We start from the raw sequence: 144,179 nt of genomic DNA, 5'->3' as shown, positions 1-144,179 counted from the left end.
GTTCAAGTAGCTCTCCTGGTTGAGATAAACCCTTGTTCAGCACCTTGTTTTCGATTTGTAAAAACAAGCTAGATAAGCCTCTCTTGCAGAGGTTATCTCAGCTTCTTCAGAGGATTCAGACTAATTGTGCACCAATGCACAGTCTGCAGCCGAGTCTTATTTAATAATTTTCTGCTTTGCAAATGATGCACGAAAATTTAGGCAAATATGTCTTGAAAGCTCCAGATTAAAATAGGAAAAGATAACAGAACTAGTTTGTTGAATTAGATAAGACATGAGAATGAAGCCTCAAGGGATCATGTTTCAGAAGATTGATGAAGAAGGTTCTCATGGGTAATGAGCCAAAAATTCAAGAACTTGTTTGATAGATACAGGAAGATTTTGTTTTGTTGCTTCCTTAAACAGGTAGTTTTGCCTAGACTTGAGAAGTATTACACCTTTGGAATAATCCTAGCATAAAAATGGTAGTGGATCTTATACTCTTACACATTGCGCCTTCTTGCTTCCTGGAACGCTTATCTGTACACCCACTTGGGCATTTGATTACACGTTCTGGTGACTTATTCCCACATTTCCTATTATTCTAAAGACAGTGAACATTTATGGAACAACTCTTTTATGGTGAACTTTGTTCTCATTGTTCTTGCATCCTTTATCTCACTCAGTACTAACAACAAATTAGTGAAAAATGTTTTATTATCTCAGTTTTTTAAGACTTGGAAAGAAAACAGAAAATTAAGTCATTAAGGTGGAGAAGTCTGAACATGAAGCCCCAATTATCTGACTCCAAGGTCTTTCTCCCACACTCTGCTTTCTTAATGACATTGTTAAATTATTTGGAAGCACAGAGGGATCCCAACTGAATTGAATTTATTATTCTTGGAAAGATATTTCACTAAATCAACTCCTTCTGGGCCAAACAGGTAGAGCAAATGAGTAGGTCACCAATATTTATAATACATTATTTGTATACATTATCTCATTTGATTTTCAAAATAATCCTATGAGAGAGGGCTATTATTACTTGGATTTAGAGATGAAAATATGGAAGCTTAGTGAAATTAAGATTAACCAAGTCCACTTGACAAATGAGGCCAAATTAAAATTCAAACTCATGTCTATCTGATACAAATTTTTAAAGTTTTATCCACTTTATTTATATGACTATTAGTGAATTAGTGAATTTGTGAACCATCAATCAAATGGCCCCCTTGACAATATAGACTTTGCATAAAACCCTTCTTTCTCACATTCCCTGATGTTCTATGATCATGGTTATCCTGATACGTCACTCACCATTCTGTAAATTTTTCTCATCATAACATATACTGCATATCAAAAAGCCTAGGCAATATAAACATTCATAGTAAAGGCAACATTTTGATTTTCTATTTACTTTGCATTTTTAAAAATCAAATATTACAAATATGATTTAAAACTCTCTTTCCTATTCTCTCCTGTTTCATTCCCCTCCCTTATATAAGGCAATAGTTATCTTGAAGTTGTTGTTTCAACAGTAGTCTCTTGGTATCCGTAGGGGATTGGTTCCAGGACCCTCAGAGTATACGAAAATCTAGGGATGCTCAAGTCCCTGACGTAAAATTGTGTATTTGCATATAACCTATGCACATTGCCCCACATACTTTCAATCATCTCTAGATTCCCCATAATACCTAATACAATGTAAGTGTTATGTAAATGGTTGTTATAGTGTATTGTTTATGGAATAATGAAAAGAAAAAAAGTCTATACATGTTTAGTATGGACACAGCTATTCTTTTTTTTCCCCAAATATTTTCAATACCTAATTGGCTGAATTCACAGATGCAGATCCCATGGATATAGAAGGCCAAGTATACCTTTACTTACTGGTGTTACTCACTCGCCTTTACTTACTGGTGTTACATAGCTATTAACAAATGATATCTACTATTAATTTATTTGCTGGAAAACTTTAATAAATATATTATTCTGAATACTTTATTATAAAACTTTTTAAATTATATTTTTGTGATTTATTCATGTTGATACATATAGCAGCATTTCGTTGTTTAAACTACTGAATTTTATTCCCTTATATAATACTACAATTTTTCTGTACTTTTGTAAATAGTATTTTTTTCAGATTTTTATACAATTTTATAATTATTATTATTATTGCTGAGTAGAAATGCTATTGATTTTTAGAAGTTTTAGTTTTAAAACGTGTTTGCTAAATATTCTAAAATTTTCTATGTGTATAATTATATTGTCTACACATAATATGAGTCTTTGTATTTTCTTTTCTGATTATTTTTCTTCCTGCTTTTCCTTGCCTTCCTCTTTAGCTAGAACCTTCAGCACAGTGTTACAAACTGGTGGCAATAGGCTCACCTTTAATATGCTTTTATTTTAAAGGGCATACTTTTAAAGTTTCATCATTAGATAAAATATTTGCTGTAAGTTTTTGATAGAATATTTAAACAGGTTAGAGGAATTTCCCTTTCATTTTTTGCTTACTAGTTTTTTTGTTTTATTTCATAATTGAGTGTTGAGTTTCATCTGAAGCATTCTCAGTATCTTTTGAACTTTGACTATGTATTAGTCCATTCTCACAGTGCTATAAAGAATTGCCTAAGACTGGGTAATTTATAAAGGAAAGAAGTCTAATTGACTCACAGTCACATGGTGTGACTCCTCCATGTGGCGGGGGAGGCCTCAGGAAATTTACAGTCATGGCAGAAGGGGGAGTAGACACGTCGTACATGGTGGCAGGTGAGAGAGAGTGTGAAGGAGGTACTGTCAAACACTTATAAAACCATCAGATCTTGTGAGAACTCACTCACTATCATGAGAACAGCATGGGGGAACTGCCCCCATGATCTAATCACCTCCCACCAGGTCCTTCCTTCAACACGTGGGGATTATGGGGATTACAATTCGAGATGAGAATTGGGTGGCGACACAGCCAAACCAGATTAGACTACTACTCTTCAATCTCTGTTATCAGTTCCTTTTGGAGTCCTGAAAACGTAAGTGACCCAAAGATCCTTGGTATAGCCTTCATCTCCATCTATATTAGTGATTTGCAATCCACACTCTGTGTGCATCAGTGGAGGAGTTTAGAAAACACAGATGCCTGGATCTAATCCCAAGGGACTGAATCAATTATTCTAGGTGGAGTTTAGGCTTTGCTTTTTAAAAAAACCTCTTTAACTGTTTTTCTCCAGAGTTGAGAAATTATAAACTTACTTTAAAAATTATTGTAGTGGGAGAGAGATAGAGAGATCAAGGGAGAAGGGTGTTTTCCTGTAAGTAGATATATTTGTTTCTTCAAAACAATATATTATATACTCTCATAAGATTTTTCTCTCTCCAGTGACTTCTTTTCTGAACTATGTCTTATAGAATATAGGATAGAACCTCAAAATTAACAAACTATGGCTGAGAAGGGACTTTTAGATTGCTTTAACATGGAAAATTGACTTTTTAAATTTTTTTCTGAGCATTCATTACAGATAAATATTTGCTCTTATCTTTTGAGAGAGTTTGAATATTACTCCCTTCCTTCCCTCAGACAAGTGAAAATAACTTTTATAGAGCTGGACTCCAAGACTAAAGCATCATTAGGGTCTACTTAGATGAAATATGCAAAGAGGGTTGGAGTAGGGGTATGTAGGTATAAGCTAAAAAAAAAAAATTGCTAAACTTGTAACTACCTCTATGGACCACAGTAATGGGGAGTAAAAAGGATCTCCCTTTCCCCAGTAAGTTTAAAGGATACTTTGTTACTGTAAATATGGTTCATACCAGCGCCGGCAGAATGGCCTGGAGCTTGTTTAAGATGCAGAATTTCAGACCCTTAATTCAGACCTACTGGATTAGCATTTGCAGTTTAAAAAGATTCCTGGTGATTCACGTGCACACTAAAGTTTGAGAAACATGAGTCAAATGAAGCAGCAGTTCTCTACCTTGGATGCACAACATAACCTGAGGGGATTTTAAAAATGAAATGCTTGGCCGGGCATGGTGGCTCATGCCTGTAATCCCAGCACTTTGGGAGGCCAAGGCGGGTGGATCATGAGGTCAGGAATTCGAAACCAGCCTGGCCAACGTGGTGAAACCCATCTCTGCTGAAAATACAAAAATTAGCCAGGCGTGGTCGTGTGTGCCTGTAGTCCCAGCTACTTGGGAGGCTGAGGCAGGAGAATCGCTTGAACCTGGGAGGTGGAGGTTGCAGTGAGCCGAAATCACGCCACAGCACCCCAGCCTGAGTGACAGAGCGAGACTCTGTCTCAAAAAAAAAAAAAAAAAAAAAAAAAAAAAGCGCGGGCCTTCTCCAAAGACTCCAGAAAGATTCAATTGGCCTGGGGTGGGATATACTCGAATCATCTGGGAAAGAATTAGCTCCCATTGATGGATCGGAGGGTGGGAGTTAGTGCATCTCTTGTAACTATAGGTGGAGAAGTGCTATCCAAGAAGTTAGTGAAGAAGTTGAAGGAAACTCCAGGGATTTTTAAAGAGTGGCAGAAAACTATGATTGCTAGTAATCTTTCTTGCTGCTTCATCCTTGGCATTCCTGCACAAAAGGTACTTCTTGTTGCACAAAAGATACACATTTAGAATAAATGAAAGGAAGTAGTAACTTAAACAGGAAACTTTTGTGTAGATGACTGATAATGTAACACAATAGTAAGAGAAAATATAAAGAAATTCATGGACAACTGATAGTGTCACTGGTATGCTTAATATTTGCAGTTAAATAAAACCTGAATCTGTATCCTTTTCTGTTTCCATGCACTGTGCACTTATTGAGCACTAACTGAATGCTAGTCACTCTTTTATCTACTGAATTGCTAACAACAACAACAACAACAACAACAACAAAAATCTTGTCCTCTTAGAGTTTCTATTTTAACAAGAAGCTTGCATTGCTAAGGTTCTTACTCTTCATGGTTGAATAATAACAACACACTAGGGTAGGAAATTTTAACGGGGGCTAATAGATACTTGTTCCAGATCATCAAACTTAAGCCACAGTTCTAGCCACGAGGAATGTATCAGATGTTCCTTATCTCTTATGTGACTATAACTCCACATTGTTCTCTGTTCTATATAAGCTGTCTCAAGAATAGTGTCTTGAATACATTTAATTATTGCATCATTTTTTTTGCTATAAATGATTCTAGAATGTTGAAAATAGTGTTCTCAGGAAGTTAAATGATTCTAGAAAGTTGAAAATAGTGTTCTCAGAAAGTTACCCTTTGTGCCAAGTCTAAGGTTTAGCACAATAAAACTACATTTCCATGTCTTTGATTTAGAGTTTTGCCCATTGTACTTTGTTTAATTCATGCCATTTCAGTAGCTATTTAGTTAAGAATTTCAAGTTCATAAGTATTTTAAAACAAATTAATCAATTATATGTGAACAATGGCAATATCTATGCCTCTGAAAGAAAGAAATATCTAGACTTGCAATTCTAAATAGGTGTTAAATATTTTCAGATATATTATGTAGGGTTTTCATTATATTTGCACCCAATTCTTATATAATTATATATTTTTTTCAAATTAAGTCACTGGAGACACACACACACGCACCCGGGTGCATATATATATATGTATGTATATAAAATCCTCTGGCTCATTCACTTTTCAGTCATATGTTTCATAGTGAGAAAATTGAATTTATTTAGCTACCAGCTCATTTGGTCACTTAAATGCACATCTTTGCTACTATTGTCACTTTTATATTGTATTTTCGATACCCAACATGCATTTAAAATGTTTTTGTAAAAAATTATTAAACCATTTTGGACTTTCATAGGTTTCTTTCCAGATTACCAAATAGAATTATCTTTTGTTCAATAGAATATCATGATATAATCTTACTTGGGTGTCAGTGCAAGAGGAATAATCTTTCTCACTCATTTTTTGGATTATTTTGTCACTGTCTTCATAATAAAATATGAGTATGCAATTATACTCTCTGCAGACTTAAATCCTCTCATTTTTCTGTTGTACCCCATTTCAAATACCACTTCTGCCAGCTATCAGAATTTTTGTTTGTTTCTTTCTTATACAGTTCATGATAATGCTATGCTTCCTTTTTTTGCAGGGATTCTTTCCATTTAGAATGACATTTTTAGCCTCTGATCCTACTTCATAATCATCTTGAACATTTAATAGTTATTTTATATCATTACTGAACTTGTTCTTCCTTCATCTTCCCTCATGGTCTTTTCTAACAAATTCCATCTACTTCTAGAACCATATTCCCCATTCATCCCTGACTTACCGTATTCCCATTATGGCACTAAAGAGATAGAGCTAATTCATTGATTCATGTGATTTTGCTTCTGTTATTTACTGTCTGTATAGATAAATTCACATTATCCCCTTTTATAAAATTTCTTGCTCTCTGGGGCTAGGCACTCTGACTCATGTTTTACCTATGCTTCAATTTTGAGTGATGGTTTCTTTCAACAATGATAGACTAAAATAAAATTAAAAGAAAAATATGCATTTTATTATATTTAACAATTGAACAAACCTTTACATTTTGAGTATAAAGTGATTTTGGAGAGCTCAGCTATACATTTTGACACTTTTACAAGTAGCTCTAGATTGTATATGTTGGGGCTCAGAAAACAATACCCCAAAATGAAAGCAGCAGCCTCAGAAGCAAAAGTTATTCTCTGACCTTCTGCCCTCCATCTCTCAGGCCCATTTTCCCCTGAGGCTAGCCATAGTGTAATGGTTAATATTGAGCGTCAACTTGATTGGACTGAAGGATGCAAAATATTGTTCCTGGGTGTGTCTGTGAGGGTGTTGCCAAAGGAGATTAACATTTGAGTCAGTAGAGTGGGAGAGGTAGACCCACTGTCAATCTGGGTGGGCACCATTTAACCAGCTGCCAGTGTGGCTAGGATAAAAGCAGGGAGAAGAATGTGGAAGGACTAGACTGGTTATGTCTTCTGGCCTCCAACTTTCTCCTGTGCTGGATGCTTCCTGCCCTCGAACATGAGGCTCTGAGTTCTTCAGCTTTTAGACTCTTAGACTAATGCCAGTGGTTTGCCAGGCCTCTTGGGCCTTCGATTACAGACTGAAGGCTGCACTATCAGCCTGCCCGCTTTTAAGGTTTTGGAACTGTGACTGGCTTCCTTGCTTCTCAGCTTGCAGACGGCCTATTGTGGGACTTCATCTTGTGAAGATGTGAGTGGAGAGTCAGTTCTCCTAATAAACTCCCCTTCATATATTCAGCTATCCCTATTAGTTCTGTCCCTTTAGAGAACCTGACTAATGCAGATTCTGAGTAATACATATAGAAACTAGAATCTCTCTTTCCTGAGGCGGGCCATACAAACTAGAACCTCTTTTCCAAAAGCCAGCCATGAATCCTAAAAATCGTACTCTAACTTTCCCTCTTCCCTATCTGTGTAAAAATGGGCCATAAAGACATTATCTGGCCTACCTTGTTTGACTATAGGTCATAAGACCCCCATCCCAGAGAGGATCCTGCCCCACACCCAGAAGAAATAAATGCTGCGCAGAGAGAACAGAAGGAATCTTGACAGACATGCCTTGCTGGCTTTCCCCACTCAGTTTATTAACGTTAGGCTATACCCTTTTTGTCCAATCATATTTCCTCACAGCTGTCCATACTTTGTTAAACCTAAGCATTAAAATAGGACAATTTCCTCTGTATCTTTTGGCCTCCATTCTGAAGGCTCCCATCTATACACATCAAATAAATTTGTATGCCTATTAATCTGCCTCATGTCAGTGATTTTTCAGTGAACCTTTAGGGTTCCAAGAGCCTTGGCCCCCACATATATACACCTGTAACAGTATGGACTTCCCTGTAAATAGTATTGAAAATTCCTAATATGCTTGTCATGAGTATTTTTCCTAGTTAGGCAGCCGCAGATATAAACATCACTGATAAAACTTCCCTATGGCTTTCTTGCTCCTGTTTGCAAGGGAAGGCTGCTATTTTATGACTACATGTTTCTATTCACTAGAGATACAAAGCTGACATAAGTCTACAAACTTAATATCCAGATATTTAGATAGGGTGTCTCACAGCCCACTCCTACCCTGGAATTACATGATTTTTAAGAAGTTATTTTCAGAATTCCTAAAAATCCATGTGTCAGAGGGTGCGTTGGGTGAGGAGAATGGACAGAGAGGCAGTGAAGGAAAGTGAAGGGGTGGAAGGAATAGCATCATAATCAAGTTACCAACCAATCATATTTCTCCTGTTCTTTTTCTTCCTGCTGTATAGATCCTTTAGCTCTGTATTTCCCTGAAAGAGTTCTAAGTATCCTAATGGAGTGTGCCATGTGCTTAGCGATGAGTCATTTTGGATGGCTTCTAGCTTTGCCATGTTCTTCCCAGTTCCAGATGGTTATACTGATGACTGTTGATATTGACAATGTCTGGAGCTGACTCTTGTATCACTGAATGTACCACCCCTGCTTCTGGGACTCCACAAAGGCAACACCTGTTCATTTGGGACTTGCCAGATGCCACTAGTGAAGTGGGTTCTCTCTGCATCTGGGCTGAGGAGCTAGGGCTCATCTCCTCAGAGAAGCATTCCTGATCTCCCGATCACTTTATAACAGAACGGCTGTTCCTTTATTTCCTGCATCACAATGATTGTTGTACAATGCCAGACATGGTGTAATATTTGAAATAAATGAATGAATGAAGATCACCTAGGCATTTTATTAAGTATGTCTATTATTAGCCTTGGTCCACAGAGATTATGAATCATTATCTGGAGTTGATTCTAGGAGGCTGGTTGTTAAAACGCACTCTCGTATGATTCTGCAGGTGATCTATCTAGGGACCTTGGTTTAACAAACACTGCTTTAGGAGCAATAAATATAGGACTTAGCCAAATTCTACACGTGAATTGGGTTCTTCCTTTGGGAAAGAAAAATTTATAATTCAAAGGAACTCCAGAAGGTAAATGACACATGGATTTACTTACCAGTTTACTTACATGTATCTGTAGCTAATTATATTATTTATTATGCAGATGCCAATTTTTAATTAAATAACTACTTTCATAAGGAATTAACAACCCAGTAATCAGAGGTAAAGTTCTGGTCCTGGATCTCTTTTTCAAAAATTCAGTTGTGATATCTGAGTTGCTTTTCTTCTCAGTAGTAATGCTTTCTAGTGCAGTTTTGTGGCTACAGTGGCTGGTCATGCGTTCTCTTACAATCATTTCGCTCAAGTTAATGCTGCCTTTGTGACTATACTTTGCTATTTATCTCATTGCACATCAATCTCTCATATTTTGCATTTAAACCTCCTTTATTAAATTGTACTTTAGTGCTGAATGTCATGGAACTCTGTCTAGTTAGGAAGATATTTCTATACTATATTTAGCAGATGTTACATTAGTTTTTCCTGAGCTGGGTTTTCCTGTGGGTTACACAAACCTGAGCTTTCCGCTTGTGATACTCTTTGCATGTTTCTGGAGGGGACACGTGTTTTAAAGCATTCCTGCCTTTGTAATCCTCTATGGCAGTGTTTCTCAAACTATAATATGCCCTATTCAGAAGGTATGGGGTGGGGCCTGAAATTCAGCATTTATAACAAATTCCCAGATGCTGCTAGTCCACATATTACTCTTGGAGTAGCTAGGCTCCAAGGAACCCGAGATGGTTTTATGGCCACAAAGTCATTGAAAGTCATTGACTCTACAGTTCATAACACCCTTGAAGAAAACCTTCTCCTTGGATTCATAAAAGCCTCAGCCTTCTCTCTCTGTCCAAAAAAAAAAAAAAAAAAAAGCTTTTGAATTTCTTACCACCTTGACTACATCACAAAACTCAGTAACATGTAATCACAATGACAAATTTTGCTTATGAACTATATGCTCTTTTCAGTTGAACTGTGTTATATCTCAAGGTTTTACCCAGATTTTAGCCGCTTCTCAATTCCTTCCACTCTTAGGTTTAGATTTTCATTGTTTCTCAGTTTATTGCAAAATGCCCTATACGCTTTTCTTTCTCCATTTTTTTCTTCTTTGTAATTCTTTTTTCCATTGCCTTCCTCTTGCCTCCTCTTTCTGGTTTCTCCTCCCTTCTGTATGAAACAGTTTCTCGTGTGCTTTGTACAAGCACAGAGGGACCCCCTAAGCCAGGAAGAAGCAGGCATGTGAGCGTGAGCCTCCATTCCACTTCCCAGCACCTCGTCCTTCGGTGGGCTAGGGTTGACTGCTACAATCACCTCTCTGATTAAGTGCAAAGCAAAAGCCAGGCACACTTTACCCCTCACCTTTTGGATTCATAATTGCCTGTGTAATTAACTCTGCATAAAGCCAGTGAGAGAAGGCACATCCCTGTGGACTAAGAGGAATCAAGATCACATATGCTCAGAATGATTTGGCAACTCCAACAAAAAAAAAGGTGTATCCTATTCTCATTAGCATCATAGACTACGCTTGACTTAAACAATAGAGGTGTGTGTGTGTGTGTGTGCGTGTGTGTGTGTATGTGTGTAGTCTGTTTTGTGATTTGAAGCCTTCAGGACTGTATGTGAGTTTCCACCACACTGGCAGGAAGACAGAGATAACCAGATATGCTAGGTAGTCATCATGAAAGCATCCCAAGGAATTTCTAGCAATATCTGAGAGAATCTTCTAGAAAACAAGTGGACTTCTGCAAATCAAGCTGGTGGGTCCAAAAATGTTTAGATTTATAAGATATGTAATAAATATGACCCAATTTTGTAGATAAAAACTGATGGAGTCTGGGCTCTACCAGCTATATATTTCCAGGATTTGTCCATGCCAAGTGGGTCAAAGATGCTATTAAATATTTCTTGAATCAATTCAAATAGTTAAATCAACTTTTCTATATATTGTATTCCACAACTTTCCCAGGTCAGCTATATACCAGGTTGGTTGACAATTAGGAATGGTGTCTTTTCTTAAAAATTATGGTGAATATTATCTAGCTTTGATTTCATTTATGTGAAAATACTTACTAATCTTCATTCTAAACTTCCAAAAATTTTGTTGAAAGCTTCATATAAGTAGTTAATATGTATTCCTTTTTAAATTGTGTTCTATGAAGCCCTAGAACTCAGCAAAAATGTTGGCGCCACTATGGGGACATGAGACCCAAGGAAGGTAAGCAGAGCTCTACCCTCCCCAGCCCATTTCATTCAGCTTAGAACTATTTCCAGTTTGATATACTGGATTTCCAAATAGAACTTTATCTGAAAAGTGGGAACTGCTCCTAAATCAAGCTAACAAATAAATAAATAATATTCAAAGTTGAAATTCTACCATTGACAGGATTCTGGAGTCCATGTGGGATGTATTAGCTTTCCTGGGGATGTTCTACAAAGTATGGTCCTCACTTTTGTTTACTACCAGCATGACATTACAGAATCTTCCACTGGTAACTCCCCTGTGTTGACAGAACTCCAGCAGCTTTCCCAGGGAGCCGGGGCTCTGTAAAGTGTGTATGTGAGGAAGTTGTGTGTTCTCAGATCTCAGTGCAGCCACTGAATTAATTTGGTTACTTCTGAAGAGCAGTGACTCCATGAAATATTAACCAGACCTTAGCTTCAGGGACAGAGGTTTCATTCCTGCTGTGTCATCAGCACTTTTGAGCACAAAACTTTTCAAGTGCTGGAAAGATTCTTTCTTTACTTCATCTGTGTTAGTGTCAGTATTATCCTCCCTGGCTTTTTCTTTAGCTTGTCTAAGTGACCTTGCTATAAAACTTGCTGAACTACACAGAGGTCAAGTTCATCAGGGAGCATTTTTATTTTTAAGAGAGCACATTATCCACTATGATGTTAACTTCAAATAATTTTTAAACATGTGATTTTTATTAATTTCATCTGAGGTTATTATCTGATAATTTATTGAAATGCTTCTTGGACTTATGTATATTTTTCACCTCAGTTACATTTTCCAATAACCACTTCCTGAAGGTAATTCAACCATTTATATAGGTTGCTGTTTTCTTTGTTTTAATTTTATTGTTTCCATATTTTAGGGATGTCTTCTCTTTATTGAGTTTCAAAATGTTAGCAGTAAACCTATATTTATCTGATTAATTCTTATCACAATTTTTAATCCTTTTATTCTTTTTTTATTATTATGGTAAAAACTATATAACATGAGATCTACCCTCTTAGCAAAATTGTAAATTAATAGAAAATTGAAAAACAAAACAGCACTTTTTCTACTCTCACATAACCACTGAACACAGCACTTCTGACACCAGATTCTCCAGTGGACTCCAGCTGTGTGTCCTATCATTCAATTCTTATACTATCTACCTGAGACAGCACCAACTCCCTCAGGTTAAGGGCTCAGTCCCACAAAACTTCCCCCCACCCCTGCCCTATTTCACCACTTCAGATACCAGTCTCAAGGCCCAGGTTGTGACCTGTACCTCTAACTGGCTATCAATTGGGGTTCCCATGTCCCCTTCCTTGAGTAAGTTTAATTTGCTAGAGTGGCTCACAGAACTCAGGGAAACACTTTACTTATGTTAACCAATTTATTATAACAGATATTACACAGGGTATAAATGAAGAACCAGAAGGAAGAGATGCATAGGGCGAGATTTGGAAGATGGGACGAGAAGCTTCCATGCCTCCTCTGGGCAGACAACCTTTGAGGTTGTTTAGATGCCTGGAAACTCTTGAACCCTGTCCTTCTGAATTTCTGTGGCGACTTCATTACATAGGCATCACTGATTAAATAATTGGCCATAGTGATCAACTCAACCCTCAGCTCCTCAACCTTCCTAGGTAGTCAAGGGGTGAGGCTGAAAATTCCAAACCTCTAATCATGGTTGATTCCCCTGCCAAAAAGTCCTCCCATCCTGAAGCTATCTTGCAGTCCCCAGCCATCAGTTATACCTTAGCGTCCAAAAATACACTTATTATTTGAGAGATTTCAAAGATTTTAGGAGCTGTGTATAAGAAACCAGGGACAAAGACCAAAGATATATTTCTTATCGTATCACAATATCCCAAGATATATACTATGTTATTAACTGCAGGTACAATGTTGTACAAGAGATCTCTAGAACTACTTTATCTTACATGTCTTAAACTTTATACCCATTGAACAGCAAATTCCCATATCTCCCTCCTCCCAGTCCCTGACAATCATCAATCTACTTTGTGCTTCTATGACTTTGGCTACTTTAGATACCACATATAAGAAGTGGAATCATGAAATATTTGTCTTTCTGTGCCTATTTCACTTAGCATAATGTCCTCAAGGTTTAGCCATGTTGTAGCCTATGATGGGATTTACTTCTTTTTTATGGCTGAATAATATTCCATTGCATGTATATATCACATTTTCTTTATTCATTCATCCATCAATGGACATATAGGTTGTTTTCAGCTCTTGGCTATCATTAATAATGCTGCAATGAGCATGGGCATGCAAACATCTCTTCGAGATCCTGATTTTAACATTTTTGGATAAATATACAGTATTAGAATTGCTGGACCATATAGTAATTCTCTTTTTGATTTCTAAAGAAATTCCATATTGTTTTTGGTAACATCTTTTCCATTTTGCATTCCACCAATAGTGCACAAGAATTCCAAGTTTTCTAATCCTCACAGTTTTCGATTTTTTTGTCTGTAACAACTATCCTAAAAGACGTAAGGTGATGTCTTATTGTGGTTTCTATTTGCATTGCTCTGATAATTAGTGATGTTGAACATCTCTTCATATACTTGTTGACCATTTGTATGTCTTTTTGGAGAAATGTCAATTCAAGTCCTTTGCCCATTTTTCAACTGGATTTTTTGCTGTTGAGTTGTGGAAGTTCCTTTTATATTTTTGATATTAGCTACTTATCAGATATATGACTTTGCAAATATTTTTTCCATTCTGGAATTTGTCTTTTCACTCTGCTGATTGTTTCTTTTGCTATGCAAACTTTTTTTAGTTAGATGTAGTCCCACTTGCCTATCTTTGCTTTAGTTGCCTGTGATTTTGGTATCATATCTAAGAATCCATTGCCAAGACCAATTTCATGAGGTTTTCCCCATGTTTTCTTCCAGGAATTTTATAGTTCTGTGTTTTACATTTAAGTGTCTGATCAATTTTGTGTTGATTTTTGTCTGTGGTGTGATATAATAGTCAAATTCATTTTTTCTGCAGGTAGATATTCAGTTTTTCAATGCAACTTTTTGAATAGATTTTCATTTTTACATGGGGTATTCTTGTACATTTATTTCTGGGCTCTGTATTCTGTTAGTCTATATGTCTGTCCATATGATGGTACTTGATGTGGTTTGGCTGTGTTGCCTCCCAAATCTGATCTTGATTTGTAGTTCCCATAATCTCCATGGGTCATGAGAGGGACCTGGTGAGAGGTAATTGAATTATGGGGGTGGTTACCCCCATTCTGTTCTCATGATAGTGAGTGAGTTCTCACGAGATCTGATAAGGGGCTTTCCCCTCTTTGCTCGGCATTTCTCCTTCCTGCTGCCATGTGAAGAAGGTGCCTTTCTTTCCCTTTGCCTTCCACCATGATTGTTAAGTTTCCTGAGGCCTTCCCAGCCATGTGGAACTATCAGTCAATTAAACTTCTTTTCTTTTAAAATTACCCAGTCTTGGGTGTCTCTTCATAGAAGAATGAGAACAGACCAATACAGTACTATATGGTTTTTATTACAGTAGTTTTATAATGTTTTGCAATAAGAAAGTGTAAGGCCTCCAGCTCTGTTCTTCTTTATCAAGAATGTTTTGACTGTTTGGGATTCGTTGTGATTTTATATGAATTTTAGAATTCTTTTTTGTTTATGTAAAAATAGTCTTTGGGATTTTGATAGGAATTGCACTGAGTCTATAGTTTGCTTTAGGTAACATGGACATTTTAACAATATTAAGTTTTCCAATTCAGGAACATGGGATGTCTTGACATATACGTGTCATCTTGATTTATTTCAGCAATGTTGTATAATTTTTAGTGTACAAGTGTTTCATCTCCTTGGTTAAGTTTATTCATAAGTATTTTTATGCTATTTTAAATGAGATTGTTTTATAAATTTCATCTTTGGATTGTTAGTGTTTGGTGGAAAAACACTGATTTGTATATGTTTATTTTGTATACTGCAACCTTATTGAATTTTTAAATTAGTCCTTTTTTTTGTAGAAACTGTAGGGTTTTCTACATATAAGGTAATGTCATCTGTGAATCGAGGTAGCTTTACTTCTTCCTTTCTGATATGGATGCTTTTTTATTTCTTTTATTTGCCCAGTTACTCTAGCTAGGACTTCCAATTTTATGTTGAATAGAAATGGCAAGAGTGGTCACCCTTCTCTTGCATTTGATCTCAGCAGAAAGCCATTTAAATTTTCACCATTGAGTATGTTGTTCCCTGTAAGCTTTCATATGTGGCCTTTATTATGTTGATGTAATTTCTTTCTATTCCCAGTTGGTTGGATATTTTTATCATAAAAGGTGTTGAATTTGTCAAATTCACTTCCTGAACCTATTGAAGTAATTGTGTGCTTTTTATCTTTTGTTTGGATAATGTGGTATATCACATGGATTGATCTTCATATGTTGAAACCACCTTGCAGCAAGAATAAATCCCAGTTGGACATGGTGTATGGTCCTTTTAACGCGACATTAAATTCAGTTTGCTAGTATCTGGTTGAGGATTTTTGCATCTATGTTCATCTGTTACATTGATCTGTAGTTTTCTTTTCTTGTGGTGTCCTTATCTAGCTTTGGTATAAGGGTAATATTGACCTCATAATAAATTTGGAAGTGTTCCTTACTGATATGGTTTGGATTTGTGTCCCTGCCCAAATCTTATGTTGAATTGTAATCCTCAGTGTTGGAGGAGAGGCCTGGTGGGAGGTGATTGGATCATGGAGGTGGACTTTCCACTTGCTGTTCTCGTGAGAGGGAGTGAGTTCTCATGAGATCTGGTTGTTTAAGTGTGTAGCACTTCTCCCTTGGCTCTGTCTCTCCTACTTCCCCATGAGAAGATGTGCCTGCTTCACCTTTGCCTTCCTCCATGATTGTAAGTTTACTGAAGCCTCCCTAGCCATGCCTCTTGTACATCTGGTGGAACTAACTGTTAGTTAATTAAACCTCTCTCCTGCATAAATTACACAGTCTCAAGTAGTTCCTTTTAGCAATGGGGAAACAGAATAATACACTTCCCTTTAATTTTGAAAATTATTTGAGACGGATTAGTATAAATTCTCCTTTAAATGTTTGATAGAACTCATCAGTGAAGACATCTAGTCCTGGGGTGTTCTATATTGAGAGGTTTTTGATTAATGATTTAATCACCTTACTAGTTATGTGTCTGTTAAGATTTTCTGTTTTCTTATTCTTCAGTTTTGGTAGGTTGTATGTTTTCATTGTTGGCATATACTTGTTAATAGAGTTTCTTTCAATCCTTTTGATTTTTGTGGGAGCAGTTGTAATGTCTTCTCTTTCCTTTTTAATTATTTGAGTCATCTCATGTTTTTATCTATTTAAAGGTTAGTCAATTTTGTTAATCTTTTCAAAAAGCCAACTCAATTTCATTGACTTTACATTTTTTTCTATTCTCCAATTTATTTATTTATGCTCTAATCTTTATTTCCTTCTGCCAATTTAGAGCTTAATTTTTTCTTCTTTTTTGGGTCCCTGAGATGTAAATTTAGGTTGCTTATTTGAGATTGTTATTCATTTTAAATTAGGTGTTTGTTCCTCTAAACTTCACTCTGATTACTGCTTTGGACATATCTCACAAGTTTTGGAATTTATGTTTTCATTTTATTAATGTCAAGTTATTTTTGAATTTCCCTCTTGATTTTTTCTTTGACTCGTTGGTTGTTCAAGAGTGTTAAATTTCATGTAACATAAAATTTTCAGTTTTTCTTCTGCTTCTTGTTTCATTCAAGAAATCAAAAGATACCTGGTATGATTTCAATCTTCTTAAATTTGTTAGACTTGTTTTAAAACCGATCCTGAGATCTATCATGGAGAATGTTCTATGTGCAATTGAGAAGACTGTGTATTCTCCTGCTATTGGGTGGAATGTTCCGTATATGTTGGCTAGGCCCATTTGGTCTACAGTGTTTTTCAAGTCCTCTGTTTCCTTATCAGTCTTCTATCCGGATGTTCTATCTATGGGGAATATCCGATGGGGGATATCCAGTATCCAATGGAGTACTGAAATCTCTTTCTATTATTGTGTTGCTGTTTAATTCCTCCTTCTGTTTTGCCAGTGTTTGCTTCATTTCTTTAGCTGCTTGATGTTGGATTTGTAACTGTTATATCTGCTTGGTGGATTGACTCTTTTATCATTATGTAATGTCCTTTGTTACTTAGGACAGGTTTTTACTTAAAGTCTATTTTGTGTGATGTAAGTATGGCCACCCCTGTTCTCTTTTGAATACCATTTGCTTGGAGTATCTTTTTTGTACGCTTATACTTTCAGCCTATGTGTATTCTTAAATCCAAAATGAGTCTTGACCATTGTAGACAGCATATAGTTAGAGTTTCTTTTTTTAAAAAAAATTATTCAGCCATTCTATATTTTGTAGTTAGAGAGTTTAATCCATACATTTAAAGTAATTTTTAATAAGAAAGGACTTACAATTGCCACTTAAAATTGTTTTCTGTTCGTCTTGTACCTTATTTGTTTTTCTCTCTTATTGTCTTTCTTTGTGTTTCATTAATTTTTAAAATAGTGACATGCTTGATTTCTTTTTCAGTTTATTTTATTTTCTATAGACATTTTCTTTGTGAGTATCATGGGGCATACATACCTCATACACTTATAACAATCTACTTTGATAGCAACTCAACTTCAATAATTTACAAAAACTCTACATGTTTATCCTCTCCCACACTTTATGTTATTGATGTCCCAAAGTACATCTTTTTATATTGTGTAGCCATTAACATATTTTATAATTATAGCTATGTTTTATACTTTTGTCTTTTAACTTCTGTGCTAGAAATAAAAATAATTTATACATCACTATAATGGTTTTAAAAGATTATGTATTTATATATTTACCTCTCACAGTGAGCTTTATACTTTCATATGCTTTCTTTTTGCTGGTAGCATCTTTCATTTCCTCTTGAGAGGCTCTCTTTTGTATTTATTGCAAGGCAAGTCTAGTGGTGATGAGGTCCCTCAACTTTTGGTTTTCTGGGAAAGTTTTTATCTCTGATTCACTTTGAAAGACAATTTTGCTGGATAAGTATTCTTGGTTGCCAGTTTTTATTTTTTCAGAACTTTGAATATATCATTTAACTTCCTGTTGTGCAAGTTTTCTGCTGAGAAACTAATAGTCTTACAGAGTTTCTCCTGTACACGAAAAGTCACTTTCTCATGTTGCTTTGAAAATTATATCCTTGCATTTGACAATTTGATTACAATGTGATTCAGTGTTGACTTCTTTGGATTCATCCTAGTTAAGACCGTTGGGCTTTTTTAATCTGGATGTCCATTTTCTTCTCCAGATCTGGAAAATTTTCAGACATTATATCTTTAAATATTCTTTCTTTCTTTCTCTTTCTTTCTTTCTTCTTTCCTTTCTTTCCCTTCTTTCTTTTCTTTCTTCTTTATTTCTTTCCTCACTCTGTCACTGAGACTGGAGTGCAGTGGTGCAATCTTGGCTATTGCAATCTCTGCCTCCTGAGTAGCTAGAACTACAGGAGCCCACCACCACACCTGGCTAGTTTTTGTATTTTTAGTAGAGACAGGGTTTTACCAGGTTGGCCAGGCTGGTTTCAGACTCCTGATCTCAGATGATCTACCCACTTTGGCCTCCCAAAGTGCTGTGATTACAGGCATGAGCCACCATTCTCGGCCTAAATAAGCTTTCTTTCTTTTTTCCCATTCTTCTTTTTGTGAGACTCTCATAATGTGTATATTGTTTTGCTTTATGGTATGTGATAGGTTTCTAGGCTTTCTTTACTCTTTTAATTTTTTATTCTTTTATTTTTCCTCTGACTGGATAATCTTCAAAGACCTGTCATTGAGGTCACTAACATTTCTGTTTGCTTTTTGAAAAAATATTTTCTATCTCTTTATTGAAATTCTTATTTTGTTTGTCAACAATTATTTCCTGGGCTTATTACACATATTTATGGCAGTTAGTTTGAATTCATTTTTTTGTTTTTTCTTTTTTTTAGGTCTCACTAAAAAAAACAAGGTCTCACTGTCACCTAAGCTCGAGTGCAGTGGTGTGATCATAGCTTACTGTAGCCTAAATTTCCTAAGCTCAAATGATCCTCCCATATAAGCTTCCAAAAATGCTGGGATTACAGGCATGAACCACCATGCCCAGACTTATTCTTCTTATATGAATATTTGAATTCACGTATTTCTATTTCCTCAGGGTTGTTTCTGGAGATTTATTTTGATTCTTTGATTGGGCTATCTCACCCTGTTTACCCTGTTTCTTTATGCTCTGTTTAACTTTGTATTAGCATCCATTCATTTTATAAATACATCCTTCCTCTTGGTTTTTACAGACTAGCTTCATACAAGAAAAAATTCTTCCTCAATCAGCCCTGCTAGAAATTCTTGCTTCTCTGAAATCTGTCAGTAGATGTGTCTTCTCTGAACTTGGGCATTTAAATTCCTAATTAGAAGGATTCACCAGTTTGCTTTTTTTCGTGGTTGAGCTCATAACCTCTTGCTCTTTGATGTCTATCCACTGTACCATGAGTCCTCTGAAGAAGCAGCATATTACTTGCTCTTTTTAGTTTTCAGTGGCTCCCAGGCATCTAGAGTATGTGAGGTGCTGCCCACAGTCTGAGACGGGTGAAAACGAATCTAGTCCCTTGGGCAAACTCCCCCTTCGCCCGAATAAAACCTGGAACATTAGACACATGCTCCTCTCTTCACTTTCCTTCTTGATGGAGAGGTTGGCAAGCTGTATTTGCCTCTGTTTGCTGTACCACCAGTCCTCTGGAGAGACAGCATGCCACCCAGATTTTCTGTTTGTTTGATTTTATGGCTCCCAGGATCTAAGTATGCTAGGTCCCATTAGCACTCCAAGATAGGTGAGACAGAAACCAATCCCAGGCAGCCCACCCTAAGATTCAAAATGTAGGATGGATCATCAGTCTTGTCTTTCCTTGCTCAGGAAGAAGCTGGGAGCTGAGAATTTCTTCTTGATCATGTGGATCTGTGCTAAGAGACAGGCTATGGTGACAGGGTGCCACAAATTTTCCTTCTGGCTTTGACACAGCTAGCTGATTTAGTACTTACTTGGGGTGTGGGAGCCTCTTAACTGGTCTCTAAATTTTTTACAGAGGGATTTGGTCTCTGTATTATTGTTAAATTAGTGTCACCGTTGGAGAAAGGAGTATCTGGTGCTTCCTATTTTGCTGTCTTGCTGATGTCACTCTTTAATAATTATAATTTGCATCTTCATAATCTGTATGCTTTTCAAATTACTCAACATTGTTTGAGCACCAATTAATGGGGAGGTGCTATGACTCAGCTACAATGATCTGTGCGTTATGTTGTTCCTTCTTGAGAACTTACCAATTACCTTCAGAGACTAATCACAGATATTAAAAATATAATAATAAAGTAGGAATTAAATAACAAGAGAAAGAAAAATAAGAAGTAACTGTTGGCAATGCTGCTTTTACTGTGTTTAGAGCCTTCTGTCCTCTGCAGGCTCAGGTCCACCTATTTCTTGTGGTCATTCTAAAGGAGGCAGGTGATCTTCATGTAATCAGTGGATATGATTACAGTGTCATTAATATAGGTCTGTTGCCAGTCCTCCCATTATGACAAAGTAATCCCCTTCTATTAATCAAACCATAATTGTTCAGTCAATGTAGCTCCTCTTAGTAGAATAGATTGGAACATCTTGCTACTTTACTTTCTGCAATACAGAAGACTTCATTATTAGCGTTAGCCCAAATGAAGCCAGATTTTGGCATATAATGCTATCCTTTTGTGAGCAAAGCCATTTTGGGTTGTTAAATACTTTCCTAATTCTGGCTATTTATTCTTTTCCATCAGGCATGGCACAGAGGTTCCACCCTGATGTGCAGTGGGCCCCCTGTGTCATGACAATTTCAAAGCCAAAGTTAATTGACTGGATGAATTATAGTCAGCAGTTAATAATGAATTTCAAAAGACTTGAAGATTTTAGTTCAGAAAAGACTGACCATAATTCATGATTTAAAAAATCTGTCTTCAAATAGAATTGTCTAGTTTTATCCAGATCTCATGAAGATTAAAAAATAAATAAATAAAAATAAAAATAAACTTTTCTTACTAACTCTGTCTTTTAATCATGCAGTTCTCCTTTAGGCCCAAAAGTGATAGGCCTGCCAGTGTCATTTCCTGTTTTTCTCTTATCTTTTTTTTTGCATTTTTTGGTTCTGCTTTTATCTTCACTATTTCAATCTAATGAATCACTACCAGAACCTATCCAGGGTCAAATCGCTTTGCATGTACTTCAAGACTTCTTGGACACTTTGGACAAATGATATAATTTCTCTACTTTAAATCTAGGATTAGGTTTGCAAGGTGCTGTCTATATTAATTAATTTACAAATGTGGAAGTTTTGTTCAGAAGCTAAGTTAGCCTTCTAGCTGACAATATTTCTCTCAAGAAACCCCTTCCTCTGCCACCATCCACACTACCAATTTCCTGAAGTTGCTGGGTTATTTTCTTCATTAAACCATACGTTTGCCCCAGTTTTCTTTTTTCTTTGAAATGCCTTTCCTTCTCTTGACTTGCTGGCAAAATGTTTCTTATCCTTCGTGCATTAGTTTCCCTGAAAATCTATCTCTAAATCTCTTTGTACTCTTTCTCCTGTGCTCCAAATGGGTGTTCTTGACAAGATGACAAGATGACATGGTCAGAACTAATAAATCACCACCACTGCTGCTCTCTGAGGATATTATTCAATCATTGTTGTCTTTGACATTGCCTTGAAGTTTTATCCTGATTTATTTCCTTGGTATAGGTTACAGTACAAATAATTTCTCCATTCCTTGGATCTTGATTTTACATAGATAGCTTTTGAATTTCCCCCCATTGCTTTCTTACAGTTTTATTTAATTGCCTTGCTGACATCCGTGCTCACCTCAAGGTGGAGACTGCAGATTGTCCTGGTTAAAAGCCTTAGTTTTACAGGCTTCCACTGTCAGTTCAGGAACTGGCTTCTTTATTTATTAACTCTGTAACTTGAGGCAATTTATTTAAAATGTCTGAGCCTTAGTGTCCTCACCTGTCTATGTATCCTTTTATTAGATTAATATAAAAATATTTGAAAACTGCTTAGGATAATTCCAGGCATTTAATAAGTACAGATGTTAACTTACACTTTTATTATTAATTCAAGGTGACATAGTAAAGTCAAATTTATGCTTTTCTCTGCCTATTTTAATATGAACTTATTCCCCACTAGTTTATACATAAAAGCTTAGTTCTTTATTACCTCATTTATATTTTTTGGTGTGTCCATGTACAAGCAACGTGTCTTTTTTTCTGAACGAGGAGAGCTCTTTAAAAGCCAATTCTGCTGACAAGCAACTGGTAGAAAGAAGAGTTTAACTTCTCAAACTTATCTCAAACTACTTGTAGAGATTCTCCACATGTATCTTTATATATAAAGTATATATATACAAGCATCTTTATATATAAAACAATCTTTCTACTGTTTTATAGCTTATAATCTTGATAGTAAAGCAACTCAAGGAAAAGCTCATTTTGTAAACATTTTAACAGAAGGTCACACGATAAAGACTTTTGTTTCAAGTTTCTCATTTTCAATGGTCAACATTAATATTGCTTTAATTTTATATGTTCAAATTATTGCATTTTCTCATGATGTATAATTTCAAGGATTAGATAATCCAGGTTTATTGGAGTATATTCATATTACTTGTTTGGGGAAATTTGACCTTGTCCATGAATACTCCCTTGGCTCAGATCTGGGAAAAAATGGGTGTTCTTTTATTTACACACTGAATCTTTTAAAAGTTCCTCAACTTTCACAAGAGGAGAACAAAACTACTTGTGCTTGACTAATCGGTGCAGGATGTTCTTACCTCCTAGGTCCCTGTCAGGAAGTACTATATTCTCAAACTCACAGCCAGCCAATATTTTCTAATTTTTTTTACAATAAATTGTAATCCTAATATGTTGTGTTTTATTTTTCTAGAACTCTAAATTAGTCTTTGAATTAAGCAAGATCATGAGAGAAGTATGTACCTAGCATATGTTTTACTGGCCTCATGTAAAATTATTTTTACTTAGGCTATTGGTCTATGTTGAAAGACTTGATAAAAAAGGTATAATAACTTCTAATGTATTCACTGTAGATACAATTTTGAAGATGTTTACTGCATCGAAATGCTGTTGGGTCCATAGGCAAAATTTTTGTTTACAGCAAAATCTGGGCAGCTGTGCTGTTCTTGAGTCAGTTCATTCACTTATCATTCAATTTAGCAAATACTCATTCATTGCTTAATATAGACCAGGTACCATAATGAATATGAGATAACGCAACTAACAAACAATTTTCCTGTCCTCTTGAAATTTATATTTGAATTTTGAGGAGATAGAAAACTGACAAATAAAAACCTTATAATGTGTCAAATTCTGATAAGTTCAATTGACTGAAATAAAGAAGGGTAAGTAGGACGAGGAACGCCTAAAGTAAAATTTGCTCTTTTAGGTCAGGTGGTTAGGGATCTCCTCTGTTATTTGAGCCAGCAGAGACATAAGAGAGAGAGAGTGAGTGAGTAGTGCAAATCTCTGGGAGAAGAGCCTTATGAGCGGAGGTAACAGCAAGTGCCAAAGCTCTGAGGTGGGAGTATGTTTGGTACATTCAAAAGTCACATATGTCACGAGGAGGAGACATTAATTATATTGGTGTTGTAGGATACTCTAGAATTTCCAGTTTTATTCCTAGTGAAAGGAAAATCATTCAAAAGGTTTTGGAGTGGAAGTATTATGTATGATTTAATTTGTCAAAGATTATCTCTGGTTGCTCAGTGCAAGAAAAAATGTGGGGTAGCAAAGGAGGTTGCATAGAACACCATTTAGGAGGCTATAATCCAATTTTGAATATATTTTGGATTTTGCACTAACAGAATTTACAGATAGCTTGGAGGTAGAGTGAGAGAGAATGATAATACTTAATAAATATTCCTAACATTTTCACCTAAGAATGGGATAAATGTAATTTATTTACTTTTGTGAAAAATAATCCACGTAGAATGGAATTTTTTAGGGATTATGGGAAAAATTTATTCTATGTATTGAGTTTGAGGTGTCAAATAAACAAGTAAACATGTTGAACAAATCAATGATAATTTAAGTAAAGAATTACGGATATATGTCAAGCCTGGAGATACAGATTTGGGAGTAACCAGCATGTAAAAAGTATATAAAATATTGACACTAGATGAAATCCCACATGGGGAGTGATTATAGATAGAGAAGAGGTCCACAGACAGTTTCTTGGGGAACTTGCTGTTTAGAAATTGGCAATGAAAACTGTGGTGTGGGAGAATAGAATAAATGCAAACCAGTAATAAAGTCTGAGGTGATAGAAGAAGAACCAGGACAATATGAAGTCCCCCAAAACACGTGATGATGAGTTTTCAAGAAGGGGAGGGTGTAAATACTGCCAACGGGTCAAATGAGACACACATTGAGAATTCATGGCTGGATTTAGCATAGTGTAGGTTGGTGACATTGAGATGGTGAACTTACAGTGTTGGAAATCTGATTGAAGTCAGTTGAAGAGAAAATAGGAAGCTAAATTGGAGATGGGGATTATGAGGCCACTCTTTTGAGGAGTTTGGCAATATAGGAGAGCAAAGACATGGGGCAGTAACAGAGCTGCAGAGAAATGTGTGCCTAAGGGAGAGTTATTTTGTAAGAGGGGGCACGTCACAGCCTGCTTGTAGGCTGATGCAATTACCCAATAGAGAGGAACAAGGTAATGGGAGAAGAGAGCCTGAAAATATTGCTAAAATTGTATTATTCAGTAGAGGGAGTTAACGGGTTCTGGTGCCCAAGTGGAGTGATGGGCCTTAAGTAGTGCACCAATATTTTATTTATTCTAGATGGAGGAAAAAACAAATATGTGAGTTCAGATGTAGGCAGATTAGTAAACCAGCAAATAAAGCTTATTTTCTGATTGCTTTTGTTTTCTCATCAGAGATTAATAAGAGGGGAGGATGTGTTGAAGATTTGAGGAAACAGGACAAAGCATGAAATAGTCATCTAGGAAAGTAAGAGATTGAATGGATTAGGGAAAAATAAATAAATTTCCGTATAGCCTTAAGGACCCACTTGAGCTTAATGCATGTGTGCATTTTACCTCACCACATTGAGCTACTCAGTCATAGCATAGAATATATAAGTAATTGTATTTAATACTGCTATCCCACTATTTTTTGAAATAAAGGTAATACATTTTCTCTTGTTTACAAAAAATAACTGCACACATACACACACAAAAAAATTTATTTCTATAGGACTTTGGATCATGCAAGGCCAGTGAGAAGGTAGGAGAGAAAGACTAAGGAATTTAGAGCATATACCAAGAGGTAGTTATGATGATGTGTAATACAGTCTAAGCTGGGAAAACAGAAAAGTGGGGAGGTGGAATAAGGAGCATGAAATATTGGTAGGATCAACGGAGAGTCCTGGTGCTGGTAAAAGATTTTTAGAATTGGTGTACCAGAGAGTGTGAATGAAGAATAAAAGAGATGATTGGAAAGTGGAATTTTGAAATTCAGATGAAGGATATGCTGTTTCTGGTAATGCAAGGTTGATATGTGCCGAATAAAATAATTAAAGAAGAAAAATTTAACACTAGGATGTTGGGAAGATCTTGTAGGTGAACTTTGAAATCACCAAAATATAAGAAAGAAGCTGTGTCAAACATTAAAACCAATGAGAAATAAAGGGAAAGACTTAGGAGTTAGTTGATAGAAAGAATGAGGAGTGGTAAAAGATACAATGACAAGACAGGACTGTCATCATGGTACAATCAATGGTTGATACTGGAGAGAAAATGAGTGAAAAAAATGGTTTGGGAGCAACAGTGAGGAGAAAATAACACTTATGTTATACAATACCTTCAGTTCTCAGCTTTATTTGGAGGGAAGAGAAAAGTTGACTTGGTTGCTAATTTTATGTACATGAAAATGTAGGTAAGTGAGCATATTTGCCTCTGCTTTGACTCATCAGAGGAGAGCTGATAACCTAGAGCAGTAATACTAGAAATGAAGAAGAGGGTGTATTTTCGCAGAAATATTAAGGAAGTCAATCGGTAAGTCTTGAAATATTAGGTATATGACGCCAGGGAGAAGACCGTAATAGGGAGTCAAAGAAGTCAAGAGTGGATTTTAGATTTCAGCTTGGGTAAGATAGTGAGGTCACCCAAGATAGAAAATACTGAAACATAACTAATTTAAGGGGAATGATAAATGTACATTTTTACCTGTTAAATGTAAAATGCCATTAGACATTTAGGTAGATGGGTTGAGGAGACAATCTGAATTTCTTAGGAGAGGAATGTGGATTGAAGACTAGAGTTAGGAATCATCTATACATCTATAGTTGTTGAATACATGATGGTAAATGAGATTACCACGGAAAGGTTTTTTTTTTTCTTGACCAGACTAATAGGTTAAAGTAGGTTGTTTATTTCATTTTTGTTCTTCCAAAGCAGCTCTGCATTCATCTTCATTGATGCTATTTTACTAATGTAATATTTCTATTTATCCCTATATTTAAACTAAAGGAATATCACAGCCACAGCTTTTTATTGGAACAAGGAATAAAACCCCACTCAGAGTCGCTCAGGTTAAAAGAGTTATTGTAAAGTGGAGGAACAGTTACTGAGGTACTGTCAAATTTCATGTGAAATAAAACCAAAATTAGTAAAGTCAAGAGCTAAGACTCATGTCTTAGAGTCTCAAGGACTCTCCTGCCTCTCCTTTTCTGAATGAGCCTGCTGTGTTGTTGTTTCCCATTATCAGTTTGCTTTCTCTCTTTCTCATGAGTCTGCATACGCCCTAGCATGATAATCACACAAACTAGTGTGCATGATCCTTTGTTTAATGAACTAGTATTGTGAAACAAGAATGGACTGGCCAAATTGATCTTTTCTAACCACATTATAGGTGTCAGGCCAGCAATAAATGGGACCCATTGGAAAACATCTGATCTAAATACCTGTGGGTCAACTGTGTAATCAAACATGTGGGCCTCGTGTGGACACGGTGATTCTCCTACAGAAACTCTGGGCAGACAAGCTTAGTCATTCAAATGTAAGCAAAATACCACCTAAATATGCTGGTACTAAATGTTCAATGTTTTTAATGATACTAAATAAAATTGAACTTATATTTTTGAATTTCTTATTGAAAATACAAATAGCTATTTGTTATAGCTATGAAGCTTGATTATAATAGCTTAATCTGGAGAAGACTGATTCTGACACTGTAGTGTCAATGTGGGCCTAACTAAAATATTTATAGTCCATTATGCTGGTGTGTTCATGATTTGACCCACAAAATGATTTTATCTGTGCTAATTTACTTTATTTGAACTATATTAGATATAATTCCTTACCGAAGCCTGCTGTTACTTGTTTTGCTCTGTTCCTTAACCACATTTATTGATTGGGCCCTTACTGTATGCAGAACATATTTCTGGTCACTCTGAGAACAACTGAAAAGCAAGACCTATCATCCTTTTATCAAGAATCATTTGGTCTGTTGAGAGAGGATTAAAAACATGTTTGAAAAATTAATTGAAAAATGTTCTTAGATTATATGAGATCCATATTGATTAAACAATACATTTAACTGCTGAGGGAATATAGGATTAACGCAGTCGTATAGCAGTAGCCGTCTTTCCTCAAGCTTCAAAAAGAGATTAAAATGTGAAAAATTGGCAGTGTTCATAGCTTTCGGAGAAGTAGAAACGAAATCCTATTATTCTCACTGACTAATAGAGCAAAACTGGTGTATTATATGCCTTTTTGAGACATTAGAATTAGGAAGAATTTTATTAACTAAAGACTTTGGCAAAATTTTGGAGAGTAAACAAATATTAAATGTACTTTGATAATTTGTCTTCTGTTCTTTGAGATCCCATTGTAATAAATAGAAAGAATCATCTGTCTTAAGCTTATTCATCAGTTTTCCTTCTCAACTTTTTAGGGACATCACAATGTTAAATGTCAGAGGAGGGTATTTATTTTTATGATTATTTTAATTTGGTATGTCCAGTGTTTTAACATTTATATTCAAATTATGTGTTTGAGTAGCAATTATGGAGCAAAATGTATTAATTATATATTGCTTAGTAACAAATTACCCCAAAACTTAGCAGATAAAAGCAGTAAACTTATATTAGTTTAGAGTTTCTGTGGGTCAGTAATTCAGGAGGAGTTAAGCCAGATGGGCTGGCTCAGTGTCTTTCTTAAAGCTGTAGTCAAGCTGCTGGCCCGGTCCACAGTCATCAGAAGACCTGACGGAGGCTGGTGGATTTGCTTCCAAGATGCCTCACTCACAGAGCTGTTGGGAGGAGGTGTCAGTTGCTGACTTGCCGTGGCTGGGAGGTCTCAGTTCCTTGCTGGATGTTCCAGGAAGTCTTAGTTCCTCACACCAGGGCTACTGGAGCATATTTGCATGGCAACTAGCTTTCCCAGAGAAAATGATCCAAGAGAGCAAAATGGAAATCACTATGTCTTTTATTACCCTTTGGAAGTTGTGCACTATGATTTATTCAATACAGTATGGGTTGCACAGGTCAGCCGTTTTCTATGTAGAAGGGAGACTACACAAACTCATGAGTCTTAGGAGGTGGGGTCATTTTGGAGACTGTCATAAAAGTCCTTGCAGAAATACAGACAGAAAACTCCTCACTCAAGCATAAAATACTCTCTCTTATGAGAAGCCCCTTATAGAAGCGTGCCTTGTTTTATGAGCAGTCCACTAGAAACAAGCTTCCTTCTTTGTGGAAGGCTAGTGGGGGTGGGGCAGGGAGAGTTTTTGCTCATTTTCCCAAGCGTATTTTTAACAAAGCTGTATTAGTTACCAGTAGAGATGAACACTCTCACACCTTAATTTGTGCCTCTATAGTAAAAATGTAAAAGTATATATTTCTCATAAATGTATACTTATTTATATATTACATACTTGTGCCAATGTCAATCCACATAGTAAATATTAAAAGACTTTTTTTTTTTTAGTTTTTAGACAAAGATCAATATAAATAGAAGTTTTACTATTTTCTCCTCATTCCCAAATGAGTGATTTTGTACCACACACCCCAATGTGTAGAGTGCTGGTCTACATGATGAAAATATGAAGATTATTATTTCACATGAAGAGAAGACGAAGAAGAGGCAGTAGGTGTTAGAGAACCCAAGCAATCATGGTCAAAATGCTAGTCCCATAGAAAAAGCTATGCAAGATGTGACTTATTTCAATGGATTTTTCCCTCCTACCTGCTAATGGCAACTCTCTCCTACACCCACCTCAAGTTGCATTCCATAATTTTAGAACCTGGCTAGAACAATTGATAGCCCAGTGTTATGTCTAGCAAATATACTGACAATATTAACTCTTTGGTTATTATTTTCCTTGTACTAAAGCAGAAATCATGTGTAAATTGAGTGAGGTCCTAAACATATTCAAGATTGTTGGCCAATAATTGTAAAGGCTGTAGAGTCATTAGGTTTCAATAGTTACTTGGAGTAATTGCAACATCCCACTGTGTATTTATTTTATGTTCCATGGACATCAAAGGAAGAAGACAAAAATAAAAACAATTTTTTTTTAGCAATTCTGCCTCTGGTTAGCCTAAGATAAAGGACAGAAAAGGATGTAAAATATGATTCCTTGACTCTGGTCTTTGTTTTTTACAAAATTTGCTCTTCCTATGAATAAATCAGAGGAGTTCAAAAATTACTAAATAACCCCAAAGTAATTTTTTCATTCTTTTTATTTAGGTGTGATTTTTGTAGACATAGCCCCTTATGGTGAAATCGATTGTGCATTTTAGAAATGAGACAACATTAGCCTTTATCTGGATGTGATCATATTCCCATATGTGACAAACAGAAATGCCATTTCTTCACTGAACAAATATAGTCACAGTTAATATACTTCAGATATTTGTAGGTGTTTATAAAAATCTCTGAATAGATGGACCCACATTCAACCACAATTACTTGGTATGCAATTTTACTTAAAATACACCAGAATTATGACATGTAATTTAACCAAGATGGCAAAATTTCTTGGCAGAGTAAAACATCAAGGAGAGTGAAAAGTCAAGGGGAGCTTATCGACTTCATTTTATTTATTTTATTTTATTTTATTTTAATGCAGCAATCCCGAAAAAAATACTACCTTGTTTCTTTGCTCAGCTTAAGGCTTCTTTCTCTCCTACTAACTGTCTAAAGAGGGTTATTGATTTTAATGTGTAGCTTTCTTATTGTACTTTTTTTAAGTAGAAAAATACATTCCCTTGGAAATGGTGGCATCTGTAAGGGAAACTGTCTTCCTTTACATTTTAAAATGCTACAAAGATTAAGAAAAATCAATGCATTCTATTGGGGAGAGTAGGTGAATATAGATGGTAGGTTTAATTTTGAATGAATAAATACTATTTTTCTGGTGTTTACGTGAAAAAAATCACTGGTATTTAAAATATTTTAGAAACAAAAAAATAGGCTGAAACATTCACAATGAATCTTCCTAAAAACGGTTTACGATGGATGTGTGTTACTATGATTTCTTAATTTTTTATAATTATCTATTGTTAATTTTATAATCAGAAAAAAATGTAGAACAAACTTAGGAGTGAGATAGTACATGATGTTTCCTATAATTTATAAAAGCATCTCATATTTAAAATTAAGATAACTGAGGAACTATACGGTTTTGGAAGCCTTTAATGAAAGCCCTAACACAGAATTTGGAAACCAAATAGGAAAAGTATTAGTTTGGGCTTCAGGAGTGAATACTTTTGGTCTATCATAATTGTAAGCAAATTTCAAGATAGATGTTCATGTAGAGCCAGACTATAAATGGATTGTAGTCACTCCCCTGAGTGGTTTCATTTTCAGATAAATTTAGAAAAATCCTGAATCTCTTCCTGAGTGAACATCAGTAAAGCTGGGACTCTTTCCAAGAAAGCACAGAGGGATTTGTCCAGAGTCTGAATTTCTGTTGCACTAGGAATGTCAGATAAGTACTTGGACTAAGAACATCACTATCAGTCGGTTTGCTGGGCTCTGTAGTAAATTCTACATTTATAGGCTATATGTGAAAATTTTATGACCTCAGGTCAGAGAACAGGGCTGGAATCAGCTCCTGCATGTAACAAATGACATTAAAATGAAAGGCTTTGCTAATCCTTCAACATTTGAGAGGCCCAAAATGTTATAGTCTTCATAGACAAACAAGAAAGAGAAAATAACTGATCAACAAAATAAGTCTAATTACATTTGAATGGCCAAAAACACAAAAGAAACAGGAGGGGTATGGCTTATGTTTTCTACATAGTAAGGAATAGACATTAAATAGGAGGAATGGAAGGAAGAACATAAAGAAGAAAAGCAGGGAGGAAAGAAGTAAAACCGTAAAAATCAACACTGAAGCTTAAAGCTTATAATTTGATTAAAAAACACATGCATATGTTTATATAGTATTATTCCTTTTTAATAAAACTTATGTTCACACCCTAAGACTACATTTACTTTAATCTAAAAGAATTATTACTATACAAGAGTCTGGCAATGCTAGTAAAGCTTAATTCTAGACGTTGTAGATAGAGAAAACAAAACAAAGATTTAACATTGTTAAAGCAAAACTAAAACTACTAATAACAACGGTAATGATGACCACCACCACAAAAACAAAAGCTGAATTTCCTGGGACTGCAGTTTGAGAGATCATTGCAAAGGGCATTTTTAAAATGTACACAGGTGCTTTGGCAGTGATGCCCATCTCTTTAAAGTGTTCAACATCTGTTCTGATAAACAAAGAATCCTTTTCTCATCCTATTTATCCTATTCTATAACTGAGGATATAGTTCAGAGAAGAAAATGCGCAATAAATAACATATATATTTAGATTCTCATTTGGATTATGTCAACCTTATAATAAAAGGGCTAACATTTCTACAGTATTTCCTATGCGCCTGACACCATCATCAGCTTTTAAGTATGTTAACTCTTTAATCCTTGTAACAATGACAGAGTTGATATTATTATCCGTTCTGATAAATGAGGAAATTGAGGTTCCTCAATATCACATAACCTGGAAGTGATTATTGAGCTAAGGTTTGACTCTAGAGTCAATACTCAATTCCACTTTGTTCTTTGTGTTCTAGCTTCAGTAGCTTTCTTCTTTTTTTTTTTTCTCCAAATTTCACAAATAAGTCATGCTATTTCTCCCCTCAGGGTATCTATGCTTATTAACTATCTTTTTTTATTCCTCCTCCTTCACCTAAGCCAGACTTGCTCATTCTCCAGTTATTTAAGTGATATTTCTTTGGAGGAGCATTCTTAGCACTGTATACTTCACCTTCATGCCACTTATAATGATTGTAATAAAATAACCTTGACTGATGTAATTTCTCTATCACGTCTTAAAATATTAGTTCCCCAGGGAAGAATGAACGCCAATTTTGTTTACCTTAATATTTCTAGTTCAATGCTTTGAACAAAGTGTGTGCTTAGTAAATAGTTGTTGAACGGATGAATGAAATGAAACAAGGCTGAATTTCTATGCTTAAATGGGAGCATAAAGTCCAGGATATAATACTTAAAAAAAGAAAAGAAAACAAAGCATATGTTTGCATTCAGTTCCAGTGAAATAGAAGCTAAGACATTTTAAAGAGTAATTAAGTATTTTTATATGCCATTTGTGCTTCTCTGTGGTAAACTTAAAAGCTTACAAAAATAACTTCCGTCTTCATTCTCCTATGATTAAAAAATTTAAGAAATCCAAAACATAAACCAATTTCATTAATAAGTTTTACATTTAGTCTGAATCAAACCAGTTGGAAACAGTAATTTTCCATTCATTGGTTGAATTCTTTGTGAATGTTTCCTTTCATAATGAAAGATTTTCAACTTAATGAAGTGTTAGTTACTGGAACAAAAATTATAGCCTCAAACAAATTAATAGTCCCACCAAATAGTGGCTGCCCTTACCACAGTTTTGTTAGTAGTAGATGATGAGGGAAGCTTTAAACAAACCAGAGCAGGGAAGCGTGGAAGGAGGAGCCTTCTCATTCCCATGCATTTCAGAGCTGTGGAAACACAAAATAAAGACAGCTGTTAATATGGAAACAAGTCAAAACAAAATATAAAGAGTAATTTTTTTCACAAGATTCTAAATCCAATTATTTGCGTAAAAAACAAAAAAAAATGTAGCCAATTTGTTTGCATGAAAACATCATGAAATGGCTTACATTTGATTTCAACATCATAGGGATTCAGAAAAAAAAAATCTGCATTCAGACCTTATGGTCAGTGTATTGATCTTTAAGAAAAACACCCAACTCCATAGCTCTACCCTACTTTGTGTTAGAGTTGATTTGTGTGTTTTTTTTTTTTCTGATTAAGGAAGTAATGACTTCACTGATTGACATCGATTATGATAAAGAAAATGGGACATGTTTTGTTTCCTTATTTCAGTGAAAAATAAGACACTAGCCTTATCTGTGTGAAAAGAAAAATCTGTAATTTTATGTAGGAAACTTTGAATTCAGTGTTTGCTGAAAGGCATTTACAGTATAAAATAAGGGACACTTTAGTTTTGCTTAGTTCTAACAATTAATTTGGGAGATACAGGGAACCTAAATAGATTTAGAAATGTTCTTTTCATAAATGTTAATTTGTTTATTATAGAATGAAATAATTGCCTATCATTTGCTAAACACAGGTGAGACTATTTAAACTGGGGCAGAGTCTTGAAAGTAGAAATAACTTGTAAGAATGCCATTTTAAATATTTGATTTTTGTTCCAATGATAATAAAATGAATAATATAGTTTTATTTTATAAGCCTTTCGAAATAGAAAAAATATTATGGGTATATTAAATTAAAAATATTACTTTATTAATGATCCAAATATAGTTTAATATAAAGTTAAATGTTTTGTTATAGATTCATTATATTTACAGATTTAAAAGCCATTATTATCTTGTCATTATTCTAGAATTCTATGATTCTTACAACCTTTATAGGCCTGTCTTTACAGAGGAATATTGCTGTTGTTTGTTCCAAAGAATTAGACCTAAGTATTCCGAGGACAAATTCTAGTCTATTGTCATGTCAAAACAGTCATCGAATAAGTGCTTTAGGTTATAAATACTTATAAGAAGCATTTTCTCTCTTTATTCTTCTCTCTTTTAGTTAATAGGAAAAATTCCTTAAGCTTGTTGATAAATTATGTGTGTGCTCATATATAAGAAGTATGTAAATTTAACCAGGTATGAAATAGTTGATGTGATACCTCAGTCTCTTTTGCCTAGGGTCCATGCCCTAAAGTTTTGATCATTGCTAATGATAAACTACCATACAGATAACTATTACTCTTAGATGATCAACTCCTTTTATTTTTAATTTTAAAATATTAACTTGAAATAGAATTTGTTTAAACTTAACTCCAATTTTTATTTTGAATTGAATGAGAAATTAAGATAGTTCTTTTATCCAGTTGTTCATTTGTCTTTTCTATTCTAGGATACTGCTGGTTTATTCTTTAAGAATAGGGGTGGTGCTTCTGTCCGGGTTTTCATGCTTTTTATAGACCCTTAATCCCCTTGTAATTTATCTTTATTTGTTTCATTCTAGTTTGTTTATAGCATCTGGGGATCTGTCAGCCTTTTATTTTTATTTTTTGTGGAGACAAGATTTCGTCACGTTGCCTAGGCTGGTCTTGAACTCCCGTGCTCAAGCCATCCGTCCTCCTTGGCCTCCCAGATTGCTGGGATTATAGGCGTGAGCCACTGTGCCTGGCCTCCTGTCAACATTTTAATTAAAAAATAGCGGTGGAATTATGGGACTAATTTATATCTAAGGGTATGAAGTTTATTTGTAATTATTAAAGGATAATAATACGTCTCAATTTGGGGGCAGTCACAATTTATACCTGTCATTTCATCATAATTATTAATAATGTGCTTTTATACTCTTAAAAGTATCCCAGACATTAAATATAATCACTCTACTGTTACCTTCTTAAACAAAATTTCGAGAATTTTCCAAATCATTTCCCACGGTTAACTTGCCAATTAATCATTTTTTCCCTAAAAATTTTTATTTATAACAAGCTCAGATGCTTCAATTTTACTTTGCATAATTTATTTGCCCTTTGTAAGAAGGAAAAACTATCTTTTCTAGCAATAGTAGTTCCGTATCTTTGATCTCAACTCTTTGAAATGTTATTTGGGTATTTAATTAGTTTTCACTACTTTTGAACTGCTCTGATTCATATACCTTTGGACCATGTGAAAGGTATATGGGTCTCGAGAGGTTGGGTCTCGGGCAAGGAGATGCTGGATTACAGAAGAGTAAAGGTTTTTGAAACCAACCTCTCCCACCCCATTTTTGATGTTGATTACCTAGGGATGCCAGGATGCTTAGCCATTATAAAATGTCCTCAGCTCTTGAGACTCTGCCGTAGCTATTGTTTTACCTCTCCATTATTTGAGAAGAGTAGCAACATTGTCAAATATAGGCAGTTTACTAAAAAGAAATAGTTTTCTTTGGAGGGAGCCAAATAAATTCAATATGTTGCCTAAATTAGCCACACTATGTAATACATTTCCAAACATTTTTAAACTAAAAAGACTACCTACTTACAGATTTGGGAATGAGAGTTAAGAAATGAGTAATGAGGAACTACATTGAGTAAGAGAGTTCATTATTATTATGGAAGCCCCAAATTAGAAAAAAAAATAGAACAAATAAAATAAAGCTTAGCATAGAGAAATGGGTCCTGGATTTGTCCAGAAGAAATGCCTTGTGACCTCACATGGTGTTAACACGTGAGACAATATAGCTAGAAGAAATCGATGGTTGGTTTATGTTTTTCACGTCTCTAGAATTTAATGGGTGTTTTGATAGAATGCAAAAGAAATACAATTAGGAATAATATAAATTTTGAGAATGGGAAACCATTCTCAAATGAAGGAGTAAAATTAGAAGAAGAATGAGTGAAGATATTATAGAGATGCAGATTTTGCACCTAAATTCTGAGAGAGGAAATGGAAAATAAGGTCATTGGAGGCAGGCTGTGAATATGAGTGCTGGGGTCTTTTGGCTATTTCTGAAGGTGTAAACCACATAAAACCCTTTAATAAATTTCATTGTAGCAAAATCTCAGAGGGATATCTACTTTTTATCCTTTGGACATTGCAGGCTGAACTTTTAAGAAGCACCTTGAAAAGATGACTTTAATGTGTACAAATTAAAACAATAGGTCCTTTTTCAAGAGCATATTCCATCTCCTTGATATTTCTCTGCCAAGAAAAAGCTCTAGCCTTGGGAGATTTCACCCTATGTGTTAAAGCTTTGCCAGGGATTACTGTCTTAGGGATTGAATGGGTGTTCACTCACAATTGAAATTATAACTGTGTGTTAGACCTCAGAGGTCAGATTTCTGTCTATTGAAAATATTCTAAGATTCTAAATACCAAGAAACATGTAGTAGACAAGGGTAAAAACTAAGTGGATGGGTGTGGAGAAAGCTTAAGGAATTCAAAGAATACCATTCTTTATCCCTACAGTACTGTAAGCCTTGATAGGAAGTCATAAATACTCTTCAGGAAGGTAAAAATATTGGCATCTAACATTAAGTGCAGACCAAAGTTACCTTTCCTATCATTCTAGTGTACCTATCTGTAAATCACATTCTTCTCTAAGAAAATTTGTTTTGCATACATAGCAGGCCATTTTTTTTCAATTTATTTCTTTCTTACACAATAATATCTAAGAAGTGTTTTAATCTGCTTTCAGTACAATTTGACTTTAAAAAATAATTGTTCAAGTAATGGAGATGAACTTGTCAAGAAGAATATTTATCCCAAGATGAGAAAATGGCTATGATTAACCTGTGTAGTACAGAATAAAAAATATATTTACATATATGTACATATTTTACATATATATTACTTATGCATATATTTATACACACACACACATATATGTATATATATGTAAAAAAGCAGTGCTACTCTTATTGAATAGAAATTGAGGGCCGGAATTCCTAATAATTAACCACTTAAAAAAATTTTTTTTCCTCCAAAGGCTGGCTAGGGGGCATCTTGGATGAATTTTAAGCCTTGTCAGGGGATAGTTTATTCTTTTTTTAAGTTTTGGACTAATCATACTATAATTCTTTCTATCTAACAAAGCTTTTACCAGAGACATGTAAAAAATACAAAGTATTTTTGTGTTGCTATATAGAGACTGCTAATTGTTAGTAGTATCCAGTCTCTCCTTTTTTTCAGTGGTGTGCAGGCTGACTCTGGTTTTAGCTGTGTTCATGGATGCCCATGTACATGACATGTTCTAGCCTTCCTAGTGGCTATGTGTGGTCATGTGACTAATTTTTTTTTTTACATTATTGAGTTTTCTATAATTTGTAACCCAATGTCCTAAATAATAAAGAAGTCAAAAAGATTTTGAACAAAAAGTGAAGCTAGGAAAGAAATACTTAAGCTATATGCATCTCGTAGCAAAAAGAAGATCATCCAATATCATGAAATTCACCTGAGAATGGTTGAAAATAACTGGCAGACTATTAAGATGAGGAAGACACAGCATATGTATTGGCTGTTGGAGAAAAGAGGAAGTATTGAATAAGAAACAGTTCAAGTTAAACTTTGACATGTCTTCATGATAATCAACCATGTGGAATGAAGGAAGAGTCTGACTCAAAAAATGTCTGAAGTTTTGAGCTGTCTTTTGAGACTAAATGAATGCCAGTGTCAAAGGAAGAGGAAAGTTTGAGGTCCTGCAGTTTGCTGAGTGAGGTACCAATACATCCCAAACAATCTGTGAAAAGTCTATATATTTTTGGTTTTATGAAAAAAAGTTGAATGGTGTCTCAGTTTGCAAGCTGGAAGTAATCCAAATAGGTAAAAATAATGGCTGTCATTTTAAATTAATATAATTATGATTTTCTAACTATTATTTAAAAATTGGACATACACTTGTAAATTGATACATATCTCAGAAAGACTAGATTTCATTGAGGCACATACAAGCTCCCAAGAAGATATCCATTTAGTTTTGATCTAAGGCTGAGTATTTTATCATCTCTATCGTGGATATAGACAACGTTCCCATATGCTGACATTGAAAACTACCTAGCAGCTAAAAGGAGCTAGTTCTCTCTTTCTCTCTCTCTCTTTTTTTTTTTGCATCCAAATACTAAAGTTTATTTTGATTGCCATAACATTTCGAGATTTTATTCATGATATGAATTTCGATCAATCAACTCTTTTTTAATTCATTTATTTTTTGTGAATCCTCATAATCTTAAAGTATAATTTCCTGTATGTGTCATATTTTCTGTAAGGAACTAAGCTCTCAGCTGAGTAATTTGTTGACTGTGTTAAAATTTTGCCTTTTATCAGTGAGATATTAAAACAAACAAAAAAACTGGGCGAATTTATCAAAATTGATTACAAAAAGTTTTGAAACTTGCTCTTAAAATTTGGTGCAAGAGGAAACTAGTGTAAAGTCTCAAGGTGATTTTCTAAAATCTGTTGTCTTTAATTCCTTACATCCCCTGGCTATAACCACAGTATAGCTCAGTTTGCTTAGGGACAAAATGTAAACATTATAAATAAAGTTCAAGGAAGTACTATCTGTGCATAAAAACAAAAAAGAAAAGTATCTGGAGCTTGGTTGAGTAGACTCTGAATGAGTCAGCTTAATGCCATTGTGGAAATAAGGGTAACTGATTTTATGTAGAGAAAAGAATACAACAGATAGGCTATAAGGTAATCTTTTAATTTAATTTTACAATATTAAAAAAGGGTGAGAAAAATGGAAAATCACAAGATACTTAAAATAGGAAAAACATATTAAGAATGACTAAGGAGACTGAGTGGTGATCTTAGGAAAGTCCAAAGGGTTTTTTGATTATGATCTTTATCTGTACAAATATAGTAAACTGAGGAGGTTTGCTGAACAGCTATTCTTTATGATTCTGGACAACAAAAACACAATAAAAGTTAGTAAAAATAAATGAAGAAAGATTACAACTAAGCACAAGGAATACATTTTTTAATATGAAGGCGATGGAATACAGCATCACGGGATATTGCAGATGTTGAGATTACATTCATTAGACACTCAGTAAGTCTATCCTTTCCATTCCTTACCTCCCTGAGGTCTTCAAGAAACTAGATATTTGTTCTGGATGACTTGGACATTCAGTAATCTAAAGGATTCAAACAGATGACCTTTTCAAATTCTGTCTTCTTCTCTTCCTACATCTTTCCATAGTATCTGTGTTTTCCACAGAAACTGGTAAGCTCTTTGGGTGAAAACAAATACAAATTGGAATGACGAGTGTCCTGAAAGGAAGGGGATGTGAGAAAGCTTGGAACTTTTCCTCTCTGACTTTTTTTAAGCCTCCAGTAGCACTCTGGCAAGCTATTTGAATCACGGGTCCATGCTTGTATAAAGTAGATTGGAATGGTCAGTCAAGTATGCAACCACACGACCTCTAAACTAAGTACATTACAATTATTCTGTCTTGTAGAAGCAAAATGCTTGTCTATAGTGAACCTCATTTCTGAGTCCTTTTAGAGAAACAGGATCCTTTGCAAAAGCTTCTCTTATATTTTTTGACCTACTCTAGGGTGTGCAGAATAATCTTTAGAAATACCTTAAATTTTTTCTTGAGCAACTGCTGCATAAGAGTGAGAGTCTGATCAAGGCAGGCACTTCCCTGACACGCCTTCCCTATCCCCCAAAGATAGTGCTGGAGTTATTCTATTTGCAGACACAGTGATAATATCAATATGCTATTTCCTGTTCACAGACTAGGGAAAATACTTTCTAAATAGTCATTGGGACCATCAGAGAGACTTTACAGCTTTTGACAATTTTGAGAGACAACTTAAATTCAAAGCAGGCAATATTGAAATCCAGAGATTTAGGATTAAATCATGGAATGTTTTTCTTTTCTTAGTAAAAGATCTGCTGTCTTCAAGTAAACTCTATTTTTAATGATGTGATTCATTAGTTTTTTGAGAATTTGGAGGTATTTTTTTTCTGCTAGAAGGCAAACACAGAGGAAGGCATAGAAGTAGATTTGGGAGATTGAAAGTACTGATTTGTGTTTCCTTCTGTTGCTAACAGGCACATGTTGAAAAAAAAATTGGAACACATAAATGAAATTAAACACACATAGAATTATAAGTTTGCTACAGCCTTTAGTTCCAGTCTTTTCAGGGGCATATTTCTCACATCAAGAAATGTGTATGGCCATGCAATGTTTGTGGCATAAGGCAAAATAAGATTCATGAGTTCATTGGGGAAATAAAATTTCCTATGTTGTGGTTTTCATAAGATTCCATGACCCTGTTATGCATTGCTTTAAAAAGAAAAGATAAATATCAGTGTTCAAAGTTCGTAGGCAATTTCAGCATTTGAGGTTATTGATTTTCAATTTATTCTTGGCTATTGTGCTTTGTGCTGAATAGGCTCAGACTCTTAGCAATCTTGTTTCATTGTGGTTTTGTAAGCTTTTGGACTCTGCTTCATTTAGTTTCTATTACATCTCATGCCCTCCCAACACTTTTCTTGTTTTATTGATTCCTGCCAGGCTTTGGGAATGAAATAAATTGTGATATGTAAAAGATTCGACACTGGAGTTTCTTTTAGGGTTGAACTCAGAATGCTATAATAAATACTTAAATGGAAAATTTCTGTTTTAGATGTCGATCACTAACAATTTTGGAGTCCCTTGGAGCCTGAAAGGTAAATATTTAAATTCTCCTGTTATGATTTAGGATCTTAGTGTCCTGTCTTCAGTCAAGGCAATTAGACACTGAATAGAAAAGAAGGTTCTATATGACAGTGGCATTCTTCTACTAGTAGCGGTGAACTGCTACCGTTATAGAAATATTTTATCTGCAACAATTTACATCTTATTATCTGAAATATTTCTTTTGTTACTCACAGAAAGTAGACAATAAGTTGTAACCACTTTTTCTTTTGGAAAGTAAGGCTGAAGATAAAATGGCTTTAATTTTTGATTCTTCTTTGTCTCTCTCTCCCCACCCCACTCTCTTTCCTTCTTTCCCTCTGTCTTTCATATTACTATAAAGAATTTACAGATGCTTCTCGTTTTTCACCCCAGAATTAATCAATTCTTTTTTGCCCTCACCGTACTTTGCTCAGATTTTATCATAATACATATGAAATGTCCAGCCTGTTGGCCCTCTGACATATTTTGTGTCTTTCTCGTGGTCTGCTCTGTGTTGTTGGGAGCTTGACTGTTGTGGGGTAGATTTCTCAAGCTCTCATGTTAGCTGGTTTCCAGCTGGATTTTGTCCATTTGCAAGCACAACACACTGGCTGATGATTCAAAAGGAAAGATCTAGAAAGCCAAGGTATTTTCCCCTTCTCTTCCACAGACTGTTTTTCCTGCAGGAGCTCTGTCACCTTCATGGCTCTAGCTCTCACTTAGCTGGTCTGCCATAATTCCAGTTTCTGCTGGACAATTCTGGCCTCTTTGTCCTTTCAGCAATAACCTGACTTACTGCTGTTGTTAATCTTTGGTTTAACTGATTGCTCTCTGGCTTATACTTCTCCTATCAGCCATCTAATATTTCCTTGCATTAAATTCCTCCTGTTTTACTTAATGTGATTTTTGGTTTTCTGGTTAGATACTGACCGAATCAGTGTACCTAACATATCATTGTGCTTGTTTATATTCCCATCATATTCTACTAGACTGTAAGCTTCCTGAGAAAATAAGCTGCATTTAGGCTGGGTGCGGTGGCTCACTCCTGTAATCCCAGCACTTCGGGAGGCTGAGGCAGGCAGATCACAAGGTCAGGAGTTCGAGAACAGCCTGACCAACATGGTGAAACCCCCTCTTTACTAAAGATAGAAAAATTAGCTGGGCGTGGTGGCACATGCCTGTAATCCCAGCTACTCTCCTAGCAGGAGAATCGCTTGAACCCAGGAGGCGGAGGTTGCAGTGAGCCGAGATCGCGCCACTGCACTTCAGCCTGGGCAACAGAGAGAGACTCCATCTTAACAACGACAACAACAACAACAACAACAACAACAACAAACCGAGAAAATAGGCTCCACTTGACTTGGTGCCTCTCATATCTAATGCAGCAGTTCCTGGCACATCTTGGGTAGTCACTATTTGGTGATGCATTTCTTTTTTTTTTTTGGAAATGGAGTCTGGCTCTGTCGCCGAGGCTGGAGTGCAGTGGTGCGATCTCCGTTTACTGCAACTTCCGCCTGCTGGGTTCAAGAGATTCTCCTGCCTCAGCCTCCTGAGTATCTGGGATTACAGGCATGCGCCACCATACCCAGCTATTTTTTGTATTTTTACTAGAAACGGGGTTTCACCATGTTGGCTAGGATGGTCTCGATCACCTGACCTCGTGATCCACCCACCTCGGCCTCCCAAAGTGCTGGGATTACAGGGGCGAGCCACCGTGCCCGGCCACTTGTTGGTGCATTTCAATACATGTATTAGTTGCTTGGATGAGCACAACCTATAAATTATCAAAGTGAAATGATTTATAGTTGTGTCATGTTTTGTTGTTATTATTTTTGTAGCTTTTATGATCTAGATTTTGACCAATTTTTATAATTATAAACTTTATTAATTGTCATAAATAAACAACTGATGTTTAGCAGAGAAAAGAAAGAAAAAACAAAAAAAGGAAAAATAATCTTTTAGAAATAGTAAAGCCTGAGAAATCAATAATTATCTGGGGTAAAGAGTTTACTGGAGCTTATGGAATTCTTAAGAAAAAATAAACTCTGAAAATGATAGAGAAAGAAAGCTAGAGATGTTTCACTTCTACAATTCTTTGTAGTTTCCCAGGAATTCCTACAATGTACTTAGCAAAAAGAGCCACATACTAGATACTTGAATTTTGATTGATTTGTCTGCTAAAGACCATCCTCAGGCAAAATAAAAATTGGGATACATATTAAAATATTTTAATACTTTATTCACATTACTCTTATATTTGGCCTAAGAAATGTAAGCGAACATACAAGAAAGCTTTGAGGATAGGGGCTCTATGAGAGAGCCAAGAGATTATTTGAGTGAAGATCTGTTTTCTGAAGAATAAAAAGATTGAAAAGGAAGAACATATTTACACAAGCATGGGAAGAGATGAACAGAAAATATTGAGGTAAGAGTGAAATGTCTCTTCGTGGATTTCTGTATTGGGCAGAGGAAATTCATTTTGTAAAAAAACAGTTAAGCATTATCTTACTTTCACTTTATGTTTCTTCACTTAAAAGTGATTACACTACTGTTTAAGTATCAACATGTAGGGGCACAAAACTGGTATTTTTTATGCTTAATTACATAGTACATTAAGTGCTTGGGAGTGAATAGGGTAGAGGCTAGCGAACAAGTGCTAGAGTTCAGATCTGCTGTTTGAAAGAGAGATTAATTCTGAGACTTATGGCTTAGTTTTCTTTCCAATATTTTTGATACAGGCAAAGAATGTAAAGAGGAAATTAAATTGACCTGAGTTTTATTCAAAAGGAAGATTTAACAATACACCTCTATTTCTCCTCATTTACATTTTTCTAATTTCCAGGGTGATCTAACAGTTGACTTTCTTTTTTAATACACTGATTATTAGGTTGTCATTTGTGGTAGGGTTTATGGCAGCGTCAGGAAGAATAATTCCTCCTGTTTTTATACCCCTAAGAAAACTGAGATTCAGAGAGGCTAATCAACTTGTTAAAATCCTACATTTAATAAATAAAAGAACTAGAATTCTAATCCAGATGTAGTGCACTTTATATTATACTTTATATATACTTTATATTATAAAGTATTTATATTATACTTATGTGTTTTTCCACTTTTGGTGTATACTTCTGGATTACTCTATTGGTTAGGATTTGATCAGTTACAAGTAACCAAAAAATCCCATTAAAGCTGCCTTGAAAACTGAAGGAAACAAATGTTGGCAAGGGTAAGAAGCAATCTGAAATTTCATTCATTGTTAGTGGAAGTGCAAAATTGCACAGCAATTTTGGAAAACAGTTTGGCAGCTTTTTTACAATGCTAAGCCTATGTTTACTATGTGATTCAGCAATTGCACTCCTAGATATTTACCCAAATGAGCTGAAAACTTGGTCTACACAAAAAAACCTTCAGATAAATTTTTGGGAGCTTTATTCATAATGCCATAATTTTAAACACCAAGTTGTCCTTCAATAGGAAAATGAATAAACAAATGGTGGTAAATCCAAACAATAAAATATTGTTCAATTCTAAAGTAAAATGTGCTATTCAGTCATGAAAAAACATGGAAGAAACTTTAATATATGCTGACAAGTGAAAAAAGTCAGCCTGAAAAACTACATCTTATCTGATCTTAACTTTATGACATTCTAGAAAGGCAAATCTATGGAGACAGTAAGAAGATCAATAATTGCCAGGGGTTTGCAGGGAGAAAGGAGTGAACAATAGTTGGAGCATAGAGGATTTTTAGGATAGTGAAAAATACTGTAATGGTAGGCACATGGCATTACACATTTGTCAAAACTGGAAATACACAACACAAAGAATGAACCCTAATGCAAACTATGGACTTTTGTTAATAATAACGTATCAATGTTAGTTCACTAATTATAACAAATGTACCACACTAAAGAAAGGTGTTAGTAATAGGAAAATTTGGGGCTGAGAGGATGAGGGAGTATATGGGATCTCACTGTACTTTCAGTGCAATCTTTCTATAAACCTAAGATTCTCTAAAAAATAAAAATATGATAAAACAAATAAAAAAATTTGGCTTATAATAAACTTCCTGGGAACAGGAAGCTTGATCCAAAGCTCATTTGTATTACCAAGATTCCTGTATTTGGCTCTAATTTCTCAGAGTTGACTCTATTCCAAAGCATGTTCTTTTCTCCATGTCACAGAATTATTGCCTTTACTTCCTTGGGATAAGTAATAGCCTTACTTATGTCAACATATCTACAAGGAAACACAAATTTTCTTCTCTGGTAATTCACACTGAATCCCAGAACTGAGCTTCATTGGCTTTGACTGGCTTGACTTGTGCCATGTGATTGCATCTAAACCAATAACTGTGGCTGGGAATGAAGTTTTCTTTTATGAAGAAGGAAAACAAAGCTTACTTTATTAAATAGGCATGAATTGTTCCACTCAAACCACAAAGCTAGGGAAATCAGAGAATTATTAATACAGGGAGAAGGAAGTAAAATATATGTTGGGAAAGCATCCAGCAATTGGTTATTATAGTATCCATGTAAGGAATATGGATTATCTGTGCACTAGCCTTATGATTAAGCAGCTGTATACATAAATGGCTTCAAGTGTGTAAATTCCATCCCCCCAAAAATGTTTCCTCTATTGGTTTCATGATGTTTGAAATTTAATAATTGCAACTGTGTTATTTCAGCTTCTTTGATTAACACACATGCATAAAGCACCTACAATGCTCAGTTGTAGGAGATAGAAAGACAAATAAGACAAAGATTTATGCGTAGTCACTGCCCTTAAGGGGCTTACTGTCTAATGTGAGAAAGAGACAAACACAGGCGTACATAAGCATAACCAAGGAGGGAATGGTTGTTCTGAAACAAGGACAAAGATAAGCTGCAGAAAGGAGCTCATAGTAGAGCTACGTGTTGAAGAGCAATAGGATTTCAACAGATGAATCAGTGTGGAACTCATTTCAGCCAGAAGAAGCAAAACAAAAAACAAACAAACAAAACCTGAATAAAACAGAGCAGCAAGTAACATTGTCAAGCATATGGAAATTGTTAGTCATTTAGTAAGGTTGAAATATAAGACGTAAGAGTTGTAGGAGATAATGTCAGAATATTAGAGAAGGGTTAGTTTATAGATGTTAACAAGTACGGAGTGGGGAACTTTTTGAGGCAGAGGGAATAACTGTATAAAAATTATCTTTTTAAAAAATATTACACAAGTGTATTCTGGCTTGGATTAAAGGGGTTCCAGGCTGTGGAGAAAGGGAGATTGTTTCAGAGGCTGTTGTAGGAGGCCAGATGAGAACTTTTCAGGGTTTAAGTTGAGACAGTTGCAATAGACATAGAAGAAGCGACTGACTTAAGGTTTTATTGCACCTATAGCTGTAATACTTAAATGTATAGCACTCATTTATACTTCAGTGTGAGTTTATATAAGACCCTGTGAACAGCATTGGTTCCTTAGGAAAAATAAAGAGGGGCATGAGGACTTTGGTTATCTATTGATGACAAAAAAAGAGTATGTGCAATTCAGGTACATTTTCTAAAATGTTGATAAATTGATGGAGAAAGACAATTTCTTCTATGCCACAGTTTTCTTGGAATAGCCTAATCCAATGGGATATCAAGAATGTAATAAACCTAGGTGTGAAAACAATTAGAACAGAGGTTGAGTTGTATGGCATAAGACCAACTGGTAAGCACAGATCATGGAATCTCTATGATTGAGGTGAGTCTATTTGGTGTACAGTGTGTATTTTCCTAAAGATGTCCCCACATGGATTTTAAAGATCAATGCTAATTCATGTCACCAAAAATACTCCAGAAACCAGATTGCAAATATGTACACTAGTATGTTTGACTGGTATATTCTATTATGTTATAACAATGTTCCAGTGGAAGATTGTTCATTGAAACAAGTTACCGTGGGAGAAAATTTGGGGGTATGTCTTTGTTAAATGAGAGCACTGGGGGTATGTCTTTGTTAAATTACGATGGTAAATTATTGTCAGATAGTCTTTTCCAATGGAAGAATTCTAATTATAGGCAAAAATATTGCCTATAATCCCAAAAATAATGTTCTTGAACTTTCTAAATCACCACTGATGGTTTGGACTAAGAATTCCAAGTTTAGAATGATAAATAATCATTGTATGGACTTTTCATCTGGGAAAACATTGAGGCTCTATAACTTTAGTTGGAATATTATGGCAGACTGGAGGAATACAAATGTTTATTCCTTTTACTGATCATAAATTGGAAAAGAATGGGAACATTTGGAGTACAGCCCATCTCCAGCCACCATCTGCTTGTTATAACATAGCTGTATGTTGTTATTTTTTCTTTTTTATTACTGTTATTAACACACTGTAAAAAATACATTTAAATAGCATTAAGTTTATAACACAAACCAACAAAATGGAGTCACTCAATCTTTAACTTTTCCGCAAAAATTGCTTTATTCCTCCTTTTAGACATTCTTTGGAGTCATGCAATATCCTGCTGTTCAGTTACAGTAAAAACAGGTGCCTGGAAGAAATAATTACCAATCTTACATTTGGTGCTTTCTTTTCTTTCAATTCAGTCTTTTGTTCATTTATTGTGTAAATTCAGTTGGTATCAGATTAATGGATGCAAGGATGACTCAGATTAGAACTTATCAGGTCAGTGTTATGATAACTTATCCTTTAATTTAAAAATGACAATGTGACAAATAATGTAATATAATTGACTTTTAAACAAAAATTTTAACATTTATCAAGTCTCTATTTTGAGAAAGGCATATTGTAGTCACATTATTTTACATTACATCGGGTATTTTACCATCTATTAGTTCTATTACATGTTATATCCAATTAATATAATCAAATTCATGAATATAAAATATTTTAATATATATTCATATGCTCGTAAAGTTTTTCAAAATAAAAGTAGCTTTGACACGACTGTGAGAGGTCATTAAAAACAAAACAAAAACAAAATAAAAATAGCTTTGTAAAGTGATCAAATTAATACGATTTCATATAAAAAATGAGAGTGAAACTGTTAATGTTCTCTACCAGAAGATAATTTTTGTTAGTGTGCTGATCCACATGGACATCTGTGTGTGTGTGCACATATATATATGTACATTTTTACATAAAAAGAATTACACTAACATATGCTTTTCTGAGACTGTTCCTTAAAGTGTGTGCTTGTGTGTGTGTCTAACATACATACATATATGACATATATGACTTGCAGATTCTTGTGTGAAAGGATGTTTTTGAGTTTCCACATTCCTGGCAAGCCAGTGGAAGATTGAGGAGGACTGTTTAATACACAAACGCATCAGCCAAGGTCCAATCGGAGGGACGTAAAACACTCAGTGTTTCAAACAGAAATAATATAGGAAATTGGTTACACAAGTATTGAAAGGGCCAAGGAAGTAAAAAGGAGAAGTGAGGTAATCTAGTGACAAATAATGGCAGAAAACACTACTAGAGCTAGATAAGCAAACAAACAAACAAAAAAGGGGATGCTATACCAAGGCCCAGGTCAAACGGCTCATTCTGAGATAGTGGGGAAGGGGGCACTATACAAAGACTTGGTTTTCTAAGGAATTTTTATAACTTCCAGAGATCCTGCTAGAAGCAGCAAGACAGAAAGGAAAATAGAGGACAGAGGGAGAGAGAGAGACAGAGAGAAGAGAAATATGCCTTTATCATTTCTCTTGCTTGTGATCACCCACCAGGCCCTCCTATTAAGACAGGCTACAGCGCAGCCAGACATCTGGCAGGGGAGCTGGAGAAATGTAGTTTACAAAAGTCTGCCCCAACACTGTGGAGCAGGGGAGAGAAGGATGGGTGTATGCAGTGCTGAGGTCAATACTAAGTAACAAACTGCACAAGTAAAAGCATACCTGAGAATATTTGTGATGAGAATCCTGGGTGATGACAAGACACCTATATAATTTGATAGGCAGAGTTCCAAAGTCACTAATGGGAAATCTAAAGACCTTATTTTACATTCACAGGCAGATGAGGGTTGAACATCTGGGCTTTACGTGTACGTGTATGAGAGAAAGACACTGACAGAGATAGAGACACAAATTAATGTTTGGCTCATAAAGGTCCCAAAGTGGCAGATATTACTATTTAAAACATTTTAAGTGTTTACATTTTTCATAGTTTTTGTTTCTAAATAAAAATCAATTCTGCTTATTTTTTCATCTCCCATTCTTTCTTTCAAAGAAAAGTAATTTAATACAGGCATACATCAGAGATATTGCAGGTTCAGTTCAAGACCACTGAAATGAAGCAAATATCGCAATAGAGTCAAGTGAATTTTTTGGTATCCCAGTTCCTGTGAAATTTATGTTTACACTATACTGTAGTCTACTAAGAGTGCAATAGCATTATGTCTAAAAATGTGCATAATTTAATTTAAAAATATTTTATTGCTAAACAATGCCAATGATCATCTGAGCCTTCAGTGAGTTGTAATCTTTTTGTTGATGGAGGATTTTGCCTCAATGTTAATGACTGCTGACTGAGGCGGCTGTGGCAAGTTCTTAAAATGAGCCAACAGTGAAATTTGCCACATCTGTGGACATTTCCTTTCATGAAAGAGTTCTCTATAGCATGCAATGCTGTTTGATAGCCTTTTACCCATAGCAGAGCTTCTTTGAAGATTGTAGTCAGTCCTCTCAAATCCTGCTTTATCAACTATGCTGATGTAATATTAAAAATCCTTTCCTGTCATTTTAACAATGTTTACAGCCTATTCACAAGGAGTAGAGTCCATCTCAAGAAACTACTTTCTTTGTTCATCCATAAGAAGCTACTTCTCTGTTAAAGTTTTATCATGAGATTGCAGCAATTCAGACACAGCTTCAAGCTCTACTTCTAGTACTAGTTCTCTTGCTATTTTCATTAAATCTGCAGCTACCTTCTCCACGGAAGTTGTGAAGCCTTCAAAGTCATCCACGAGGGCTGGAATCAACTTCTTCCAAACTCCTGTTAATGTTGATATTTTGACCTCTTGCCATGAATCATTAATGTTCTTAATGACATGTAAAATGATGAATCCTTTCTAGAAGGTTTTCAATTCACTTTGCCCAGATCCATCAGAGGAATCACAACCTATGGAAGCTACAACCTTACAAAATGTATTTTTTAAATAATAAGACTTGAGAGTCAAAATTAGTCCTTGATTCATGAGCTGCAGAATGGATGTTGTGTTAGCTGGCATGAAAACCACACTAATCTTGTACATCTCCCATCAGAGTGCTTGGGTGATCAGTGGCACTGTCAAGGAACAGTAGTATTTTGAAAGGAATATTTCAAAATGTTAAGTTCTACCATTTTCCCTCTTATTTATATTCTTCTTTTCTTAGTACTTTAAACCTTTTGAAACTGACCATCACAATCAAGTCAATGTAATTGCTCTTGTGTCTATTTAGGTACATAAATTAAAAAGTATCACAATGCATGTGAGAACATAATGCCCAAATGCTCTTTCCTTCTATTTTTATATTTTATCTTACATTGTAAGGGTATAGCTTATATTATTTTAAATGACAAGAAAGGGAGAGGTTGATGCACTAAACGGGGTGGTCTGAGAAGAAGCCAACCTAGTCTCACATCTGGAACAGAAGAACTGTGGGAAGAATGTTGTTTGAAGCTTTGGCATATGTTTTGTAACCTGCATCTTCAGTAGTAGGCATGTCAATGGGTCGTTGGGGTCAAAGTCTTTCAGAACCTTGGTCAGCTCTAGGGCTAGAGAGCAGAGGAAAATGGCAGACCTTATTAGTGTGCCACTTGTAATACACCCTTTTGCGGAAACTTCAAAGCATTGTGGCCTTCATCTTCCAGTGTCTTAGAGAGTTGAACAAAATAAATTCTTTACAAAAACTTTTTTCTATGGTTGTTTTCTCTATCTAGGATTCATTTATGAGCCCACAAGGCAGATCCAGAGGAGTAAATGGTAGAGAACACTGGCTTTGATCCTTAACAATATCCAGACTCACCTTCTCTGCTTAGCTATTATCCATATGGCTTTATGCTAAGATTTTGCACAGGAATTCCCTATGTCCCTCAAGAGATTCCTAGGTCTCATTCAAATAGACATCAAGTGATTCCTTTTTATAGCCTTCCAGACATGCCCAGATAGTTCATAAACCTAGAGTAGATTTATAACCTAAGCTCAATTTTAGAAACTGTATCATTTATATCTAACAATTATTTTAGCAGTAAATGAGAAAATGCAGGTGAAATACATGAAGACAGACCATTTTATATCCTTCAGATTGGAAACAATTAAAATGTTTGGTCATTATGTCTTGGTATAAATGTGGAGCCATGTTAACTTTTAACTCTGGCCAAATATATAAATAATAACAGCCACATTAGAAAATCATTGGCGATATTCAGAGATGCACAAAATATACATGCACTATAAGACAGCAACTCTACTTTTTGGTATTATGTTAGAAAAATTCATGTGCATGTGCTCAGGAAAATTTGTACAAGAATGATTGTGATGGCACTGTTTGAATAAATTATAAACAAATAACTTGTAGAGATAACCGATATTTTTAAGGTAGTAGTTACCTCCATGGCAGTGTTGAGATGGTGGGGAGGTGGGACTAAGATCATCAAAAGGTGCACAGGTAAGGATAATTTACCTGTTTGGCTGAGAGGTTTTATGAGTTTTGGTACATGGTTCAATTATATTTTTCTGTTAGCTGGATATGTGGATCTTATATTACATTTGATATTTGCATATGATATTTTCCCAGCTGTCTGTTAGGTTGGACCACATGAAATCACCTGTTTTCGATCTACAAAACTGGCACTTTGGTGTAGTTTTGCCTAATATTTCATTATGTATTTTTAAATATTTAGAATTTTTAAAACATTGCATTATGTAAAAATGACTAAAATATACCTAGAAATACATATATTAAAAAGTATTTTTAAAATTAGATATTTGCAGTTCCAATGATGATCAGTCAATTATGCCTGTGCTACATTTGGGTTATTGTGAGTTTGCCTTTTTATATATGGACAGAAACTTGTATCCTAAGATTGAGAAAGCCTGATAAGGTAAAAAAAAAAAAAAAAAAAAAAAAAAGGACAGCACCAATGACTCTCTCTCCAGACACAATTAACTGGTGTAAACACCCAATTGACTCCACATTAGATAAGATTTCATGACTCCAATTGAGGTAGGAAGTGCCTGTCCATAGTAACAGGGCTCTGTCAAGGTTTTTATTACTATATTCTTAATGTATTATGCTGTGCTTGTTTCCCACAGAAATTCATGATGATCCAGGCTAGTTAAGTAGAACAACAGGGGTCTCAGGGTAAGATAGGCTCTGGGGCCATCTATTACTCATGTATTTTGACAAATTGTATACAGGGTGCTGGCAGTGAAATAGTTAGAAACATGTGAATTATATCAATTGTAATGTTATCAAATGAGTTATTTTACTGACATAAAATATTCACATCTTGAAAGATCCTGATTCTTGCACGGACTGCTCTTCTCTCTCAGCTGACTCAACTGATGCTTAGCAAACAAGCCATTGCCTCTGAGAAACGCTTTTTGCCACTAAGTCTTCAACCTTAAAAATAATGCCGGACACAGAGACATACGACATATATTTTTGAACAAATCTACTTATTACAAGGTTTACTCTTTATTTAATATTTAATCTCTAATAAAATCTTCTTCATGAAGCATTTTCTAAGGGGCTTATGCTGATGTGATTTCTTCCTCTTTATTTTGATGTGTCATGTTTCTGCTACTAGAGGGTATATTTCTTCTAGGCAGTCTCTTTACGGGTACTTTATAGGACCTAGGATAATGCATTTGATCTGGTCAACACTCAAATTGTATTTGTGCCTTTACTGTGTGCTATGTTCTTTTTTGATTCTTATATGTCTCATGTTTTTCTGTTTGACTTCTTTTAGAGCATCTATGACAGGTAGTTTGTGCCTAAATTTACGGAAAGGAGAACAGAGGATTTGGGCAGGCAAGCAAACTATTGTTTCCACTTTAGAGCCAAACTTTCCTAAATGTTTAAAATATGTTGCATGTAATGTGATAAATCCTCCATCAAAGATCCATTAAAGCATGATTGCAATTCTTTAACTTCCATTGTATCTAAAGATATTACCCAGATTGATAACGTGTTAGACCTGTGATTATAAGAATTTACTGCAAATTGCCTTTTTAATTATGCTTCATTCATTAATACATATGTGAAGGTACATACCAGGTGTTTGGGGAATGATTAACACACAGTACTCATATTAAAATAATGAGCTTGCAGAGATCATACTCTAATTTGTTAATTAGAACATTTAAACTATGAGATCATTTTATAGTACTAACATTTTCAAGGGGGAAAACAACCCTCCATCAAAATAGATGCCCTTATTGGAGGAATTATCTGCCCAGCACTGTGCTAGTTGCTTTACTAACATTGTTCAATTTTGCCCTTTCAACAAATCTCAGAGGGAGATATATTACATTATTTTTATGGACTTGGAAACTGAATATTACAGTCTTAGAATAACTTTCCCACAGTCACACAAATGGTAAATTGTGAAAGTGGGACTTGAACTCGAGCTACCTGACTCCAAAATCCAGTTATCACTACACAGTTTAGACTTTGTGTTTTGTCATGGGATCTCCATTATGCATTTGTCACTACTGTTCTCCTTCTAGTGCTTTATGTCTTTGGCTTAAATGATTCTACGCTTTCTTGACTCTCCTCTACCACTGTTGCTTCTCTATCATCTTTGTGGGTTCTTTTTCCTCTTTTTGTTCATTAAAAGTGAATTTTCCCCCAGATTTTTATTGTTGAAGTACCCCTTCTCTCATTCTATGCATTTTCTGGATATTCTCATTCATTCACATGATTTTAATGATAACCAATAGACTGAGAACTTGCCCCCTCCCCCTCATCTTATGCCACCATGTGCAATAGGCACTTTGAATTCAACTGAAGTCTTCATCTTTCTACTTAGCCTGGTATTTCTTCCACTGTTCTCTAGTTTTGTGTGTGGTGTCACTATCCCCAGTTGCCCACTTACAAGTTAAGGTGCCACCCTCACCACACCGACACATGCCCCAGATCTGATAAGTCACCAAGTATATTGTATATATTTTTTGTTTTCTATATATTGTGATGTTTTGTCATCTTAAAAACCCTTTCCACTGCCCCTCCCAGGATTAGTGTCAAATATAAACAAAGCCACATACTAGTTAAAGTGGTAAGGACAGATTTTAATCAGTAATATACTTTGGCAATAGAGAAAAAAAGCTCACGTGAACTGAACTCAACTTCATTTTGTACAAAAGTGATTGAATGTTTTAAAGGGAGAATGAGGGAACAGGGAGGGAAGTGAATGGGGGGCGCAGTAGAGTCAGAAAAGTAAAAAAATTACAAAAGCAGGAAGAAGGGCTTGGTCCTTGGGTTTGGAACTGGCACTTATTGAAGTTAACAAAGAGACTGGGAGACTAGAGTCCTATCTAAAGGTGTTGTGTTGGCAGAAACAAACTAAATTATTTTGGCAGCCTGTGTTTTCTCAGGCAGGAACTTCAAGAGGGATAGACTAATCCTAGTGATGTGGCTTTATGCTGTCAGAAGTTATGTTAATGTCTTGGTTGAGTCTTTAGAGACCAAGGTTGAGGTCTAGACAAGAAAGGGTTCAGAGGAAACTGTCTAGAGCTTGGGTAAAGAGAAAATCTTTGTTACTAGCCGGTTCTTAGACTAGCAAAAGGCTCAGCTGGGACAAAGTCTTTGATAGGCAAACTAACCAGTTTGGAGCCTTATTTCCTGTGTCTGACCTGTACATGCAAGGGGCAATGTTCCTCTGCCTTGATCATTTCCAGGACCAGGCACCAGGCTACTGGAAACCAGTCCTGTAGTTTAGAGGCTGCTGAAATTATTTAAACTAGCCAATCCTACACTGTTCACCTTGCCCTATCTTGCCTTTCTTAAGGGAACTCTAGCAAAGGCCATGGCCTAAGCTCTCCCCTGACTCCTGATGGACACTAGTACTTTCCCCTATAGCCCTGCATGTTGTGTGGTGGCCTATTCTCTGGGACCTGTGGGTGTAACACATTTCTTCCTTCCAAGCCTTGTTCTCATTTGCTCCTGTGGTTGTACCAGATTTATCACACTATATCTAACATTAACATTGTTAGAACACCAAGGCCTCCCTGTTCCATGATCCTTTCCTGAGGTCTGTCATAGCTACTCTATTCAGGGTCTTACTGCCCTAATTGAGGATGTTTTTCCTTAGCTAATGCCTGAATTGCAGAAAATTCATCTTGACTACTTCAGATTGGTCCTCCTCAATGCTGCTGAGAGTCATTTAAAATGAAAATCTATTTGCCACTTCACTATTTTAAACCTTTCAATAGCTGCTCACTGCCATTGAACTCCTACAGAAGCCTTCTGCAATGGGCCACTGCCACCTTTTTCATCTCTGCCTTCTATGCTGCCAGTCATGCACTCTAGGTTCCAGCAATTCTAAACTACTTGTATTAACCCAGAACATCTTCTCGTCTCACCTCCACTCCATAATTGAGCTCACACTGCTTTTTTTTTAACTGTAATATCTTTCATTTATTATATGAAGCGCTTCTAACTGTTACGAATTCTTTAGACTTTATCTCAGTAGTCACTACTCTCAGAGGTGTTCCCAGACACTATAACACAGGTGTGGGTTATTTATATGGAAACCTATTTATTTATCATATACCTGGCTCCCCCCTTACACACTGTAAACTCTTTGCAAATAGAGATCATGCCTTACTCGTCTTTCTATTCCCAGGTTTAAAATTGGGCTGGCACATAATAGGTGTTCAAGAGATGTTGAATAACTCCTCAACACCCTCCAAGTAAGTTTGTTTACAAATTTACTATCGCTTCTTGCTTGCTTAGTGAAAAAAATAACATTGGAAAATAGACAAAAAGATGATAAAGTGAATAGAGTACTTCTGTTTCTCTTTCTAACAAGATCTTCTCATGTTTGCCTTCTTTAGCCACCCATGATGTTGCTAATCTTCCTCTAATATTGACAGGAATGTGCTCAGGGAAATCAAAATGCCTCTAAGAGAAACTTTAAAAATATAGAAAAATATCTAAGCTTCAAAACAACCAATTGGTACAAGGTGTATTGCATTACATTTGGAAAGAATATTGGTTATAATATTTTAAAAATAATTTTTGCCTCTATTCTCAATAATAGTAGAGGCTTTTTTTAAATTTTTATTTTTATTATTATTTTTTTTTTCCTGGAATCTCACTCTGTCCAGGCTGGAGTGCAGTGGCGCTATCTCGGCTCACTGCAACCTCCACCTCCTGGGTTCACACCACTCTCCTGCCTCAGCTTCCTGAGTAGCTGGGACTACAGGTGCCTGCCACCATGCCTGGCTATTTTTTTTTTGTATTTTTAGTAGAGACAGCATTTCACGTGTTACCCAGGATGGTCTTGATCTCCTGACCTCGTGATCTGCCCACCTTGGCCTCCCAAAGTGCTGGGATTACAGGAGTGAGCCACCACACCCAGCCAATAGTAGAGGTTCTTATGGCCAGTTTTCTTTATGCCAGTATTGGTGCTAAGCATGTCACACATAATTTATTATTTAATCCTCACAATCCTATGAAATAGCAATTAAAATATTGTTCTAAATTTGCATATGAGGAAACTGAGGTTTAGCGAGGTTAGGTCATTTTTCTGAGGGATACACAATTAATGACAGGCGGGGCCAGAATTCCCACAGAAGTCTTTATCCAAAGCATACAAATGTATCTGTTTCCTGATCCTGCCAGGAGTTTGCTTTTTTTCTGAAGCTCTACTCACAAAGATTAAATAAAAACCGTGAAGAAATAAACAATACTAGGATATTTTACTTTAATTATTTTCTCCAGTTTTATTCTTACGAAGGTAGTATTGACTTTGCCAAATCATGGATTCTTTTGAAAGCTTTTATTTCTCAATAAAGTACTCATAGTCCTAGATCTCGGCCTACGGAGAAAAAAATGAATGAAAAAAGTGTTTGGAGAGACAATGGAAACTCCTGTGGCAAAGACGATGATTCATCCCAAAGGGAACACAGGGACAGAGGCCATAAAATATAGAAAACACTTCCATCTGGGCCAAGTTCAGCTCAGCAGGACAATGGCTAGCAGGCTAGCCAGAGACAGCCTCGTCTGCTGTAAACCACAAAAGTTCTGGTTCGAATCTCTGTACTTACAATGTAAAGGACACATAAACAAGAAGTTCAGCTACCAGATGGGGACCCTTCTAATTAGTTAAGTCTGCTTTAATTTTTGGCCACCAGTTGGCAGATGCAGCAGATGCCAAGGGAGTAAACAGAATATGTTGGCAGTTTCGCATTTTAAACCAGTATATCACAAATAGATTCAATTTAGAAATATTTTCCCCTTTGGTTAAACTCTGTAACTTAATTTTGTCAAATGCCAGGAAGTTAGAGACATATTATGAAGCATTTTCTTAGACATTTTATATTTTTGCCTATAAATTGATGGCAATGAATTATGCATTTAGGCACGCTATCTTTGAATGTGTAGAGTACAACAGCAATGTTCATGTGAGAGTCGTATTTTATATCATAAATATGGATTCATGTAGCATTTGTGAATAGAAAACTCTAAAAAATGTAAGAGCTGTTTTTAGGAAAACACATCTTGAGATGAATAGAAACATTAAGAAATTAAGAGATTTGGTGACCGTAAATTTAATCCCTTGTCTTGGTATTTTGTTGGTGGTTCATGTCTTATACGCAATTGGTGATTGTAAGCAAAGTGCCTTAATTACATGACTGATGAAAGGGCAGGGTCACTTTGACATTTTTGGACATGACTGCTTTTCTTTGAAATAATACCTCAGTGATAAAGTTCTGATGTTTCCATTCTCAGGAATGATCAGCAATTTTTCTTACATTATTTTCCCACTCAGAACTACTGTAGGGGGTAGAGAGGATGATTGTTAGGTTATATTTTATTTACTATCAAAAATTGTGTCCCTGGCTGGGCATAGTGGCTTGTACCTGTAATCTCAGCACTTTGGGAGATTGAGGTGGGAGGATCATTTTAGCCTGGGAGGTTGAGGCTGCAGTAAGCTGCGCTGTGATGGCGCCGCTGCACTCCAGCCTGGGTAACAGTTTAAAAAACAAAGTGTCCTTGATTTTATCTGGATGTACTCAATACTTCTTTGAGAGTACTTAGTGTATGTTAGGCACTGTGATTGCCCTAGGCTTGCTGAGCTAAACGAGACACACTCCCTAATAATTTATCACAGATATAGAGGTCTAACTATTACAATATTTTATGGCAGTTATTGCATTGGATGTAGGTCATGTATGTTATGGGTATTCACAGGACGGAACATAGAAAAGAATAAGTAATTCTGCCTGACCTAGTGGAATGGGTGTTATGAAAATCTTTCTAAAGGTAGTACTATTAAACCAGAATTGTTTTAAGAAAGTAGGAGCTGCTAATAAAATACACTGGAAAGAGGATTTCAGGAAGAGAGAATAGATGAAGGATAGAGAAATATTTGAGTATCTGGTTTTAGAAAATACATGGAGAGTTCTGTTATATAAATATTGAATTGATGTTGCTAATATTCATATTAATATTAATCTGGATATTGCGTTAATGCTAATAAGAAAGGTGATATTAACGTAATGATTATTTGGCATTAACTTTACGCTAGATATTGGGCCAAGTGCTTCACATATACAAACGCATTAGTTCTCATTACAGCCTAATGAAATATATACAATTATCATGAGAAATCAGAAATACTATTGGTCATGGAGTTGAGAGTCAAGCCTGGGTATATTAAGTCCCTACTTCTAAATAGTTCACACAACTTAGACCCAGCTACCATGGGATTCTAGTTTGAATGTCTAAAAAGCAACTGGTGTGTTATGTTTCTGGACCTTAGGAGTGAGGTTAAAGTCATAGACTTAGCAGTTATTTGCCTTTAAGTGATGATTAAAACTATAAATGGGCCAGGCGCAGTGGCTCACGCCTATGATCCCAGCACTTTGGGAGGCCGAGACAGGCAGATCACGAGGTCAGGAGTTCAAGACCAGCCTGACCAACATGGGGAAACCCCGTCTCTACTAAAAATACAAAAAAATTAGCCGAGCATGGTGGCAAGCACCTGTAGTCCCAGCTACTCAGGAGGCTGAGGCAGGAGAATCACTTGAACCTGGGAGGCGGAGGTTGCAGTGAGCTGAGATTGTGCCACTGCATTCCAGCCTGAGCGACAGAGCAAGACTCCATCCCCACCCCCCACCCCAAAACAAAAAATTATAATTGCTATAAATGTAGATTTTTGTTCTGTTTTGTTATATATTTTGCACCTATCCAGGGTAATGGTTCCCAACGTGAGAGGATTATGGGTAGACTTTAGCAGTTACCATGAAATTGTAGCTAATTGTAGTGTGTATTTTTCGGGGGGAAATGGTCTATAGTATTTATAACATCCTAAAGAGGACACATGATTCTACGACTTCTTCAACATTCTAAGAACTGTTGGTATGGAGTGGAAAGAGATCAACTTTTACGTTAATCCCTGAATTCTCAATCCTGAAGAAACCTCTGGGGCTGCAAACGTTCTGTTGGATTGGCAAAGAAAGTGTTAAATATGGAAACCAGTCAGGATAAGAACTGTTGGAAGGGCTATCTCTGGTATGTGGAATCCTTGAGGTAAATATTCTAGAGTATTTTATTCTCATTTATCTGTAGCTTTTGTCTGGTTTGCAAGTGTAATGTGGCTTCTCTGGGGAGGTAGGTATCTGCCTCTTGGTCTTGGTCTATTTCTTTCTTTCTTAAATTGCTCCTTTGCTTCAGATATCTGGCAATCTATCAGCTCTAGTCCTTGAGATAGGTAAAGATTTGATCTTAGTATTGACAATTTTATGCCTGTCTTCCATCCGTTGTAATTTTATCTCTGGAAAATGGCTTCGTGTTTTGTGACTCAATATGGATGACCACAGAGGGAAGAGGCAAACAGAAGAGAATTAACAAATGAGCTGCGTTTTCTCTCAAACCATTTTCTCTCTCTCAATTTTAACTTGGTAGCTCCATTTTATCTCTTGAATGAATTCCAGTTATTCAGCAGAATTAAGCACAGAAGTGTCTCTTCCCTTATTTTTCATGTATTCAATTGATAATTTAAAATTGATATTTTTGAGTTAAGTTTTTACACATTCTTTTTTCTTATGTTTAAGGCATTTAAGAATCCATTTTAACAAGTTTAGAATTTCCCAGATAAAGGAATATGCAATATATCTAGTTATCTTTTTTAGCAAAGCAAAAAACAAAAGCAAAAGAGCAAAGAGTAATTTGTTTTGATGCCTTGAAAATGCCCTGCAGATAAGCTCTTATGTTTGATTGAGTGGATTAGGGTGAGAACTATGAATACTTAAGGACAGAAGGAAAGTATGGCATGTTTCATTTGTTGGATGTGTATAATTTAAATATTAAATTAACCATAGACCACAGAGATCTTTCTTGCCACAATTATGCCATTCTCTGGCAAGTACTAATGGCAAAATTATAATCTTTCTTCGTGTCAAAACTCGTTCCTTCTGCCTTGACTAATGCTGGATAAAACTGAACGAGGTGTAGGAACTCATAAAGGGCAAATTCTAAAGTCACTTTAGCATGTTCTAACATATTGCTTGTTGTGTACCAACCCCATATGGCCTAACAATGGGTGATTCTTTGTAGACATGTCTATTGTAGTCATACTTAAGAGAAATATTCAATATTATGAGGCATGTCTTCAAGATATTTTGATCTACTTTATTGTTCTTTGAGTTTACAAGGTCAACTATACTTTTCTCCCCAGAAGATAAAATGGCTTCAACCTCTCTTTAAATCATGATTTTGGCGTCTACCCCAAAACATCTTGGAAAGTGAAGTGTTTCTTCTTTGGCTGAATATTTAAAAGACAGTTATTGGCTATTTTAGCTTGGATAGAAGTAAATCTATAAATTCTTAAGCCTTAGTAAAAACTTACACAGAAGACATACAGAAAATTCTTTGTGGGTTGTTTGCTTCCCAATAAACAGAGCTATTTTAGCTTGAATAAAATATTCTCAGAGTTTTTTGATAATTCAGTTTACATATTTTATGAATAAAAATAAGCAACATTAATTTTATGTTTAATCATTCTTTAATTATTGGTGTTTCATGGACAGCATTTACGCCGTGTTGTTGGGGCTAAGTATGTGAGTTTTTGAGCTAAACTAAAAATTTGTGTACCAGCTCCATCACTAGCTGTGTGACTCTGAGCAAGTCACTTAACCTCTTGGTTTTCTCCACAGCAAATGAGGAACATAATAGTAGCCACCTCCCAAAAGTTGTTGTGAGCTTTGACTGAGTTCATACATGCACATCGCTTAGAAACATGCCTGGCAGAACTTCATAGTCCATATCTAGTGACTATTGAGTATTTCTTATTACTTTAGTTCATAATAGAATAATCTAAAGCCATTTGGTGGCAAAATTTTATATTTATTTTAATTACACATCTATTATAACTCGAAGGAAAATTAATCAAAAGAAAAAGAGCCAGGTATGGTGGTGTGTGCCTGTAATTGCAGCTGCTTGGGAGGCTAAGGTGGAAGGATCACTTGAGCCCATGCATTAGAGACCACCCTAGACAACATAGCGCACTATGTTGCTCAATCTTGTCTCAACACCAAAAACAAGCAAACAAACAAAAACTCAATGATAACAGATACAAACACAAAAAAACAAAAACAGAAAAGACAAGGGTAAATACACCTCTATTGTTACCATTACCACCAACCATATTTAAAGCACTGGCAGAAGTCTGACGTGTATTCTTCCAGATGTTTGTTATTCATCACACGCAATCTCACTACATGAATCCTTTTAAATAGTAGATAATCATCTTTATGTTACTTTTGAAATTGGTTTAAAAATGACTCAAATGTATATATCATATCCTTTTTTTGGTTCATGCATACATATCTGCCTTATTCTTTTAATTGTGGCATACTAGTACATAGAAGATATGTATTGTAAAATCTACCTTATGACTGTGATTTAATTTTTCTCTAAATATTTGCTATTACAAACAGTGCAGCCAATAACATTCTTATTCATCCTTCAAAGATAAAAACTGGCCTCTAAAACCAGAGCAAAACTACAGATTCAACTGGTTTGGATTCCACATTGTTTAAAAAAATTAGAGTCAACATTTATAAATCAAGGCAATTTAGATGAAAATCCAGAGTTTGGGCTTCTCTAGGAAAACCCTAAAGATCAATAGCTATGGGTCTAGTTTTTGCATTGCAAAAACTCTGCTTTGACAGAGTATAACCTGCTGCATTTATAAGTTAATATTCATTTCACTTGCTACTGTCTCTGCTTTTCCTATCACATTGCATGTAGCTGCCTTTATTCATTTATAGTATCTGCCTGGTTCTCGTGAATCCTTAAGTTTGTGATCCCTGAGATGTATCATTAAACACTTGGGCCAGTATTACTAAATGATAGAATTTAAGTAGTGGAACTTCTGGGTCAAAGGGTAGATCAGGCTACATTTTTTTAAGTACTGTGAAATTATTTTTCAAGTTGCATTAAATACCTAGAGTGCTTTTACTTCTAGGTTCTCATCTAAACCTAAAGGCAATGCAAATTAAGTAGAAAAAAGAATTAAGAACTCTTGAGTTTCTTTGAGAAAAAGAAACTTAATGCAGGGATTTATAGACAAATATTTGGAAGTGGTATCAGTAGGTGTCCTGGCAGAAAATACAATACATACATACTCAGCTGAAATCTTGAAGAAAATTTGTTGAGGGGTTCCTTACAGAAGTATGGGTGGGACTAAGAGAATCAATGAGGGAATGTCGAGACCCCTAAGGAAGCCACTAGTAATTTAAATCTGATAGGACAGGGAGAGAGCATGGTTTTCTGGGAGTCCTCTGGAGGCTAACCTCTTGGAACCAGGTTGCCACACAGGAGACAGAGTTGTTCAGGGACAGCCACTGCTATAACTTTGCTGCTGAGGTATAGTGGGAGACAGGATCAAAATTCCCTGGCCACTGTCTCCTTTCATCCTCCAATCCTCTTATGGGGCCTCCTGCTATCCAAATCCCTCTGGCTTCTAGAGCTAGATGGATTGACTGCAGTAGATCCTAGGAGTCAGAACAGGGGGCTTAGAGGTTATGTAGGGCAGGAGTTTGTAAAGGGACAAGAGCCGGCCCAAGACTGTCTGGTCTCAATTATCTTGGAACATTTTCTGTATTATCTCTTTTGTGATCATTACATTTTTTTTCTTAAAAACAATATAAAGTCACTACTCAACCATAACAATCTGTAGTTTATAAACTTTTATTGCATAGAAGAGTTTAAATGACTAAAGCACATGTGGGGAAACCCCAACAAGGTAGTAATAGGATACACAGAAAAGTCTTTATCAATTTGAACAATATTTATATTTTTCAAAGTCCATGTGGAATTGGTTCAACCTTTTCGGCTTTGCCAACAATAAGATAAAAATGTAATGAAAGTTTCCATATGCTGGACACAAAACTATACCAGAAATGGATTTGTCAAGGGAGAAAAGTCAGGTACCTAAGTAATCATATATTTGCATAGACAGTGATGACGGTTTCAGATAAAGGGCTTTGGAAATTTGGAGAAAAGAGAAATCATATTGGTAACTTCCTTGCAAGAGCTCCACTGAAAGGCTTGCTGGGTTAGCAATGCCCTACGTTCCCTCTGTAAGGCAGAGTGACTGATGTCCACAGCCAGCAGCCATTCTGTTCCTTCCATTGGTGTTGATTCTTATCAAGAATTAGTTGCAGTTGTTTCCAACCCTTATTAAGCCAGTTTTACTAACTAATATGACTACACAAAGCATTAAATAGTAAGTAACCTAATGATATGAATGTGAAATGAAACTTATTTTTACAATAAAATCTAAATTTAATGCATTTTTAGAAAATTTTATGTATGAGTTCCTAAGAAAAATATTGCTATCGAATTAGTCAAAAACATTTTGAGAATTGGAAAAATCAATAAGAAATGTGTTTTACAAACATTTTCAGTGATGGAGTCTGCATCTAGAGTGCTTTGTGTATCAAACAGTTTGCTTCATCTTGAATAAATTAGCATCTTATGTTATAAATTATGGGTGTGGTTTATGCAAAAGATCAAGAGGTAGAACTCTGATCAATGGATCTCTAGTCAAAGAAGAGGCTTTGGCTCTAATTAAAAGTTTTCAACTGAAGAATCTGTCTAAGTTCTAAAGTAAATTAACACTCAGTATTTGTGCTAAATCTGTAAAAAGTATTTGTTGCTATAATTTTTTGGATTTACTAACCAATTAGAAGACATGAATAAATAGGATATGAGGGCTTCCTCTAACTTCAGCTGTGAAGATAAGGTATACTTCCCGAAGAAAAGATATTTCCAATGGGGCGCTTGCTAGATATCGCATTGCTAGTCTTATTTACTTAAGGAAGCAAACTCTTCCTAAGTGGGTAAATCAATTATATTGAGCAAACATTTATTGCATTTTCATTGCCTTCAGGATAAAAGATAAGTTGTTGATCATGGCGTAAAAGCGTATTCATAATCTAGTTTCTACATGCTTCTTCAGCTTTGCCTCATCACCTGACTTACCTTTATGGAATAGCAAGATAATGTGCTTGTGGATCTTAAAACCACTATTGTGTGGGAAGATTTTATGCTTTTGTACATTCACTTGCAGGGGCCTAACATGCTTATCTTGTCATCATGCAAGGGTTGAACTCTGATTATTCAATAAAAATTCTGTTCATTAAATAAAATTCTTTCTTCTGTGAATTCTGTACCAAATTATCCTTTTAAATGAGGAGAGAGATTTATGAAGACAACTTTCTTATAATTGTTTTTGTAATAATTATATTTAGAATACCAAAACCGATTAAAAAAAACCAACATTATAGCATGGTCTAGTATACCATGAAATATAATTTCATATGATAATTATGAAAATTATGTTTGTAAAAAAGATTTAGAGTTTGCTAAAAATACTTCAAGTTCACAGAATTACTTAAAATGCTAGTTACATACACTGGCAAAAAGCACAGTATAAGATACAGTATTAACTCAATGACATGAAGGAAAAGTAGTTAGAAAAATAATGGGAAGAAGTCTAAAATTTTATTGTGTGTAACTCTAGGTGGTGGTGTTAGATTGCAGGTGCTATTTGATTCTATGATTTTCAATGTTTCAACAATTAAAATATGATTAATAATAAATAAAACTTTTAAACAAATACTAACACTTTGTTCAATCACTTATAGAATTTTCTTGAATCATTCATGCTTAGCATTCCTTACTCTCTCTTATCTATGTTATTTCTTTATTAGTCATGAAAACAAGTCTATCAGAGTGATTTATTTATTTATTTTATTATACTTTAAGTTCTGGGATACATGTATAGAACGTGCAGGTTTGTTACATAGGTATACATGTGCCATGGTGGTTTGCTGCACTCATCAACCCGCCATCTACATTACGTATTTCTCCTAGTGCTATCCCTCCCCTAGCCCCCACCACCTGACAGAGCCTGGTGTGTGATATTCCTCTCCTTGTGTCCATGTGTTCTCATTGTTCAACTCCCACTTATGAGTGAGAATATGCAGTGTTTGTTTTTCTGTTCTCGTGTTAGTTTCCTGAGAATGATGGTTTCCAGTTTCATCCATGTCCTTGCAAAGGATATGAACTCATCCTTTTTTATGGCTGCATAGTATTCTATGGTGTATATGTGACACGTTTTCTTTATCCAGTTTATCATTGATGGGCATTTGGGTTGGTTCCAAGTCTTTGCTATTGTGAAAAGGGCTGCGATAAACATATGTGTGCATGTGTCTTCATAGTTGAATGATTTATAATCATTTGGGTATATACCCAGTAATGAGACTGCGAGGTCAAATGGTATTTCTGGTTCTAGATATTTGAGGAATTGCCACACTGTCTTCCACAATGGTTGAACTAACTTACACTCCCATCAACAGTGTAAAAGCAGTCCTATTTCATCACATCCTCTCCAGCATCTGTTGTTTCCTGGCTTTTTAATGATCACCATTCTAACTGGTCTGAGATGGTATCTCATTGTGATTTTGATTTGCATTTCTCTAATGACAGTGATGGTAAGCTTTTTTTTCATGTTTGTTGGTCGCATAATTGTCTTTTTTTGAGAAGGATCTGTTTATATCCTTCACCCACTTTTTGATGTTTTTTTTTCGTGTAAATTTGTTTAAATTCTTTGTAGATTCGGGATATTAGCCCTTTGTCAGATGGATAGACTGCAAAAATTTTCTCCCATTCTGTAGGTTTCCTGTTCACTCTGACGATAGTTTCTTTTGCTGTGTAGAAGCTCTTTAGTTTAATTAGATCCTATTTGTACATTTTGGCTTTGTTGCCATTGCTTTTGGTGTTTTAGTCATGAAGTCTTTGCATATGCCTATATCCTGAATGGTATTGCCTACATTTTCTTCTAGGGATTTTGTAATTTTAGGTCTTACCTTTAAGTCTCTAATCCATCTTGACTTAAGTTTTGTATAAGGTATAAACAAGGGGTCCAGTTTCTGTTTTCTGCCTACGGCTAGCCAGTTCCCTCAACAGCATTTATTAAATAGGGAATCCTTTACCCATTGCTTGTTTTTGTCAGATTTGTCAAAGATCAGTTGCTAGTAGATGTGTGGTGCTATTTCTGAGGCCACTGTTCTGTTCCATTGATCTATATATCTAGTTTGGTACCAGTACCATGCTGTTTTGGTTACTGTAGCCTTGTAGTATAGTTTGAAGTCAGGAAGCGTGATTCCTCCAGCTTTGTTCTTTTCGCTCAGGATTGTCTTGGTTATACAGGCTCTTTTTTGGTGCCATATGAAATTTAACGTGTTTTTTTTTTCTAATTTTGTGAAGAAAGTCAATGGTAGCTTGATGGGGATAGCATTTAATCTATAAATTACTTTGGGCAGTATTGCCATTTTCATGATATTGATTCTTCCTATCCACGAACATGGAATGTTTTTCCATTTGTTTGTGTCCTCTCTTATTTCCTTGAGCAGTAGTTTGTAGTTCTCCTTGAAGAGGTCCTTCACATCCCTTGTAAGTCGTATTCCTAGGTATTTTATTCTCTTTGTAGCAATTGTGAATTCGAGTTCACTCATGATTTGGCTCTCTGTTTGTTTGTTATTGGTGTATAGGAATACTTGTAATTTTTGCACATTGGTTTTGTATCCTGAGACTTTGCAGAAGTTTTTTATCAGCTTAAGGAGATTTTGGGCTGAGACAATAGGTTTTCTAAATATACAATCATGTCATCTGCAAACAGAGACAATTTGACTTCCTCTCTTCCTGTTTCAATACCCTTTATTTCTTTCTCTTGCCTGATTGCCCTGGCCAGAACTTCCAATACTACATTGAATAGGAGTGGTGAGAGAGAGCATCCTTGTCTTGTGCTGGTTTTCAAAGGGAATGCCTCCAGTTTTTGCCGTTTCAGTATGATATTGGCTGTAGGTTTGTCATAAATAGCCCTTAGTAATTTGAGATATGTTCCATCAATACCTAGTTTATTAAGAGTTTTAGCATGAAGGGGTATTGAATTTTATCGAAGGCCTTTTCTGCATCTATTGAGATAATCATGTGGTTTTTGTCATTGGTTCTGTTTATGTGATGGATTATGTTTATTGATTTGCATATGTTGAACCAGCCTTGCATCCCAGGGTTGAAGCCAACTTGATGGTGGTGGATAAGCTTTTTGATGTGCTTCTGGATTTGGTTTGCCACTATTTTATTGAGAATTTTTGCATCTACATTCATTAGGGATATTGGCATGAAATTTTCTTTTTTTGTTGTCTGTCTGCCAGGTTTTGGTATCAGGATGATCCTGGCCTCATAAAATGAGTTAGGGAGGAGTCTCCCTCATTTTCAATTGTTTGGAATAGTTTCAGAAGGAATGATACCAACTCTTCTTTGTACCTCTGCTAGAATTCGGCTGTGAATCCATCTGGTCCTGGGTTTTTTTTGGTTGGTAGACTATTAGCTACTGCCTCAATTTCAGAACTTGTTTTTGGTCTATTCAGGGATTCGACTTCTTCCTGGTTTAGTCTTGGGAGGGTGTGTGTGTCCAGAAATGTATGCATTTCTTCTAGATTTTCTAGAGGTGTTTATAGAATTTTCTGATGGCAGTTTGTATCTGTGGGATCAGTGGTGATATCCCGTTTATCTTTTTTATTGTGTTTATTTGATTCTTCTCTCTTTGTTTTATTTTGTTTTGAGACAGAGTCTTGCTCTGTTGCCAGGGTGGAGTGCAGTGGCACGATCTTGGCTCACTGCAACCTCTGCCTCCTGGGTTCAAGTGATTCCTCTGCCTCAGCCTCCCGAGTAGCTGGGACTGCAGGCACATGCCACCAAACCTGGCTATTTTTTTGTATTTTGTTAGAGACGGGATTTCACCTTGTTGGCCAGGATGGTCTCGATCTCCTAACCTCGTGATCTGCCCATCTCAGCCTCACAAAGTGCTGGGATTACAGGCATGAGCCACCATGCCCAGACAATTCTTCTCTCTTTTCTTCTTTATTAGTCTGACTAGAAGTCTATCTATTTTGTTAATCTTCTAAAAAAACCAGCTCCTGGATTCACAGATTTTTTTGAAGGGTTTTTTCGTGTCTATCTCCTTCAGTTCTGCTCTGATCTTAGTTATTTCTTGTCTTCTGCTAGCTTTTGAATTTGTTTGATCTTGCTTCTCTAGTTCTTTTAATTGTGATGTTAGAGTGTTGATTTTAGATTTTTCCCACTTTCTGCTGTGGGCATTTAGTGCCATAAATTTCCCTCTAAATGCTGCTTTAGCTGTGTCCCAGAGATTCTGGTATGTTGTGACTTTGTTCTCATTGGTTTCAAAGAACTTATTTATTTCTGCCTTAATTTCGTTATTTACCCAGTAGTCATTCAGGAGCAGGTTGTTCAATTTCCATGTAGTTATGTGGTCTTGAGTGAATTTCTTAATCTTGAGTTCTAATATGATTGCACTGTGGTCTGAGAGACTGTTATGATTTCTGTTCTTTCGCATTTGCTGTTGAGTGTTTTACTTCCAATTATGTGGTCAATTTTACAATAAGTGTGATGTGGTGCTGAGAAAAATGTATATTCTGTTGATTTGGGGTGGAGAGTTCTGTAGATGTCTATTAGGTCTGCTTGGTCCAGAGCAGAGTTCAAATCCTGAATATCCTTGTTAATTTTCTTTCTCGTTGATCTGTCTAATATTGACAGTGGGGTGTTAAAGTCTCCCATTTTTATTGTGTGGGAGTCTAAGTGTCTTTGTAGATCTCTAAGAACTTTCTTTATGGATCTGGGTGCTCCTGTATTGGGTGCATATATATTTAGGATAGTTAGCTCTTCTTGTTGCATTGATCCCTTTACCATTATGTAATGCCCTTCTTTGTCTTTTTTGATCTTTGTTTAAAGTCTGTTTTATCAGAGACTATGGTTGCAACCCCTGCTTTTTTTTGCTTTCCATTTGTTTGGTAAATATTCCTCCATCCCTTTATTTTGAGCTTATGTATGTCTTTGCAAGTGAGATGGGTCTCCTGAACACAGCACACCAATTGGTCTTGACTCTTTATCCAATTTGCCAGTCTGTGTCTTTTAATTGGGGCATTTAGCCCATTTACATTTAAGGTTAATATTGTTATGTATGAATTTGATCCTGTCATTATGCTGCTAGCTGGTTATTTTGCCCATTAGTTGATGTGGTTTCTTTATAGTGTAGATGGTCTTTACAATTTGGTATGTTATTGCAGCTTTACTCATGTGTCTTTCCATTCAGACAGAAAAGTCTTTGAGAAAAGGGTCTGCTTCATATATTCTCTGTATAATTGACATGTTATAGTACTACCTAATACATATTTGGAGCTCAACCAACATAATATGAACATGATCACTTTTAACAAAGTTAGTAATATTCTCTAAATTCCTGACAAAGAGGATGAGAATGAGGCTCCCTTTATGATTTCTTATCAGTAGGCCCCAAATCAGTCCTGGAAGACTTTATGTTCTCATCCAAGCTCAAGGCAGCACTAAATTATTTCTAACATCATTAGGCTATTAATATTATAAATGAAGACAGTGTTTTCCCTGAATTTATGCAGAGTTGCTTCAAATACTTCACTTTATGTCTCTTAAGAAAAAGCCTAAGGGAATCATCATATTCTTTATTTTTCAAAAATTATTAATAAGTGTCAGTTTTATTTAGTTTTTCACATTAGCCACCATTAATCTTTAATCATTACTTTTCTCCCATTTTCTAGTAGAAAATAATGTATATTTATTTTCTTTAGAGGATATAATGTCACACTTGGCTCACTAATATTTTATTATTGAGAATTAAGGAAATTTCATGACAGCTCAACCAACTTTATGAAAAAGAGACTAACATCTTAATTTTTGGTTTTCAGACTAATGTTCAAGTTACCTCTTTTTCAGTGTTTCAATTTTAATCAATAAACATAAATTAAGCACTTTTGTATCTAACTCTCTACTTGATTATAAAACATCAATGATGAATAAGAAAAGATCACCCCAGCAAGGCAAATTTGAATCTCAGGCTGGGTACTACATTAGAGTTGAAACAATAGGCTTCAGGAGTTACAAAGAAGAAGTGGATAATGTTGTACAAGGTGAATAATGTTGCATAGCCAAATGTGAGAAATGGAGAAGATGACCTGGGTGCTGAACAGCAACAGAAGGGCTGGTGTTCTAAACTGAGATGGTTAATTTTATTTGTCAACTTGACTGGGCCAAGGCATGCCCAGATAACTGATTAAACATTATTTCTGGGTGTATGTGGGAGAGAGTTTCCAGAGGAGATTAGCATTTGAATTGGTACACTGAGTAAAGCAGATTGTTTCCACGAGGTGAGTGGGCATCATCCAATCTGCTGAGGGTGCAAATATAACAAAAGAGGTGAAGGAAATTTGAATTAACACTGTATGACTGTTCACTGGGATATCATCTCCTGTCCTTGACTTCTGGATCTCAGGCCCTCAGACCCAAACAAAAGTCTACACTATCTGTCCTTCAGCTCTGAAGCCTTCAAACTATAGCACTGGCTTTCCTGGGTCTTCAGCTTGCAGACTGCAGATCTGAGGACTTTTCAGTCTTCATAATTGTGTAAGGTATATAAGGTAATTTATATTACATGAAGTCTAATTTATTATACCTTAGGATAAATCTTTTCTGAGGGAGATATCTATTTATATCTATATCTATATCTATATCCATATCCATTTATCTATCTATCTGTCTATCCATCCATCCTATTCTGTCTCTCTGGAGAACCTGACACATATATAAACAGAGACAACAGAGTGAGCAAAATCACAGAGGCATTAATTTTCAAGATATATTTGTAAAGCACTGTTATGAAGTGTTTGTGTGTGTATGTGTGTGTTTCAGGCTGCATTCTCCATTTTGGGTATAGGTAGTCCATTTTCTGCACTGTTGAAAAAGGGATTATCTGCGAAAGGGAAGTTCAGATGGTCTGAGAAGACTGTGAAGGCAGCTGTTCATGAAGCCCACTCACTTAAACCAAAAACACTAATGGCGGCTAATACTCTACATTTTTGCAAGATGTTATCAATATTAAATGATATCAATTAGTATCACTTAATTTTTACAACAATCCTGTGAAGTTGATGCTATTATTGCCCCAATTTTACAGATAAAAAAATAAGACACAGAATAATTAAGAAACTTGCTTACAATAATAAAATGAGTAACTACTGGACTACTCACTGCATTAAATCATGCCTCCCTGGGCATTTTGTTTAACCTCTTTAGAAGACCACAATCCTCAGTCCCAAGTTTTCTAGGTCTATTCTCTAATTTTGGTGTGAACTCTGAATTTTTTTCTAAATTCTTTCCCCCTTTTCTTCTTTCCTTAATTTTTATATTTCTCTTATAAAACTTTATTCCCTTAAATTATTATATTAAATTCATAAATTATTTTAATTGTAAAGATTTCCAGATCTACTTATCTCCCTTCTTTCCCTTCCTTCCTTCCTTCCTTCCTTCCTTCCTTCCTTCCCTCCTTCCTTCTTCCCTTCTTTTCTTTCCATGCATCTATCAAATCATCCACTCATTCAACTATTTAAGTTGCTTATTGGGGAAGACAGATACTGAATAATTTATTAAGATGAATGTAAAACATGAGTAGAAGAAAATGATTATTTAGATTTATATATAACCATGTTGGAGAAGAAGGGAAAGCTGTGGGACCATATAGTGTAGGGGAATGGAAGATAGCTAATCATATCTCTGGATGTAAGAAAAGCTAATTTTAGGATATGATTTATTTTTGAGAAATGAAGAGAACAAAATGCTTTAAATAGAAGTTGGATGAAAGGAGTGAGTAAGAGGGAAGAGTCAAAGCTTACTACCCCAGTACTGGCTTGGGCACTTCTGTCAATGAGATGATATGACTGGTCTTAGAAAACTTTTTTGAGATGCCTGAAAGATATCTCAAGTAGAGATATGGACCACAAATTTGGGTATATGGGTCTGAAGGTTAGACAAGATCAATCTAGACTAAAGGTGAGATTTATTGTAAACATGGATATATGAGAGATAATTTGGGAAGGTGCATGGAGAAAGAGGAGCATGGAGTCTTGGGGATAGTGCTGATAAATTTCAACCTTTAGGAAATGGGTAGATGAGGAGGAGCCAACAAACAGATCTTGGCAAGACAGCTAAAGACGTAGGTGGAAAAGCAGGAGGTTGTGGTGTGCTGACACTGAGTGAAAAGTGTTTTGTTATTTCTTTTTTAAAAGGAGGAAGTGGTTAGAAAGGTCAAATGCTATTGCCAGGTCAAACAAGAAAAAACTGAGTCAGCTGTACTTAGACATATAGATGATTATTGACTATCTCAGCAAGAATAGTTTCAATGGAACAGAAACCTGCTTTGAATGAGTTAAAGAGAAAAGGAGAAGTGAAGAAAGGGAGATGCCAATTGTAGATAACTTCTTTGAAAATTGCGACTTTTAAGAAGATAAGAAGATAAAGTTGAAGCTAGAGGGATGTGTGAGGGGAGAATTTTTTTTGTTTGTTTTTCTCGCTTTCCTTTCACATTTTACCATGTGGAACCTTTATTAAGTTTGTATATTTGTTACTGGCAGCTAATCCATACAGATTTGCAGCAACCTCAATTCATGCCTCCTCAGAAGAAAGAATTCAACCGAGGGTGCATAAGGCAGAAGGAGGGACTGAAGCAAGTTTTAGAGCAGGAGTGAAAGTTTATTAAAAAGCTTTAGAGCGGGAAGAAAGCAAGTAGAGTACGCTTGGAAGAGGGCCAAGTGGGTGACTTGAGATATCAAGTGCATGTTTTGACCTATGACTTGGGGTTTTATACGTTGGTATGCTTCTGGGCTCTTGCATCTCTTCTCCTCTGCTTCTTCCCTCGTGGTGGGCTGTCCACATGTGCAGTTTTGGCCTGCTAGCCCTTGGGAGGGGAGCATGTGCAGTGTGTTTATTAGAGTTGTATGCAAGCTCACTGGAGGTGTTCTTCCCTTACCAGTCTAGCATTCCTAGAGGAAGGTCATATGCCAGTTAAACTCCACCATTTTGCCTCTTGGTGTGCATGCTTGAGCCCACTCGTCCAACTCCTGAGCTTTTATTGGGAAGCTGCTGGTCACTAGTTCTGGGATTTTTCTGTGTATTGGGAGACTGCCTTTCCCGAGAGCCAGTTGAGACTAATTATTATTGCAGAGATGCAGTTTAACAATTGCCTGACCATCACCTGATTGATGCCTGACATTCCTGGTGGGGCTGGGCTCTCTCCTGCCCTGCTCATGTCCAACTATAACATATTGAAGTGGATAAACCAGTGGAAAGGGGCAGTGTAGCTACAGAAAAGGATGGAGATAATTAAATATGAACTACAGCAGGTGAGACTGGATGAGATTTATTACACAGACTTCACCTTAGTGAAAAAGCAGGACAAATCTTCCATTTAAGTAAGAATGATGTGCAACAATAAAGGGCAAATGGCGAAGTAATGAAAGAAAATTGGTAGATTTGGTGACAGGAAGCCAATGGAGTATGCCTTTTGATATGACTCCAATGACTGGAGGAATGTCAGGGTACTTTGTCTTGTGCCAATTAGAGAAATGACACGGACACACGTGGAATGGTTTTAAGGACTGAAGAGTTTAAAAGGCAAGAAAGAAGAAAAAACTCCCCCTAGCAGAGGGAGGGGGGCTCCTAGTGGAGAGAGACTTCTGCCCACCCCCTCCCCCCTATGCCCACCAGTCCCGTGGAAAACAGTGGGTTATTTAGGAGGCTGGAGGAGGTGGTGTCTGATTTGCATAGGGCTCAGGGTATTAGTTTGACCAGGTATGTCATTCACATAGCCTGTGAGAAAACTGGCCCTCCCACCCTAGCCTTTTAATATGCAAATGCAGGTCACCATGATGTCCTGCACACATGGAATTATCAGGAGGCAGTCATGATGCTTGGCACAGTGGTGACAAGGAGAAGAGGGCGGGAATCACCATGTTGGATGGACCCAGTTTCTAACTGCTGGCATTTGTATATCAAATCTTGCCCGCCTGGCTATTCAAGCCGTTTTTCTATTAGAAAAGAAATGTTTCTGGGGCTGTTTTTATTAAAAGAAAAAACCTTACCAAGGACTCCTTACCCTCTCTATCTGCCTAAAATAACTTCTTAATAACTCCTGTATTACTTTCATGAAAACATGGGCTTTAGTAAGGAAGTTTGCTGAGAGAAAAGAGTATATTTGGCAGGCTAGAAACTTGAAAAGAGGGTAAATGGTTTAGTAACTATGATCTGAATGCTTGGGTCCCTCCAAATTTATTATGTTGAAACCTACTCACTCCCAGATGTGGGTGTTAAGAGGTGGAGCCTTTGAGAGGTGATTAGGTCACTAGAGCAGAACTTTCATAAATGGGTTTAATGCTCTTGTAACACAGGCCCAAGGGAGCTTGTCTTGCCCCTTTTGCCATGAGAAGATACAGCCAGAAGGCACCATTTGTAAGGAAGAGAGCTCACATCAAACTCTAAGACCACTGGCACCTTAATCTTGGACTTCCCCCTCACCAGAACTAAAAAATAAATATTTGTTGTTTATAAACCACCCAACTTATGATATTTTTGTTATCATAACATTTTGTTAGTAGCCCAAGTGGACTAAGACAAGAGTCATTACTATGAAATGTTGGCTTAGGAAACCTACCATAGTAGCATTTTCAAAGTATCTTTAATTTAGAGTTCATTAAACCTTGTTTTGTTTCTCAGCCACGAGATTCTTCAACAAAGAGCAGATTCATGGAAAGAACAAAAAGAAATTTTCACCCTGTTTGCCTCCTCTTGTCTGATCTCTAATAAGGTTATGAAAACTGCTTTAAATTTTGTGTACCTAACTTTGCTCTTGCTCTGGGTTCCCATGGTGGTTTATTCTCTGTGATAAAGCAATTGTTAGAGAGAATTAATGTCACAGTCACTGGTGAGAACTTTTAAGGGGAGGGAAAGCTTGTAAAAGCCAACAATTCTATCTGCAATAAACAGCCAATTTTTATGAAACTTCCTTGGTCATAAGAAAAAAAGAGAAAACAAAACTAAATGTAAGGGAATCATGAATCTGTAAGAGATCTTGGGAGGTCATTTTGATATGCACTGTGACTCCATTTGGGCATGGTTTTCCTTGATCTTTGATATTTGTTTCCTTTGGCACATACTAATAATGATAATGCTACTATATGCTACATACTGTTTGAATTCTTTTACACAAATTAACTCAGTTAGTCCTCAAAACCATTCCTCTAAGGTAGTGTCTACTATTGTTCTCATTTTAGAGATAAGAAAACTAAGACACAGAGAGGTTAAGTATCTCGTCCAAGGTAACACAGTTAAGATTAGAGCTATAAATGAAAGCCCCAAGTGATGTGGCTGTAAAGCTTGTGTTCTCATAGGCACTCACTGGGTGAATTGATTAATGCATGCCTTCTTGCCTTTGTTCACCTGGCATAATCTAGTATTCTGATTTTACAGATGAAGTCCAAAATCCTATTCAAGATTGGCCAAGGTCATACCGTAAGTGACAGAGCAGGTATTTAACATCAGCTATTTTGACTCCATGTCCTACTCTTTTTCATTATGCCATAATTGCCTCTGTATCTAATTCACGTCTGGTGATTCCCTTTTGCCCTGAGTTTTGTTTGCACCTCCAGCCTGTGTACCTCCTGCTCAGTAATGATCTAATACTTACTGTGTGGGCTTCAAAGTTTATTTGATTTGGAGCAACCTAAACGGCCAGTTGGCAAGTTCTAAATATAAGATTGTAAATACAGGGACAAGGATGCATATTTCTGGCCTGAGGGGATCTCACAATTATGGTAAAATATTGTGAATTATTGGCAACTGTTGGCACAACTGAAATGGATTTTTCAATTCTAAATATTTGTGGTATGTTATATAAATTCATATAAAGGGAGAAACTCCAGAATTGTGGCAATAAACCTTAATATTTTGTATGTATTACACCAGTTTAAGAAAGTGGGATTTTTAGTTTGAAAAAGTAATTCATTTTGCAAGAGTCCCGCCTTGACAACACACATGAGGGTTGCTATTTTGCACAGTGCATGCACCTTGCAGTGTTCAGAATAGGCTGCATTTGTTGCTACCACCCTTGTTTCCTCGCAACATCCTGTGTTGTGACTGGGCAATACATTTTGCTACACTGATTTGACTGAGGGAGGGAGAAACCACAGCATGGTGTGGTTTAAATGACTCATTCAGTCTTGTAAAAGTGGTCTGTGTTAGAGCCAGAGTTAGGATTTGGATCTTCCATCTTGAATGCCATGCGTTGTGTTAAACCACATGGTGTTCCAATATATCATCTGGCCCATTTAAACCGCATGGATAATTCATTTTTCAACACTCTGGTTATATATCATCTTAGCTGTCACTTCCATTAGCTGCTTACACACCTGCATGTAGCTCACACCAGGCTCCTTTTCTGCTGGTTCTGACATCACAAGTGGTGCTCATTAAGCACTAGAAAAACAATTAAACAACAACAACAACCCTCCTTTGTTCTGCCTTACTGTATTTTACTTTTGTTTTCTGCTCAATGGAATTTAGTACCAGTTTTATTATAATGCCTGTCTAGGGGAACTCCATTTTCTTGCAAACTTTCAGAGCCTTTTCTTAGAGCAGAATAGAGATTTTACATTTATGTTCAATGGAGCTTGGGAGATATTAGGAAACTTCTTAAACTATCTTGGTGAGGTAGCACTAAAGGAGCCTGTAGTGAGACCCAGGTTTCAACCTCCCACCCCATGACAGATTATCTATTTTCAGCTTAGGTTTGCCACCAACACATTCTTAGGCGGAGGAGAAACAAGAAACTGCATTCTTAGAGTCCTTCCTCATATGGTTCCTGTTTAATGTCCGCCAAAAAGAGGCATTCATGTGAAATTTTGAAGACAGAAGGAAAAATGAACAAAAGAGAGATTGATCTTAGGTTTATACATTTGTGCATTCAACAAATAATTATTTCTATCCTACATGTGGTAGGCATTGTTCTACATCCTGAGGATATAGCCCTTATTCTCACAGTTTGTGTTCTGTGAATGGGTGAGAAGACAAAAAACAAACAAAAAAAACACCAACAGGCAAGTGAAATATAAGTATATATTTCAGATCATGATCAGTGTTATGAAGGCAAAACAAAAGTAAGATAATATATTTTAGAGAAGATAGTAGGAATAGAATAATTTTTGTTCAAGGATGTTTTAAAGTTCTAAAGCATGTTCCACAATTGATTTTTCCAGGGAAATTTTAATTTCCTAAACCTTTCTGAAATTTTTTCTTGTTAATTATCCAAGTTTGAATTGATTTAGTTATCATGTGTTTCATGCGTGTCCGTGTGAAGAGACCACCAAACAGGCTTTGTGTGAGAAACATGGCTGTTTATTTCACCTGGGTGCAGCTGGGCTGAGTCCGAAAAGAGAGTCAGTGAAGGGAGATAAGGGTGGGGCCGTTTTATAGGATTTGGGTAGGTAAAGGAAAATTACAGTCAAAGGGGGTTTGTTCTCTGGCGGGCAGGAGTGGGGGTCGCAGGGTGCACAGTGGGGGTGCTTTTTGAGCCAGGATGAGCCAGGGAAAGGACTTTCACAAGGTAATGTCATCAGTTAAGGCAAGGACCGGCCATTTACACTTCTTTTGTGGTGGAATGTCATCAGTTAAGGTGGGGCAGGGCATATTCACTTCTTTTGTGATTCTTCAGTTACTTCAGGCCATCTGGGCATATACGTGCAAGTCACAGGGGATGCGATGTCTTGGTTTGGGCTCAGAGGCCTGACATTCCTGCCTTCTTATATTAATAAGAAAAATAAAACAAAATAGTGTTGAAGTGTTGGGGTGGCGAAAATTTTTGGGGGGTGGTATGGAGAGAGAATGGGCGATGTTTCTCAGGGCTGCTTCAAGCGGGATTAGGGGCAGCGTGGGAACCTACAGTGGGAGAGATTAAGTTGAGGGGAGGTCTTGTGGTAAGGGGTGATATTGTGGGGATGTTAGAAGAAACATTTGTCCTATAGAATGATTGATGATGGCCTGGATATGGTTTTGGATGAATTGAGAAACTAAATGGAATAACAGAAGGAGAAAAACAGGTATAAAATGTCTAAGAATTGGGACGACTCGGGATATCTGATTAGAGAGTGCCTAAGGAGATTCAGCATAGTCCTGCCAGCAAAGATTATTTATTTACTTCGAGAGTTAAGAGTGGCAGTTTGGGGATAGCACCAGGAGATATCAGCTGTGATGGCTTGGAAAAACAGTGTAAACCAGCAGTGTAAACAAGAGCAGGCATGTATGAGTAGCTGAGAACGGTGAATAGGGGTATGACTAGAGAGAAGATAGTAGGGATGACAAGTTTTTTTGGGGCACAGTCTAAGTTGGTCTGGTGTCTGGAATGAGACTGGGGCCTAATAAAAAGGAGCATCTATACAGGAGCTCAAATGGGCTGTACCCTGTAGCATTCCGAGGACAGGCCTGAATTCTGAGAAGGGAAAGTGGTAAAAGTATTGTCCAGTCCTTTTTAAGTTGGTGGCTGAGCTTGGTGAGGTGTGTTTTTAAAAGACCTTTAGTCCATTCTACTTTTCTTGAAGACAGAGGACCGTAAGGGATATAAAGGTTTCACTGAATACTAAGAGCCTGAAAAACTGCTTGGCTGTTTTGACTAATAAAGGCCCTTCTGTTATCAGACTGTATTGAGGTGGGAAGGCTAAACTGAGGAATTATGTCTGACAGAAGGGAAGAAATGACTGCGGTGGCCTTCTCAGACCCTGTAGGAAAGGCCTCTACCTATCCAGTGAAAGTATCTACCTAGACTAAGAGGTATTTTAGTTATCTGACTCAGGGCATGTTGAGTAAAGCTAATTTGTCAGTCCTGGGTGGGGCAAATCCTGGAGCTTGATGTGTAGGGAAGGGAGGGGGCCTGAAGAATCCCTGAGGAGTAGTAGAATAGCAGATGGAACATTGAGAAGTTATTTCCTTGAGGATAGATTTCCACGATGGAAAGGAAATGAGAGGTTCTAAGAGGCAGGCTAGTGGCTTGTACTATAGCATAACCTGCCTTTGCTAGTGTGTGGCGATTAGGCCTGGTGGAACCGCCATCAATAAATCAAGGGTGATCAGGGTGAGGAACAGGAAAGAAGGAAATTTGGGGAAATGGGGTGAATGTCAGGTGGATCAGAGAGATACAGTCATGGGGGTCAGGTGTGGTATCAGGAATAATGTGGGAGGCCGGATTGAAGTCTGGGCCAGAAACAATGGTAATTGTGGGAGACTCAACAAAGAGTGAGTATAGCTGAAGGAGCCGGGAAGCAGAAAGTATATGCGTCAGGTATGAGAAAGAAAATAGATTTTGGAAGTTATAAGAACTGTAGAGAGTGAGTTGAGCATAGTTTGTGATTTTGAGGGCCTCTAAAAGTATTAATGCAGTGGCAGCTGCTGCATGCAGACATGAGGGCTAGGCTAAAACAGTAAGGTCAAGTTGTTTGGACAGAAAGGCTACAGGGTGTGGTCCTGGCTCTTGTGTAAGAATTCTGACCACGCTAACCATGCCTAGGAAGGAAAGGAGTTGTTGTTTTGTAGAAGGTGCTGGGGTTTGAGAGATCAGTCGGACACGATTGGCAGGGAGAGCACGTGTGTTTTTATGAGAATTATGCCGAGATAGGTAACAGATGAGGAAGAAATTTGGGCTTGATTGAAGTAATGGGGGCTGTCTGTGAAGCTTTGCAGCAGTACAGCCTAGGTAGTTTCCTGAGCTTGATGGGTGTCAGGGTCAGTCCAAGTGAAAGTGAAGAGAGCCTGGGATTAAGGTGCAAAGGAATAGTAAAGAAAGCATGTTTGAGATCTAGAACAGAATAATGGGTTATAGAGGCAGGTATTGAGGATAGGAGAGTATGTGGGTTTGGCACCACGGGGTGGATAGGCAAAACAATTTGGTTGATAAGGTGCAGATCCTGAACTTGTAAGGCTTGTCTGGTTTTAGGACAGGTAAAATGGGGGAATTGTAAGGAGAGTTTATAGGCTTTAAAAGGCCATGCTGTAGCAGGCGAGTGATAACAGGCTTTAATCTTTTTAAAGCGTGCTGCGGGATGCGATATTGGCATTGAGTGGGGTAAGGGTGATTAGGTTTCAATGAGATGGTAAGGGGTGCATGATCGGTTGCCAAGGAGGGAGTAGAGGTATCTTATACTTGTGGGTTAAGGTTGGGGGATACAAGAGGAGGACGCAAAGGAGGCTTTGGATTGGGAAGAAGGGCGGCAATGAGATATAGCTGTAGTCCAGGAATAGTCAGGGAAGCAGATAATTTAGTTAAAGTGTCTCAGCCTAATAAGGGAACTGGGCAGGTGGGGATAACTAAAAAGGAGTGCTTAAAAGAGTATTGTCTAAGTTGGCAGCAGAGTTGGGGAGTTTTAAGAGGTTTAGAAGCCTGGCCGTCAATACCCACAACAGTTATGGAGGCAAGGGAAACAGGCCCTTGAAAAGAAGGTAATGTGGAGTGGGTAGCCTCCGTATTGATTAAGAAGGGGACGGGCTTACCTTCCACTGTGAGAGTTACCCAAAGCTCAGTGTCCGTGATGGTCTAGGGGGCTTCCGAGGCGGTCAGGCAGTGTCAGTCTTCAGCTGCTAGGCCGAGAAGATCTGGGAAGGAGTCAGTCAGAGAGCCTTGGGCCAGAGTTCCAGGGGCTCTGGGAGTGGCTGCCAGGTGAGTTGAACAGTCCGATTTTCAGTGGGGTCCCACACAGATGGGACGCAGCTTAGGAGGAATCCTGGGCTGCGGGCATTCCTTGGCCCAGTGGCCTGATTTCCGGCATGTGTAGCAAGCTCCTGGGGGAGGAGGTTCTGGAGGAACGCCTGGCCGCTGCGGTTCAGTCATTTGGAAGTTCTTGTGTGCTGGAGATGTGGCTGGGGTTTGTCTCACAGTGGAGGCAAGGAATTGCAACTTTTTTCTATTATTGTACACCTTGAAGGTGAGGTTAATTAAATCCTGTTGTGGGGTTTGAGGGCCGGAATTTAATTTTTGGAGTTTTATTTAATGTCGGGAGCAGATTGGGTAATAAAATGTATTTTGAGAATAAGACGGCCTTTTGACTTTTTAGGGTCTAGGGCTGTAAAGTGTCTCAGGGTTGCTGCCAAACAAGTCATGAAGTGGGCGGGATTTTTATATTTGATGAAAAAGAGCCTAAACGCTATCTGATTTGGGATAAAGAAAAAGGAGCATTAACCTTGACTATGCCTTTAGCTCCAGCCACCTTTTTAAGAGTAAATTGCTGGGCAGGTGGGGGAGGGCTAGTCACGGAACGAAACTGTAAGCAGGACCAGGTGTGAGGAGGGGAGGTGATAAAAAGATTATAGGGTGGAGGAGCAGAGGCTGAGGAAGAATTGGGACCTAGCTCGGCCTGGTGAGGAGCAGCCTGGGGAGGAAGGGAGAGGTTAGATGGGTCTGTAGAAAAGGAAGATTAGAAAGACTCAGCGACGCTTGGGGTTGGTACTGAGGGGACAGGTGGGAGGGAAAGAAGAAATATTTGGGACGAGTTGCACTGGGCACAGAGACGAGGAAGGGACTGATATGTAAAAGAATGCCTGGACATTAGGCACCTCAGACCGTTTGCCTATTTTACGACAAGAATTATTTAGATTTTGCAGGATGGAAAAATTCAAAGTGCCATTTTCTGGCTTTGTGGAACTACTGTCAAGGTTGTATTGGGGTCAAGCAGCATTGCAGAAGAAAAGGCATTTAGGTTTTAGGTCAGGTGTGAGTTGAAGAGGTTTTAAGTTTTTGAGAACACAGGCTAAGGGAGAAGAAGGAGGAATGGATGGTGGAAGCTTACCCATAGTGAAGGAGGCAAGCCCAGAGAAAAGAGTAGAGACACGGAGAAGGGGTGGAGGGTTCTTGCCCTCCAGAAAAGCAGAGAAGGGTTTGGGGCATGGAAATAAGTGACTGGGGCACGGAGATAAGAGGTCAGGGTGTGGAAATAAGGGATTGGGGCACAGAGATAAGAGGTTGGGGTGCGGAAATAAGTGACTGGGGGTTTCTTGCCCCCTAGGAAAGCGGGACTTGCCGCTAAGGGTGAAGGAGAAGGGGTTGAGGGGTACTTGCCCCTCTCACAGAAAAGCTGAGAAGGGGTAGGGACAAGGAGAGAAGGGGTTGAGGTACTTGCCCCTTCCCCAGAAAAGTGGGACTTGCCGCTAAGGGTGAAGGACCAAGGCAGGCGTCCCTGCGTGGTCTGACACCCTTGAAACGTGGGTGTATAATCAGAGAGGCGTCCCTGCAATGATTAAACACCAAGGGAAGGCTGCCTTCCCAGTCCTTGACCAGCGCCGGAGTTTTGGGTCCACGGATAAAACGTGTCTCCTTTGTCTTTCCCAGAAAATGAAAGGAATTGAAATTAAGAGAAGGGAGAGATTGAAGAGTGGAAAGGAGAAAGTGGTTGAGGGACAGTGAGAGAGGTTGGAGAAGAGAGTAAGAAGAGGCCGCTTACCTGATTTAAAATTGGTGAGATGTTCCTTGGGCTGGTCGGTCTGAAGACCTGAGGTCATAGGTGGATCTTTCTCACGGAGCACAGAACAGGAAGACAGGGGATTGATCCCTCAAGGGAGGTCCCCCAATCCGAGTTGCGGCACCAAATTTCATGCACGTCCGTGTGAATAGACCATCAAACAGGCTTTGTGTGAGAAACATGGCTGTTTATTTCACCTGGGTGCAGGCGGGCTGAGTCCGAAAAGAGAGTCAGTGAAGGGATATAAGGGTGGGGCCGTTTTATAGGATTTGGGTAGGTAAAGGAAAATTACAGTCAAAGGGGGTTTGTTCTCTGGCGGGCAGGAGTGGGGGTCGCAAGGTGCTCAGTGGGGGTGCTTTTTGAGCCAGGATGAGCCAGGGAAAGGACTTTCACAAGGTAATGTCATCAGTTAAGGCAAGGACCGGCCATTTACACTTCTTTTGTGGTGAAATGTCATCAGTTAAGGTGGGGCAGGGCATATTCACTTCTTTTGTGATTCTTCAGTTACTTCAGGCCATCTGGGCGTATACGTGCAAGTCACAGGGGATGCGATGGCTTGGCTTGGGCTCAGAGGCCTGACAATGTGTTTATGCGGTTATCAGTGGTTTCTTTAAATAGTCTTTGTTAGTATACCCAGTAAGGGCTGCTAAACACTGTCAGTCTATTTTCTGTAGCATATAACAAAATACCTGAAACTGGATAGTTTATAAAGAAAAGGAATTTATTTCTTACAGTTATGGAGGCTGAGAAGTCCAAGGGCAGGAGGTCGCATCTGCTGAGAGCCTTCTTGCTGGTGGGAACTCTCTGAAGGGTCCCAAGGTAGTGCAGGGGATCACATGGGAGGAGGTTGAGTGTGCTAACATGCTAGCTCAGGTCTCTCTTCCTTTTCTTGTAAAGCCACCAATTCCTGTCCCATGATAACCCATTAACCCGTTAATCCATTAATCTGTGAATGGGTTAATCCATTCATGAGAGCAGAGCCTTCATGATCCAGTCACTTCTTACAAATTCATATCTCAATGCAAGCACTTTGAGGATGAAATTCCAACATGAGTTTTGGAGGGGACATTTAAGCCATAGCACTGATATTATGATCAGAGTGATGTCTTGATCTCTTTGTTGAGATGCTGGTTTGTTTGTTTGTTTTTAGTTCTGACAGCCTGTCACACTCTCCATTTCCATAAACCCTGATGGTTGAGGAAAGAAATGGAATTTTAAAGGAGTCACCATAAGTTACCAATGGGGACTATGATTGTGTTTCACCAGTTTGCTTTCCTAAGTTTTATATGAATTTATTAGCATGCTCTCCCCCAGGTCAACTGTGTCCTGTATAAGATTCTATAGGAATGTGGTAACATAAGCATATATCTCAAGAACATTCTGGATTGACTCAAATATGGGAGAGTTTACCCAAGGTCTGTCTATCCCTCTCCTTAGGAAGTGATAAACAAGCATGAGGCCTTACTTCTATAGATAGAATTGAGCATATCTGCTTTGGAGATTGACTTTGATTTATGGTTGAGTGCATAGAGTGTGTCCTAGGGCATCAAGCTGTAATTGCACTCCTTCAAAGTGCACTGTTGTGCTCTCATCCTTCAAATAAAGGGGAGCTGCATAATTCTCTGTGTTTATTTAACTTATGATTTATTTCTTTTGAAAGGATTATGTCTTTTGTTAAAACATTCTTTTCAGGGGAGATGGAAATTTAAGGAATAAAGAAGCTTTAGTCTTAGGAGGCTGCTTTTTTCTGTTAATTCTGCTTACCTGTAGAATCCTTTTATTTAGAAAAGAATTCCATATTATTACAGGAAAGGGGCCCCAATCCAGACCCTAAGAGAGTGTTCTTGGATCTCGTGCAAGAAAGAATTCAGGGCATGTTCATAGAGTAAAGTGAAAGCAAGTTTGTTGAGAAAGTAAACAAGTAAAAGAATGGGTACTCCATAGACAGAGTAGCCCTGAGGGCTGCTGGTTGCCCACTTTTATGGTTGTTTCTTGATTTTATGCTAAACAAGGGTGCATGCCTCCCCTTTTTAGACCATATAGGGTAACTCCCTGATGTCACCATGGCATTTGTAAACTGTCATGATGCTGGTGGGTGGGTAGCATTGAGGACAAACAGAGGTCACTCTTGCGGCCATCATGGTTTTGGTGGGTTTTAGCCGGCTTCTTTATGGCAACCTATCTTATCAGCAAGGTCTTTATGACCTGTATTTTGTAGCGACCTTCTATTTCACCCTGTGACTCCTTCGAATGCCTTAACCATCTGGGAATGCAGCCCAGTAGGTCTCAACTTTATTTTACCCAGCTCTTATTCAAGATGGAGTTGCTCTGGTTCACATGCCTCTGACAATATGTCTTATATGACATTTGGCCACTTTGAGGCCTATAGTAAAAATTGTTTTAAAAATTCTCCTCTCACCTTTATCACCTGCCACCATATCTTCCCTACCTTTCACATCAAATTAAGATTGCATACTTAAGTGTGCTAGTAAAATTGTCCTTTTCTTTCCAGTTCAGCTTTGATAAATGAAGCAAAGAGGGTTGGATTTTAGTGTGGGCTCTGAGTTTGATGTGGTAACCTGGGGCCAGACACTTATCTCCCATGTGAGGGTCTGAGTCACATTGTCTTGTGTGTGGAAGGAGGAGATTATATTAGAACATCAGTTCTTAAAGATTGTCTTCTTAGGACAACTTTACACTCCAGAAGTAGGGTCCTATAGAGCTCAGCCTGAATTCCACTGGCAGCTTCCTTGGATCTCCAGCTTGCAGATGACATATTGTGGGACTGTTCAGCCTCAATAATTATGTGAGCTATTTCACATTGTAAGTCCTATCTTATCCGTCTATATCCGATTGTTTCTGTTTTTTCTGGAGAACCCTGGCTAATACAAATATTAAATAGATTATTTTTCAAGTAATATATGAATGATATATTTACAATGCAGTGTTTTGGTAGAGGCTGTGTATGTTTTCTTTTAAAAAAAGCAAAGCCATTCTTGAACTAATTAAATGGTTTGGAATTTAGTTTTCAGGACAAATTAACAGGAAAAATAAAGTTAAAAAAGGTAGAACGAAAAGAAAATTAATTCCCTAGCTCCCTCCTTTTGACAAACCTGTTTGATCTCCCTCTGTTATTTTCTTCCAGTTGTTAATATTTACATATCTAAAAAGTGGATTTGTTCAAAAAATGTTCTCCAAAGTACAGTTGCTGAAGATGACACACTGTAAAGTAGACAGCATGTTAGGGCTGTCGTTCCTGTTTTTCTCTTCCTCAAAGAAGCATCCAAGTGTGCAATCAGAGCTAGCTAGGATGGCAATTTAATGATGGTGAAGATGGCTTTTTTTATGTTTTGTTCCTCTGCCATCTTCAAGCTGTTTCTCTCATTTGCATGGTTAAAGATTAGTATCCTAACCACCTTCCAGCCATTAAAGGTAGAGGATCCGAAGAGCAGGACAATACAAATCAGGAAGTATCCTGTTTTACTGAAGCTCACCTTCCATTTGCCAGAATTTATTTCCATGGCCATGTAGGGGCAAAAAGAATTTTTCTTCATCTCCTTTTGAAGGTTCAGTAATCTGAGTCTATAAAATAAATGGACAATAGGGAGATCAACAGGAGAAAATGCATACAGATTTATTACATGCACACGTGTGCACAGGAGACACGCAAAATGTGAGACTCAAAGAACGGCCAGATAAATGAAGTTTTCATATCCTACAGAAAGGAATAAGGGCTTGGGGCTTCTGGAGGGTGGTGGCAAAAGACTATAGAAAGGTCAGTGGAGGAAACACATGGTAAGCAACACTGTCTTGTTATGAAATCTCTTAGATAAAAGTAGTCAGAATGGGCGGCTGTCTGTGACAATCTTAGTTTTGGGGAGATGTCAGAACATCATGTCTCCTTAGAGAGATAAATGGAGCTCCAAAAGAAACCTCTGCTTGCATCCACTGTTTACCTTAGTAAGGTAGAAACATGTAAATTTTGTTTACAACAGGACAGTTTTTCGGAGCTATTCCTATTTTCAAGTCTCTGGATTTCCAATTCAAAATATGCCAAAGAAGTTTATTCTGGTCTTCCAGAGTTTTCCTTTTGAAACTTTATTTTCAGAAAGTTTCATTTATTAAAACCTCCTATCAGTCTTGTAGTCCTGAGAATTAAGTTAGTTCTGTCCTGAGAATAGGTCAGTTCAGTTAAATAGTTGTGTCTCATTTGAGGAACTGGCGTTGCAGGTGGGCTCCCAAAGTTAGGCCTCTATATCTTTCAATAAAACAGGTATTTAATAAGAGACATTTCTAAGGAAACAAAATGAAAACAAAGGTTAATGCTTGAAGCAGTCTAAAAACTAACATTTGAGTTTGAAGGGCAGCCAGCTGAGATTTCTAGATGTTGGCTCAAAGCATCTTCAGTGAAAGCAAAAGCAGACAATGGCAATCTGACAGATTTTCCTGATTTGCAGTTTAAATGCAGCTGACGTAGTAATTTCTCTGAGTGTATTTATCAAGTTGGCCAGTTTTCTGCTTGCAAGGTTTTAATGTTTGTGATTCCAAGTCAGAAGAATGGGAGAAAAATTGGTAAAATTAGTTTGGAGACTTACAGCCAAAAAAAATTTAGAATCCAGTCCTAATTGCAGGTAAAGAAAAATCTCAAAAACAATGAGCAGGGTTGAAATATAATAATGATTGTACTATAGCTTTCTTCTGAAACCTAATTTTTCCTCTTTCCAGTCACACCAGTTTACATAAAAGATAATCATAATAAGATGAATTTATTTGCAAAATGAGTTTAGTCTCATTAAATGTGGCCTGATTATTTGCATAAAGTGCCACAAGAATGATGATTGACCATATAGGCTCTTTTAAAATTTTGTTTTGCTGGAATTTTTCATAAGGAATCTCAGATTAGGCCTTTAAAAACCACTCATTGCTATGAAGCTAAGCCAAGAACTTGCCATCAGGTTTTACCTGTATTACCTAGGGAAATTCCTATCTTCTTGAGGTTTCTAAAATACTCTGAAGTTCCTTGAACTGTCGGGAAGTAACATTCTTTACTTAATGCAAGGCTGGGAACCCTGTAAGAAAAGCATGTATTCAAGATACCAGGCCAGTTTTCCAAGGGCTTCTATTTGCTTCATAAAGTCAACCTCAGTTTCTCAAGGCTGTCTGAGCATATCTAAGAATATGACATTCCAGTCGCAATCTTGGTAATGTAACCAGTGTTACCAATTGTCCTGTTACAAAGAGCAGAGATTCTTATTGAACTTATGTGGATAAAAATATTGCCATAAAGTAAGAATACTGATGAATGGTTTCCATATTTTGGAGAAATTAGGCAGGGAGAAAATATATAAATGTTTAAATTCCGTTTATAAAAGCATATGTTACCAGATTGCTGTAAGCTATAGAAAGCTTAAAAGAAAAAAGTTTCCTTAAATCTAGAAAACAAAACACAAAAAGAAACAGCAATGTTTCAAACAAAAGTCATAAAATATAGTCCTTCATCAGTTCAGTCCCACATAATTAATTTTTCTTTCTTCTTATCAGATAATTATTTCTTTAATGCAAATTTTGGACTCATAAAACTAGATGTTGGGTTAGCAGTTTTATGAGTCCATTGTTAAAAAACTATTATTAGAGTTCTAGAAATCTTACCCAGTCTAATAATATGGTTTAAAGTCATCAGAAAGTGTTTCAGAGTACCTGCCAGAGTCCTTACCATAAATTTTTTGAAGAAGCAATTTCGCACTGTAGCTAATTGCAAAACATTTATAGAGATGAGTCAATGCCATTATCTGTAGATGACAAAAACTTAGAATGGCAATGGCTAAAAATCAAATGAGTTTACTATAAATAGCCATTGACAAAAAAAGTGGTTGTTTTTTTCACGTAGAACACTATAACAAAATAACCAGAATTATGACTGACAAAATATCAGAATTCTAGAAATTTCATACAATTTTGGATTACTCATATCAATAACATACCCATATAAATATAACTCAAAGAATGTTAAATATCATTTCCAATTTTACAGTGCTTACTATATAATTTATATTAAATAGACCTAATTGGTTTAATATCTCTCTTTTGGACTTCTAGGGGTCCTTCCAGAATACCCAAAAGGTACTTGAAAGCCAAAAAAACCTTAATTTTGATTTTGGGAAGTTTGTCAGAAATAAAGGTTCTAAACACTTGATCAAAATAGAATTATAGGTTACTGCAAAATAAGTCATTCTTTTAATCAGAGTGAGAATTACATTTTAAAAGCAAACACAGGAAGTTACATAGTTGTAAAAAACAAGAACAAAGCAAAACAAAAAACCTTTACTCTTTGATAGAGAGAAGAGAAGCAGTTTTTCCAAGTAATCGAAAGACAGGATGCAGTACACAGAATCTGTTTCTCTCTCCCCCCCTTTTTTTTTTCTTTTTGCAGTTCTCTGAAAAAGGTAAACAAAAAAATTTTTTTTGTCATTCCCTATCAATATTAAACAAAAATCTTGTTTAAAAGAGAGGACCAAATTCTAGTTTTATATTAGTCTCCTTTTGATATTAAGGCTAATTTAAAAAAAAACATAAATAATTTCTTTTTATTCTTAGTCAACTTAATCATACTTAAATTCTTCTTTATAAGAATCATCTTTCATACACCTTTCATAACCTATCCATTCAGTTTTATCAATATCACTCTTATGTTTATTCATTGTGAAACAATCTTTAAATATCCTTCTAAATGGTCAAAATTGCTTTTTGCTCAACAAGAACAGCCTCATGCTTGCTTTATAACTTTATTAACCAACACCCCATCTTACTTTCCTTGTATGCTTTGAATACAGAATTGTTTCCTTTATTTTTAGCAGTTTTAATTACATACGGTAATTAAAATTTTTACTCTTAGTAACCTTAATTTCTATTGAACACCTAAAAAGTAAGCAATTAAACTGTCACATACCAACTTATTTATTTTATAACATAAAAATATATGCTTGATTATTGTGTAATTTTTAAATGTGGGTCAGGACCTATATACTTACAGACCCAAATATATTTTGTCTTTTATAAAATTTAAGAAGCCAAAAGTAAATAAACATGTTCAGCAATGAATGTTTCAATATTTTATCAAATTTGGAAATGATCTAGATATTCAATGACTATCATTTGATTTAACTTAGCAAATTTCTAAGGGTGTAGTTATCAAAGGGATTTGGGAAACCTATTTAAGCAAACATGTTACAAAATAGTTACTGTTAAAAAGTGCATTTAGAAACTTTCATCCCACTTATATATATTTAGTTTTCTTTTTCTCATTAAAATGCAGTAAGACATTAAATGAAGTAAGTTATTACCCTGCTAATGATTTTTATAACATGTGTAAGAATCTTAAAATTAAATACATGAGTATTTTACTGATAATTCAGAAGACTTAATTGTCTTTTTTAAACCAATGATATTAACCTAGTCTTATTTACCAAAGAGCCACCCAATTCACATGAACTTGAAAAGTATTTAAGTTAATTTCTATATTTTTATTCGTTTTAGGATTTAACTTTATTACGGCTCATTTATCTAAATTCCTTCAAGGGATTTTATACCAAGTCGTCACCACATATATCATACACATATATCATACATGTACACATGTATAAATATACAGAAACAGAATTCAGTTAACTGATAAGTTCCCATAGAAAAAACAGGATCTAAAACACACAACAAAGACCTTACACACACACATACACACACACACACACACACACACACACACACACACACACACACACACAGAGACTCTCAATATTAGCTTTTAATTAAGCCAACTTCTGACCATAGATCATAGAGCTCTTTTCCTTAAATTAAAAAAACTTATTATCACATTTTAGCAAGGGCAAATAGCAGTATTAAACTTTTTTTTTTTCTTTTGAGAATCATTTCCCTCAAATTTGCATTTTAAATGGAGTGGTTTCTTGGGCAAGACTGGTTAGAAAATTTTCATCTCAAAGGCATAGGGAAAGAATGCAAGTTTTTCCAAGAATGACTTTGGAGGGACATATTTGCATGTTAGACATCTTGTATAATCAGTATTCAATATTTTTTCCATTTCTTAAGGGCAGGAGAGTCTCATTTCTAATGCTTTGATTTTTTACAGTATTTTCAGACATCTTAAGATAAATAACTGCAGTTCAGTGGTTAGCAAGAACAGGTGGGCTTTAAATTTCTATCAAAGAAACATTTCTGTTTTTTTGAAATATTTAACTTGTAAGACAAAGGCAGTTGCTTTTAATTCCCCTAAAAACTGTGTGGCAACCTGAATGATATCTAGAAGATAACCCATACATCCAACTGTATCATCTTTAATTTGCTCTTTTATAACAGGGAGCAGATTTCTAGCTAAGATGCAAATCAAAAGATTTCTCTGTTCTGTACTGAAAGCTGTTTGCTTTTGATATGTTTTAATAAATTATTTTCTTTTATTCAGAGCATATGGTTCCATTATGCTTAAGGGAGAAGGCTAAACAAACAAAATTGCATGTTCCTATTGCATTCTAAATAGAAACCAACGTTTTATATCAAAAATATACCTACAAGTGACTTGAAATCAAAATAAATAAGCATACATGAGACAAAAGCAAATAAACTTTATGACTTTAACCAAGTCTCTAAAGAGGAAGCAAAATAAAATTCAGCCCTTTCAAAATCCAGACAACTGCCAAAGACAGGGATAAAGAAAGCTTAAACAACCATCAGTATGCTACTCACAAATGGGGTGCAACTTGCATTTCTGTCTGGTCATATTCTTGGGGTTCCCAACCTTTCAGCTGGGTGCCTACACATGAAGGCTTAATAATCCATGTGCTATTGATAGACAGAAAATAAAAATGATACAAATAGGAAAACAAAATCTGTTTATGGGAAGAAAAAGATTACTAATAAATGGGTATCCCAAAAGATGAGTCATACAAATTCAAAACAAATATTTCTAACTAATTTCTATAAAGTAAATGTTTCTCTCATGAGCTAAAGTAATTCAGTGAGGAAAGGAATTTATGGAAAGTTCAAAAGACTCTAAGTCTGCCTTAAATCTGATTTCTGTTCAATTAGGTATAGTGACTGTCTAGTTAACTCCCTGAATGTTTACATTTCAAAAACATGGCAAGATTTACATCTCCAGGAGACTGAGAAAGGCCTGGAGATTCAGGCTGAAGTGTCTTTTGTTTAAATTTGATTTTCCATATGTACCAATAGGACAGATGGTTAAGATAAGAACCCTCTAACATTTTTTCCTTTAAGTATAACTAATTTATTTATTCCTAAGGTGATTCCAACAAATATAAGAACTAGTTTACATACACACTTCCATCTGTTAATATAGATTTGTAAAGATAAAAGAGACAAGAAGACACTCTTACCACCCACATCAACCAGGCACTGCAGGCAGGGACATGAGACATTGGAAAAAATGTTTATCTTTCTTTGCTGGTTTTTTTGTAAGTTTTCCCAGGATCCCATCTGCAGGCTCCCAATGAGTAGAGTGATTTGTTCTCTTGGCTCACCAAATCTGTAGGGGTGAAGAAAATTTTCTTCCCTCCTTCCTGAAGACTTGATAATTTGAGTCTGTAAAACAAACTGACTATAGACGGATTAACAGAAAAGACATACAAATTTGTTATATGCACATGTGTGCACGGGAGCCATACAAAACATGAGACCCAATGGCCAGATAAATGGAGTTGTTATACTGTACAGAAAGTGATAGGGGGGTGGGGTTCCTGGAGAGTGGGATGGCATCAGCTATTTATAGAAGGGTGAGGGGAGGAAATGCTTGGTGAGCAAAGGCCGTCATGTTATAAAATCTTTTAGGTAATAACCATCAGAAGAATTGGTGACTTCTCAGAACTTTATCTGAGAAGATAAAGATGTTTGGGGGCCATCTCTGAACTTTATCTTTCTTTAGGTAGGTAAAGGGGCCTAACAGAAAAACTAACTTGCATCTAGTATTTATCTTACTAAGATAGATACATGTAAATTTTTTAAATCAAAAGGACAGCTTTTCAGATATTTCTATCTTCAGTTCTCAAATTACCAACTCAGAATATGCTAAAGAAGTTTATACTGGGGTGGCATATCCTGGCCTCCCACACCATACCCAGCTGCAAGGGAAATGAGAAATTATAATTTTAACTATGTGTCCATGTGTCCAGCTAAAGTTGAGCAACCCTCTCACTAAAAGAAAGAATGAATATTGGTGAAATGCAGCTGCCATGCCATAATGTTTACAAGGATTCATAAACTTAAACATCATTTATACATTTTCTTTTATAAGAGATGAGATCCCCAAAGTGGTAAGCTCACTGTGAAGACTAAAAGCTTTTGATAGTGTGCAGCACAAAAGGTTAAGAACTTATTATTTCCATTTAACGTGTTTATGTGAAAGAAATTAAAAACAAGATAAAACACATATGCTATGGACAGTATATTTCAAAAAAGCATGCCTGGAATTGTGTAGATTTTGTTGCCAAATAACATTCAAGTGAGTCACCTATTAAAAAAAAGTCTCATATTTGCATACTTAAAAACATAGAAATATAATTTTTAACAAACTTTAAAAATCTTCCAGTTGTTTTAATAATTTTAAAATCTTTGTATAAATAAACATCCAACATGTTTGTATTAATTTGGATAAATTCATTTTTTATTAATGTATCAGAAGATTGAGTTTTTCCAACCAAATTAAAACCTAAATATTTGAATATCTGTAGATGGGAATAAAAAATGGCCCAACCATAAATATCTTCAATATGTATATACTTGACCTTATAGACTTCTTTTTAAGCTATGACAGACATTAAAATTCATATCAAAAAATAATAGTTATTGTATTTATTAAAGGACTAACTTTTGTCATTAATTTTGTACTAATTTTATATTGATATATAGCCTGATTAATATTGTATCAATAATACAGTAAAAGTATTCATAAATATTGTTCATTTAATACTTATCTAATTTTCACTTTATGTATAGTTTATGCATATTTTATAGCATATGTAACAGTGGTATGGTTGTATATATTTGAATAACATAAGCCAATCAACCCACAAATACAAGAGGAATGCAGTTAAAGTATTTTTAATTATGTGGTGGTCAATCAAAAAGGTTTGGAGAGCAGTGGCTTCCAAAATGTTGTATCTCCACCATAAAGATGTAGTTTATAATTTTTAATGTAGAAATAAGAGAAATATAGTGTACTAATATTTAATGTATGGATTGTCACTGGAAAACTCATATTTGGTATTTGTCAGAAGGTCCCAAGGTGTCCACTCTAGTTTCTGGATTAGAAACAAGAATTTACATGCTTTATGAGGGGTTATTACACTGTGTCATGAGCATCCTGAGGGACTAGTAGAACTAGTTTCTTGGATCTGTGTCTCAGATTCTAGAAAATTCTTGCACCTTTATGTCCAGTGTTATAGGGAGCAAGATACTAGTGGGGCAAACATACCTTACTCTGTGTTGCATATATTCCTACCCATCTTTTTATCAGTTTGTATAATTTCTGGGAATAAAAACTTTGAGTTCCTGGCATCAGTGTTAGCAAGTTTATGTGAAAACAGTTATGCTTAATTTTAGTCAAGTGTTATATCATTAGTATGGACAAAGTGAACATGGAAGTACCAAATTTACTTTAGTGGATAAAGTTTGGATGGACAGGTTTCAAGTAGGTATCAAGAACAACATTACTGGGGGTAGAGGTGTGCAAGGAGCATCTCTTATTAGGTTGGTGCAAACTAATTGCAGTTTTTGCCATTACTTTCAATGGCAAAACCACAATTACTTTTGCACCAACCTGATAATTTTTAATTAATTAATACTTATGGTAAATGTATTGTATGCCACAACTATGTTACCTCGGGCAATACAGAGGTGGAAAAGGCAAAACCTGTCTCTCCCAATGGAGCATAAAGTGTTACTAGTGAAAGGAAGCATTTAGAAAAGACTCAAAATGTTTAATGCAATTTTATGAAGGACTGCAAAATGAACATACAGAGTGCTATGTGAATGCCTAATGAGGACATCTTACTTAGCCTAGAGCTTCAGAGACAACATCCTTGGGGAGTGATGTGTAAAGGCCTGTAATGATTGGGAATTGAAAAGGCAGAGGGTAAGAGGCAACACTGGCAAGAGTAGGCATGAAATCATGGAATTAAGTGAAATAAAGTGTTTGCCAATTATAGAGTGCTTTTGAAATGTGAAAATTTACAGAAAGTCCTTACGGTTGCTATGGACTATATTGTGTCCCCCTAAACCTCATATGCTGAAGCTCCACATCCGTAATATGACTATTTAAAGACAGGGCTTTTAGAAGGTAATTAAGGTTAAATGAAGTTATACGTGTGGGGCCCTAATCTGATAGGATTGGTGGCCTTGTAAGAAGAGGAAATGAATTCTACAAGTTTCTCTTCCTCTCCCTTCTTTTCTCTCTCTCTCCTAGTGCAGACTCTCAGGAAGGACCACAGGAAGACACAGCAAGAAGACTGCCATCTGCAAGCCGGGAAGAGAGCCATCACCAGAGCCTAACCATGCTGGTACTTTGATCTGGAACTTCCAGCCTCCAGAACTGTGAGAAAACAAATTTCTATTGTTTAAGTTATCAAGTCTATGATATTTTGTAATGGCAAGCCAAGCTGACTTAAACAGTCTTTATCTAATTCATCCTTTGAACTGACTCTCGTAATAATAATGTGATAAACAGACTAGCAGCTCCTGTTGATTGCACACCTGCTATATATCTGGCACTGTTTCAGATACTTTATGAAATGTAACTCTAATTCTCAAATCAACTAAAAGGTAGATATAATCTGCGCCTGCAGATGAACCAAGCAAGTCTCACAGAGATGAAGTGATGTGCTCAAGATCACACAGCAAGCCAGAATAAAATCCAGACAGGTTCCAAGACCCAAGATCTTCTCTCTTCTCCTGGACCGACAGTCATCTAGCTCTTCCTTGAATACCTCCAGTGATGATATTTCCTTCTAAGGTAGCTTGTTCCAGGTTAAATGTGAAACAGGTTCAAGTTGTGGTTTGTTTTTATTTTGTGTTCAGCTGAAACCTGCTTCTGTATTATTTTTTCAATTGTCCCTAGCCCACTCCTAGAGTATTTTATTCTTCATAACAGGATTTCATCATCTTCTTTTGGTCTACCCTCTTTTAGGGTGAACCATATTCAATGAGTAATTCATTGTCTATGGATTTATTTCCACCTGTGAAGCGAAAGGACTTTGGTCCTCATCCTCAAATTGCCTTCGGTTCTATCTGGAGTTCTGCAAAAGAATTTTTAAGTTTTTAAGCAGTATAACCATGGGCCTCAGCTCTACTGGTATTCCTACTTGTCCACTTGTTTATATCTGTTATCACTGCTCACCATGAAAAGCCCAAAGTCATTTCAAAAGTATATACCAGATGCTACTGGGATTTTTAGAACTTACAACAAACAAATAAACAAACAAACAAACAAATCAAGCAGTGCTACTGGCAGTACCAAGAAAAGGTAAGGGTCATCTTTCTCAGCTTTCTGCCTTAAATTATCTTCAGATGCCAAAAGCTGCTCTCTGTCATCTCAGAAATTCCCCTCAATAGTTCTATGAGCTTCTTCCTGTTTTTCCATAATGGGTGTGTACTAATACATGGGACTGGTGAGGTAAAGATGCTCTTCTATCCTCCTCCCTTCTCCAGTTACCTCTTCCTTCTCTCACAAACCTGCACTGCCCCAAGCTTCTGCATTCCAATTTACAAACTAAAGCCCACATTCTGAGGAATGAAGTAAATATTAGATTTGGGCAAGACTGTGTGGGAGATAGTCAAGTGCAAGAGGTAACTCTTGGCTACACTAGCAGAAATTAGCTTAAAATGCTCTTTTTCATTATTAAAGAGAGTTTTCAGCTCATTTGCCATCCCGGTAGCCTCTTGGCATGTGTTTCTGTTTGTTAGTGCTCATCTCAAAATGGAGCACTTATAATTGAACCTCATGTTCCAGATGTGATCTGATTAGGTCAGTGTACAATAGTATAGTTAATGCCATTCTTCAAAAATCAAATCTAATCAAAGTAACTTCCTGCTGCTTACAGCCCTCATCTGATTGCCTTTCTTGGTATTTACCAATGGTGCTAAATTTATATTGATGGCCTCCCCATGCCCCTGCCACTCCATCATCTCAATTTCCTTTCATTCAACTGATGCACCAACTTCTCAGGATCCCTCACAATTTCCCAGTCTTTTCTTTGCATGCACAATTCTCTTTTTCTAGAATCTTCTTTTCCTCTTCTCCACCTGAAGAAATGTTTCTCGTTCTCCATTTCTCTTTTGTCTTAGATGGTCCTTCTCCTTCAGTCCCTTTTCAGTCTCACTTGTCACATTTTATTGTTATTATCTTTAAAGCATATGCACCCCAACTGTAAGCACTTTCCCAACATTGATGGCAGAAATCACATATGATTCACTTTTGTTTCCCAGGCTTTTATTTTCTGTCTAGCACATTTAGATGTTCAAAATTTTTCACTTAGTTAATAAATTATCTTGGAATTTAGTTGCATTAACTATTTAGCTACAATTGCTTTATTTTTAATATTCTATAAAATACTAGATGACTTATTAGACGTATTTTTAAAAATTAAATTACTTAGCTTTTAAACTATGTTAATAAAATACCTATGTTAATGTTGCTTCCACAGCAACCCATTCTGGCAGAAATAGCTGGTTGTTTTTATTTTCCTAGGATGTTTTTCGGGGCAAATGGGAGGAGAGAGCATTCTAATTATCTGCCACTTGTACTATACCTTAGAGTTGTAGAATTATTGCTTTGAAACACACCTGGAGATAATCACCATGATCATCTTTTTAAAGATAAGAAAACTGTGGCTCAAAAAGTTTATTGGATTGCTGAAGTTTTCACAGCTAGTTGCCATACTATTAGGTTTGTGCAAAAGTAACTGTGGTTCTAGACCGTGAATTTTAAATCATTATAACTAGGCTCAAACACATCTTTATTAATCAAAATAGGAACCATCACAATAAACACATTATTGCCAACAAGAAATAAGTTTGTTTATTTGTGTAGTGGAAAAATCAGTGCTTCAGGATTCAACAGCTCTGGACAGCATTTTCTGTATCCTGCTGGTTGTGGAAATGTTTTCCCTGCAAAACGTTGTCCAGGTGTTTGAAGTGGTAGTCGATTGGTGAGAGGTCAGGTCAATATGGTGGATGATGCAAAACTTCATAGCTCAATTTGTTCAATTTTTGAAGTGTTGGTTGTGCGATGTGTGGTTGGGGGTTGTCGTGGAGAAGAATTGGGCCCTTTCTGTTGACCATAGCTGGTTGCAGGTGTTGCAGTTTTTGGTGCATCTCATTGATTTGCTGAGCATACTTCTCAGATGTAATAGTTGCATTGGGATTCAGAAAGCTGTAGTGGATCAGACCGGCAACAGACCACCAAACAGTGACCATGACCTTTTTTTGGTGCAAGTTTGGCTTTGGGAAGTGCTTTGGAACTTCTTCTCAGTCTAGCCACTGAGCTGGTCATCACTGGTTGTCATATAAAATTCCCTTTCATCACGCATCACAGTCCGATCGAGAAATGGTTTGTTGTTGTTGTGTAAAATAAGAGAAGATGACATTTCAAAACGATGAGTTTCTAAACTTTTCACCCAGCTCATTAGGCACCCACTTACCAAGCTTTTTCACCTTTCCAATTTGCTTCGAATGCCAAACAACCATAGAATGGTCAGCTAATTAAGTTCTTCAGCAATTTTTTTTTTTTTTTTTTTTTTTTTTGACACGGAGTCTCGCTCTGTTGCCCAGGCTGGATTGCAGTGGCACGATCTCGGCTCACTGCAACCTCTGCCTCCCGGGTTCACGCCATTCTCCTGCCCCAGCCTCCCAAGTAGCTGGCACTACAGGTGCCCACCACCACGCCTGGCTAATTTTTTGTATTTTTAGTAGAGACGGGGTTTCACCGTGTTAACCAGGATGATCTCGATCCTGACCTCCTGATCCACCCACCTTGGCCTCCCAAAGTGCTGGGATTACAGGCGTGAGCCACTGCGCCCGACCTCTTCTTCGGCAATTTCTTGTGGTAGTTTTAAGAGGATGAGCTTCGATGATGGCTCTCAATTGGTCATTGTCAACTTCTGATCACCGGCCACTGTGCTCTTCATCTTCAAGGCTCTCATCTCCTTTGCAAAACTTCTTGAACCACCATTGCACTGTACGTTCGTTAGCAGCTTCTGGGCAGAATGCATTATTGATGTTGTGAGTTGTTTCTGCTGTATTATGACCCGTTTTGAACTTGAAAAGGAAAATCACTCAAATTTACTTTTTGTCTAACATCATTTCCATAGTCTAAAATAAATATAAAATAAACAGCAAGTCATAAGTCATTAGCAAAAAAGCGAAAAATGCACATTAAAATGGTGTATACCATAACCACATTTATTTAAGAATGTATTCCAATATCAAACAGCAAATTTCAACAATGCAAAAACTGCAATTATGTTTGCACGAACCTAATAGTACAGCTGGAATGAAAACCCAGGTCATCTTTAACATTGCTGCTGCTTCTTTTTTAATGTGCTACTATTATTTCCCTATTCATCTTTCATAAACACACCATTAGCCTCTTTTTATTTTTTACTATATCTTACTCCACTTGCAGGATGGTTAGTGTTAACAGCACAAGATTGGAAGCTAAACTGCCTAAGTTCATAATGCTGGCTTTGCATCTTTCTAATTTGGTAACCTTGGGAAATAATTCAGTCATTTGAGCGTCAGTTTCCTTATCTACAAAATGGGTATACTAACAGTTTTTACCTACTATTGTGAAAATTAAGATATTTTATATAGATAAATCACTTTGATCACTATATATACAAGCCCTATGTGTGTTTGCTGTAATTATGATAATCACCCACAACTCTATGCTCTTTTTTACCTGTCGCCAACCTGTGTGGGTTTATTAAAATGCTGGAATAATTTTAGACTTATTTAAAAGTTGCAAAGATACCATATTTACTGTATGGCCTTCATCCAGCTCCAGCTAATGTTAACATCTCACATAACCATTGTCCATTTGTCAAACCTAAGAAATTAACATTGACACAATATTATTGACTAAATTACAGGCCGCATTAAGATTTCACCAGATTTTCCATGAATGCCCCTTTTTCTAGTCCAGAATCCAGTCTAGAATATCGAATGGCACTTAGTATTTTATTCTTATTTAATGCTCCTTTTAAAATGAACACTCATGATTGGACATGAGTGTGCTAATATGCGCTATTTTGTCCAAAGGAGAGAGGCACTATTACTTCTTTTATAACCAGTATACTGTACGTCAAGGACACCTAATCACCCTAATCTCCTGGCAGACACCAAAGTGAACAGACAGAGAAGATAATCAGTTTCCCTATTTGAAAGCTGCACTTTCTGCAGTCAGGGAACGCATGAGAGTAAATAGAGTGTAAAGAACAGAGCTGCTGATCAGAAAGTCTTGTTAGGCTTGTGGGAAGTAGTCCAGGTAAATGACTCACAAGAAAAGAGAGTAAATGTGGGAATCTTCTAGTGTCTCCTGATTTCAGAGAAAGTTTATAAAGAGAGACATTTGTTCATTTATTCAAATATTTATTGAACACTTACTATTGTCAGACATTATTCCTGGTGTGAAATATTGTTTAGAATTTGTGAAAACAGTTTATTCTTTCTCAAATTAACTTCTTCCAGCAATGTAAATAAGAAATAAATTTTAATTTCTTAAAAATCGTATTATTACTTGATTTTAAATGACTCAAAGATAACAAATAAATACATATATTATTTTCTTGCATCATTTGATGCATTTTTTGGCTTTTTAATTTCACATATTGTATTAATAACAGCAGTGAAAGCATTAAAATTAAATATCATTTTTAAACCTTTACTTTGTACCAGGCAGTGTGTTGTCTATTTAAATTATCAAATTAAACATTTATTAAAATCCTCCAAAGTGGAGATTTATTGTTCCACTTTAAGAGGTAAGTAAACTATGACTCACAGAGGTTGGGAGAACTTTGTGATCTCTTGAATGTCAGAGCAGAGTTGGAATTTAACACCACCGTCTCTGAAAACCCACATCTTTAAGGCCAGGTTGCCTCATTCTGTTCCGAGTTGGGGATGACATTGCAAAGCCTGATGGATGGTAAGGAGCAGAGACTTACTATTCTGGTCTAAGTTTGAATCTGGTCATTTATAAGGGGAGCATGGAAAATGAAATGCAGTTTTGTTGTTGTGGTTGAGAGTGAGAAGTTATTGAAGGATTAAGGGAATCTGAGGAAAGTGTTATAAAATGAAGGTTTAGAGAAGAGAGTTAATTTTCTAAAGAAAAAATAAATTGATCAGAAGCAAAGCCAGTAAATCTTAAGACTTTTTGTGGTGGTAATAAAAAAAAAAAACACAACACAGAAAGCAAGCTAAGAAACAGAACAGGCATGGCTTAAGGCCGGTGTGGACGGCCCCATGCCCTCATGCTTTCTCCTGAGTCCCAGCTCTGCTCTCCTCTCTCAGGGGCTGTGTCTACCTCTGTCTCAGACTGAGCAGCACCCTGTGGAGGTCAAGGGTGGGCTTGGGCAAGCAATAAGAGAAGCAACAATAGCTCAAGCTGCTGCTGTACTATCCTGTGGCCTGGGCCCAGTTTTTATTTCTCCATTTGGCAGTAAAACTGCACTGAATATGACACATAACCTTACTAGGCTGTGCTATCACTTGGTGTCCCATTAGGCCTCCTGGGGCATATGTCTAGCATGTTCTCTCAGAAGACAGTCATGATAGGGGTAGTCCCTAAATCTGTGCCATGCTTGCTTCTGAGCAACAGAAGCAGAGGAGGGAGTATCAACTCCTCTATTGCGTTTTTCTCAGGGTAGTCCAAGTCTCCTCTTTCTTCACCTCAGTCTACCTCTGTGCTTTTATTATATAGACAATAGCTATTTTATAAGAATGCAGGGAATAATTATGATAACAACCAATGTGAGTTACCCCTTTTTTTTTGTTGTTTGCTTGTTTTTGTTTTTTAGTGGAGAGGGAGGATCTAGGTTTTGAAGAACTTCTCAAGATCAAATTAGAATTTGGCCTTCAGGATTATAATCCAACTTGAGAGTGGAATGCCCATAGTGAAATTACTTTGGATACCATCTGATTGGATTGCTCTTCATTTTACAGACAAAAAAGTTAAATGCTTTTCATAAGGCACAAAGTTGTCTACAGGCACAGCTGTGACTCAAACTTAGATCACCTCATTTCCAAATTAGTGTTCTTTCTACCATGATACTGAAAGAGAAGAGGTGAAAAAAAAAAATGGAAAAATCCACTTACAACAAACTTTAAATTTTCCCCCCAATTTGTTTGGAACCAAAATAAATAATTTGTTAAAACTTTAAAATAATTTTTAGAGGAAAACATCAACATTTTCCACTTTTCTTGAAAGTGTTATTAGAGATCTGGGTGGTAGAAATGATTGACAATTTTAAGATCAGGGAGAAATTTCTATTATGTAAGTCACATTTCTGTGACCATGTCAAGCATTCTACTTAGTCATCTATTATATCATGGTTATTATCTTCCCTCAATGTCTAAGGCAATTCAACTCCATAAAATAAAGTAAAGAAGCTGTAGCCTCATAGGATAAAAAAGTATCAGGACAGAAATATCCATTTCAAGTTCCTATTTGAGAAGCCACATAGTAACATGAGACAAATATTGACACCATGGGTAGGAGACCACCACTAATAATGCATTAAGGGCAAGACTAATGAGAGACAAATAGGACAGAGCCTTATCCCCTTGCTTCATTTTGTGCCCCAGGCACTCAACTCTGAGAAATACACCTGCCGCTATGATATTGTTATAAGCTGTGATAGTTCTCCTTATTAGTGAAAGAAATGATGGGATTGGTCTCTGTTCTCATTTGCCATTTAGCTTATTATAGCTTGTTCTTATATAAGGTCTATAGGGGTGTATATATATTAAGTAACTGTGATATCTACAGTTGAATTCATTTATTCTTAATCATTTTTGAGAAGAAAGAAAAGTTTCCTGATTTTGTTGTTGTTATTGTTCATGGGAGAAGATAAAACATACATTTAGATGGTAGGATTAACTTTCTAAGGACTTTGACTCTGTAAAACGAGGACACAGGATTAAATTATCTTAAAGATATTTTCCAGCACACAAGCCACAAGATTTATAACATATGTATATCGCTATTTCCTCTCTTCTTAGTGATGAAAAGGATAGGTCTTGAAAATTTATGAGAAAAAGGAGGAAATACATACACACACACATTTTTTTTCTCTCTGCTTCTCTGTATCTTTCTCTCTTCACACACATGCATACCACAAACTCTCTGCTGGAACTTGGACTCTATGGATTCTGTAAATTATCTCATTTCATCCTTTCAGCAATCTTAAGAAGTATATAATTTTATTCCTCTTAAAGATTAGGAAGACAAGTTCAAAGAGGATAATTAATTTGCCCAAACTCATACAAACATTGGCAGAGATGAAAATACATTATGTGATTCCCAAATCTATGGCTTTACATGGTACTAGAGGATCAGTTGAAAGGCATGGAAATTAGGTAAGAATGACAAAAGGTAAGTCACATTGCCTTCATTCTGAAGTCTACATTTTATTGCTCTTTCTTGACAATTTCTTTGTCTCCCTGCCATCTCTTTCTCACATTTATTTCTTTCCAAAGTCATTTTACATTTTCTTAGTCCATCTCTCTGATTCCAAAAGAAGATAAACATATAAGACATATAAGATGAATGCCACCTGTATTTCCAATCTTCCTTTGTTTCCTTTTTTTTTTCTTTTTTCTTTTTTTTCTTTTTTTTTTTGAGATGGAGTCTCTCTCTGTTGCCAAGGCTGGAGTACAGTGTTGTGGTCTCAGCTCACTACAACTTCTGCCTCCGGAGTCCAAGCGATTCTTGTGCCTCAGCCTCCTGAGTAGCTGGGATTACAGGGGCGTGCCACCATGCCCAGCTAATTTTTGTATTTTTAGTAGAGATGGGGTTTCACCACGTAGGCCAGGCTGATCTTGAATTCCTGACCTCGTGATCTACCTGCCTTGGCCTCCCAAAGTGCTGGAATTACATGGAATTACAGCTGTGAGCCACCACACCAGGCCTTCCATTGTTTTCTTACTAGTTCATTTTTGAAAAATAACACAATAAAGTGTAAAGGACACAGATTTGGCTTATTAGTTTTTTAGTTGATAATTTGATACTGATAAGCTATCTCCTATGATTATTATGAATACTCAGTTGCATAGCCCACTTGAATGAAGCATTTAGTGCAGAAAGACTAGTATATATACTTCATTAAAAAGGATAAATTAGGCTGGGTGTGGTGGCTCACACTTGTAATCCCGGCTCTTCGGGAGACCGAGGCAGAGTGATCGTTTGAGGCTAGGAGTTTGAGGCCAGCCTGGGCAATATAGCAAGACCCCACATCTACAAAAATTACAAACTATTAGCCTAGTGTGATGGTGCGCACCTGTAGTCCCAACTCCTTGGGAGGCTGAGGTGGGATGACTGCTTGAGCCCAGGAGTTCAAGGCTACAGTGAGCTATGATTGCACCATTGCACTTCAGGTTGGGTGACAGAATGAGACCCTGTCTCAAAAAAAAAAAAAAAAGGGCAAGTTATTTTTTCCCTCAGTACTGATGAAATATAGAATGGAGAATGTTAGGAGAGAAGAGAATGCAAGAAGGGGATGTGATTGCCCAGCCTATCCAGTTGGAATGCCAGTTTTCCTTTCCAGTATGTCTTGAACTTAGTGGAGAATAGATTCTCTAAAGGGACACTGGGGAATCTGCCCTGTGGAGGGTTGTGCTAGGAGCTGTCAGGCTCTCTTGGCAGCTGGTGCAGCTGTGCTTGAAGAGCTCCTTGTTATGCCCACGCAGACCGAAGTGGCATCACCCACTCTGTTTTCACACCTCATCCATTATCTCTCTATTAATAATGCATTTTGGGTGTGACCAGCTGCTAACATTCATTAAAGGCTTCAGGAAATTTTTGTAGCTTAGGAAGTAGTATTACTAGAGATTTAGAGGTCACCAGATATATTTATTCCTTTGTTCTGTCTTACATAGATCTAATCATTCTTTCATTCATCCAACATTTATTGAGTATAACTGTGAACCAGGCAACAATGGTAAAAATAAAATAACAAACAACAACAAACACAACAACTAATATTAATTGGATGCTTTCCATGCCAGGTATTTTATATTTTAAGCACTTTGTATTAGTTAATTATTTAGTCCTCAGAACTACGCTGTGAAGGAGATACTATTATCACCATCACATTTATGAAGTGAAAATGCTGAGGATACAGCTTATAAGTGATGGGTGCAAGTTGAGAACTGAAACAGATATAAACTTTTCCTTCACAAAGAATACATACTCCAGCAAAGAAGAAAAACTGGCAAATAAATAATTGGAAAATAAACTATATACTGGTGTTTATTATTGCACTGTACCATCTCTCCTGCCACAGTAGTGATTAACTTTGACTAGAGGCATTAAAACAAGGTATCCCATTTAAGTTGCATCTTGAAGGATGATTTAAAAATATCACCTAGTAGACAAAGCAGAAAAAAGCATCCTAGACTGATATTCTAATTCATGGCATATGTAGAAAAATGACAGTAGTTCAGAATAAATTGTTAGGAAAAGTTGGAGTTAGTGAAATCCAAAGGGTGCCAATCATTACAGATCTTGAATATTGTAGAATTTTAGATTTTTATACACCTGACAAAAAATAAGAACTTTCGGAGGTTTATAACCAGACAAGTGGCATGATGTAATTTACATTGTAAATGGATTAAGAGGAAAGAAACTGAGGACTGGGGAAACCTATTAGGAGAAACTTGTTAGTCTGGGTTAGACATGATAAAGAACAGATTGGTGATTGTTGAATTAAAAATAGAGATGAGGGGGCAAATGTAACTGATATTTACAAGTTAAAATTTTCAAGACTTGGTCAGTAGGAAGAAAAATTGAAGGTGGAGTGCAAAGAGAAGCAGAGTCAAGAGACTAAGAGGAAAAAAATGCTGGTCATGTTTGATTTTGTATTATAATTGAAGCTCAGCTGCAACCCCTGCCTCTGTGACTTGGTTACATAAATCCTCCTTTTGTTCTATGCTAATTCCCGTTGGATTTTTGGCATTTGTAGCAAAAATATTTTTGACTAGTATACCCAGGAACCACAAACATTTAAATTTTAGGAAGTAGAAGAGACATTCCAATACAAGATCTGACCCCTCTGTTGTGGATGAATGAAGTTGAATATTCAGATGAACAGATCATTCAGCTTTCAAGACTTAAAAATATAATGCCCTTATGCATCTTTTGATATCAGAGACCTAGAGATGCAGATTCTTAATCAAAGCTTGTTCCATTGCATGAAAGAGATATGAAGAACAGATTCTAGAAGACTGTCACTGCAATTCATACTATAAATTGAGGTGCTGTGATTGATATTGTAATGAACTAGATTAAAATGTGAACAAAATTTGTGAAATATTGAAGCAATAGAAATCATTTAGCATGAAGAAAGAAAGGCCAGAACACAAAATTACTGTTTTGAATTATTGGAAATGCTCTGAAATGGAGCTCCATGACAAATATTTCTTTCTTTCTACCAAAAAGAGAGCAAGAGGAAATGGATTCAAGTTGAAGCCAGATCTATTTAGGTGAATTATACTAGAGAGCTTCCTGACCTTGAAGGCTATTTGGCATAGGGATGGATTCCAGGTCAAGGAATCCCTTTCTCCAGAGAGAGAATCAGAAGGATGAAGGGGATTTAGGAAGTCATTTAGGCATATGGAAATTGATCTCCTTTTTAAAGAGCAAGGCCCTTCAGGAAGAAATGCCGTGACTTCACGCCGGTGTCTAACATCCTCACTCGTTACTCACGTCTAGCTTGGTGTGATAGCTTCAAACCATTTCCTTATTTTGTCTTCTTGGTTGAGGCAGAGAATAATCATCCAGGACCTTTAAACTTCTTAGTTACTCTAAGGGTGAGTATTCAATCAGCATTCACATCGTCTTTTGCAGGCTCAATATTCCCCTTTTTGTAAACTTTACTCATAAACATTACTTCCTAATCTTTTAATTGTCATCGTGGTTCTCCTGTGAGAAGGTTTTTTTAAGACTTTCATATCTGTCTGTACTTTGGAGACCCAACCTAGATACGATGATCTAATGAGAATTTTAAGTGCTGAATATCGTATACCAGTTGCTTCTGAGTTTGTAAACAATTTTACTCCTGTTCACATGATTCAACATCCCACACTTTTTAATTTTTTAAAAACAACAATAACATGAATTATGTGTACTTACATTTAGTTTGCTACATTTGTTTTCTTCTTTCACCTTGTTTTTCCTTAAGTCTTTAATGTAATTCCGGGCATACAGTAAAATACATAAAGTGTGAAGCATCATGAAGCATGAAAGAATGAATCAATGTTCTAATGAATACATTTCATATAGGTGTTTGTGGGTTGTTGGAAAGATACAATTAGATAATTTATGTTATAGTTCTTTATAACTTGAATGCACTCTTCTCTTGCATCCAGATCATATGAATATAATTTGAATATTAAAATATTATATTCAAATATTCAGTATTCAGTATTTAACCTGTAGTTCATAATAATTTTGAAATTCTTTGTTTTTGACAGTATGTACATTCAAGAGCTGGATTTTCTAATTTGTTTATTGTTAGTTATTAAAAGCATATATATATTTATGCAGAAAGTAGTATTTTTTGAAACAGTATAATAAAAGTAAATGTCTCCTACCGCCTCCTCTGATTCCCAGTACCAGTCATTTTCCGGGTGTAACTATTGTCAATAATTTTTTCTATTTTCTCCTGTGTTACACAAATGGTGTTATATTGTATATATTATTTACTACCTTGTTCTTTTACTTTTTCTCCATTGTGTATGGTACCTTAACATATATACAGACTCTGACCACTTCTAATCCTCTTCTGCCATCATCCCATCCCAAACCATCATTGCTTGTGAATTATTGCAATTGTCTTCTAATTTGTTTCCTTGCTTCCACTTTTGCCCCCCTCACCCCAGTTTATTCTCCTCACAGCAGGCAGAATGATCTTCTAAAAACAAGACAGATCCTTCGTTTTCTTGCTTTTAGCCTCTCATTCAGTGTTAAAGCCAAATCCTGAGAGTAAGCAGCCCAGGAGCTCTCTGTGCTTCACTTTCTACAACTTCTGTGGCATTATCATAATATCTTTATCATTATCCCACAAATTCTCTCAATCAGCCCAGCCTGCCTACTCTCCTGAAATAGACCAGGCATAATTCCTTCAAATCTGTGCCATGCTGTTTTATCTGCTCAGAGTGCTCTCCCTTCTAATGTCCACAGAGCGAATTCTCTCATTGCCTTCTCATCAGAGTGCGGATGTCACCTTTCCAGCAGGGATTTGATTAATGGCCACATAAGCCTGTGTAGACATAAGCCCCTTTCACTCATATTGGGATCTCTCTCTCTGTTCTGGCACAGGGTGTGGGGGACAGGGTAATTACATTTTCACTCTGAGAGAGTTGGGTGAGGCCATGTGACTTCCTTTGGTCAATACAATGTAAACAGGAGTGACAGGTGAAAGCATTTAAAAGTCAGTGGGCGATTCTCCATGACCCCTCTTTCCTTGCCTTGACACTTCCTGCACACACCACCACATGGATCCCTGAGTATTCACTGCATAGAGCTACAGCTGTCCACATGAAAATCACTGGACTAGGGTGTGAATGAGTGGTATTCATTCTGGTTTTTTTTTTTTTAGATGGAGTCTTGCTTTGTTGCCCTGGCTGGAGTGCAGTGGCACGATCTCAGCTCACTGCTACCTCCGCCTCCTGGGTTCAAGCAATTCTTCTGCCTCAGCCTCCCGAGTAGCTGGAACTACAGGCAAGTGCTACCACGTGTGGCTAATTTTTACATTTTTAATAGAGATGGGGTTTCACCATATTGGCCAGGCTGGTCTCAAACTCTTGACCTCGTGATACGCCCACCTCGGCTTCCCAAAGTGCTGGGATTACAGGTGTGAGCCATCGCGCCCGGCCAATTCTGTTTTATACAAAAAAGATTTTGGGGTTTGTTACCAGAGTTTACCTAGTTTACCCTGGCTTATGCGTTGCCACCTTTCTTCTTGACTTTCCTTAAGCTCTTTATGATTCTCCAAAGCACTTAAACTACCTGGCATATTTGTTTATGGTCTGTGTATACCTCTTAGAGGACAGGAGCTTTGTTTTTTTCACTATTGTATCTCAGTATTTAGAAAAGTACCTGGAATATAGCAGACACTCCATTAGTTATTTGATGATTTAATAAATGGACTGTGTAACAACAGAGTATGATCATTCTACATCAGCATGTATAAGGTCTACCTTATTTGTTTCTCATTTGTATGGATGTGTTGTAGATTGTATGGATAGGTACAGATTGCTATGGTATTATTTCTATTTTTTGTCTATATTAAAATATGCTATAATGGAATATTTTAAACTATTTCCCCACAAGTGTGTGAAATTATATCTTTAGGGTAAACATCAAAGGCATTTAGAATCAAGGTATAAGTTAATTTTTATTTAAAATTTTAATTTTCTTGTTTATTGCCAAATTGCTGTGAAAAGAGACTGAGGCAAACTAGAGAACATGACTGTATAAGAGTATGAATAGATTATATGAGAATGAATAGCCCAGAGGAAGAAATATTTTTGATGTTTAAAGTTTGTCAAGGGAACTTGACATCGAAGTTTGGACTAAACTGGAAAATCTAAGGAAAATATGTATCTGTGAGGTGTGTATGTATAAAGGTGTTGATTCTATACATCCATATGAATGTCCCTGATAATGTCACCATTCTCTTCCTCATTAAAAACACACGTAGAATCTATTTTGGTTTGTGATTCTGATCAGTGTTTGTCAAATGTTGCTCTGTCAAACATGATTTGCGTGGATACCGATGAGGCCGTGCAAAAAGGTCATGCCGAGAAAGCTTGAGATTCTTAGTCATTCAGAAAGTAAGTTATTACCCTTGTTGCATAAAATTCACAAGGTATATTCTATATGTCCATTCCAGCTTAGATAGATTTAACTGTTTTACTCATTCTGAGAAATAAGAACACCCCAATAAATAACACAGCAAACAGTAAATGATTTGCCTAAACCCACACAGGAAGTCACCAGTATACAAGAATAGAACCAAAAGTTACTAATTCCCTGTCCTTTGCCGATCTCACTAAATAATTTGTTAAAACACTTCAAAGCCTTTCTTTCAAAGTCAACTGAAAACTTTTCATGAAAGTCTGAACATCTAAAATTCACCTTCTAAAGGAAGACTATATTAAAAAAGTGTTGCTAGAAAACAAATGTTGCAATTTTATGTTGCACTGCTACTCTTTGCAAGTGTCAGCCTCTTTCTTAGCTGTGTTTCCATTCCTTCTGCTTCCTGCCATACCCTTGGGGCAAGGTAGGGAAGGAGCTATCTAAAGGGAGAGACCTAGTGAGTCTGTCCTGGACACCATTCCATCTGCTCTTCTGTCCCAGTGCCAGGAGGCATTGAAAAATTAGTCATGTAGTCAATGAGTGAGTGAAACAAAAAAGATACGTTTAAAAATAATGCTGGGAGGAGAGGAAAATGGGGAGTGACTGCTTAATAGGTAGGAGATTTTCCTTTGAGGTAATGAAAAAGTTCCAGAACTAGATGTTGGTGATGTTTGCACAAAATTGTGAATTTAATGCCTCCAAATCATATACTTTAGAATAAATATAATGGTAAATTTTATGTTATGTGTATGCTACCACAATAAAAAATGTTAAAGGAAAAAATTTCAATGAATAATTATTTGCTTCTTACCGCCTATCTGAGAAACAAAATTTTATCTGCTAAGAAACATCCTTTTTGAGTGTTAGCTATTACTTCAGGTAAATTTGCAAATGAAGATATTTTAAATCAAATGCACATGTTATTCCCACACGGAGGCTTTACAAATTCTTAGTTTATTATTTTAGCATTGATTAGTTTTACCCGTTCTAGAGCTTCATATAAATGAATTCATTCAACATGTACATTTTTGTGTAAGCCTTCTTTCACTCAGCAGAATGCTTTTGGATTGTCTTATTTAGTCATATCTTTTTGAGACTAAAATAAAGCTAACACCAGCAAGCCTTTAATGAAGTCCTCCCTGTGCTTATGAAAATGGCATTACTTAAATCTGTCATCTCAGAAAAATACTAGCCGTGAAATCCAGACCTCATCTAGGGATAAATAAAATTTTTCTTCAAGATACCAAGCCCTAGGAAAACATGTATTTGGGAATTTTACATAAATCATGATGATGCTGAAAGATACCAACCCATTTTTGTTTTGCTCTGAGCCCTTGGAATTGCATACAGGAGTTTGTTCTGGAGTCAAAGGTGTCGTGTTCCCTTTGAAGTCAGTGAGAGCTCCTGCTTAGATCAGGCCTGTGAGGAATGGAGCAAAACCAAATACAGGCAAATTCCCATCCTTTGCCCATTAAAAACAAAACAAAACAAAAAAACAAAAAAAACCATGCATCTGGTTGCAATGATGGGTACCAAATCTTCTGTCTGGATATTTTATCTTTTCTTATTTAAAGTGTGAAGTATCACATTCTTTAAAAGCAGCATGATACACTTAAAATACTGCAAGTCCTGTTTTCTAGATAAAATTGCAATCACAAGGAGAGTTGACAAAATTGAATTCTGTTACTAAGCAGTTGTATTTCAAGCTTCAATTCAAGTACTTCAAATTTACTTTAAATGACCTGATGCAAATATATGATTTAGATCTTTAAGAACTATAGAAGCTCTGCCAGGTTCCATTATTTAGTCTTGAAAGTTCCATTATTTCCAGACATCCCAAAGTAAGAGTCTGCCAAGAAATGGGAGGAACAGAAGGTCGTATCAAAAGGTGTCCTGCCAGGGAGATGACAAGATGGATATAATTTCAACACCATCCTAATTTGCTTTGCTGACCAGAAAGAGAAGATTCCGGCTTTCTCCATCAACAAAATCCTCCACAACTGAGAACTTTATTTTAAATCCTGTCAGCTGAGTTCTCCTCCTACTCCCCATATATGCCTGCATTTTCCAGGTGCAAAACATTAGTTAAATTTTGAAAATGCTTTCTATGGGTTGCGGAGTGACTGTGACAAAAGGGTTTTTGGGAAATAAACTTAATTTGTTTTTACCTTTATGGAACTCATTTATAAATGTATTTTTTAAATTAAATTATGCCATTAGAGAATTTTTTAAAGTTTTAAAGTAATCTTGCGCTCTAGGCTGGATATCAAAGTAGTTTCTTAGAGAATGTGAGACGTCTCTGTTTTTGGAGATGTTTAAAATAGGCTAGATTTTCATCTGTCTAGATGTAGGACAATACAGTTTATAGCAGGATGTGGAATTAGATGACATTACAATTAATTACATTAAATTATTTGTAAATCCATTATAATAAATTAATAATGTAATTTTCCACTGAATAATAAATTGCAAAAATATTTTTAAACATATTTTCTGGAATAATAGCAATTAATTTACCAAATTATAGATTTATACATCAATGTTTCAAAAGCATTTTCTTTATTTTAATTTCTTCTTATAGTAGATAATAAACAATACATGGGTTGACTTATTGACCTCTGTTAAATTTAGAGAAAGGTTAATTTTAATTAAATGAATATTATAACTTTATATTTTTACTAGAAATTTACCACTTATTTTACAGCTTACTTTTTTAATCAACACTTTTTCCCCTGTGAGGTTTTTTTTTTTTTTTGAGATACAGTCTCCCTCCCTCTTAGAGTCTGGTCAGTTATTTTGCAGAATGTCTCTGTGCTGCATTTACCTGATGCTTTCTCAGTATTAGACTAAATTTATGCCCTTTTGCAAGAACATCACAGAAGTGATATTTTGCCCTTTTCAGTCATCATGAGGTACATAATGTAAATTGGTCTCATTACTGATGATTTTTAACTTTAATCATTTGGATAAGGTAATGTCTCTCAGGTTTATCCACACTAAAATTATAATTTTTCTCTTCATAATTAATAATTATCTTGTAAGGAGATACTTTGAGACTATGCAGATATGCTATCTCATTGTATTTCTCTTTGCTAATTTCAACCTCTATCAATGATTTTTGCCTGCAACAGTCATTAATGTTGTGTTTTTCAAATGCTGGTTTTTATTTCCATTATTGGACTTTTATTGTAAGGAAAATTTGTCTTTTCTTCATTTATTATTTATTTTTAGTTGATATTAAATGTTTACTAACATCTTTTTCAACTTCAAGGAATTAATATATTTTTCTAATGTTTTAAACTGAATAGTTAACTTATTTATTTTGAGCCTTAATTTTTTTCTTTTTTTCAATTGCTGCATAATAACTGTTCATATTTTGGTGGTGCATGTGATATAATTTGATACATTCATATAATCAAATTAGGGTAATTGGGATATTCATTTTCTTAAATGATTATCTTTTCTTTATGCTAGGAATACTTGAAATATTTTCTTCTAGCTATTTTGAAATGTGCAATTGATTAATGTTAACTATAGTCACCCTGCTGATCTATGAAATGTAAGCATTGAAGCTATGATTTTTCCTCTGAGACTTTCTTTTTTTTTTAATATAACCTCTTTTAGGTAGATCTTTTCTGGGATTTCATTTTAAAATATTCCTTATAAAGTTGTTTTATATTCTGTATCAGTTTGTCAATTTCTAACAAAATCTAATGTGAATTTTAATTAGGATTACATAAAGATTTATAGTATAATTAGAGAATAATTGCTATCCAACAATATTAAATATTAAAATCCATGAACATAGTATTTATATTAATTTATTAAATCCTTTAATTCCTTTTGCAAAAATGTATATATTTTATTGTACACTCTTGCATATATTTTATTAAATTTATATCTAACTATTTTTGATGCTATTCTAAGTGAAATTTTAAAAAATAATCTCTAGTTCTTCATAGCTAGTATGTAAAGCTACAATAGATTTTCATATTTTGTTCTTTTATCACATGGCCTAGCTAAATTTCCTTACCTGTTTTAGTAGTTATTTTATAAGATTCCTTAGCAATTTTAACATACATGATAATGCTGAATGCTAATATCTATAGTTTGTTTACCTCTTCCTTTCCAATATATAAGACTTTTCTTTTTCTTATTTTATTGCTATGGCTTGGATTTCCATTTCAGTGGTAAAAACAGATATCCTTGTCTAATTTCTAATCTTTGGGTGAAAATATTTAATCTGTCACCATTAAAAAATGAGGTTAGGAGTAGATATCTCATAGTTACCTTTATTTGGATGAGGAAGTTCCTGACTGTTCTATTTGCTGATTTTAAATTATGAATAGATTTTCAGTTTTGTTAAGTTCTATAATAGTCATCATCTAGATCGTAATTTATTTGCTAAATTGTGGAACAACATTGATCTTTGCATTGTAAAACAACCCTTCAATTCTAGGACAATCCCTACTTAGTCAAAATATTTAAAAATACATATTGCTTGTTTCCAGTTTGAATATATACTGCTGATTTACTAATTGTTTTAAAAGATTATAGTCTGTAAGGAAGATTTTAAGTGACGAATTCAATTTTAAACAATGTAACTACGTTTTGACATTGTATTTCTTAAATAAATTTTGGTAGCTTGCATCTTTTAATGAATGTGTCCACTTGATCTGTTTTCAAATAAATTGGAATAAAGTAATTAATAAAATTCCTTATTATAATGTAATGTCTGTAGGATCGCTAATGATGTCTCCACTTTATGCACAATATTGGTAAATCTTTCTATTTTTCTGAACCAGTCTAGCAGGGTTTCATCAATTGTATTGATCTTTATAAATGCTTATATTACATTTAAAAATTGTCTCCATGGTTTATTTGTTTTTATTTATCATTATTATTACCTCCACTCTACTTACTTCAGTAGTGCTTTAGCTGCACCCTACAAATGTTGATATGTTGTGCTATTCTTTTCATTTAGTTCAAAATATTTTCTGATATTATTTATAATTGCTATATTAACCCATGAGTTTTTAAAAATAATATTGTTTACTTTTCAAACCTTTGGATATTTTCCAGATAACTTTTTAATAGTGATTGATTTTTAATGTAATGCCATGTGGTCAAAAACATATTCTGTATGTTTTTAATTAATTCATTAATAATTAATGAAATTTATTAAAGATTAATAAATTCATCCATGAACTTATTAATTTTTTAAAGTGTAACTGATATTCTCTTCAATTAAATGTTCTAAGAGCACTTGATATGAATATGTTTTCTTTTGTGGTGTGATGTACTGTTCTATACCTATCAATGTTGATTTGGTTGGTAGTGTTTTTTGTTTTCTATGTACTTTTTGATTTTCAGTTTTCTTGTTCTATTAATTATCAGAGAGGTCTGTTAAATTTAAAGTTACAATTGTAGTCTTTTCTGTTTCTGTATTCATTTCTGTTAGGTTTGCTTGATTTACTTTGAAACTGTAATCATGTGCATACACATTTGTATTTGTTATGAATTGATTCTTTTATTAAGATGCCCTTTTTTATGTCTCACAATATTTCTTGCATGGAGACTACTGTGTCTAATATTATCACTATTCCTTCTTTCTTGTGATTATTGTTTGCACAATATATATTTTTTTCACTTTCTACTTAATGTATCTTTGTGTTATGGATGGAATTGTGCCCTTCCCTCAAATTCATATGTTGAAATTCTAATCCTCCAAGGTGACTGTAATTGGAGAAAGGACCTGTAAGGAGATAATTAAGGTCAAATTAATCTATAAAGGTGAGAACCTAATTCTAATCCTGGTGTTCAGTGGTGTAAGAGTGGAAGAGACACCAAAGACCTCACTCTCTTCTTTTGTGCAAAGAGGACTGGCCAAGTAAGGACACAGCCGAGAAAGCAGCCTGCAAGCCATTAAGGAAGACTTCACTAGAAAACAACACTGGCACCTTAATCTTGGACTTCCAGACTCTGCAATGGTGAGAAAATAAATTTCAGTTGTTAAAGCCACCCTTTCTATGGTATTTTGTTATGACTGCTCAAGCAGACTAATATATTATATTTAAATATTTAAAGTATATTTCCTATAGATAGCATATAGTTGGGTCTTGCTTCTTTGGAAAAACATAATCTTAAAATCTCCATCTATGAATGGAGTGTTTAGATTATTTATATTTAATATTGATATTAATATTGTTGGATTTATGTACTATTAGGTTGTTTTGCATTTGCCCGTCATCTTTATTTTTGCCATTTTTCTAAGTGTTATTTTTTACCACCTTTTAGTATTCTATCTAATCTCTTCTCTTGGCTTATTTACTCTTTGATATGGTTTGGCTGTGTCCCCACCCAAATCTCACCTTGAATTCCCACGTGTTGTGGGAGGCACTAGGTGGGAAGTAGTTGTATCATGGGGGTAAGTGTTTCCCATACTGTTCTTGTGATAGAGAATAAGTTTCATGAGATCTGATGGTTTTCAAAGAAGCATTTCTCTGCACAAGCTCTCTTCTCTTGTCTGCTGCCATGTAAGACTTGCGTTTTACCCTGCACCATGATTGTGAGGCCTCCCCAGCCGTGTGGAACTGTAAGTCCATTAAACCTCTCTCTTTTGTAAATTGCCCAGTTTCAGGTATATCTTTATCAGCGGTGTGAAAACAGACTAACACAGTCTTCCTTTTTTGTTTTATTTATTTTTAAGTGGTGGCTCTACAATTTACTTTATGCATTTTAGTCCTTTTCACAGCCTGTCTTCAAATTCAATTATATCACTTCATGTATAATGTAATTACCATGGTATGCTATATTTTCCTTTGCCCTTCCCATCATTGGTGCTGATTTTATTGTACATCTTCCTTCTATGTATGTTACAAATCTCAATATATTGTTACTTTTTTTCTTTTTCAAATAAATATGAAAATTAAATAGATAAGAAAATATTTTTATATTTACTAATAAGCTTATAATTTTCAGTGTGTTCTATTCATTTTGTAGATCCAAGTTTTCATCTGGTGTTGATTTCCTGTAGCTGGAAGAACTTTCTGTGGCTTTTTTTTTCATTACAAATTCTCTCTGCTTTTGTTTGTCAGAAATGTTTTCATGTTGCTCTCATATAATAAAGATGTTTTCATTGTGTATAAATTCTAGTTTGACTTTTTTTTTTCTGTTTCAGCTACAGATATGTCAGTTTTTTATGTGTCCTGGCTTGGATTTTTTTCAGATGAGAAATTACTGATTAATCTTTACATTGTTCCACTTCATGTAATGAATTTTTTTCTCTGATTCACTGTTTTTTTGTCAATTCGATTATGATGTTCCCTTGTGTGTTTTCTTGTTTTGTTTTATCCAGGTTTTCTTTTACTGAGCTTTTTGAATCTCTGGTTTTGTAGACATTATCGATTTTGGAAAATTTAGCTATTATTTTTTATAATATATTTTCTGTCTCTTTTCTTCTTGGACTCATATTTTATGATAAACTGCTTTATATTTTCCCACAGGCCAGAATCTCTTAGTTTCTTTTTAATTTTTAATTTTTGTTTTAATTTTCTACCTTTTTGTTGTCTATGCTTTGGTTTGTATTATTTCCATGGCCATTAACTTATATTAATTGGTCTTTTCTTTGCCATGTTCAGTCTGCTACTAAAACCATCAAGTGAAGTTTTTGTTTCAGATATTGTATTTTTCCTTTCTACTAGTTCCATTTAGTTCTTTTAAAAATCTTCTGTTTTATGTCTCATTATGTTCATATTTCCCTTTAAATCTTTGAATGTATTTGTAGGAATTATTTAATTCTTGTCTGATAATGTTGTCTTTTTTGGTCTCTTTCTAGTTGTTGAATTTTCAATTGATTATGTGTCATATTTTTCTACTTCTTCACATAATATTCAAAGCATTCACTACCCAATAAAAAATTATTTGATTTATGTGATTTTTTTATTGAGTAGTGAATGCGTTTAATTTTATGTTGTTGATGCTAGATTTTATTGTTTCCAGTGTTTTGATTTAGTGTTTTAGAATTTGTTTTCCCAGGCCGGGCGCGGTGGCTCACGCCTGTAATCCCAGCACTTTGGGAGGCCGAGGCGGGTGGATCACGAGGTCAGGAGATCGAGACCATCCTGGCTAACACAGTGAAACCCCATCTCTACTAAAAATACTAAAAATTAGCCGGGCGTGGTGGCGGGCGCCTGTAGTCCCAGCTACTCGGGAGGCTGAGGCAGGAGAATGGCGTGAACCCAGGAGGCGGAGCTTGCAGTGAGCCGAGATCGCGCCACTGCACTCCAGCCTGGGCGACAGAGCGAGACTCCGTCTCAAAAAAAAAAAAAAAAAAAAAAAGAATTTGTTTTCCCAGTCTATTAAATTACAAGTGAATTAACTTAATCTTTTTGATGCTTGGTTTATGTTTTGGTTAAAGTAGATCCGAATAGTCTTTACATTAGAACTAGTTTAGTCCTCTTACTAAAATGAGAAGTGTCTACTGAATGTCCTCAATGTTCACATGGGAGTTTTTATCCTTACTGGTTGGAAATTGAATATTTCTAAATTACCTATGATCTCTAGAAATTTTAAACTACATTTTACCTGTGCAAAGCTTAGATTGTAGCACAGATTCACAGGAATGCTGATTTCTGGAACTAATTATCTGTATATCCCTCATTCCTGATTGTCTACCATACAAATCCCAGTCCTTTCGGCCACCTCAAAGTATAATGTGTATCTCCTTAACTTAGTGAGCCTACGTGTTCTATTTATGATTCTCTTTGCTGTCCAGAAAGTTCCTTCTGGCCCAAACTAGGGCAATTGTAGGCCTCATCTTCTGGGTTCTGCTCAGGGACCCAGGCCTGCTCTATGTATTGTTTAATATTTGAAACTCTTGTCTTACAGATCTTAGGTTGTGAATTCATATATGGCTGATTTTAATTTTTGTTTATTTTCCTGTAAGATAAGAGTGCAACAAACCTCAGATCAATTTATCTCCATTTTAAGATCCCTGGCCTAATATAGAAATCTCAAATTCTGCACCTTCATAGTGCACTCACCTCATGATTATTCCTATTTTGGCAGAGCTTATTTAGTCTTTTGTCCTCAGACAACTCTTTCTTTTAAGCATGTTTATTGCCAACCATTTTGAACTCAGCTTTATTTTTTTATAGGTGGTGTATGTGGCTGACCCTAGAAGATTCACTTTTTATCCAAGAAAATGCAGTGTTATAATAAAAAGCATTTTTATGAAGGATTTAGTTGTGTATAACAGGAAGAGCTTTCAGATTATTTTATTCATTATGTTGCTGAGCTTGAAATTCTTCTGAATTTTGACTGTTAAGTCAATTTGTAGATATTTCAATGTTATATTTGGATTTGGATTATGTTAGTGTTTTTTAAATCATGCAGTTAGTTAATTTCATGTTTCTCCCAAGTTCCTGTATCTTACTGTGTTAATTTTATGTTTCTTTTTTGTTTTCACTAACAGTTTGGGCATCCTGATGGTTAATTTTATACATCAACTTGCCAGAGCCATGCTGCCTACGTATTTAGTCAAACGTTATTCCAGATACTTCCGTAAAGATGCTTTTCTTTTTAGATGAGAATAGCATTTAAATCTGTGGATTTTAAGTAAAGTAGATTATCCTCCATCATAATGTGGGCTTCATATAATCAGTTGAAGGCCATAATAGAACAAAAGCTGACCTTTCCAGAACAAGAGGGAATTCAGCTAGCAGACTGCATTTAGACTTCAACTGCAACTTGTCCTCGAGCCTCCAGCGTGCTGATCTACCCCATTTTATTTGGATTCTTCAAGTCTGTACAATCACATGAGCCAATTCCTTAATATAAATCTCTCTCTCTCTTTCTTTACACATACATGCACACACACACGCACGCATACACACACACACTGTGTTAGTTTTGTTTCTCTGGCAAATCCTGATCAATGCAGGGATATATATTTAAGTGATATTATTTTAATGGCTACACGCACATTTTTAACCTGCAGTCACAACTCAACAGTATCTACATGTCTACATTTCATCACTATCTCTACTGTTTCCCCAGTCCTTAACTCTCTTAGGCAGTTTAGGCTGGTGTAATAAATATGCCACAGACTGAGTGGCTTAAACAACACACATTTATTTCTAACAGTCCTGGAGGTTGGGAAGTTAAGCATCAAGACGCGGGTAGATCTGGGCTTGAGGAAGAGCCCTCTTCATGGTTTGTAGACAGCCTTCTCCTCCCTGTATCCTCACAAAGCAGAGAGGAAGCATGTGCTCCTGTGTTTCTTCTTGTAAGGGCACTATTCCTATTCATGAGGGCTCCATATTCATGACTTTCAAATTACCAAGGCTCCAACTATCATCACATTGGGAATTAAGCTCTAATATATTAACTTTGGAAGAATACATTCAGACCATAAGCACTACCCACAATTGGCCATTAACTCCCAATACCCATCCTATTCTACCTGCTATTGCTTTCTTGCACTTTAGTTTACCTTTTTGATCAACTAAAATTATTTATCATTGTCTTTATATCTTTGTTTTCTCACATATGTACAATTTTTTATACTCATTACTTCTTTAATTCCATTTATTTCTCATGATTTAATTACCTTTATCCTAAAGTTAAGCCTTTACTATTTTTCAGCAATGGTTCATGAGTAAAACATTTTATCTTTATTGGGATATGCCTTTTGTTTACTTAAATTGTAATGATGATCTAAATGGATGTAAAATTTTTATGAATAGTTCACAATTATTTTAACTTAATTTGTTGAAGATATTGTTACTGTAGTGAATTAAATTTTCAGTCTGTAGAGATATTCCTTAGTTGTTTTTAAGTTTTTTTTCTTTTCTTTTAGTTTTCTGTAGTTTCATTATGATGTGTGTAATTGTAGGATTGCTTTTACTTAACATATTTGAGACTTTCTTGTTTTTCTTGATGCTGATGATTTTATACTTTTGTAGTAACTGTACAGTCTTGACCTTAAGATCTTCTATTTTAATGCCTTATTCATTGCCTCTTTATTCTTTTTATTGTGAGTATTCCAGCTCTTCTCGTGTTATTCTTTATGCATTTTAACCTCCTTTTCAAATTGTTATGTCTTTTCACTCCTTGTTGCATCTACATAATTTCCTCAGTTTTATGTTCTAATTTATGAATCCCTTTTAGCTGGGTATAGTCTACTATTTAATATAGCCATTTATTTTATATTTTAATATTTATTTCCTGTATTTCAAGTTCTAGCCTGTATACTTTTTCAAGATTGCATATAGTACTTCCACAGTGTTTTTCACCAGTGTTTTAAACAAATGTGTCTCCTTTTCAAATTGTTCTGTAATTCCAAACACTTAAGTTCTATTTCTGCTAACTTTCACTATTGTTGGATATATCTTACATATTTTGCAATTTTTAACTATGAACTCTTGAGTGGAATTATGTATATGAAAGAAAGAGACACTGGGGGAGGGGAGAAATGTCATGTGTTCTGACTGAACTAGAAATCTTTTTTTTAGTTGTATTTGTTTGCTTTCTGTGCCCCTGCCAGAAGTCTCAGTCTATTACTGGCCTGTTATAAAGATCTTTCTTAAAATTTAAGCACATGGTTCCCATATTATAGGAAAATTGTAACTAAAAGCCAGAACCATGTGAGTAAAAAATAAAATGTGTTTTTAAGTTTTCTGGAGAAATATATTTTTTTTTACTGAGAGCACAGGCAAAGGCAGACTCTGTTTTTATTTTCTTCGGAGTTAATAGAGTTTTATTTTCTAGTTCAACCTCTAGGGTCTTGATTTTGACAGTGTGTGCATGTATGCGTGTGTGTCAGTTACATGTCTCCAACTTTCAATTCTAACACTTCAGCACATGTGGCCCCAGTACCTTGTCACTTGTATTCAAATGGACATTAAAGCTCTAATGTTATTAGCATTGATAAGTCCCCAGAGTGCCTTAATGCTTACCACTCTGATTTTTAATTAATTTTTTCCTTTAATCACGTCACTCATTCACATGTGACCTTATCTATTCTATTAAGTACTATTAAATATGCATTTAAAACATTATTTGCTGTATTTTATGTAAGAATTCTGGATACTTACAGTGGAAAGGATTTTGAGATATCCAGACTACCATATTTACTTTTCAAACAGATCACTTTGAACCAATTAATTGCATAGTTATCATAGACAGAAGTATCTATGTAGCAACTAGTACCACTGGTAAACTGTGCCTCTTAACTGAGCCCAAGTGATATGGGAAACTTGCTCTTTGAATTCATTCTGCTTCAAGCACAGAGAACCCAGAATTGAATCCTTAATTTTTTCTTTCCTTCCAAATAAGTTAGAGTTTTTAGTAAATTACATGGAGAAATAGGTCTTCTAGTTTCTTCACAGTTTCATTTCAAATTTATTCTTGGTCAGCAGTAAGTGACTTTTTTAAGTAAACTTTTATTTTGGAATAGTTGTAGACTTACAAAAAAATGCAAAAGGAGAGTTCTTGTACAAGTCTTTTCTAGTTTTCCCCATTGTTGACATCTTGTACTACTATGCTACATTTGCCACAACCAGAGCCTGATGTTGGTATACCACTATTAAGTAAGCTTCATACTTCATGTGTTTTGTTTTGTTTTGTTTCAACCAGTTTTTCTATTAATATCTTCCATTTGTTCCAGGATACAATACAGGATATCATATTATATGTAATTGTTATATTAATGCAGGATTGTTTGCTCCTTAGCCCAGCTAAAATCCGGCTTCTCGTCTCATGACCAGGAAAAATTAGGCACATAGACACATTGAAAGGTGAGGAAAGCAGAATTTATTAAAAGAAAGTACTCCGCCAAAAAAAGGGGGATTCTACCAACTGGCTCCCACCTCACAGATTAAATACCAGGCCACCACACACGAGCTGAAGAGGCCCAGCTCCTCTCCTACAAAAGGTGTGAATTCCTGGTTGCTCCACTCCATTCTCCCAGTTGAGCATGTGAGCCCTTAGTCTGAGCCACTCCACATTGATTTGTTTCCCTTACTGTGCATGTGTTAAAGGATGGAATTTTTCACCATGGGCATGTTTAGGCAAGATCTTGTGCAGGTTCCCTTCTCTGCCTCCTGCATCTATCAGTATGTCCCCAGTGTCCACTGGTCTGTGAATTTTTTAATTCTTTCCTTGTTTTATTGTGAGCTTGATAGTCTTGAGGGATACTGGTTAGGTATCCTATAGAATATCGCTGAATCTGGGTTTTCTGATGTTTCTCATGATTATACTGGAATTATGGGGTTTTGAAAAGATAATACTTATTGTTACACCATATCAGTGTATATCATTGATGTTATTAGCTGTAGATCACAATTTTTAATGAAGTTTTTACTTTAGAATAGTTTTCGATTTACTGAAAAATTATAAAGGAAGTACCTAAAGTTCCTATATAGTTTACACGCAGTTTCGTCTATAGTTAAACCCTTACATATATTAGTATGCTACCTTTGTCACAGTTAATTAACCAATATTGGCATTATTATCAATTATCAATTAAGGTACACATGTTGCTCAGATTTTGTTAGTTTTCCTTTAATGTCCTTTTTTCTGTCATAGAATCCTATTTAGGACACCCCATTACATTTAGCTGTCATGTCTCCTTAGGCTTCCCTTGGCTTTGACAATTTATCAGACTTCACTTGTTTTTAATGACAGTTTTAAAGAGTACTAATAATATGGTTTGGCTGTGTCCCCACCCAAATCTCATCTTGAATTATAGCTCTAATAATCCCAGTGTGGTGGGCAGGACCCAGTGGGAGGTAATTGAATCATGGGGCAGGTTTTTCCCATGCTGTTCTTGTGATAGTGAATAAGTCTCATGAGATCTCATGGTTTTATAAAGGACAGTTCCCTGCACATGCTCTCTTGCCTGCCACCTTGTAAGATGTGACTTTGCTCCTTTTTTGCCTTCTGCCATGATTTTGAGGACTCCCCAGCCATATGGAACTGTGAATCAATTAAACCTCTTTCCTTTGTAAATTACCCAGCCTTGGGTAAGTCTTTATTAGTAGTGTGAGAATGGACTAATACAACTGGTAAGATATGTTGTTAGAAGGACTCTCACAATTGGGATTTGTCTGCTGTTTTTCTCATGATTAAACTGGGTATATGGGCTTTTAAGAGGAAGGGCACAAAAATAAAGTACCACTTTTGTCAGGGGTACATATGATCCATATGTTAATTACAGTCTTGATTACCTAGCAGAGGTAGGGTTTGTCAGATTTACTGTAAAGTTACTCTTTTTCCTCCTTGCCACATTCTGTTGAGTGGAAGGAAGTCACTATATGAAGTCACTCCATATTTAAGGAGTGGGGAGTGACTCTCCACCTCCTTGAGGGCATGGGATCTCACTTATTATTATTGAGATGGAGTCTCGCTCTGTCACCCAGGCTGGAGTGCAGTGGCATGATCTTAGCTCACTGCAACCTCTGTCCCCCGGGTTCAAGCGATTCTCCTGCCTCAGCTCCTGAGTAGGTGGGATTACAGGTGGGCACTACCACGCCTAGCTAATTTTTGTACTTTTAGTAGAGACAGGGTTTCACCATATTGGTCAGGCTGGTCTTGAATGCTTGACCTCATGATCCACCCATCTAGGCCTCCCAAAGTGCTGGGATTACAGGTGTGAGCCACTGTGCCTGGCGATCTTGCTAATTATTTGGCATTCTTCTGCATGGAAAACTAGCTGTTGTCCTTCATATGTTTATTTATTCAATTATTTATTGATATCAGTTCAGACACATGAATATTTTTCTTATACTTTTGGACATACGGTAATTTATTAGTACTTTATTTTGATGAGTGAATTGTCTCAGTTTGGCCACTGGAAATCTATTATTCAACTCCTGTGTCCTTTTCTTCCCTCCATTTTTTTAAATCATGGTAAAATACATGTAATGTACAATTTAGCATCTTAACCATTTTGAAGTTTACAATTCATTGGTATTAAATGCATGAATAATGTTGTGCAACCATCACTACCATCCATCTCTATAACTTTTTTCATCTTGTAAAACTGAAACTTTGTACCCATTAAGCAGTAACTTCCTATGCCTTCTTCCCCAGTCCCTGACAACCACAATTTTACTTTCTTGCTCTATGATTTTGACTGTTCTGAATACCTCATATAAGTGAGATCATACAGTACTTTTCTATTTATGATTAGCTTACTTCGTTTAGCATAGTATCCTCAAGGTTAATCCATGCCGTAGCAATAGCATATGTTAGAATTTTCTTCCTTTTTTTTAAGACTGAAAAATATTCCATTGTATATTTACCATATTGTGATTATTCATTCATCTGTCAGCTGAACTATTTCACGCTCCCACCGACAGTGCACAAGGGTTCCAATTTCTCTCTCCTTTCAAACACTTGTTATTTTCTGCTTTTTGATAGTAGCCATCCTAATGGGTATGATGTGGTATTTCATTGTAGTTTTGGTTTGCATTTACCCAATGGCTGGTGATACTGAACCTTGTTTCATGTGTTTCTTGCTTATTTGTATATCTTCTTGAGGAAATGTCTATACAAATCCTTCACCCATTTTTGGATCAGGGTGTTTTGGTATTTATGTTGTTGAATTTTAGGAGTTCTCTTTATAGCAGTTTCTTTTTATCCATGGAGGACGTGTTCCTAGAACTCCAGTGGATGACAGAAACCAGAGATAGTACTGAACCTTATACATACTATGTTTTTCCTTTTCATATGTATCTGTGGTACAGTTTAATTTATAAATTAGGCATAGAAGAAATTAACAACAATAATAATAAAATAGAACAACAATTACAATATGCTAGCATTTCTACTTTTGCAATTTGTGGCTATTGTTAAGTAAAATAAGAGTTACCTGAACACAAGCACTTCATATTGTGACAGTCGATCTGATAACTGAGTGATGGCTAATAAGTGACTAACAGGAGGGTAACACATAGAGGGTGGATATGCTGGACAAATGGATGATTCACATCCCAGGTAGGATGGAACAGAATGGCACGAAATTTTATCACACTACTCGGAATGACATGTAATTTAAAACTTAGAAATTGTTTATTTCTGGAATTTTCCATGTAATATTTTTCAACTGTGTTTGACAGTGGGTAACTAAAACTGCTTAATTGAAGCCACAGATAAGGAGGTACTACTGTATATTTTGGATATGAATCCCTTATCAAATATATGATTGACAAATATTTTCTCTCATTTTGTGGGTTGCATTTTCACTCTGTTGTCTTTTGGTGCACAATTTGTAAAGGTTCATAAAGTCCAACTTGTCTTTTTTTTATTGTTGTTGTCTGTGCCTTTGTTGCCATATCCTAGCAATCATTACAAATCCAATGTCGTGAAGGTTCTGGCCTATGTTTTCTTCTAAGAGTTTTATAGTTTACACCTTACATTTTCGTATTTAATCCATTTTGAGTTTTTTTAATATATGGTGTCAGTTAAGGGCCAAACTTTGTTCTTTTCTATGTATCTACAAAATAATTTACTTGGTTTTTGCCTGGGATTGTGTTAAATCTATAGATCAAATTGGGAACAAAATTGGTATCTTAACAATATTTATTTTTCTAATCTATGAGCATGGCATATTAAGATCTTAGATATAAATATGCCATGAGCATAATCTATTTTGCTCTTAGGCTTCTGTGCTTATGGCGTATTTAGACAATTTTTAATCCATGAGCATGGCATATTTAGATTAATTTAGATCTTCTTTTATTTCTTTCTTCAGTGTTTTGTAGTTTTGCACATATGGATATTATAAATCATTTGTATTTTACTATGATTTCATTTTGGCAGTATTATTATGAATAGCATTTTAAAAATTCAAATTTCAGTTTTTATTGCTTGTGTATAGGAAAACAATTGACTGTCTATATTTATCTCTTGCTTTGACTGTTCTATACTTTTTCATAGCAAAGAGTTTTGTGGACTTGTTTTAGTTAAACAACCATGTCATCTACAAATAAAGGCAATTTTATTTTTCCTTTCCAATACATATATACTTTCCTTTTCTAAGTGTTATTGTACAACTAGAATTTTTGCTATGATGTTGGATAAGAGAGGTAAGAAAGGAAATTCTTGCCTTGCTCCTGATCATAGAGAAAAAGTGAACGGTTTCTTTATCATTAAACACAGTGTTAGCATTACAGTTTTTATAGATATTCTTTATCAAGTTAAGGAAATGTCTGTCTATTCCTAGTTGGCTTAGAGTTGCTATTAAGAAAGAATGGTGAATTTTGTCGTTAATTTATTGCCACCAATTAATTTGAACAGATGAGTTTTTTAGCTTCATAATGTGAAGGTTTATATGAATTGATTTTTGTATGTTTAACCAATCTTTCATACCTGTAATAAATCCCAGTTTGTTGTAGTGTATAATATTTTTATGCATTGTTGGATTTGATTTGCTAAGGTTTTGTTGGAGATTTTTGCATTTACATTCATGAGAAATACTAGTTTGTGTTTTTCATTTCTTGTAATGTCTTTACCTGTTTTAAGGTATTAGGTAACGTTGACTTTATAAAATGTCTTAGAAAGCATTCATTCCTTATATTTTCTGTACTTTCTTTTTCTGTGTGGAGAATTGGTATTACTTTTTCCTTAAATGTTTGGTAGAATTCACTATTCAAACAATCTTGGCTTGGAACTGTCTTTTGGGAATGGAGTTAAGTATTGATTCACTTTCTTTAATAGGCATATTAGTAGTCTATGGTAGTTTGCGTCTTTCAAGAAATTGGCTAATTTCATCCACTCATTAAATTTCTTGGCACTGTATTCTTTTAACATTTTAAAGTTCGAGATATCAGTATGATGACACCATTTTCATTTCTGAAATTAGTAATTTCTAAACTAAAGGTTTTTCACCTATCAATCTTCCCAAGAAACAGACTTTAGTTAAATTGATTTATTTTTCTATTGATTTATTTTTTCAATTTCATTGATTTTTTCCTCCAATTTTTATTATTTTTTTCTTTTTATTTTTAAGCTTATGGTGGGTTTTTTTTTCCTCTAGTTTTCTAAGGTAAAATTTTAGATTATTTGTTTCACATCTTTATTCTTTTCTAATATATTGTTTAACAATAAGGATATGTTCTGAGAAATATATCATTATGTGATTTGGTTGTTGTGTGAAAATCATACAGAGTATATTTACATAATCCTATATGGTATAGCCTAGTACACACCTAGGCTATATGATATATCCTATTGCTCTTAGGTTTCAAACTTATACAGTATGTTACTGTACTGAGTACTGTAGGCAATTGTAACACAGTGGTAAATATTGGTGCATTTAAGCATATTTAACATATAATAGGTACAGTAAAAATATGGTGTCATAATCTTATGGAACCACCCTGGTATATGCAACCCTTTGTTGACTGAAACATCATTATGTGTTACGTGACTATATGTAGGCACAGTATTACTATACTATAATTTCTCTTTAAGCATTGCTTATACTACATTCCATAATTTTTGGTAAATTGTATTGTCATTTTCATTTAGTTTAAAACACTAAAAAATTTCTGTTGAGCCCTCTTTGACATGAAGGTTATTTAGAATTGTATTGTTCGATTTGCAAATGTCTTGGAATTTTCCAGCTATCTTCTGTTATTGGTTTGTAGTTTTATTCTGTTGTCACCTGAGAATATACTTGGTATAATTTTCATTTTTTTTAGATTTAAGTAATTTTTCATTTTCATGGCTTAAAATATGCTCTTTGTGCATGTTTCATGTGAGCTTGAGAAAAATGTGTATTCTGCTATTGTTTCTATGTGGAGTATTCTATAAATGTCAATTAGATCAAGTTGATTGCTAATGCTGCTCAGGTCTTATACAACATTATCATTACTGATTTTCTGCCTGCTTGATCTCTCAAACCTGTCAGAGGATTTTTGATGTTTCCAACTATACTAATGGATTTGTCTATTTCTCCTTTAAGTCCTATCGGTTTTGTCTTCACATATTTTTATATTCTGTTTATGTTTATAATGCTTCTCTTCATTACTGATAATTTTCTTGTCTGAAGTATTATTTTTTTCTGTAATTAACAAAGCTTCTCTAGCTTGCATTTGAGTATTATAAGTAAGCTACATTACTCTACATCTCTTTAATTTAACTTTTTATGTCTTTATAGAGAGTAAAGTAAGTTTTTGGTAAACAACTCGTAATCGGTCTTGTGTTTTAAATCTAGTCTGAACATCTCATTTTAACTAGTGTTAAAATTTGGTATTCAGATGTAAATGTATGGATGATATAGTTGAATCAATATCCACCATGTTTGTAACTGTTTTTTGCATGTTGGATTTATTCTATTTTCTCCCCCCTGCTGCCACTTCACTGTTATTTTTGCCCTCTCTGGTTTTAATTGAGCATCTTCTATAATCTCATTTTTTTCTCATCTCATAGCACATCAATGGCACTTAGAAATATATTTTTAGAGGTTGCTGTAGAGTTTACAACATACATTTTTGACTTATCTAAATCCAATTTCAAATTACAGTATAACACTTCACATGTAGTATTGGTAGTTCATAATGGAGTACTTACACTTTCTCCCTTCTGTCTCTTCCTGTGACATTGCTGCCATTCATTTCACATACATAATCACCTGGTGTATCCTTAAATTTTAAACACATAGTTATGATTTATATCAATTAAATAAGATAAGATAAATACATTATTTTACCTTCATTTGTTCAGTCCTTATGCTCTTACATTATGCAGATATGTTTCTGACATATCATTATCTTTCTGCCTGAAGAATTAACATTTTAACATTATGTTCACATTTAAGATTCAATAGAGATAAATTCCCTAAATTTCATTTAAGAAACCTTTATTTCTCCTTGTTGAGAGATAATTTTGCTGAATATAATGGTGGTATTATTTTTTTCTTTCAAAACTTCAAATACTTCTCTTCACTGTCTTCTAACCTACATGGTTTCATTTGAGACATTCAATGTAATTCTTTTTTTTTTTTTTTTTTTGAGACAGAGTCTCACTCTTGCCCAGGCTGGAGTGCAGCGGCATGATCTTGGCTCACTGCTACCTCTGTCTCCCAGGTTCAAGCAATTCTCATGCCTCAGCCTCCTGGATAGCTGGGATTACAGGTGTGTGCCACCATGCCCAGCTAATTTTTGTATTTTCAGTAGAGTCAGAGTTTAACCATGTTGGCCAGGCTGGTCTCAAACTTCTGACCTCAAGTCATCTGCCTGCCTTGATCTCCCAAAGTGCTGGGATTACAGGCATGAATCACGGTGCCCAGCCTCACTGTAATTCTTTCCTTGGCCATTTTGAACCTACTGATGAGCCCATTGAAGGCGTTCTTCATTTATATTACACTATTTTAAAATTTACAGGACTTTAAAAAAAATTTTCTTATACTTTCCATTTGTCGACTTATGTTTCTTATCTATTCTTTCCTGTTGTCTACTTTTTCCATTAGAGTCCTAAACGTACAAATTATAATTATCTTGAATTTCCTGTCTGATAATTTCTGCATCTCTGTCGTAAGAGTCTGACTCTGATGATTGCTTTGTCTTTTTATGCTGTGTATTTCTTTGCCTTTTTCATGCATTGGCATTTTTTGTTGAAAGTCAGATACATTACGTTGGGTAACAGAAATGGTGGTAAAGAGTCCTTTAGTGCGAAGATTTATAATTATGTGGCTATGGCTGCTGCTTTGTTGAGTGTTTGAGCTACATAGTTATAGATGCTATTGTCTTTATAGTCCTCTAACTGTGCTTGTTTTGTTTCTTTTCTTGTGTTAGGCTTTCCTATGTACTTCTCATAGAAAGTCTGTGTCTTGCAACTCTTTAGCTTTACTCTACTATTATTATTCTAGGGTCCTGTTGGTGTGGTGGTTAGATGTGTACAAAAAGAGGCATTCTTTTTTTTGTGTTTGAGTTGGAGTTTTGGTCTCGTTGCTCAGGCTGGAGTGCACTGGCATGGTCTCGGCTCACTGCAACCTCTGCTTCCCAGGTTTAAATGATTCTCCTGCCTCAGCCTCCCAAGTAGCTGGGATTACAGGTACCCACCACCACACCTGGCTAATTTTTGTATAGCTAGTAGAGACAAGGTTTCACCATGTTGACCAGGCTGATCTCGAACTCTCTTGATCCACCCTCCTCTGCCTCCCAAAGTGCTAGGATTACATGCGTGAGCCGCCAGGCCTTGCCACAAAAAGAAACATTCTATCATCTTCTAAATGAATCTATGTTTTTTAGTTGGGCCATGATTCAGGGTTGTGAACATCATAAATATTTCTAGCAATATAAATAATAAAATTGTTAGGAATTAGTATAGATTATTGTCCCCCTTGTTCCCTCCTGCTTTTCCTGGAAACAGAGTTTTTAATTTATTTCCCTGAAGCCTTGACCCCTGTTCACCATATTCATTCCAGGCTCCAAGAGGGGTACAAAACTTTAGGTGGCTGGACTGAGAAGAATGTGTTTCCCATGGCTGGGATAAGGTCCTGGAAACTTTTTCTTCTTTAGCTTATGTTATAACAAAGACACTGGGTGTAGTTCATAATGATCACTCTTGCCTTGCTCCTCCCAGAGCCATTTCTCAGAGCTTCACCATAAGAACCTGTTGGGATTCCTAGAGGAAAAGCCCATAAAGGTGTAGGATCCCTTTAAGACTGTGAGCCCCCAGGAATTCCTTACTCCCAATCTAGGCTACACTCAGCCTCATGCAATTTCTTAAATTACCATTTACTACTAGTTTATGGCTCCAGCATCTTCTGTGCCAGGTAAGCAAATCTTGGTTTTGGTATATCTGGATGCACCGTTCTTCTAGGTTTCATAGTAGTGGTTTGCCTAGAGGCCTCACTTCCAAGAAGTTGTTGATTTTTGGTTTGTCTAGCGTTTTCAACTTGTAAGAACAAGAGTGATGACTTCCAAGAATTTTATGTATTATAGCTGATAAGGAGATTTATAAGTGATATTTTGGTTTTATTAGTTTTCATGTTTGCTTTTTGTTTATTTTTGTAGTTAACCACTTTCAGACTCACAACGATAGAAAATTCTCTGTATCTTTCAAAAATAGAGTCATTGTACAGTTTAACTAAATTTCAACAGATCAATCATATCTTTACTTTTCCATAGAAAGGAATAATTATCCTGCTCTAACAATAGAAAAAATTTCTTGGCACTTTAAGTCAAGCAACATCATAGATGCTATAAAGGAGGTCAACCCTTGATGTGAAAATTTCAGCTTTCCTCAAAAGCCGTTTAAAAAATCATGTCCTTGTTATAAGTCAAAAATTGAAGAGCCACCTGGAATATAGAACAACCTATTTATTAAACATTTTGTATAAAATATGTGCATTTTATATAAGAATTTGTGGATCGATTCATCTTGAGTTTGAATAATTATGTTTTCTAGACTTGGCCAGTGGTGATTTGTGGTTTAAAAAAGATGGGTTTATTATGTCTGCTCTTAAAAGAAGTCAAGGAAAGCCCTTTCACAAGATGTGCACACATTTTTTCTATGACAGCATGCTTCAGAAAGCATTTGCACTGTGATCTTTGCGTAATGGTCTTTTATGTTCAAATAAAACACTTTGTGGAGAAATTTTTTAAAAATCTGTAAACAACAAAGTAGAGAGAATGAGCATCTGTGTACATCAGCAGGACATTTTCAAAGATTGACATTTATAACTTGTCAATATTAGAACTCTGATGGGACAGTATGGTGTGAACTTTGTCCTGGCATAACCTCCCGTAAAGCTGTAATATACTGGAACATACCGCCTTCAGAAGACTTTCTGAATGGCTAGTGATTTCCCATGATTCTTTCTGGTCTGAAGCTATATTTTATTTTCATATAAAACCACTATAAATCTTCTCCAAAATTCATCCGTTTGACATTGGTCATTTTGTTTTCTTTTGTTATGGTGAAGGATGTTGACCAAGTTAAATCATGATCTAAGAGTTGGAATAAATCACAAAAAATGCTCAAAGATTGATATTAAACACCTTTTATTTCATATAAGTCACAAAAAATGTAAAACTTAAAAAAAAAAGTCATATACCCATGATAAAATTTTAGTAAAACCAAACATACATAATTTCCATAACAGAACAAAACACAATATTAAAATATCTTACTTTGCTATTGGAATTAAAGGACAACTGTGAAATCTGGTGATACTTTAGATGTAGCAGGCTACTGAAAAGACTTTCTTTCTTTTTTTCCATATATTTCTTCATTTGTCTGTGATATAAATCCGTTTCAATGCTTTCCTTTTCTGCATATGTAGTGAAAAATACAGACTTAAAATTTAAAGAACAGATTGCAGACATTATCAAGAAGGGAGTTGACCCCTATATTTGTCCAATTATGCTAAATTAAAAGTTATACTTTCTTGCTTGAAATATATAATAAAGCTACTTAAATTTGTTAAAGGGCCTGGGTTTTGTCTTAATAATATTACTGACTCTAGTACAGCAGAAGTATTGGCTGTGCAGGATCATTTGAACTTTTCTACATTAATTGGGTTAACTACCCTTTAAATTAAAGGAATCATATTAGTGCCCTTCCTGCTTTCCGATGAGATGTAGCCTAACATTTAAGCTTTATAAACAGCATGCCTTTGTTTCCCTTGTATTTTTAGACCCTATTTGAACCTGTGAAATCCAAAAATGCCTTATTTTTTTGGCTTAAAATCGAAAAGTATTTATTAATTTCCCCCTCCATTAGAGAGAGAATCTTGTTTTGGCAACATTCTTTAAAAGTTATTTCAATTTCATCACTGTTTAGTGGGTGTTGTGGTTTCCAGTATTAGTTGGGGTTTGTTTTGGCTGATTCTACCATAAATGTCCAAATAAAAGGGCTTATACAACGTAGCGGTATATTTTTATCACGCATTGATGTCTGGAGTGGAACAGTCCATGGCTCATCTGGTGGTTCATTGGTGTCAGGAACTCTGACTCCTCTCATGTTATTATACTAACTTTAGCCTGTAACCTAATTGCCCAATAGGCTGCTTGAACTCTGGACATCACATCAAAATTCCAGTCAGCAAGAAAGGCAAAAACATCAGAAAAGTTTACTCTCTCTTAAGATAGCGTTCCAGAAATCCCACATAGTACTTCCACTGACGTCATATTGTCTAGAAGCTAGTTACTGAGCCACACATAGATGCAAGGGAGGTTGAGGAATGTAGTCTTTTACCTAGATAGCAATTTGTCCAGTTAAAATAATATTTATTGAAGTAGAAAACTGACTATATCAGCAACTGTGATGGCTTTTTGATGTGTGAACTCCAGCAGGATGAACTACAGTCCCAAGGCATTCAAACAAACACTGATGTAGATAATGCCGTGAAGTGATTTTGCGTTATCTGATTATGACCCCTACTCAGTTGACTTTAAGCTAAACAAACAAACAAAAAGATTATTCTGGGTGGGTCTGGCCTAATCAGATGAGTCTTTTTAGAAAGGACTTAGGCCTTCTCTGAGTTTAGAGATTAAAGATGGCCTGTGTTCACAAGGTTCTAACCTGCTTGTGATCTTCTCTTTCTGACTTTCCCTACAGACATTGAACTTGTTAACATAGTCTCTAGTCTCTACAATTACATCAGCCAATGCCTGATAATAAACCTCCCTTGCGCGCTCTCCACCACCCCCAACCTCCCACTGGTTGAATGCTGAAGGATACAGCAACATTTTGCAATATCCGTTTCCAGTGCTTCAGTTTTCTTCCAGCTTGTTTATCCTACCTGGAGGTGTCCATGTGCTTTGAGACTATTTATATTAGCTTCAGAGATTGGAGCAAATAACATGTCATCCTCTGGCCATTACTAGTTCAAGGACAATCCTAAGACCTAATTTCAACCACTTCAGTAAAAAAGAGAATGGCTTCATGTTTCTCAACCTAATGAATCCCATCAACTCTGAGAGTATTTTTGAGAAACTACTCGCTCTCTAGGCTTCAGTGTGAACATAGAGAAAGGAGCCCCAAGAACTTGTTGGTATTAGACATAAAGTAGAAGACAGTGGTAAGGATGAAGCGGACACATGAAAAACAGACCAGAGATAAAATATTATTATTTAAAGGTATAGAATCTAACCAGCCTTAACATTCCATAATCCCTCAACATTTTTAAGGGAACCTATACATTTTGCTAATCATTAACACACTTTGAGTTGGCTATATGTCTCCTGCAATAAAACATATCCTAACTGATACAACTAGGAAACAATTCATTTTATGAATGATTAAACATAGATAAATATCTAATTTGGGCATTGCCTTAAAGTGATATCTAGGAATTTCTACAGTGCCTCTGACAGTAGTAGATGCTGTTCTATTTGGCATGCAGACAAATTTCAGTTTAGTGTTAAGTACCAAAACATAAATATTTGTTGATAATTTTGAATATTGTGTATGAGAAATTAATTGGAAAAACACATAAAGCTCTTAGGTTTTGCTGTAGTGATCAATCTGAATTGTATCTATTCCTCTTGATTTCCTGTGTTCCTACCAAGAGATTCTTTACAAAGAAGATAATGGCAGTGGTTTGGGTTGTGGGTTAACTTGTGCCCTTCTACAAAATATGTTAAAATTCTAACCCCCAGTACTTTTGAATGTAACTTTGTTTGGAAATAGGGTCTTTGCAAATGTATTCAAATTAAGATGAGGTGGCTAGGATGGGCCCTAATCTGATGTGACTATCATATGGAATTGTCATGTGAAGACAGACACACACAGGGAGGATGCTATGTGATGTTAGATGCAGAGACTGTAGTGAACTGATGCAGCTGAAAGACAGAAAATGTCAAGGATGCACAGCCACCACCCAAAGCTAGGGAAAGGCAAAGAAGTGTTCTACCTAAAGTCTCAGTGGGAGCATGATCCTGCAGACACCTTGATTTTAGGTTCCTAGCTTCTGCAGCTCTGAGAGAATAAACTTTTCAGTTTTAGCCACCTCATCTGTGGTAATTTGATATAGCAGCCTTTTGAAACTAATACAATATGGACATTTCTTTTGAAAAATGAAAAGGAAGTGAGGAAGAAAAGAATAAAATGTGAGGAAGTGGGAAGCTCAGTTAATATCTAATTTGAGTTAACCTATAATCTTAGCTAGTCAGGAGGCAAAGGCAGGAGGGTTGCTTGAGCCCAGGAGTTTGAGGCTGCTGTGATCTATAATCATACCACTGTACTCCAGCCTGGGTGACAGACCAAGACCCTATCTCAAAAAAAAAAAAAAAAAAAAAAAAATTTCAGTGGACATGTATTGCATAGTAGATATTTATCAGATGCTTTTTAAGAAAAATACAATGTTGTGGGGATGGAAAGTGAAGAGGTTATCAACATGTACTGAAGACATAACAGGCTAGGCATGGTGTTAAATGCTTTACACATGTTACCTGATTTAATCCTCACAGTATTGTGGTAAAGCAGGTGTAATTTTATTGCTGAGGAAGAGGTGGCTTAGTAAGGTTATGTAAATTGCCCATGATTACCATGATACTAAGTAGTAGATTTGAATTCTTGCAAGTCTAACCTAAAAGTCCAAGTCCTTTCCTCCAGACCAGGTGTCAGCAAATTATGGCCCATCATGGTGACAGATGAAGCCAGCTGGGCTTCTGGGTCCATGGGGACTTGGAGAACTTTTCTATCTAGCTAAAGGATTGTAAATGCACCAATCAGCACTCTGTGTCTAGCTAAAGGATTGTAAACGCACCAGTTAGTGCTCTGTGTCTAGCTAATTGGGTAGCAGACTTGGAGAACTTTTCTATCTAGCTAAAGGATTGTAAATGCACCAATCAGTGCTCTGTGTCTAGCCAAAGGTTTGTACATGCACCAATCAGCACTCTGTGTCTAGTTAATCAGGTAGAGGACTGGGAGAAATTTTCTGTCTAGCTAAAGGTTTGTAAATGCACCAATCAGTACTCTGTAAAAATGGACCAATCAGCACTCTGTAAAATGGGCCAGTCAGCTCTCTGTAAAATGGACCAATCAGCAGGATGTGGGTGGGGCCAAATAAGGGAATAAACGCAGGCAACCCGAGCCTGCAGCCCCAATGCTGTGGAAACTTTGTTCTTTTGTTGGCAGTAAATCTTGCTGCTGCTCGCTCTTTGGGTCTGCACTACCTTTATGAGCTGTAACACTCACTGCGAAGGTCTGCAGCTTCACTCCTGAGGCCAGGGAGACCACAAACCCACTGAGAGGAATGAACAACTCTGGACGTGCCACCTTTAAGAGCTGTAACACTCACTGTGAAGGTCTGTGCCTTCACTCCTGAAGTCAGCGAGACCATGAACCCACCAGGAGGAATGAACAACTCCGGACGTGCCATGTTTAAGAACTGTTAATGCTCACTGCGAAGGTCTGCAGCTTCACTCTTGAAGTCAGCGAGACCACGAACCCACCAGAAGGAAGAAACTCTGGACACATCTGAACATCTGAATTAAAACTCTGGGAACACTATCTTTAAGACCTTAACTGTAACACTGCAGGGGTCCATGGTTTCATTCTTGAAGTCAGTGAGACCAAGAACACCCCGGAAGGAACCAATTCCGGACACAGTGGAGGTCACATTTAACCTGCCCTCTGTTTTGGAGAATAAAGTGTTACTGGAACATGGCCATGCCCTTGACTGCTTTTGCACTACAATGGCAGGATTGAGTTGTCACAGAAACCTATGGCCTGCAATGCTAAAAATGGTTACAAACTGATCCTGTACTGAAAAGTTTTCCAAACCTTGCTCTAGACTTGTACAAGAAAATCTATATTTGATTCTTCAATCTTTTGCCTTCTAAAAATCAAAAATTGAGTAAATTATTTTAATGTCTGAGGCTGCATTCCTATCTTTAATGTGTGGATAATCCCTTATAGTGTCATTCTGGGAATTACTTGATAAAATGAATGTTGGTATACTTTGTAAACTGTATGGAAATATACAAACCTAAGTAATCTTAAAAGCTATAAAAACCACATTACTTAATATCTTACTTCAATATTGAAATGAATTTAAATACCATTATACAACTTCAGATTTCTCTTATTTCATTGAGTTTGTCTAATTATAGGCAGATTTCCTTCCCAAGCTGCCTTTGTTGTAGGGGTTCCTCTATGTGGGGTGGTCCCTCTATCCTGGGGATCTGTTTCTTCTGTGATCAAAACAGTAACTTTTTTTTTCTTCAAAAGGCAGAATTCAATCTTTTGTTGTGGGCCACCATGGGAACATTCCTTACATTCCTAAAGAGAGAGTTTTTCAAATGTAAAGACTTTGCAATCCCCTGATTAAGTCCACCAAACCTGATCTATTTCAACTATGATCTTTAGGTTGAAGTTCTAAAAATCTAAGGCTGCATTATTTCATTCAATGTCTTCTGTCCAGTTCTTAAACATTTAATTCTTTTCATCTGTTTTGACAGGACATTCCTTTAGGGTTCACATTAAAGGCTGCTGACTCCTAAAAAATGTAAACTCGTTTTATTAGTCGTTTTGATTGTTCATTGTAGGCACAGTTTTAGGCTCAAAGTCATCTTTCAGTATCCATACTTATTCCTGAGACTCAAAAAACCCATCCTCTTCTAATTCTCTTTTATTCACGTGTTCGCTATTGACATTTCCTCAATCCCAAGCTTAGTGAGACTATCTGCTTTCTTTTACAAGTTGTCAATGTGGAATACTGCATGAGACCAATCAGTTAACTGGAAACATTTGTAAAGCCTATCTGTTTGAATGTAGAAATCGATGTGAATACTACCTATTTCTATGTTTTATTTTTTGTGTTTTTTCAAATTAAGAGTTTCCAACAATGAAGTCTTTCTAATAGGCTGACAACCTACTTTACCTTGCTTAGTTGGAACAGATGTTGAAAAATACCTTTTAGGGAGGAATGTATTTGGGAAACAGTGGTGTGCTAGAGCTGGCTGTACTGGCTCCTGACAGCCACTTCTTAAATTATTGGAAATCTTGGTAGAGGATCGTCGCTCATGCCTGTAATCTCAGCATTTGGGGAGGCTGAGGCAATAAGTTTGCTTGACCCCAGGAGTTGAGAATAGTTTGAGCAACAAGGGAGACTTCCTCTCTAGTTTTAAAAAATATAAAAATAAAAAATAGCAGGGAGTCAGTGCTTTTCTCAAGATCACAGATGAGCAACTATGCAGTTATAAGAAAAATACATATTTTCATAACATTGTAGTAAACAATGGCTTTCTTGTAAACAAACTATAGCACATCTTCACAGTTTTGTACGATTAAATATGCTACTTCTGTTTAATTCAAGTCTTGTTTTCTCCTCTAAGATGGGCAATTTGAAAATAATTGTTCCTACTGTACTGAAATGCTATTACTTTTGCATTTGGTGCTTCTAGAGGTCTTTTAAAATTATATTTATTGTGATCTAAAACTTTTGTTTCTTCTCCTGCCTGATCTCCATTTCATTATAATGACCACTGGCATTTTCACATTTTGATGACTATCCACCCCTGCCAATCAGTTCTGAGACTTAATTTCCTTCTAAGCATCATCATTGAATGAAATATTTCAGTCATCAACATTTTGAAGCATGTGGCAAAAGACTCACAGAGTTGTGTTCAGAGGGCTATATGAATGTCTAGGATTCGGGACTGGAGATATCTTAAAAGTAATGAAAAATATTCTAAATAAGGTTTGTTCTTGGTAACTTTGTGATTATTAGGTTATTCCAGGGTTCATTAAGAAGAATACTGTCTATAATGAAGAGCTGGGTTTTAAGAAAATTACTCAAGCACTTCCAACTACATAGATCTATCAGTTTCTGTATGAATATTGAAGCTACCTTTTCAGAGAGTTAAGAACAGTACATTCGTCATGCGCCTCACAAAGGTTAAAAACTAAGTGAAAGACTTTTGATAAGTTTAAAGCTTAATGAAGTGAATTGGATTCAGTGAAAATTTCTTTAAAAGTTTTCAGCAAATGAACATTTTGTAGACACTGTCTCATTTGACAGCTACATCCCCATGAAGTGAGATTTTTACAATATGATTTGGGTGGGTATGACAGTTTAAGTAGAAAGGCATTAAGACTTCTATTTTTTCATTCCTAAAAGAAGAAAGGCAGTAAAGGCGGAAGCTTGGGGAACATGTTGGAACTTAAAAAGTAAGAACTTTGTATATAGTTACTAGGTGCAAATATATCTGCTTCTGAATAATCAAATGGAATGATTTCCAGGGAGTGAAAGAAAATGATTGATGATAGAAGATAGGAAACTTTCCACTTAGATTTACTTTACATGTGAGAGAAAAAGAGCAGTAGCAATTATGATATATTCACATTTAAATATCTTTAAAATTATGTTTTGGGAGCTGGGTGTGGTGGCTTATGCCTGTAATTCCAGCTACTTGGGAGGCTGACTGGGGGAGGATCTCTTGAGGCCAGGAGTTCAAGACCAGCCTGAGCAACATAGTGAGACCCTATCTAAAAAAATGACAAATAAAAATAATTTAAAAATATTTATAACAACAAACAAACACAACTTCATCCCCCCTCTGCCCCATGAAACATTTAGTGTCAAGCTGTCAGAACTAATCTTCTCACATCTAAATATGTCAATGCCCTCAGCAGTCACTCATCCTTTGGGTCTTTCTCAAACAATCCAATTCCAGAGTGACCTGAGCCTGTCTAGACAGTTTTCCTAAAAATATGGTAAATTTCTCTGGGAACTAAGCAAGAAAATAAAAAAGTGATTTTGTGCTATTAGCTATTCCTGAAAGAAATAACGTCTAATTTTTCATTTACTTCAAATGGCATGCTTTTCTTCAGTTAATTACTGGAGTCTGTACATGTTGAAACCCTTTACTCTACTGCGCATTCATTAGCATCTATATGTCTTTTCCTGAAGGATATTGATGGAGTGTCATCACTTGCCGAAGTCTAGAATTTCATTGAAAATATTAACATGCAAGCCTCATAATTCCCCTTTTCATATATCATTTTTAAATGCCTCCTTTGGCTGCTGGTATGCAATAGTGCCAGGACAAATTGTGTCCTGGTGGTGGAGAATAGGTATAGTAGGAGCCTTCATTCCACCTGACGTGCCTTGGCAGGCCCAGCCTCTGACACACCTCCTTATGTCTCTCATTCTGGCTACATGTTTCTGCAGCCTGATTTCACAGATTTGGAAGTGAAAAGGCCCCCACTGTACACCCATTTCTATGTCAATATTAAGTCAGTGCGGCCAGGTTACCTGATAACAGGTTGCAAATAGAGATGTGGATCTAAGGCAATTTCCTGTCCCAAAGGAAGGGGGCAGGGCAATCCTGCGGAGGCACTACGAAGAGGTTTATCAGAGTTAGGCTATAGTCCTGAGTTAGAGAGTCCACGTGAGTGATCAGGGCTATGTTTTCACCTGAGATTCAGAACATAGAGATTAGTAACTGAACAGAAGCAGAAATTGTCTGAAATACAAGAGACTAGAAGCAAAGGTGTTAAACTAAAGTAGTAAACACAAGATACCATTTGAAATTGTAAAGTCAGAGTGAGGAAGATTCTGTGTAGTTGACAGGTTGCACTGGCTAAGGGACTCACCATGTTTCAAACTCATAGTACAGAATATTTTTGGTCAAGAGAGTTCCTGGGTGATGGTGGGGTGGGAGGAGATGCAGAGAAAAAAAGAGAAAAAGGGGGAGAGAGAAGGAACTCAAGGTGTCTAATTACTGAAATCTGGTTAACAGATATGAGTTTATTACAGGTAAGTTCATATTAACTCTATCCAATTTTTTCTAGCAGCATTGGAACCTTTTACTGCATATTCAGATGTATACTTTTGAATTAAATTGAGTACTGGTTTTGATGTCTAAACAGAGAGATCGGAAATTAAAATATCATTTACATGTTACTAGTGATGAAACAACATCAGGAAAATCCAGTGGTACTGAACAGGCATGTCCATGTTCTAATAGGCAACTCAGGATCATACTGTGAGGTAATATGCAACTGCTAGGTTTTTCCTATTCTGACCAATTGCCTGGACAAGAGCGGTAGTCCGTCTTAGTTTTCATTCATCGTTTCTGCTGGCCCTCTGAGGTATGTCACTTCTAACTGCATTGCTTCTATTCCTTTGTCTCAAATAACAATTATTCAGCCTGATTAATTAATATACAAAATTGTTTATTGTAGCAATGTTAACTAAATCATAGAAAATAAGTAAACACTAAAAAGCCAAACTCTGGGAAGAAACAAACTCCAGAGAAGCTCTAGTAACTCAGTAGCAGAAATGTCCAGCAATCTGTTAGGGCTCTGTCTTCACTCTGGACTATTTCCATCCATCTATTGTCCCTGGATCTTTTTGCTCAAGAATAAAATTCCAGTGCAAGAAACAGAATAAAGGAGAATGAGAGAGAGAGTTTCCTAGTTTGGGTGGCATTCTGCAGCTTGGGGTTCATTTGATTATCCTCTGAGGTTATGTGGAGCTACAGGAGAAGGATCACTCCAAAATCCTGCAGACCACATGGAAGGATTGGGAATACAATCTAACAAATTAAACTTCCGTATGTAATTCCTTGTAAATATAATCTGTATGTTGAAAATTGGGGCAATCAAAAGTGTTAAGCTAAAATGGGACAGGGATAGTAGGAGACAATTGAATGAGATTCTTTAGGATTCTCTTGCCTTCATAAACATATGTGTATTAACTGCCTAATTTTCTAGAAAATACATGGAAAAGTAAATGAATAGACTGGGGCCCTAGTTAAGGTACAGGCTGGGTAAATCCATAAGTGAAGTGCTGTGTTCATTTCTGTTCTCTGTAATTTTAGAAGCTTGTAATGAAAGAGCACCAACAGAGAATAGAGATTCAGTGCAGTGACTTTGGAATCAGATAGAGTTTGGTGTAAACCCTCGCTCTGCTACTTTCTAGCAGGACTCTGAGTGAATCTCTCAACCTCTTTATGCTTGCATGTCTTTATCTGTAAAAAGAGATACATAATTTGTTCTTGGAGTGATTTTTTTAAGTTTTAAAGGGGATAATAATATTTGTAGTTGGCATACTGAATAAAATGGTAGATATTGTCACTGTTATTTTTAAGACTGCGCATGAAAATCATGAGAAGACCAAATTACTTTTCCAGGGCTGCTGTAACAAAATACCACAGACTGGGTGGTTTAAACAGCATAAATTTATTGTCTCATAGTTCTGGGGGCTGGAAGTCCGAAATCAAGATGTTGGTTCCTTCTGAGGGGATGAGGGAGGGATCTTTTCCAGTCCTCTTTCCTTGGCTTGTAGATGGCCATCTTCTCCCTGTGTTTCTTCATATCACCTTTTTGCCATCTGTCTCCTCTGTCCACATTTTATGTTTTCATAAGGATTAGGGCCTACCCCAAATACCTTATTTGAACAGGACTATCTTTATAAAGATACGGTCTCCAGATACGGTCACATTCTGAGATACAAGAGTTAGGATTTCAACATATGAATTTTGTAAGTATACAATTCACTCCATAACAACCAGGTCTCATTGTGAAACTCTTGGATGATCTGTGGATATTTAGTCTTGAAGAGGAATAGGGGTAATTCTACAAAGAGAAGCAGAAATTTGATAAATGCCTTCAAATGAGATAATGTACAATGTCTAAGGAAGTTAATACAATGTTTAACATATTGTAAGCATTCAATAATTGTTATCTCTCTCTCTAACCAAGTATTTGTTGAGTACCTCCTCTGTTTCAACCCACTACATTTTGGTTTGATTTGTTATCCAACAATAGATAAAAGAAACACTACCAGTTAAGTAATTCATTTATAACATTTGTTTTCAGTTATGTGTTTTTGATAGCTTCAGAAGAAAAATCAATTTGATGAGGCAATGGTTGAATTAAATATCCATTGTAGAACTATGGGGCCTTCCAAAA

The sequence above is a fragment of the Gorilla gorilla genome, chromosome 7, assembly GCF_029281585.2.
Source record: "Gorilla gorilla gorilla isolate KB3781 chromosome 7, NHGRI_mGorGor1-v2.1_pri, whole genome shotgun sequence".
Lineage (NCBI taxonomy): Eukaryota > Metazoa > Chordata > Mammalia > Primates > Hominidae > Gorilla > Gorilla gorilla.
Note: the sequence above shows the minus strand (reverse complement) of the source record.